General features: G+C 42.3%; 2 protein-coding genes across 7 annotated transcripts in view; one reads left to right on the top strand and one right to left on the bottom strand.

The window, feature by feature from the left end:
- The first annotated feature begins 14533 nt into the window (after positions 1 to 14533).
- LHX8 (LIM homeobox 8) lies at positions 14534 to 80467 on the top strand. Of its 4 annotated transcripts, none has more exons than XM_073593725.1 (10): positions 14535 to 14797; positions 40460 to 40537; positions 47644 to 47811; positions 65605 to 65726; positions 67227 to 67447; positions 71396 to 71499; positions 74068 to 74163; positions 74507 to 74690; positions 76717 to 76791; positions 79829 to 80467. In XM_073593725.1, exons 1-10 carry the CDS (start codon positions 14723 to 14725, stop codon positions 79903 to 79905), a joined length of 1200 nt encoding a protein of 399 aa, XP_073449826.1. In that variant the 5' UTR covers positions 14535 to 14722; the 3' UTR covers positions 79906 to 80467. The 4 variants fall into 4 exon arrangements, with proteins under 4 accessions (XP_073449828.1, XP_073449826.1, XP_073449825.1 ...); XM_073593724.1 differs by having other exon boundaries at positions 76714 to 76791; XM_073593727.1 differs by lacking the exon at positions 40460 to 40537 and having other exon boundaries at positions 14534 to 14797; positions 76714 to 76791.
- Positions 80468 to 99827: 19360 nt separating this feature from the next.
- The window catches only part of SLC44A5 (solute carrier family 44 member 5), a 297524-nt gene continuing 267190 nt past the window's right edge, over positions 99828 to 130161 (bottom strand). Inside the window, exons 21-22 of one of the 3 annotated variants that reach the window (XM_073593723.1) lie at positions 128810 to 128894; positions 99828 to 100831 (exon numbers count right to left, since the gene is read on the bottom strand). In XM_073593723.1, coding sequence (XP_073449824.1) covers positions 100725 to 100831; positions 128810 to 128894 — 192 coding nt within the window. In that variant the 3' untranslated portion in view covers positions 99828 to 100724. Of the gene's footprint in view, positions 100832 to 122047; positions 122886 to 128809; positions 128895 to 130161 lie in introns of those variants that run through there. The other 2 variants (XM_073593720.1, XM_073593722.1) reach the window with 2 other exon arrangements.

The following is a 130161-nucleotide window of genomic DNA, read 5'->3' as shown; positions in this document are numbered from 1 at the left end:
TATTTTTATTTTTTTAAACAGAGCTTACGCAGCTGTGTGCATTGGCCCATAGAGAACAATGTGCACCTTGTTCAAAAAATAAAAACATGCTAAACACCTAAAAGAGCAATGTTTTGTTCACCTGTGTGCAAGAGCCCTTAAAATACTTAGGTGTGAATGGCCCTTCAAAGTGGAAGTTGTGTGTTTATTTTGCAGTTTTTGTCCATTATTTGCAAATACTCCTTTTTTTTTATTAAAGTAACCATTAATACATTTATACAAAAGAACACTTGTTAATTCAGCAATTCACAGGTGAGGCAAAGCCTGTGAGGGGGTGAGTGTCTTCACCCTAGGACAGGGAGATTTACTAAAACTGGTGCACACAGAATCTGGTGCAGCTGTGCAAAGCAACCAATCAGCTTCTGACTTCAAACTTGTCCAAATAAGCCTTGACAATAAAACCCGGAAGCTGATTGGTTACTATGCACAGCTGCACCAGATTCTGTATGCACCAGTTTTTGTAACTCCCCCCCCCCCCCTGTGTTACAATCACCTGGTGAAAATAAAAGTAAAAAAAGCCTGAAAAAAAAAAGAAAGAAAATGAATGCAGCCACCAGATCCAAGGACGGGTCAGCTGCAATATTTTACATGTTTGTTATTGCATTTGAATATAGTTTATTACAGTATCCGGCTGCAGTCACACTAATGTTGTTTTACAGGCTTTTAATTTTTTCTTTAGCGTTTGTACACACATTTTATAGGCATGTGAGGCTTGAGTATTTTCTTAAATTATTTTTAGCCAATAAAAATTTTGATACTAGGGAAAAAAAAATGCAATGTGTGCCCCCATTGAAGTCTACTGTGTCCAAAAATGCTTTCATCTCAAATAAAGCCCATGTACTTTTTCAAACAAACTGGTTCACACCAGTGCGGCTTTGAAATTGTACTACTTCAGTGCGATTTCAAAGCCGCAGATCAGTGCAATTTGGATGTGCAATTTCATTGTGGCTTGTGAGCTCATTTAAAAACAGAAGTCAATGCATGTTGCAATCAAATCTCAAAAAAGTAGTGCAGGAACCTTTTTCAAAGTTGCTGCGACGATTTGCCACAAATAGGGCGCGACTTGTCATGTGGTTTTGAACTGTCAAATCGCATGACAAATCGTATTGGAGTGAACGAGGGCTTAAAGCTTCAAGTGGTGCCAGGCTCAGGTGTTACCAATAACGCTGGGATTTTTGAAATTTTAGCATTTTTCGGAAATACGAGCTACAAAAACGCCCAGATTTTGAATGGGGCCTTAGCACTTTTTTTTGTATATGCAGAGCTAGCAATGCAGCACTGCACAGTCTATAGTAATAAAGTCCATGAGAGTGTAGCCATGCTGAGTATAGATCTGCAGTATTCAAGCACAGAGAAGCAGGGTGCTCCATACAAAAGGATCCGAACCACCCACAATGTTGATTTTCCACTTCTGACTACTCATTATAAAATTTAAAAAAAAAGTGCCCAAGCCTTCCTTTATATTGCTGTACCGGTGCCACATTCATGGCAAATTTTCTGTAAAGATCCCTGATGTTTAAAAAGTAGCTATTTCAGTTATGGAAAATGCACTGCAGAAGTTTTGGTGATACCCTATTGGCTATAAAGATTCAAGCTTTTAGGATTCTATAGAGCACAGTGGTGAAGTGGTTAGAACTTCTGCCTGGCAAGACCAGGAATGTTGGTTTGAATCCCAACTACGGCACTACCTGCCTGGAGTTTGCATGTTCTCGGTGTGCCTGCGTGGGTTTCCTCCGGGTACTCTGGTTTCCTCCCACACTCCAAATACATGCTGGTAGGTTCATTGACTCCTGTCTAAATTGGCCCTAGTATATGAATACCAAGTAGGGACCTTACATTGTAAGCTCCTTGAGGGCAGGGACTGATGTGAATGTATAATAAATATGTAAAGTTGTTGGTGCTATATAATTAACTGAAATAAATAAATCCCTTAGGCCAGCCAAGGAGGAGGAATCGAAAACTGAAGGTTCTGTCGATTGAAAATGGTGCATACTATCATTTCTAAAAAGAAAAAAAATCCAGCATGTTGGATCAGGCACTTTCAATTGCGTCACGAAAATCATATGTCGCAGTTGGCACACTAATGATGCAAAAAAAAAAAAAAAAAACCAACGACCGAGAATTTACGTTCGATTTTCAACTCGTCTATGGCCTGCTTTAGACAGGTTTTATACATTTCTGGAAATGGTTCATATCAATACACAGCATTACAAGGAGGGACAATACTACAGCCTACCAATAAAGAATGAAATCATTCTGCCTTAACAGCTAACAGTGTTCAATACTCTATTGAACTATTCAATACTCAATAACTATTGCTATGATGGAAAAAAAAAATGAGGGAAATTTTATGGTGCTTTTTGACAATGCTTAAAACCAAAAACATTCCAGGGACAGAACTACAAATCCTGAACAGACAGGAAAAGTCTGCAGCTGGACATACACACAATTATGGAAGATTTCTATTTTTCCTGCTCTGTGAATTTGCTGTTAGTGATCTCTATGGACAAGTACTGGAGATTTAATACACAGCACACATCTAGAGGGGTCACAGCCTGGGCAGTCAGAGTTCTGGAATAGTAATGATTGGAAAGTGATAGTCCTCTTTTTAAACCCTTCTCAGAACATTCTAATAGAACCTTCTTCCCATTACTCCCTACAGTCAGCTCTTCTGTGAATGGCTTTTACAGAACTCAACTTCATTTATGTGTTACTCTATACAAAGACACTGAATAATATCAGGATAATGTATTCTATTATCAGGTAATTGTTTTATAAAGATCTGTAGGTGTATTAATTAAGATGTAGATAGACATTTTTAAAGATGGATCATGTACATCTTTCTATAACATAATCATACACATTTCTATAGAAGAAGAATGTACATATTTCTATAGAGGGATCAAATGCCTATTTAGTTGGATAATGTACACATATCTAAGGAGGGATCATGTGCAGATTTTTATAGAGAGATATATATTTCTATAGAAGGATCCTGCACATCTTAAGGCTAGATTCACACCTAGGCATTTTTAGTGCTTTTTGCATTTTGCACTACAGAATGTGTTCCATGGGAAACCATGTTAAATGGTCTGTAGTGCAAATCTGCAAAATACAGAAAGCACTAAAAATGCATAGGTGTGAATCCTAAGAGAGGAATTATGTACATCTTTTTATAGAGGTGTACACATTTCTTATAGAAGAAGAATGTACACATATCTAAAGAGGGATCATGTACATCTTTCTATAACATAATTATACACATTTCTATAGGCGGATAATGTAAATATTTCTATAGTGGGATCAAACACCCATTAAGTTGGTTCATACACATTTCTATAGGCGGATAATGTACACAAATCTAAAGAGGAGTCATGTACAGATCTCTATAGAAGGATCATACACATTTCAGAGGGATACAATTCCATATATTTCTATAGAAAGATCATGTACACATTTCTAAAGAAGGATCATGTACATATATTTCTATAGAGGGATCATGTACATATATTTCTATAGAGGGATCATGTACACATTTCTATAGAGGGATCATGTACACATTTCTATAGAGGGATCAAACACCTATTTAGTTGGTTCATACACATTTCTATAGGAGGATAATGTGCACAAATCTAAAGAGGAATCATGTACAGATTTCTATAAAGTGATCATATACATTTCTATATAGGGAGCATTCATATTTCTATAGAGGGATAAGACACTTATCTAAAGAAGGATCATGAGCACATTTCTATAGAAAGATCATCTACATGTTTCTATATAGGGATCATATACATTTCTATAGAGGGATCATATCAGGGTTGCCAACCGCCAGTAAATTTACAGTTTGTAAAAATCTGTGATTTTTTACAACTGTCAGTAAATATCAGGGGCTGATAATTTCATGCTGTGTTGACTTTTTAAGTGTAAATCAAGCAAAATACTTTGTTATAGGTATTGTCAGTGTTTCCATATCATGTGTATACTGTTCAAATATCCACTGTGTTAGTTTTCAATAGGAGTTCTATCATTTCTCAGACTGCCAGTAAAAAAAAAGTGCTCTGTCAGTAAACTTTCCATGTTTTGTCAGTAAAAAAATGCTGCAAGAGGTTGGCAACCCTGGATCATATACATTTCTATAGAGGGATCATATATATTTCTATAGAGGGATCATATACATTTCTATAGAGGGATCTATACATTTCTATAGAGGGATCATATATATTTCTATATAGGGAGGGATTATACACATTGCTATAGAGGGATGTACCAGCTGCTTGTCCTCGGGAAGCCCCGGGACTGACATGACACAGAATGTAGCTATAATCCTTCCGGCATCCCGCTCTCAGTGCCCGGCTCTCCGCACATTCCCCCGGGGTGCGGGCTGTGGAGGGCCCGGAACACCGACAGGGGAACGTTTTCCTAATTCACAATGATCTCTCCCGGTGTGCTCGGGGTTGTGTGCGGGACTGAGGAGGGATCAGTCTGGGAGGACGGTGCAGTTTATTAGGAGATGATTGTAGGGAGTAATTTGTTTGACATTTCCATAGAGCAGAATAGAAGAGTACCGGAGAGATATTCCAGGAGCACACAGTTCCCAATGTCATACTAAACACCGCTGTTTATATTATATATATATATATATATATTTTCACACACACACACACACACACACATACATATACATATATACTAAATGACAGGATTGGTATCCGGTAATAACCTATAGTGTGCACATTTTTTTTTAAATTTTATTTTATTTCCTCCACTCATATATAAATGCATGATAGGAAGCTTTTTAATCCACTTCTACCCTTCTTTCTGTAATATATAAAGCTGTATATGTAAAACATCCCATATCTTGCACTAAACTCAGCTACATTAATATTCCTAAATGCAGACAAAAATGGAAAATATATTATATAGTGTCAGTTATTTCGTTATACGGTATGGATCTATTCTCCCAGACACATACCTCTACCATAAGGGAACATTAGCATTGTAGGGGTGCCATGTAGAGATGTCCATACAAATGTATAGATTATAATAAATATAAAAATAAAAAAATAAGTCAGACAGTGATAGGAGCCGATATACAAATCTCTCACACATATTAGATTTGTATTTAAATACTGCGGTAAACCAACTCATAAAAATATACTATATTTTGTACAATGATGACGTACTTGCACGCATTCCCTTATACTGTAGCAAATAGCTCTGCACGTGAATGTACAATGTTGGGCTAGAGCGGAGATTATAACATTTTGTACATAAATGTGTAATTATTATTGTCTTCAATGTATATCAGCCTCAGCCCAGATTATACGGAACATTCTGAACATTTTATAGAAAATAAATTGCTGGGGACAAATACATTTCTCGCTATAATAAGAGCAGAATCTATAAGATAATAAGATTATGGCAGCATTACATGACCATCGCGATAAATTATTATGATTGCAATGCCACCATCATACCATCCGATATAAAGGTATATTTATTTAATAACAGTAACATACCCATGACAAACTGTATAATTATTCATGTCTAAAAAGAAAAAAAAAAAAAAAAAAGAATTTCTGCAAATTCATAAATAAAATGTTGTTACCCCATAACGACCATTCTGTAATCAGATTATTGAGAAATCAATTGGCAAACTGGTGGCGCTATATAAATCCTGAATACTAATAATAATAATAATAATAATAATAATCCTACTATTCACTGGATTGTGGTAGAGGCTGCTACCCCTAAATATAATACTCATCAGTCATGGTTACCGCTATCCACTGCGCGTCAATTGATATCTCAAGACCATAGTGATCAGTTTTTACCCTGAGAACCATTCAGTATCCACTGTTTCTAGAGCTCATTCAACATAAGTTGTAACCCATAAAAAATAAAAGTCAAAAACTATTTACCATCAGTTTTTGTCCCTTACAACCATTTAGCATTAGTTATTGCCCCCAATAACTCAGCATAGCCCCTAGTGATCATTCAGCATCAGTCATTACCCCTGGTAACCATACAGCATCAGGTATTGCCCCTAGTCATCATTCAGCATCAGTTATTGCCCCTAGTCATCATTCAGCATCAGTTATTGCCCCTAGTAATCATTCAGCATCAGTTATTGCCCCTAGTAATCATTCAGCATCAGTTATTGCCCCTAGTAATCATTCAGCATCAGTTATTGCCCCTGGTAATCATTCAGCATCAGTTATTGCCCCTGGTAATCATTCAGCATCAGTTATTGCCCCTGGTAATCATTCAGCATCAGCTATTGCCCCTGGTAATCATTCAGCATCAGTTATTGCCCCTGGTAATCATTCAGCATCAGTTATTGCCCCTGGTAATCATTCAGTATCAGGTATTGCCCCTGGTAACTATACAGCATCAGTTATTACCCATAGTAATTATGCAGCATCAGTTATTACCCCTAGTAATCACTCAGCATCAGTTATTACCCCTATAGTCACAACATCAGCATCAGTCATTACCCCTAGTAACCATTCAGCATTAATTATTACCCCTAAAAAAATATTCAGCATAAATTATTACCCCTAAACACCATTCAGCATCAGCTGTTAACCCTAGAGACTATTCAGTTGTTACCCCTAGTGATCACTCTCATCAGTCTAAAAACAATTCAGTACCAGTTGCTACTTCAGCATCGGTTGTTGCCATTAGAGACCACTCAGCATAAGATGTTACCCTAGTGATCATTCAACTTCATTTTTTTCCTCTTGTGACCATTCAGCATCAGTTGTCATCCCTAGTGAACATTAGGCATCAGTTGTAACCTATAAAACCCTTCAGCATCAGTTGTTACCCCTAGAGACCATTCAGTAGTCAGTCCTTGATCCCACTGGCCATTCAGTAGTCAGTCCCCCTTCTCTTGGACCATGGGGCGGGTAAGTTAGTTGTAGGGTTGAAGTAGTCCTTCTTCCAGTCCCCTCTGGTCCTTATAGTTCACAGTATCACAGTACATAGCCCTCGATCTATAGAGATCACAAAGCTCCTGGAAAGGACCTCACCCCTCCCTGTCCTCCCCATGCCATGGCTGGGCTCTCTGGGCGCTGTGTGTATGGAGAAGGCTGCAGCAGACCCATACAGAACGATAATTATCCTTTGTCGGTGAAGAAGAGCAGATCCTCTGCCTGCAGCCATCAGACCCCTCTGCACACCAGTTCCAATTATTTGCCTTTTACTTCATGGCAGCCTGAGCGCTTAATGCTAATTAGCAACCTACAGCTTGATTTCCAGCTAGTCTTCCCCCTCACACATGGATGGAGGACTCACATGTTGCTTTTTGTCCTAATGAGAAAATCTGTTTTTTTTTAAGTCAGGGTCTGTGCAGTTGGTAAAGTGATATCAGTCCATGAAGAGGACTATGGAGGGTGTAATGGGGGGAGATACCAAGATGGATAGGAAGACTATGGATGCTGAACCCTGGATAGAGAGGTAGGGTGGCAGGAACTCTTTAGCTGCCCTGTGGCTAATTTCCATTCTCTATAGTTAGCAGCAACCAGTCCTCTAGGTGTTGGGTAACTACAAGTCCCAGCAGGCAATCTAAAAATGATACTTGCCTTCCTCTCCATTCAATGCCTTAGCTTAGTACATCACTGACCAGATCAGACTTTCTGACTTGTTGCTGCATGCTTGTTCCAGGGCGGTGGCCCAAAATATTGAAGCCAGAGATGTCCAGGCAGTTCTGGGACAAGGTTATCTAGAGCCCAGGGTGAACATGCCAAACTGCCCGCCCCCCAATGTGTATGAGCATTACCTGTCAGCTAAAATCCCCACCCCAAAATTGAACACTAATCTGCATATGTTCACCCCTAAGCATAAATTCCCCCTTCTCCCAGTACATCTGCCCCCTGCTGAAATCCCCACTCCCAGCACAAATCTCCCCCCCCCCCCCCCAAATCCCTCCAAAAGAAATGCCCCCCCCCCCCCAGCACAAGTCCTCTACCTAGCAAATCCCCCCTCTCCCCCCCCCCCCAAATTTACCCTCTTAGCACAAATACCCTGCAATAATTCCTACTAGCACAACCCCCCCCCCCCCCAAAAAAAAAAGAAAACTCTATGCTTACACAATTCCCCTCCAGCCTCTACCATATTACCTCATCCAGCACAAATCCCCCCCTTCCAACACAAATCCCCCCCCCCTAAATCACCACTCCCAGCACACCTGCCCAAATTTCCTCTCCTAGAACAATTCTACCCCCCTGCTGCCCACCAAATTTCCCCTACCAACACAAATTCCCTCCACCAATCGCCTTGCAGCATCCCCCACCTCACATGATGCCATAGTTCCCAGGGCAGCTTGCCCTCCTGCCCACCCCTTGTCCCACCAGCCAATCAGCAGTTTCATAATGGGGTTAGCAGTGACAGTCTCTTTAATTCTTCCAGTAATTTAATGAGAGGGGCACCAAGCTGCTAGAGACAGCCAAGGGTATGCCAAGTAATAGTACAGCCCCATTTCCATTTGGGGCCCATTCACACATATTGAGACGGTAACACACTTGTTTCTTTTGCATTGTGGCATCCCATTTATTGAGAATGCCCTATAGCAGGGATAAGCAATTAGTGGACCTACAAAGCTACAAGTCCCATCATGCCCCTGCCTCTGGGTGTCATGCTTGTGGCTGTCAGAGTCTTGCTATGCCTTATGGGACTTGTAGTTCTGCAACAGCTGGAGGTCCACTAATTGCATATCCCTGCCCTATAGGAAGAAAAAAAGGGAGCAATCAGCAAGGCTGGCTTTACACCTTTGCACTGCGGTAGTGCGCAATGCGTTGCAGTGCCTTTAATTGTAAATGGTGCCTGAACGCATCCGCATCATAGCGTATAAAGGTTCGCTGTGTGTTGTGGTGTGCTGCATTGCCAAAAAAAAGGGGCAGGTTCAGTTGTCGCATGAAGCTCATAAAATTATGTGAGCGTCTTTGGGGCAGAACTGTGCAATGGTATTGGGAGCAGCAGAAAAACGCTTGAAAAATATGCGTTTATGCGTATTTTTCAGGCGCTCCAATCTGAAGATCTATGGGGGCCAAAAAACGTACAATTCTGCCCCTGTACTACATGGTGCGCATACGACCCTGCAAAAAAAAAAAAAAGCCTCTGGGTACAAACATACTAAGCATAAAGGGAGGCTAAGATGGTAGGATGTGCAGACTGTATAAACATTCACACTTGTAATGCCCAGGTGCCCATGTTCATGTGGTGAAGGAATGCAGTCCCCAGTGCTGGCATTATTCAGGGTAAAATGGCAACTGACCAAAAAATACAACCTGCCTATCAGTTTGTTGCATTGTATGTGGAATATTTTACTGCCTCAGTGCTTGTTCTCATTTGCCACAGCCCCGGCTACCCCTCTGAAAAGTGATCCTTGGCTGACCGCTTTTCAGAGCATAGTTGACAGGCCCCTGGGAGGCAATATGTCACATCTCACCGCCTGTTTTATGCTTGGCTCACACTTATGCGATGCGAGAAATGCACTGGAATTGCTGCATTTCCTGCATCGCACTGCATAGCAATCACACTGTGTTCATGCGATCTGCTGCTGGCGTCAATTAAAATTTAACGTCGCCCCAAAAGCAGGTCACAGAATGCAGTGCGTTTGCAAGAATTGGATCGCATGGGTATGGACATCCGTGCGATCTGATTCCAGTGCAGCAAAAAAAAAAAAAAAAAAAAAAAATTGCCTGCACCTCTTTGATGTGGTGCGATTGGAGCCATGCAAAATGATGGACTCAAATCACGCCACACAGAATCGCATGTGATTTGCACAGGAATGTGGTGCGATTCCTGTGCGAATCACATGCGATGTGACGCAACGCATCAGTGTGAACCCAGCCTGAAATCTAAAAAGACTGAACTGCTGCACCACAATCGGGTGCCTTGCATGCAATTACAGGGTGGCACCATTAACTGTAAAGAGTCGCATTCAATACTGCCCACCACATGCAATAGGGGTTTCATTGTTTGAGTTTGGCATGGCATCCCCCCCTCCCCCAAAAGGGCACAGCAACACGCAGGAAAGCATCTTGTGGGCTGTGTTTTCTTGACTTACTACATTGCAGTGCAGATTTCTATGCAAGGCAATTGATCTTCATGGCCCTGTGCTTGATGCACTTCTCCTGGGACAGCTGATAGCCCTGTGCTACCTGAAACCACACGGGCTAAAGCTGAGTGCATGATTTTAGCCTCTTGGTAAGAGGTTTAAAGAGTATCTCTAGACAAAACAAGACCGTTCATGCCCCATTGAGGACATTTCCCTTCACTTCCTATCCTGGGGACACAACAGGAAGTCAGAGGAAATTCTCTCTTAGGGCCCATTCACACTATTGCAGTGCATTACAGTGATCCTGTCATAACAAGGTCAAAATGTATACAAGGCCAACTTATAAAACAAGAGGCTATATACTTACCTTTCATATGGCCCATATGTTGGTATGCCGTCATATTGCTGATTCCCAGCCACTGCAGGTATTCCACACTTCCTCCCGCCACGTGCTGCAGTGCACTTCCTCCCGCCACGTGCTGCAGTGCACTTCCTCCCGCCACGTGCTGCAGTGCACTTCCTCCCGCCACGTGCTGCAGTGCACTTCCTCCCGCCACGCGCTGCAGTGCACTTCCTCCCGCCACGCGCTGCAGTGCACTTTCTATAGGTCTGAATAATGTGTCCGGGTTACTGTTGGTGTGAAACGCGGACAAATGATTCAAGACCCGGATTGTCCGGGTGAACCCTGGTCAGGTGGCAGCCCTATCCTGGTGACAACTGCAGGATTTAGATCCCAAATCCTTGTGTTCTCTGGTGACAGTTGTCACCAAAAGCAGCAATAAAAATCGACTCCATCTGTACGTTATTTAAAACTAAAAACTATTAATAGCCACAAACATTTTAGCTAGAAATCTACTTTGCCACTTGTTGGGACTCTGTATTAGAATAGAACTACACAGAATTGTATTAGCAGCAAAGTCTTGCTACTGGTATTGCTAGGAGTAGCAATTGTTCACTACTGGATTTCTATAGAGCAGTGATGGCGAACCTTGGCACCCCAGATGTTTTGAAACTACATTTCCCATGATGCTCCACTACACCTAAATGTGTTTTTTTTTTTAAAAAGCAAACAATGTAAGTACCTGAATGCGACCTGCTATCAGCCCCAGTCCTTGGACAGCAGGGCTGGGTGTGAGTGGAAGAAGCAGTACAAGGAGCCAATCAAGTCATGTGCTGACAAAAAAAGCATGCTGGTAGGAGGAGACAGCAGAGAGATGAGCTTATCACGATGCTGCGGCTTCTTTTACTGACCAGTCATAGGCAGGGGGTGGGTCCAGGATGTCCTGGGCTCAGAGAAAGTGCCTATCTGGCTGAGGACATCTAGTGGCAGAAAACAATATTTTTTTTTTTTTTTTTTTATTGAAGGCAAATATTTCAGCAAAAGCTGTTTTTATAATTTTTTGATGGGCTATCCATTTTTATCTTAATATTTTTCTGCTTTAATTGTTAGCATAATCAATCTACTAAAAATCTCTTGTGTGGTAGCCCAGGCTAATGAGATGACTGCATTTGTTAAAATAGCAGAAAAAAAAACCCCATTAAGGTTCATTTACGTTGCTGAGGTGTGGTAAATCGTTACTGCGTTGCATTCATTTTGAAAGACACACCAATGCACTAAGGCTAAAGGGGTTGTAAAGGCAGAAGTGTTTTATCTTAATGCATTCTCGGCATTAAGATAAAAATCCTTCTGTGTGCAGCAGCCTCCCCTCAGCCCCCCTAATACTTACTTGAGATCCCTCTCTGTCAATCGATGTCCACGAATCCCTCAGCCGTCCGAGATTCTCCTTCCTGATTGGCTGAGACACAGCAGCAGCACCTTTGGCTCCTGCTGCTGTCAATTAAAGTCAGCTAGCCAATCAGGGGTGGGGGGGGGCAGGCCGGGTCGGGGTTCTGTGTCAAAATGGACACAGGAATCTGTGGCTCAGCTCGGGTGCCCCCATAGCAAGCTACTTGCTGTGGGGGCACTGAACAGGAGGGAGGGGCCAGGAGAGCCAAAAAAGGACCCGAAAAGAGGAGGATCTGGGCTGCTCTGTGCAAAACTGCACAGAGGAGGCAAGTATAAGATGTTTGTTATTTTTATATGAAGAAAAACGAGACTTTGCAACCACTTAAAGTATTACTAAACCTAGGACCCTGCATTCACTATATCTGGTCTCCGACAGTACACAGTACATGGAAATGCAATTGTTTTAGTAAATATAAACTGTTAAATACCTTTTCTCATCAGCAGTTAGAGCAGTCTTGTGACTTCTATCAGTGTCTGCTTAAAGTGGGTAGGAGGAGTTTTCATTTTCCCCTCACCCTCTGTCTGGACAGTGCTGATTGGCCCTGTGCTGATCACATGCACTCTGCCAAAGAAAAAATAAAAGAAGAAGGAGATGGTCTGGAGTCAGTGGAAGAAGGGGAGGATCAGAGAAGACGGGATCACATAGCCTTTTTACACAATGTGGAGGATTAACCCCTTAGGTTCCACAGTGAGTATAACAAGCATGCTTTACTACATATACACACTAATTTTACTGTTGTGGGTTTAGTAATACTTTAAGTTCTCACTGACATTAAAATCAGTCGTTTGAGGGGTGTTAAAAACGCCCCTCAAACGCTTATGCAAAACAATGGACAGCACACAGTGCTGTTCACATTATCAAAACATGAAGTGTTATGCTATGTACGCACAATAGGATTTTCCGACAACAAAACCGTGAATTTATTTCCGTCGGATGTTGGCTAAAACTTGTCTTGAATACACACGGTCGCACAAATTCTGAAATTCCGAACGTCAAGAACGCGGTCACGTACAACAAGCCGAGAAAAATTAAGTTTAATAGCCAGTGCGGCTCTTCTGCTTGATTCCGAGCATGCGTGGAATTTTGTGCGTCGGAATTGTGTACACACGATCGGAATTTCCGATGACGGATTTTGTTGTCGGAAAATTTGAGAACCAGCTCTCAAATTTTAGTTGTCGGAAATTCCAACAACAAATGTCCGATGGAGCCTACACACGGTCGGAATTTCCGACAACAAGCTCCTATAGAACATTTGTTGTCGGAAAATCCGACTGTGTGTATGCGACATTAGCATTGCGTTGCTTTGCTTCAAAATTGAAGCCTCATGTCAAGTCAGGAGGCATTTGAAGCATTTCAACGCTATCCATTCAAGTCTATAACGCTTCACAAACGCTCTGGCAGGTATTTGAGATGCGGTTGCGGGGCTTTAAGATTCATTTATTTCCTTGAATGGAATAGGCGTTTGTGGAGCGGTTTTAACGCGTCTTAACACTCATCAAACGCTTCAAAACTGCCCATTGGGGTGTTTGTAAACATTAATGCTTGTAAACTGGCAGTCTAACGCCCATACTAAGGCTCATTAACGCGCGACTAACGCAATAGGAGCATTTGTTAAGCGTTGGAAATTTAGGAAAATGTGAACAAGCCCTAATGGCCCGTACACAAGGTCTGAAAATCGCACAACAGATCGTCCGTTTTTTTTTTTTTTTTTTGCATGCTAGTTGCATAGTGAAAATGGAGAGGTTACTAAAATGACACATATTTTCATACGACAGAATAAAAAAATCGGGAGTGATGTCACGTGTTGTAGTGTATTTTTATTGTGTTTTTGGACGACAACTGTACTGATTAAATTAAAATCCTACAATCTGGTATCCTACGAGAAAAATTTTCGCATTTGTCCGATCGAATAATATCGGATGAACTGTCGCGATCGGCTCTCGAAAGCTCTGTACTAAAGAACTGATTATCGTACGATCGATTCGAAAACAGTATTTTTAGTCCGTTTTTCGCATCGTGTGTATGGGCCATAAGGCAGCGCGCCTGCGTCACTTGGACACAGGTATGTTGCAGTGCATTGCTTTACAAAAAAAGGTCATGTCTGATTTTTGGCACATTAGGGTAGGATGGACTGTTTTCATGCAATGCCCGTTAACGCACTGCAAAGTAGTAAATGGGCCCTTGGATTGGATGTGAAGAAAAGTAGCAAACGCGTACCCTTTTTTTCTTTTTTGCCATAATTTTTCTATGATGCAATGCAGGTCAATGCACTAAGATGCAGCAGGGAAGATTTTTTTTTTTTTTTTCCCAGCGTGCCTCTGCGCAACACCTCTGCTTGAATATGACCATCTGAACAAAATGCTGAAGTCTATGCATTACATATATATGCCTTTTACCTGCACTGGAGAAGAATGTATCTAAAGCCTCCAAGTGTGCACAATCCCCCTAGAATTGAGGCAATTGAAGCCAGCCATAAAACATTAAAGATAATTCCTTAGCACTGCAGCTGGAGACTCACCTTGCACTGTGTTGTCACTCTGCCTGTCCTGTCCTGACTTCCCCAGTGCCAGGGGGCGGGGTTGACTCCGGGGGGCGGGGCCAGGCTGTCAGCTCTCCCTTGTGTTTGTGCTCTTGGGATCCTCCCCCTGCAAAACAAAACTTTGATTGCAGCAGAGCAGGCAGCAGTGGAGCTTGCAGCTGCCAGTCAGGGTGAGTGAGGAGCTTGGTGTGGGGGGCAGCCCAGGGGCCCCTGGAATTCCTTGCCTTTTTTTCCTTCTCTGCTCTTCTGTGGCCCCTCTGGATTTGGGATGTAACCAGGTCTGGCTGTGTCATGTATTGGAAGGGCGATCAGATGTTTCTATGTAAACTTGAAGACAAGGATATCCCTGCAGTGCATTCTGACAAGGTAAGGCTGCTCAGACAATGAGGCTCCAGGCTGCATCCTGCCTGTGCTAAGCTGAAATTTCTAGAGGGGGGGGGGGGAGAATAATGATGATGCAAATAAAATGATAAATGATAATGCATCACAAAAATATGTTACAATGATATTCATACAGAAATCTTCTCATTGCAAATGGTGCTTTCTTTGCTACATTATAACTTTCTTCCTATAACACAGGAACATTCTCCAGGCAATGCAGCTGCATTACATTATTTAAAATAATTACCAATTAAATTGAGATTTCATTGCTACATTATAACCATTTAGCTTATAATACCAGGACTTTTCCAGGCACTGTGTAGAATAGAATGGCACGATCTGCTACTATTATGTATGCCATTCACTTTAGAAGGACCAGCAAATGCAAATAAGTCGGAGCTTTCATTTGAGCTGGATTTAGGGACCAGTGTGGGGCCATTTGATGAAACCGGGGACACCCCCCTCCCTGTGCTAGGCACTGCCATCTACAGCAGACTGGCAGGACCCCAAAGGTGGCAGCACCTCATGAGAGCCCCCCTCCCACCACCAACAACAAAAAGCATTCCCTTGTGAAATCATACATTAGTGTACACCATTAGTTCTAAAACATTTGTACAGATTTAAACCGAATTTGTGGGGCATTGATATAAATTACTAAAATAAAGTTTTGATGCAGGCTATAACACGATAAAAATGCAACGCAAAATGTTCCATAAATGCATGCAAAAGAAATATCTAGTAAAATAAAAAATCGTTACGGTTTGTGTGCATGTGACATGATCGTTTGATATTTTTATTGTCTGTGTGCATGTGATATAGATATAATTTAATAATGTTTTACTGTTACTATATTTATATCACATACACAGTATGTGTGTGTGTATATGTGTGTATATATATATATATATATATATATATATATATATATATATATATATATATATATATATATATATATATATATATAAATATTTATTGTGTGTGTGTGTGTGTATATATGTATGTATATATATATATATATATATATATATATATATATATATATATATATATATATATATATATATATATATATATATATATATATATATAGTGTGTGTATCACTATAATCTGATTTTTTTTTCTGTGTGTATGTTATTTATTACTGGCTGTGTGTATGTGATAAAAATACTATATATATATATATATATATATATATATATATATATATATATATATATATATATATATATATAATTTTTTTTTTATACAGTCTGTGTATGTGGTATAAATAAAATTTAATGATTTGTTCTGTGTGTGATAAGTTAACGTTACCAATTAATAAATATCAAGTAAGAGTGGCTAAAAAAAAAGTGATAAAATTGAATGTGTGTGTATAATCTATATATATATATATATATATATATAATTTTTTTTAAGTATCACTGTAATATTAAGGAGATACTTTTCTTAATTTTTTTTTTTTTTTTTATATAGAAGATTGGTTAATTTTCAGTGTCGGTTCCGATAGATTATTAGAAAACCCCCTTTAGCACACGTCGGAAATTGATCCATTGATGAGTTGAGGGATATCACCTATGTACAGGATCATTCCGCGGGCTATGTACCCGGGTATAAAGGCGATCCCGACCTGCTGGATTGTATTGGCAATCGATAATCCAAAATATATGAAGATTAGAAACGACTTATATATTCCTATAGAAGAGTCTAGCACTGACGCATGTTGTTCAGCATCTAAACTATAGTGTAAAGCGATAATATGATTACAATTTGTATAATATAATTACAATACATTAACGTTTTAAATATCTTTATTTATTGGGACGCATTAATGATCAATTAACATTGGACGCTTTATTATATATTCTAAAATATTGTACATTAGGTACAAGGTCTATACGCCATAGTCTTCACAAAGCTTTAGCATAAGAATAACGATCTTTTTTTTGGACATAACTGTAATTACTCTCATTGGGCTCGCTAACAATAACTGTCACTTTTTTAGTTCTATATATTCATACTGGTGTATTCGCTAAATGAGCCTTATATGTAAATAGTTGTGCTGTTGTGGTGCATTATTGGCCGTGTATTGTGTGTTGTACAGAATATTGTATTATTTATCACATATATATTTGTGTCTAGTTTGTGGTAATTTCATCCCTTATGTAGAATTATTTTAGCAGTTACTTCTTGCATATTATTATTTAGCTAAACATGCATCTGTGAATGGATCCCTTTTTGACTTGGTGATGTGTGTTGTGTGGTATAATGTATGTTGTATAGTTGTGTGGTATATGTTAACCTGTAGCGTTCATTAAGGTTTGTGTTCATGAACGATATCTTTGTATAGAATGGAAGTGTGGAGGAATAGAGGTTGTTCACCTACCAAACATGAATGTTAACTTTTCAAAGTAAATATTAGTAAATAAGGTGAAGCTGTGAACCATGTGCTGTATTTCTCATTTCCGTTGCACAGGATTGGCTGTTCATACTGCATACGTTTACCTTATGTACTAACTTTGGAAAATGAAAATATACTTTGCTGGAAGAACAGACTTTCTTTTAAAAAGTCAACCCCATGCATACCAATAAAACAAACACATATAATACAAACATATTCAGTACTGCAGGCTACATATGGACCACTTAATAGATGTGTGAACAATTAAATTGAACTCGCTGTGTGCTGTTGTCTGTGTGTGTCATGCAGAGAATATTGTGCTTTGTGTCTGTATAGATTTGTGTGTGTTGTAATGCAGAGTGCAGTGTGGTATGATTGAGTAGCGTTAGCTGTCCTTCTTTTTTTTTTTTTTTTTTTTTTTTCTTTTTTTTTTATGTGTATTCGTTTTACATGTGGTGCAAGTAAGATGATGATCGATTTTGTGCAATATGTGTGGTCAGTATTCAGGTTCACACTAATATTTGTGTGCATCATATTACATTTGTGTGTCAGTCAATGAGCAGTTTGTGTACCTGTGTGAGTCCCAAATTATAGATCGAGTACCACACACAATCCATGTGTGCCTGATATTAGTGCACGGCCCATTTTGGATGAATTGATTTCTGTACATTTATTATAGTGACAGTTAATTCTTTTACAGTCTGTTTTGCATAAATGTGTGCTCCTAATAAATGTATAACTTGTGTGTATTATGTGTGGCCGTTAATATTTGTATTTGGTATGTTATCTAGATTTGTGTGTCAGTTCATATTTGTGCTCATCATATGTTATAAAGTTTTGCATTCGTTTATTGTGTGTGTGTATGTATGTAAAAATACACAAATGTGTACAGAATACATTTGTATTCAATACAAGCTGTACATTTTCATTTATAATGATGTACAGAATGTATTTTGTACCCTTGTATATCTGTTTTATACCCTTCTGTGCCCCCGTACCATTTCATGTATATCATGGTATCATGTATTTCATATCCTTGTGTGAACCAATTTGACTGTGTTTTATACCCTTGTGTGTTTTATAGGAGTGTGTTTGTTTTTTTTTTTTTTTTTTTTTCCCTTGTGTGCATGTACCAGTTTGAATATATTTTTATACCCTTCAGTTTGTATGTGATTTTTGCTCTTGTGTCTTCAAAAGTTTGACTATATATGTGTTATACCCTTGTGTGCCTGTACCTGTTTGAATTCATTGTATACCCTTGTCTGTATGCACCAGTTGAATGTATTTTATTCCCTTGTGTGTCTCAGTTTGTATGTAATTTTTGCTTTTGTGTCTGTACCAGTTTGATTGTTTTATACCCTTGTTTGTTTGTACCAGTTGTATTTTATACTCTTGTGTGTCTATCAGTTTGTATGCAATTTTGCTCTTGTGTGTTTGTACAAGTTCTATTTTATACCCTTGCATTTCTGTACCAGTTGGTTGTATTTTATACTGTTGTGTGTCTATATTAGTTTGTATGTATTGTATGCCCTTGTGTGTCTGTACCAATATGTGTGTGTGTGTGTGTGTGTGTGTGTATATATATATATATATATATATATATATATATATATATATATATATATATATATATATATACACACACCCTTGTGTGTACTAGTATGAATGTTTTATATGTTTTGTTTTTATACCATTTTGTGTGTCTGTACATGCATACCCCACTTTTAAGTACACAATGGGGTTTATTTACTAAAGCTAGAAAGTGCAAAATCAGGCTCACTTTTGCATAGAAACCAATGAGCTTCTAACCCCAGCTTGTTCAAGCTTTGATAATAAAACCTGGAAGCTCATTGATTTCTATGCAGAAGTGAGCCTGATTTTGCACTTTCTAGATTTAGTAAATAAACCCCATTGTGTACTTAAAATACAGGCATACCTCACTTTTGTTTCCGGTGAGAATGATTTACTAAAAATGTAAAGAATGTTCACTCAAAAAATAGTGAAGATTTGCTTCAATTACCCAATCATGTGTAAATAAAATACATTTTTAGAAACTCATCAATCATAAACAAAATTTCATTTTTACATGATTGGATAATTGAAGTGAATCTTTACGATTTGTGTTAACATTCTCAACTTTTTCAGTAAATCAGTCATTGTGTGTCTGCTCATGTTTCCCTGTATTATGTATCCTTGTGCTATATTTAATTTGAGTGTTGTGTTTATTCTTGTGTGTCTGTACCATTGGGACTGCATTTTTTACTCTTGTGTGTCTGTTCTTGTTTGTATGATTGTATACCCTTTTGTGTGTATGTCCCCTTGTTTGTATATATTCTATACCATTGTGTGTCTGCACTATTTGGGCTGTATTTTGTACTCAAGTGTGTCTGCACCAGTTTGTATGCAGTGTATACCCTTGTGTGTCCGTACCTGTTTGGCTACTCATAGATAGAGGTTGATTTACTAAATGGGTAGAGGTAAAGGGAATGTCCACTTTGAAAAGCTTATGATCACTTTGCAAAATCAAGGCAAGTATTTGAATACTCAAATTCAAGGAAAATGTAAAAAAAAAAAAAATAATAATAATAATTAAAAAGATTGATTCTTGTTAGGGCATCACCGCTTATTTACTAAGCTTAATGAACAGTCCCTATTCCTTTAGTAAATCAACCCCATTGTTTGCTTGATGTTCGGCCTATTCCTTGGTCATTCTGTATTTCATACAAACAAGAGTTTACTGTTTCAAAGACTCCAATAGACAAAATGAAGTAAACCCCAATAAATACATTTATTGGGGTTTTAGAGATTATTCTTTAAAGTGTATATCATGGGAAGGTGGTTCCCCAATGAAATTTTCATTTGCAATAGTATGATGTTAAGAATGTAGTGTACTTCTTCTTTTTGTCTGTGGAATTCTTCATAATATAAATCCTAGCAATTTCAGCGACTGAGAAACCAAGCATTTGCAAAATGGACATGGACATGTCCCAACTACACTTGCATGTATTGGGGTTGATTTACTAAAACAAATAGGTTGTTTAGCTTAGTGAAATTGCAAGGAAAATTAAAAATGCAGTATTTTTGCTTGCATATGATTGGATGATGGAACTCAGCTGAGCTTCATCTCATTCACAAGCTAAGGCGAAATTTATTTGCAAAGTGAGCAGCCCAATTGCCTTTAGTAAATCAGACCCATCGTGTTCAATTATTATCTTTTGTTAAAAAAAATAAAATCTAAATTAAAGTGTACTCCAATATACAATGGGAACTGGCCCAAAAATTCTAGTTGCACAGATCAATTTTTTTGGCATCGTCGGCTTATTGCAAGGATTACTTTGCCAAAGAAACTATATTTCTGAAATGCGTAAATGTTGAATTTGAACAAAGCATGTGTCTGAGGACCTCTGACTTATGTCTGTGTAGCCGACCACATGGCGCAATTCTAGTGCGTCATTCGGTTTTTGTATGCCTTTGCATTCTGCTATTTTTGTTAAATGCGCAATGTATGCAAAACTTGTGTGTATATTTTATTTAATAGCCAATGTAATCTGTACTCATTTTTCCCCTTGTAGTTCTGTTCAGTGCTGGTAATTTAAAAAGAAAAAAATGATATAGATATCTAATATAAATATATAAATATAATAAAATTTTTTTTTTTTTTTTTTTTTTTTTTATAATGTTCTGAAGAATACCCACACTTTTGCTGTGTGAGTATGGGAATTTCACAAAATAGTAGTTTTTTTGGGATTTCCGGCAAAAGAAAGAGCAACATAAAGCTGGCCATGGAGATTGTTGTTGTTGTTATTAATATTATTATTATTATTATTATTATACATGATTTATTTAGTGCCAACAGTTTGTGCAGCACTTTACAACATAAGGGCAGATTTGTAGATCCATCCCAGCAACATGCAGAGTTTGTCCCTGAGGTTTGCTAATAATTATTCTGGGTACATAGACGACATGACCATTTGAAAACCCAATTTAAAATAATTTTTTGTTTACAGATTAGCATGCAGGTGTATTGTTTTCAATGGGAGCATGCACAAAGGCACGCAAACATGCTTTACATTTAGATCCATAACCAAAAAAGTGAAAACAAAATGCATCTGAGGACATGCATTTTACACATGAATGTGTATGAATGAATGTATGCGCATATATTGTGCATTCTGGGATTGAAAATAGAGCAGGAGGATGTGAACTAGAATATTATGAATTTAAACGCATATGCATCTTTACGGATCCAAACAGAAGCAGTTCAGTGATCATTTACGTAGGAACTTTATCCCATAAAAATGATGCCTATGTGATCAGTAAAATGTATACGGCCGTGTGCATGTAGCCTAAAACCTAATCTCAGAGGAAACTGCAATCTTTTAAATTGGTGTCCAGTGTTGGTATCTCTATAATGAGCACAAAGTTGGTCTTCAACTTTGGCACTAATTGGGTATTTGAAGTGAACACCAGTTCACCTTATTTACTGTAATTTACATTGCTAAGTAATCAGTCACTTCTTTAGGCCTCCACAGTACGGGGTGATAAGGTTAGGGTTGCCACTTTTTTCTTCAAGCCAAACCTGAACACTTTAGTGGCGCACAGCAATTTTTTTTTTTTTTTTTTTTAAGCATTGTAACAGACCTGGGACACCTTTTGGGCCCTCCAAAGAGAATAGTAATGTGGCGCACATAGTGCCCCTTCACCCTCCTATCAGGCCCTGTTCTGAGCCACATTCTTCTCTGAATATTGTGTCTGGATTTCTAGGAGGACTGAAACCTGGATACATGATTCAAAACCCGAACTGTCCGGGCAAATCCCGGACAGATGGCAACCCTAGATAAGGTGCTCTACGTGAAGGCAGGCCATTCACTGCAATATACAACATTGCAGTACTCTGCAGTCCATGTGTGTTGTCTGCAAGTCTAACAGCTCACTGGGCTGCCATTTAAAATGTGCACATAGTACCGTAACGTAACAAATACGCTGGCAATCTTTGTAAATTACCTCCACTTTACTTTCTCATTAAAGCTAAACTCTGGAAAATGAAAAAGCCCTCCCTTGTAGTGGGACTGTGCCTGCACTTCAAGGGTTAGCATCTCCTTTATTTCTAGGGGACCATGAAAAGCCCTATTACTTACCTGAAATGCACTATTGCTTACCTGATCTTCCCAGGGCCGTCTTAAAAGCATCATTGGCCCCTGGGCAAAGTAATGCACTGGGGCCCCTACTAGCCTTTCCCAATTTATGCACCTATTCTCAAGAATTAAAGTATAAATAGATGATAGAATTAAACATATATTTATTGGTACTTTCTATGAAATCCATTTCAAACAGTAAGAAAACGTGCCATAAATCAAAGACTAATCAACATGAGGGGCACAGTACAGTGGGGGGAGGCAGAAGGGCACAGTACAGTGGGGGGAGGCAGAAGGGCACAGTACAGTGGGGGGAGGCAGAAGGGCACAGTACAGTGGGGGGAGGCAGAAGGGCACAGTACAGTGGGGGGAGGCAGCAGGGCACAGTACAGTGGGGAGGAGACAGAAGGGCACAGTACAGTGGGGGGGGGGGCAGAAGGGCACAGTACAGTGGGGGGGAGGCAGAAGGGCACAGTACAGTGGGGGGGAGACAGCCGGGGCACAGAACAGTGGGGGGGAGACAGCCGGGGCACAGAACAGTGGGGGGGAGACAGCCGGGGCACAGAACAGTGGGGGGGGAAGACAGCCGGGGCACAGAACAGTGGGGGGGGAAGACAGCCGGGGCACAGAACAGTGGGGGGGAGACAGCCGGGGCACAGAACAGTGGGGGGGGAAGACAGCCAGGGCACAGAACAGTGGGGGGGAGACAGCCGGGGCACAGAACAGTGGGGGGGAGACAGCCGGGGCACAGAACAGTGGGGGGGAGACAGCCGGGGCACAGAACAGTGGGGGGGGGCAGCCGGGGCACAGAACAGTGGGGGGGGACAGCCGGGGCACAGAACAGTGGGGGGGGGACAGCCGGGGCACAGAACAGTGGGGGGGGAGACAGCCGGGGCACAGAGCAGTGGGGGGGGAGACAGCCGGGGCACAGAACAGTGGGGGGGGAGACAGCCGGGGCACAGAACAGTGGGGGGGGCAGCCGGGGCACAGAACAGTGGGGGGGGGCAGCCGGGGCACAGAACAGTGGGGGGGGGGCAGCCGGGGCACAGAACAGTGGGGGGGGGCAGCCGGGGCACAGAACAGTGGGGGGGGCAGCCGGGGCACAGAACAGTGGGGGGGGAGACAGACGGGGCACAGAACAGTGGGGGGGGGAGACAGACGGGGCACAGAACAGTGGGGGGGGGAGACAGACGGGGCACAGAACAGTGGGGGGGGGAGACAGACGGGGCACAGAACAGTGGGGGGGGGAGACAGACGGGGCACAGAACAGTGGGGGGGGGGACAGATGGGGCACAGTACATGGGGGGGGTCAGAAGGGCACAGTACTGGGATCAGGAGGCACAGTACAGGTTCGTGACTATTGGAAAGTATGATGTAATGCAAGATTATCATAGGGGCCACATCAACCTGGGGCTCATGTATTAGGACAGCCCTGGATCCTCCAGTCCCACAGGCTCCTCTGCACTGCACTCTGTCACCCTGCAAGCCTCCTATGATCCAGTGGTCTATGGTCCTCAGATGCCATTAAGACCCTGTATTGGATGAGAGGACACCGGGGGACAGTCCACTGCTAGAGCAGAGAGGGGGGTGCTATTTTCCAGGGAAGTGGAGGATCAGATAAGTAAAACTGCTTTTCTTTTCCCCTAGACTTAAGCCTGGTACACATGGGCCGAATGCCAGGTGACATCAGCTGGTTCAATAAAAAACAGCCAATATTTGGCCCATGTGTATGGCAGCCAGTCCACTGTAAGCCAGCTGTGCATACTGGAAAACCAGCAGCCAACCGGCTCCAATCAGATCTGACCAGGGTGTTCTGATTGGGGGTGGGGTGGGCAGGGGCTGTCAGAACACAATAGCTCAGTGGGGAAGATCACTGTACTACCATCAGATAGTTAGTACAGCAGCTCCGATTAGAGCTGCCAGTTTTTTTATTCAACCTAGGTTGAAAAAAAAAAAAAAAAAAAACTTATGGTGCTTACTAGGCTTTAGGGGTTGATTTACTAAAGGCAAATAGACTATGCACTTTTGCAAAGTTGCTCCAAAGCTTAGTAAATGAGGTAAAGAGTCACTTTGCAAATAATACCCAATCACGTTTAAGGGAAATAAAAAAAAAAAAAAAAAAAAACATTTTTGCTGGCACATGATTGGATGATGGAAGTCCAACTCGTTTACTAAGCTCCGGAGCAACTACTCTTGCCGAGTGCAACTGCATATTTGCCTTTAGTAAATCAACCGCTAAGTGAACAATAATGCCTGAAGTGCGAGCATAACCCCACTGCAAGGGAAAGCTTTTTAGTCTTTTGAAGTCCAGCTTTAGGCCTCGTTCACATCTAGCAATGTTGGGGATTCCTGTTTTTCACACAGTTTCTTATGCATGTTTTGTGCTGCATTTTTTGAGTGACACCATTCAATGGAATGTGCTGCCCTCTCTCCAAAAACATACCAATGTAGCTCCTGTGCCCTTCTTGAGCCGACTTTGTCACTTTTCTTTTCAGTCTTCAGTCGGTGGGGACGCGTTGTCTTTCTCTCCACAGGCTCCCGGCTCTTGATTGGATAGATTGATAGCAGCGCAGCCATTGGCTCCCGCTCCTGTCAATCAAATCCAATGATGCGGGTGCCGGGGGGGCGGGGCCGAGTCCAGCATTCTGTGTCTATGGATGCAAATGCTGGACTCGAGAGCGCATCCGCAAGGTAACCCCCTCGGGGTTATTTAAAAAAAAAAAAAAGAAAAAAGGCCTTTACAGTCACTTTAAATGAATTTATTTTCCTCCTTATGGCAAAGATTCAGCTAATTTGCAATATAATTTGCTTTTTCCATAAGCAAGAAAAATGGCAAAACTGCTGATAAACTGCTAAAGCATCCAGCAGACCGATTTTTCCAATTGGACAGAAAACCATCCTTAGTAGACGGTCATTAACCAGCCAGTTTATCATGAACAGCTCACATTTGATTTACTAAAACTGGAGAGTTCAAAATCAGGTGCAGCTCTGCATAGAAACCAATCAGCTTCCAGGTTTGTTTGTTTTTTTTTGTCAAAGCTTAATTGAACAAGCTGACGTTAGAAGTTGATTGGTTACCATGCACAGCTGCACCAGATTTTACACTCTCCAGTTTTAGCCCTGGTTCACATTGATGCGATTTGACATGTCAAATCGCATGCCAAATCGGCAGCTATTGCCCGCAATTGAACCGTCCGAATCAGTGCAACGCCAACTTTTCACCAATTTCCGAAAGTAGTTTCTGTACTACTTTTGGTGACTTCATGTGCGGTTTCAATAGACATCTGTGCAGGAAACCGCACAGATGTCTCTGAAATCATCAGACTGACACGCGGGAATGAAATCGTGCGAGATCAGCTGAATTCACACGACTTCAATCCTGCAGCAGTGTGAACCTGAGCTCAGTAAATGAACAGTTAGTGGAGTCACTGTGACATCCTTATGAAATCTGTTGCATCGCTAAGCCCAGGTTCACACTGACAGCGGGAAAAAAATTGTGCAAGTTCAGCTGAAGTCGCACGATTTCATTCCCGCATGTCAAGTGCCGACTTCGGGGGCGATTTCAGGGAAATCTGTGCAGGTTGCTGCACAGATGTCTATGGAAATTGCATCCTGAATTCGCCAAAAGTAGTACAGAAACTACTTTTGGGAATCGGTGTGACGCCTCAAATTCGGCGTCGCACCGATTTGGGTGGTGCCATTGATTATAAATCGCATGCCCAATTGCTCCAATGTGAACCTAGACTAAGACATGCAATCGGAATGACTAACAACTCCCAGGAAAATTGTTATATTGTTGGAACAGCAGCCATTTGCGTTCGTGAACATGATTATTAGGCCCCTGGGGTGGTGGGAGAACTTGTTGAATCAGAAGCCACAAAACTTGCGATCCCTTTATTGCAGGGAAATAAAGTGCATGCAGTCTTTTCCTCTGGTTGCACATTTTACAATCAATCCAATTTAGCCACCTTTCCAATTTATTTATTTTTATGGCTCATGCATGGTGCCATTATTATAATTATTATTAAAGCGGTAGTAAAGTCTGCTTGGTGATTTTTACCTGCAGGTAAGCCTATATAAAATATATAATAAAGCTTACCTGTAGGTAAAATGAATATCCCCTAAACCTGCACCGTTTAGGAGATATGTGCTCTTTTGGCAACCGGTGACGTCACCAGGGCATACGCTCTGAAGAAACGACACACCCGTGCCGTACCTTCAGAGCAATATGCCGCGGCCGTGACTCCACCATGCATGCTCGGGAGTGACCTCATTGCGGCTCGGCTTTTCAAGCTGCCGGAGCTCGCAAACCCGGAAAGGAAGGCCTGTCAGTGGCAACAGCACACCGCTGAAGGGCTTTCTTCTAAGGTAAGTATTTCATAATGGGCCAGTATGCGATGCATACTAGCCCATTATGCCATTATGTTGTAGGAGATTTTTATTTTTTAATGCTGCGGTTTACTACCTCTTTAAAGTGGTAGTAAACCGCCATTGATTGGGGGGGGGGATCCCCTGCAAGGCAATGTCATAATGTGCTAGTATGCATCACCTACTAGAACATTATGAGAGACTTGCCTTTAGAACGAAGCCCTCCATCGCTGCATTGTCACCGCTGAGGGCTGACCTCTTCCCCCGGGGTTCGCACCATCCGAGCTACATGAGTGGCCAGGGGCCCGATGACGTCACTCCCTTGCGCATGCCAGACCTTCAGAGCGCATGCACCTGTAACGTCACCCGCTGCATGCACTCTGAATGTCTCCTAAACCGTGCCCGTTTAGGAGATCTTCACGGTACCAACAGGTAAGCCTTACTATAGGTACAAGTGGTAGAACAGAGTTTACTACCACTTTAAAGCGGAGTTTCACTAAAAAAAAAAATTTTAGATGTCAGCAGCTGCAAATACTGCAGCTGCTGACTTTTAAAATAAGGACACTTACCTGTCCTGGGGTCCAGCGATGTCGGCACCCGAGACCGAGCCGTCCCTCGATCCTCGGGTGCTGCCGCCGCCATTCTCACTGAGGGAATCAGGAAGTGAAGCGTTGCGGCTTCACTGCCCGGTTCCCTACTGCGCATGCGCGAGTCGCGCTGCGCGTCTACACTGGTCCCCGTTGTGTTGTGGGAACTGTGTAGTTCCCACAACACAACGGGGGTGGGCGGGGAGTCTGCGGCTAGCTGCGGCTAGCTATACCCGGAAGTGGGTGCAGATACCTGTATTATACAGGTATCTGCACCCCCCTCCCCCCTGAAAGGTGCCAATTGTGACACCGGAGGGGGGGAGGAATCCGATGAGTGGAAGTTCCACTTTAGGGTGGAACTCCGCTTTAACCACTTCCCACCCGGCCTATAGCAGAATGACGGACGAGCGGTGGTTCATTTATCCTGACTGAGAGTCATATGACGTCCTTCAGGATAACAGCCGCTGCGTGCCCATGGGGGCGTGCATTGCGGCGATCAGTGGTGCGGTGTGTCAGTCTGACACATCACTAGACCGATCTCGGTAAAGAGCCTCCGGCGGAGGCTCTTTACCACGTGATCAGCCGTGTCCAATCACGGCTGATCACAATGTAAATAGGAAGAGCCGGTGATCGGCTTTTCCTCACTCACATCTGACAGACGAGAGTAGAGGAGAACTGATTGGCGGTTCTCCTGACAGGGGAGGTCTGCGCTGATTGTTTATCAGCACAGCCCCCCCTTGGATGCCCACACTGGACCACCAGGGAAGCTGCCAGGACCACCAGGGAAGCCCCCAGCATGTGGATGGCCAGGTATGTACCCCATGGCCATCCCCATATTAAAAAAAATGCCCAATACATGCCAATTAGTGCCCACAAATGGGCACTGACTGGCAACATTACAGAAATAAAAAAAAATAGCGATACCCAGCAATGCCACCCACCAGTGTAATCAGTGCCACTTATCAATGCCCATCAGTACCCACCTATCAGTGACCATCAGTGCCACCCATAAATACCCATCAGTGCCGCCTATGAGTGTCCATCTGTGCCGCATACCAGTGCTGCCTATCAGAGCTCATCATCAGTGCCACCTCATTGGTGCCACCAATCACTGCCTTTTCAGTGCCCATCATTGAAGAAGAAAACGCACTTATTTACAAAAAAATTTAAGCAAAACAAAGAAAAACGTATTTTTTTTCAAAATCTTTGGTCTTTTTTTATTTGTTGCGCAAAAAATAAAAATCGCAGAGGCAATCAAATACCACCAAAAGAAAGCTCTATTTGTGGGAACAAAATGATAAAAAATTTAGTTTGGGTACAGTGAGGGATGACCGCGCAATTGTCATTCAAAGTGCGACGGCGATGTAAGCTGAAAATTGGCCTGGGCAGGAAGGTGTATAAGTGCCCGGTATTGAAGTGGTTAATATTGTATGATAATGTACAGTAAAACCTTGGACTGTGAGCATAATTCATTCCAGAAACATGCTTGTAATGCAAAGCACTTGTATATCAAAGCGAATTTCCCCATAAGAAATAATAGAAACTCACATGATTCGTTCCACAACGTTCATAAGTTCTTCAGTTTATAGTCCATATAAAATGATTATAGCAATGTGACAGGTTGTGTAACCATAAAATGTCCATCCACAAATGGAAGCCTCCACAAGGGCATTAGAAGCAAAATCCAGCAGGAGCTCCAGAGTATAAAAGAGAAGAGAGGCGCCTCTAAAACTTTTTCGCAGAAGGGAGTTTAACAAGACTCGTGGCCACTCATTAAAATTAGAAGAAAAGAGATTTAACCTTAAACTACGTAGAGGGTTCTTTACTGTAAGAGTGGTATGGATGTGGAATTCCCTTCCACAGGCGGTGGTCTCAGCGGGGAGCATCGATGGTTTCAAGAAACTATTAGATAATCACCTGAATGACTGCAATATACAGGGATATGTAATGTAATACTGACACATAATCACACACATAGGTTGGACTTGATGGACTTGTGTCTTTTTTTTTTCAACCTCACCTACTATGTAACTAAGTGTAGCAATATGTTGCTAAATGTTGTACCTTCATTAAATGTAACCATATTGCTCCACTTAGAGGCTCCTCTCTTCTCTTTTATACTCAGTTGTGACATGACGCTACTTGTATATCAAGACATCGCTTGTATATCAAGTCAAAATTTATTTTTAAAAATTGCTAAAAAATTTTGCTTGTCTTGCAAAACGCTCTCAAACCAAGGTTTTACTGTATCTGCAGGTTCAATTCATCCAAAATGTGATTTTTGTTAACATGGCCATTTAATCATTTTATATTTTTATTTTCTGCATGTTCTAAAAATATCTGTGACTGTAACACAATGGTAACAGCAGCTTCAAAAATATTAAGGCCAATCCAATCCTAGTCAAGCTTCCCGGGGGATCTACTCAGAATAGTCTGATCTGCTTATTATCGCAACAAACCAGATTTAAGTCTTGGTTCGCACTGATATGGTGCCAGATTGGCAGCGATTCCTGTGCGTTTCCCACACTACATTACATAACAGTTGCACTCTGTTCATGCGAACCGCTGTGGGTGTCAATGTTAACGACACCCCAAAAACCGGTCTCCAAACACAGTGCGATTGGTAGAATCTGATCACATGAGTGTGATCACCCATGCGGTCCGATTTCAGTGCGACAAAAAAAGTGCATGCACCTTTTTCGTGTGGGTGCAGTGCCATTTGAGCCATACAAAATGAATGGGCTCAAATCGCACTGCAAAGAATCGCATGTGGTGCGATTCAGGTCTGAATCACGTGGTTTCCCGCACCGCATCACTGTGAACCAGCACTAAAGGGCTTCTTTACACAAGTGTTGCCCTCTGAAGAGTGATTTGTGATTGAATGCTTTTCAGAGGGCGTTTAACAGGTGATATGTCACCTCCTCACTGCCTGTTTTAACCCATTCACATTCACTTGAATGAGTCAGATGCAGCAGATGGTATTGCCCGCTGAACACAACTGGAGAGGAAATCTTTTGCCATGCTGTGATGCACAGCATTGTGGCCATGGCATGTGTATGCCCCTGTATGGTTGCCTTTGCAGCTTATGGGGGTGTAAAAACACAGCTCAACAATCTGTTAAACCCAAGAACAAAAATGGGGAGTATTGCAGCTTACGAGTCACAATACTTTTTTTTTTTTTTTTTTTTTTTCCTCTTTATTTTACCTGTTAATCCTGCCATTAATTCACTTCCTGTCCAAGGATGGCAACGGTAGATAGGGGGTGTGTTAGGACTACATAACCATAGCCCCCAACTGTCCCTGATTTGGAGCAATGTCCCTCTGTCCCTCATTCCTCCTCATTTGTCCCTCATTTTGGTCTGATCTATATAGTTGTATATAAAATGCACTTTTTTATCCATCAAAAAGTGTTTCCCAGTGCTAAACCCTTCATCCAATTTCTAAATTGCTGCATTTGTAAATTTTAAAAGCCAATAAAAGGAATAGTAGTGGTAAAAATAAAGCCCTTTTGGGTTTAACTAATCTTTTATTTTTGGTTATTTCTCCTTTTAAGGGGGCGTGACAGGGGGCGTGTCCTATGCCAATATACTTTTGCTAGTGGGTGTCCCTCATTCCCATCTCAAAAAGTTGGGAGGTATGTATAACACTTTAAGCAGCCCATAGATGAGTAAGTTTTTTTTTTTTCATTCACCAGCCAGTTGAACTAAGAAAAGTGACCCAATGCCCCCATCTACACATTCCATGTGGCTGAAGAATCCTCCCCACTGAGCTATTGCATACCTCCCAACTGAAACTGATTTGGAGCAATGTCCCTCTGTCCCTCTTTCCTCCTCATTTGTCCCTCATTTCAGTCTGATCTCTATAGTTGTATATAAAATGCACTTTTTATCTTTCAAAAACTGTTTCCCAGAGCTAAACCTTTCATCCAAATTCTAAATGGCTGCATTTGTAAACTTCAAAGCCCAGTATAAAGGAAGGGTTCTGGTAGAAAAAAAAACATTTGTGTATATGTATATGTGTGTGTGTGTGTGTATATGTATATGTGTGTGTGTGTGTATATATATATATATATATATATATATATATATATATATATATATATATATATATATATATATATATATATATATATATATATATATATATATATATATATAAATATTTTCTCCTTTAAAGGGGTGTGGCAGGGGGGGTGTCCTATGCCTAATATACTTTTGCTAATAAATGTCCCTCATTCTCATCTCAAAAAGTTGGGAAGTTTGGCTATTGTATTCCTACAGTAGGGAGACTTCCCCGCTATCAGAATATACTGATCAGCATTGCAGACTATAGCCCACAGCGCTGATCCAGCTGGATGAATGGATATTTTTTGTACTTGTCAAACAGTCATAATAAAATGTTTTTAATTGGATATTTAATGGAAAGTGAACAAATAAGAGCATAGGCGTGCACAGGGGGTGTGCCAGGTGTGCCTGAGCACACCCTAATCACTCTGTGCAGTGCTGATTCCAACTACTGCCCGGGCTTCCCCCCCTATGTTGCTCCCCGCCCCGCTCACAGTGCTTCTGGCTTCCCTCCTCTCAACCGGCGTCTGCGAGGGATGTTTTAGGATGGAGAGTGGGGGGGAGAGGCTAAGCAGTATGTCTTTACCAGCCACTTCCTTTAATAAATGAACACAGTCCCTGTGTTCCATCATAACTGAAGCATAGTCAACTTTGTTCACTATGCATTAGTATGTGAATGAACAGAAAGCCGCAGAGCACTTCCCATTGATTCAGCTGAGGCTGCAGAGAAAGGTATGTGTGTGTGTTTTTGAGCTTTGGGCTGCACACCCTAATGCAATAGACTGCACACACCTATAGATGAGCTACATATTGGGGTTGATTTACCAAAGGCAAATAGGCTGTGCACATTGCAAGTTCAGCTGCACCCATTTCCCCCAGAGCTTGGTTAATGGGGTGCTTCACTTTGTAAAGAATACGCAATCAGGTGCAAGGATAATTAAAAAAAATGATTGAATGATGGAAATCCGCAGAGCTTCACCACATTAACTAAGCTCTGAGGGAAATGGGTGCACAGTTCATTTGTCTTTAGTAACTCCACCCCATATTGTTAGGGTTTATATATACTTCAGGCTGGGTTCACAGCAGTGCGAATTGGATGTGGAATTGAATAAATCTTATATATATATATATATATATGTAATAAAAAAAATTTTTCCTAACACCCTAGAGAATAAAATGGCTGTCGTTGCAATACTTTGTCACACAGTATTTGCACAGCGGTCTTACAAGCGCACTTTTTTTGGAAAAAGTACACTTTTTTGAAGACCGCAGTACAGTTAGCCCAATTTTTTTTTTATATTGTGAAAGATAATGTTATGCTGAGTAATTGATACCCAACATGTCACGCTTCAAAATTGCGCCCGCTCGTGGAATGGCGACAAACTTTTACCCTTAAAAATCTCCATAGGCGACGTTTAAAAAATTCTACAGGTTGCATGTTTTGCGTTACAGAGGAGGTCTAGGGCTAGAATTATTGCTCTAATTTTAACAATCGCGGAGATGCCCCACATGTCTGGTTTGAACACCGTTTTCCTATGCGTTCGCTTCTGCACGTGAGCTCGGCGGGACGGGCACGTTTTTAATTTATTTTTTTTTTTCTTATTTTACCTTTTTATTTTTACACTGTTCTTTAAAAAAAAAAAATTGTGTCACTTTTATTCCTATTACAAGGAATGTAAACAGCATGACAGGACCTCCTTATATATGAGATTTGGGATTCAAAAAGATCTCAGATCTCATCTCATATTTACACTAAAATGCAATATTATAAAAAAAAATAAAGAAATTTCCCTTTCAAGAGCTATGGGCGGAAGTGACGTTTTGACGTCGCTTCTGCCCTGCAATGATATAGAGATGGGTGGCCATCTTCCCCTCACTCGTCTCCATGTCTAACGGGGAGAAGAACCCCATCGCCTCCGCCGCTCAGTAAGCGGCGGAGGGCACCAGAGCGCGGTGGGAGGGGTGATCTTGCGGTGAATCCGCCGCAGAGACCACTTTTATCTAAAAGTGGACCGCCCGCTGAGGAAGAGGATACCGGGGTTGTGGTAGCTAGCTGCTGCCATAACAACCTCTTCAAATTAGTGACGTATAACAACGGCGAGTGGTCTGTAAGTGTTTAAAGCTATACCCAGTGAAGTGAGCAGCCTCAGATAATACCCAGAGATGAAACTAATTACCCTACATACGTTTTGTATGTATATTTGCTGTCTTCCCCTTTCTATATTCTTTAGAATGCTATCTATTCTACATCGTGTTCGAATTTTTACTTCCTCATTCAGCAGTGCGAGTGGATTCTTGGCATACATTGTGTGACAGCTGATAAGAGGAAAGGCACACACCTCCCATTCCACATAGGCAAAGGAAGGAAGAAAGGAATGTGCAGAGCTGTGCTGTGATGAGACCAGATCTCTGCTAATCTATTTATAGCACCCACCCTGACACAAATTTCAGGCTGGATTTATCTCGGCTGTCTGAGAACTTGTCAGAGGTTAACAGGGGAACCAAATGGCAGAAAGACACGGGACTTAGGGCTTTGGAGAGAGATAAGTAAACACTACAGATATACAGTTGTGCTCAAAAGTTTGCATACCCTGGCAGAAATTGTGATATTTTGGCATTAATATTGAAAGTATGACTGATCATGCAAAAAAACTGTCTTTTATTTAAGGATGGCAATCACATGAAGCCGTTTATTATCACATAGTTTTTTGGATCCTTTTTAAATTTCTGAAAACAGAAATCGCCCAAATGGCCCTAATAAAGTTTACATACCCTGGAATGTTTGGCCTTGGCACAGACACAGAAGGTGGCACACACAGGTTAAAATGGCAATTAAAGGTTAATTTCCCACATTTGCGCCTTTTTAAATCACAATTAGTGTCTGTGTATAAATAGTCAATGAGTTTGTCAGCTCTCACATGGATGCACTAAGCAGGCTAGACACTGAGCCATAAGGAGGTAGAAAAGAACAGTCAAAAGACCTGTATAACAAGGTAATGAAACTTTACAAAGATGGAAAAGGATATAAAAAGATATCCAAAGCCTTGAATATGCCGGTTAGTACTGTTTTTAATCAGTAGTGAAAAATTTGCAGATCTCTTGATACCAAGCCAAGGTCGGGTAGATCAAGAAAGATTTCAGCCACAACTGCCACAGGAACTGTTCGGGATACAAAGAAAAACCCCACAGGTAACCTCAGGAGAAATATACAGGCTGCTCTGGAAAAAGATGGTGTGGTTGTTTTTAAGGAGCTCAATACGATGATACTTGAACAAAAAAGAGCTGCATGGTCAAGTTGCCAGAAAGAAGCCTTTACTGTACAAGTTCCACTAAAAAGCCTGGTTACAATATGCCCAACAACACCCTGAAATGCCTCATTGGCTTTTTTGTGACATTGGCGCAGTAAAGGCTTCCTTCTGGGAGTTTAACCATGCAGCTCTTTGCTGTTTAAGTATCGTTGAATTGTGCTCCTTAACCACTTGCTTACCGGGCACTTAAACTCCCTTCCTGCCCAGCTTTCAGGGCTGTCACTCTTTGAATGACAATTGCGCGGTCATGCTACAGTTTACCCAAATTAAAATGTAATCATCACACAAATAGAGCTTTCTTTTGGTGGTATTTAATTGCTGCTGGGCTTTTTATTTTTTGCTAAATAAAACAAAAAGGGACCGAAATTTTGAAAAAAAAAAAAAACTTTCATAGTTTGTTATAAAATTTTGAAAACAGGTAATTTTTTCTCCTTCACTGATATGTGCTGATGAGGCTGCACTGATGGGCACTGATATGCCTGTACACACGGTCAGACATTAATCGGACATTCCGACAACAAAATCCTAGGATTTTTTCCGACGGATGTTGGCTCAAACTTGTCTTGCATACACACGGTCACACAAAGTTGTCGGAAAATCCGATCGTTCTGAACGCGGTGACGTAAAACGCGTACGTCGGGACTATAAACGGGGCAGTGGCCAATAGCTTTCATCTCTTTATTTATTCTGAGCATGCGTGGCACTTTGTCCGTCAGATTTGTGTACACACGATCGGAATTTCCGACAATGGATTTTGTTGTCGGGAAAATTTTATAGCCTGCTCTCAAACTTTGTGTGTTGGAAATTCCGATGGAAAATGTGTGATGGAGCCTACACATGGTCAGAATTTCCGACAACAAGGTCCTATCACACATTTTCCGTCGGAAAATCCGACCGTGTGTACAGGGCATTAGGCTGCATTGATGGGCACTGATAGGCTGCACTGATGGGCACTGGTAGGTGACACTGAAAGCCAGCTCCGATCTGTGGCACTGATTATTAGACACTGATGGGCATTGATTGGCAGCATTGGTGGGCATTGATGGGTGACACTGGTGGGCACAGCCACGGCTTTGAGTGAGGGACCGATGTCCCTCTGACAGGAGCCGGCGATTACGGAGCTTCTGTTTACATCACATGATCAGCCGTCATTGGCTGACAGCTGATCACATGGTAGGGGGCCGGGATCGACCCCTTACTCGAGTCTCATAGACTCGGTGATCGCAGGTCGCGCAGACTGCGCTTGCTCGGGAGGACGTTCATGGACGCCCTCCCGGCAATTAAGGCCTGCGCTGCAGCCGTCTTTCAGCTATAGCGCGGGCGGCAAGAAGTTAAAAACAACCACACCGTCTTTTTTAGAGCAGCCTGTATTTCTCCTGTGGGTTTTTCTTTGTATGCTTAGTGCATCCATGTGAGAGCTAACAAACTCATTGACTATTTATACACAGACACTAATTGTGATTTAAAAAAAACACAAATGTGGGAAATTGACCTTTAATTGCCATTTTAACCCGTGTATAGCACTGATTTGCTGTTTAAATGACAATGGTCCCAAAAATGTGTCAAAAATGTCCGATGTGTCCGCCATAATGTCGCAGTCATGATAAAAATCGCTGATCGCCGCCATTACTAGTAAAAAATAAAAAAAAATATTAATAAACATGCCATAAAACTATCCCCTATTTTGTAAACGCTATAACTTTTGCGCAAACCAATCAATAATCGCTTATTGAGATTTTTTTTTTTTCATTTATTTTTTTTTTTTTTTACCAAAAATATGTACAGAATACGTATCGGCCTAATATGAGGGAAAAAAATGTTTTTTTATATACATTTTTTGGGGGATATTTATTATAGCAAAATGTAAAAAATAATGCGTTTTTTTTTTTTTTTCAAAATTGTCGCTATATTTTTTGTTTATAGAGCAAAAAATAAAAACCGCAGAGGTGATCAAATACCACCAAAAGAAAGCTCGATTTGTGGGAAAAAATGGTCGTCTGTTTTTTGTTTTGGAGCCACGTCGCACGACTGCGCAATTGTCAGTTAAAAACCACGCAGTGCCGAATCGCAAAAAGTGCTCTGGTCTTTGGCCAGCAAAATGGTCCGGGGCTTAAGTGGTTAAATGGACTGTAGTGTGTTTCTACAAAACCTGAATACGCACTTATAAAATGCATAGGTGTGAACCAGGCCCTTATGCCTGGTACACACGATGAGATTATCAGACAAATGATCGTGTGTGTGTTTTTTTTTTTTTTTGCATGCTAATCTCAGATTGACTCTGATGAGTTTACTAAAGTCAGGAAAATTTGCATATGACAGAATGAAAATTTAGAAGTGATGTCATGTGTTATAATGCATTTTCGAACGACAGCTGTACTGATTAAACGAAAACCGTATGATCTGGCATCGTACATGTCCGATCAAATAATATCAGATGAACTGTCCTGATTGGCTCTCGAAAATCCGATTATCGTACGATCGCTTAGAAAGTGGTATTTTTCATACAATTTTCTGATTGTGTGTACCGGGCACAAGGCTTGGTTCACACATATGTGGCCACCGTTCCAGTTCACCGGTTTAGGTGCAAATTTTTACCTAAGATTGCACCTGGACTGTATACAGTCATGTCTCATGTGTTGTACTGACTTTAAACACTTGCCGACCGGGCCATAGCCGAAAGACTGTCACAGCGCGGTCGGCTTATTCTGGGTGGACGTCCGCGGGACGTCATTCCAGAATGTTACTCCCACGCGCCCCCAGGAACATCCCCGGCGCATCGCGGTAAATAGCCGCTGGTCGCAGCCGTTTACCACGTGATTGTTCCGTCAAATGACGGAGCGATCACTTGTAAACAAACCGGCGTCACGTCATGACGCCGGTTCCTCTCTCTCTGTGTACCGATTGGTGCAGTGCGAGGGGAGAGGGGGAGAGATTGCAGCAGCGCTGTGGGCTGGATGTTTAGTGCCCACAATGCTGCTCAGTGTCAATAATCTGCAATACTCTGCCACACTGTGCAATAATCTGCCAATACTCGCCAATACTCTACAATATCCGCCAATACTTTGCAATAAAAATTAAATTTTAATTTTTTTGATTTATAGCGCAAAAAATAAAAAACCCAGCGGTGATTAAATACCACCAAAAGAAAGCTCTATTTGTGTGAAAAAAAAGGACAAAAATTTCATATGGGTACAGTGTTGCATGACTGAGTAATTGTCATTCAAAGTGTGAGAGCACCGAAAGCTGAAAATTGGTCTGGTTAGAAAGTGGGTTTAAGGCTCCATGCACACTGGACTTAAAAAACGTTGATTCTAAAGGCGTTTGACGTTTTTTCTCCTGCCTCTAGAAGCACTTCTATTGTATTCTATGTGTCTTTGCACATTATGACTACTACAGGCGTTTTCTGTCAGGGACGTTCAGAGGCAGGGAAAAAAAGCTTCTCTATCGCATTTTCTGGAGAAGTTTAGGAGCTGTAAAAATGTCAGTCTCTCCTAAACTCCTCTTATCTCTTATGAACGTCAAGTTTCAACGTTTTTTAGTAAAAAATGCAATGCAGTGTGAAATGCATTCTGGTTATTTTGGGAGTTAAACTTTTGCAGAGGGGTGTGTAGTGCAAAAAACGCCTATAAACTAAAATTCTTAAACTCTCATAGACTCGCCTAAACTTTGTACAATATGCTTTCTACTTGTGTCTTTTTTGCCACGTTTTTTAGCTAAAAACCTTGTCGTTTTTTCTGCTCCTAATGTGCATGGAGCCTAAGTGCCCAGTGGTCAAGTTTAATGCACCTTTTCATAAAACGTTTTTCCGAGAGGCCGCATATTTGCGTACTGTCAGCGCCTAGGGGGTTAAAGAAACCCATTGAAAATAGTGAGCGGCAAGGCACCAAAATGCTGACCGGTGTTCTGCCGAGAAAGTTCCTCTCGGCGGATAAGGACCCCCATCTACTGCGCAGGCGCAGCGCCTGCGCAGTAGGAACCGGCGGAAATAGCCGAAGCGAAATACAGAAGAAATCAGCTGTACACGGCGCCTGTAAGGGGGCCCCTCGCGGGCTCGCTTCGCTCACCATGCTTCGGGCACGGCCTCGCTGCGCTCGGCACTTTTTTATTCCCCCTCTAGGTCCACTTGGATGGAGGGGCTTCAGCCTGGACCTAGGGCGCAGGCACCGTGTACAGCTGATTGAAGATTTTCATCTTCGGCTGTTTTCGGCGGCTCCTGGTCATTTGTACTGCGCAAGCGCGGTGCTTGCGCAGTACAGGGGGGAACTTATCCGCCGAGGGAACTTTCTCGGCAAGACACTGGCCACCAAATTTTTGCACGCTGCCTTCGTGCGTTTTGGTGCGTATTCAGAATGGATGGATGTTCCTGCAATGCAGGTATATTGGCGCTTAAATAGAAGTGTAATTCCTATACAAGCCATACACCTAACAATAAATGCTCGGTTGTAGAGACGTTTTTTAAATGATCATTTACTTTAAGCAAAACCATTATTTAGCGGCACCGCATAGAATAAGATCCATTGGGGGAAATTCAGTGCAATCTTCCACCAGCATTCACCCTTCTTTGTCAGAAAACAATCGTCTGTTGGTCAAACTGCACATTTAGATCAATCGGTACAATCATATTTGGCGTGTATGGCCAGCAGAAAATGATAATAAAATAGAAATGATCTTCAGATGTAATCGGGGCTCTGATTAATTGTCGGGCCCGAGGCGGCTGGTTTTTAGCACTTCTTCTCTTGATCCGTTAATGAGCAGATCGTGCTGGTAGAAGTCAGCTGTGCTCCGTATAATCAGCGGCCCCCTTCCCTCCTCCCGGCCCCGGTGCGCTGATCAGGAGGGCGGCACACCTGTGCGGAAGGGGGCGGGGCTGCGGGAGGGTAGAGGCACGTGTGCGGCTTGTGTCTCTTAGAAGGCTGGTCAGAGGGAGGGATAGAAAGGTGACTGGAAAGGGGTGAGCGATAGTAGGGGTTATCAAGGTAGGTGCTGGTTGTATAAAGGTAGGTAGGTTTGGGGGTGCTGGTATAAAGGTAGGTCGGTGTGGAGGTGCTGGTTGTATAAAGGTAGGTCGGTGTGGAGGTGCTGGTTGTATAAAGGTAGGTCGGTGTGGAGGTGCTGGTTGTATAAAGGTAGGTAGGTGTTGGGGTGCTGGTTTTATAAAGGTAGGTAGGTGTGGGGGTGCTGGTTGTATAAAGGTAGGTAGGTGTGGGGGTGCTGGTTGTATAAAGGTAGGTAGGTGTGTGTGGGGTGCTGGTTGTATAAAGGTAGGTAGGTGTTGGGGGTGCTGGTTGTATAAAGGTAGGTGTGTGTGGGGTGCTGGTTGTATAAAGGTAGGTGTGTGTGGGGTGCTGGTTGTATAAAGGTAGGTGTGTGTGGGGTGCTGGTTGTATAAAGGTAGGTAGGTGTGTGGGGTGCTGGTTGTATAAAGGTAGGTAGGTGTGTGGGGTGCTGGTTGTATAAAGGTAGGTAGGTGTGTGGGGTGCTGGTTGTATAAAGGTAGGTAGGTGTGTGGGGGTGCTGGTTGTATAAAGGTAGGTAGGTGTGTGGGGGTGCTGGTTGTATAAAGGTAGGTAGGTGTGTGGGGGTGCTGGTTGTATAAAGGTAGGTAGGTGTGTGGGGTGCTGGTTGTATAAAGGTAGGTAGGTGTGTGGGGTGCTGGTTGTATAAAGGTAGGTAGGTGTGGGGTGCTGGTTGTATAAAGGTAGGTAGGTGTGGGGTGCTGGTTGTATAAAGGTAGGTAGGTGTGGGGTGCTGGTGTGGCTCACTGTCTTGCTCTTATCTCGCAGTTTCCATCCCTTATGTCGGAGGAGTGTGGGGGAGCAGCGCTGACCATGGGGAGGAGCCGCAAGAGCGAGGGCAGCCTGGTAAGTGGGGTGTCCTGAGTGGGGGATGGATGACTGCTGTGGTGGGCCCATGTGTGTCACTAATGATTTTGTCCCCGAGTCCACCTCTAATGGCACTGTTCACTTGCTTGGGAGGTGTGGGCTGCTGTACTGAGGGGCAGACTGTGTATGGGGTGAGTGGGCTGCTCTGTATGGGGTGAGTGGGCTGCTCTATTTGGGGGCAGACTGTGTATTGGGGGTGCAGTTTGTGTTTGGGGAGGCTGCTGTATTGAGGGCGCATACTGTGTATGGGGTGAGTGGGCTGCTGTATTGGGAGGCTGATGTGTATGGGGGTGCATGCTGTATGGGGTGAGTGGGCTGCTAATTATGCAGTGCTGGCTGCTGTATTGGGCCGCAGACTGTAGGGCTGCTGAATTGGGGGTGCAGACTGTGTATGGAGTGAGTGGGCTGCTGAGTATGGGGTGCAGGCTGCTGTATTGGGGCTTCAGTCTGTGTATGGGGTCAGTGGGCTGCTGTATTGGGGGGGGGGCGAACTGCTGTATTGCGGATGCATACTGTGTATGGGGTGAGTGGACTGCTGTATTGGGGGTGCAGGCTTTGTATGGGCTGCTGTTTGGGGTGAATGGGTCATTGTATTTTGGGGGGGGGGTGTTGGGGTTGGCTTTTATATTGGGGGTGTGGGCTACTATATTTAAAGGTACAGGCTGTGTATGGGGGTGAATGAGTTGGGATGTGTAGGTTGTAATTTGATTTATAAAGGTTTGTTCTAGTTCAGGGTTAGTGAGTTGCAAAGTATTAGGACCCTTTCACACAGGACGCAGTGGGATGCATTTGGCTGCATTTTGAACGGCACTCAAACTGCATAAACAGTCCATAATCCAGGCTATCCTATGGGCATAGTTCACACTAGTGTAGAAAAGTACAGCATGCTGCAATTTTCCCGCACTGTAAATGTGCAAAAAAAAAAAAATGCATGCAAACGCACTGCAACGCATTATAGTGCACATAGAACCCGAGGAAAGAAGGAAGGGACCCCACAGGACAAATGTAGATATAAAAGCACGCATGGAATGCATCTATAGGTACAAAGGGAAAAACGCACAGTTGCAGCTTCTGGTGTGAAAGGGGCCTTTAAAAGTAAACTAAAGAGAAAACTTGGGTGTCCAAAACTCCTGGACACGTGAAGACCCTCAGATGGCATAGCTGTGCAGCAAAGTAAAAATTCCATGGACCAGAAAAGTGTATTTTTTTTTTTGTTTGTTTGTTTTTGTTTTGTTTTTTTTGTTTTTTTTTTAAGAAGTGATCAAAATCTAACCAAAGTGGAATTCCCCTCCTAGTTGTCAGCAGAACAATTGTTTTTGTTGAACGTGTTCCCCTTACTATTCTGGGGCCAATTCTAAAACTTGGTTTTCCCATCGTTCTTTCTTGGTATCGATGGTCACCAGGACATATAGTGAGGGACATTTTACTTGATAAGAACACATCAGTAGTGACGGGGTGTAACCCTTCCATACTCTATTATCCCAAATTACAGGTTCTGTAAAACATACACCTTGGGGTCAAAATGCCCTTTATCGTTTGTTGCAGTAGCGCTCTCCTTAAAGCAACTACTTGCATTAACTTGGGGTGCAACGCCCTTTAAAATGTGCCACAAACTATACTCTCCTCTCCAGTGTCCCCAGACATCGGGCATTCATTCATCTTTGCATTGCCCAAATTATGGGAGGGGCAGGTAAGAAAAATCCTGCCTTTTCACAATCCCCTTTTTAGATAAAAAAAAAACAAAAAACTTCATGTGCATTAATGTGAATGTGAGTTTAAAAACCCTTGTGCCCAGCTGGAAGGCATGTTAGGGGGCACTATTGGGGTGCAGCGATGGGGGACTTGTGATGCACATATAACTACACAATAAGGGTAATTGTATTCTTCTATCAAAGTTAGAACTCAAATATTCTCACCACAGTAATGGACACAATGCGTAAGGAGGGTTATACACAAACATTATATTGTCAAAAGTATTGGGACGCCTGCCGTTAGACACACGAGAACTTTGGCATCCCAGTCTTAGTCCGTAGGGTTCAATATTGAGTTGGCCCACCCTTTGCAGCTATAACAGCTTCAACTCTTCTGGGAAGGCTGTCCACAATGTTTAGGAGTGTGTCTATGGGAATGTTTGACCATTCTTCCAGAAGCACATTTGTGAGGTCAGGCACTGATGTTGGATGAGAAGGCCTGGCTCGCAGTCTTCGCTCTAATTCATCCCAAAGGTGTTCTATCAGGTTGAGGTCAGGATTCTGTGCAGGCCAGTCAAGATTCTTCACCTCAAACTCGCTCATCCATGTCTTTTTGGACCTTGCTTTGTCCTCCAAATCATTTGGTGGAGGGGGGATTATGGTGGGGGGTTGTTTTTCAGGGGTTAGGCTTGGCTCCTTCGTTCCAGTGAAGGAAACTCTTAAAAGGGTTGTAAACCTTTTTGAGGTTTTTCACCTCAATTCATTGAGGTGAAAAACCTCCTGTAAATCTGCAGCCCCCCCAATTCCCCATTTTTACTTGCCTGTACCCCCTCTATCTCGTCCCGGGGATGAGCACACCAGCAAAAGCCGGTGTCTCGGGTCCTGATTGGATGGATTGATAGCAGCGCAGCCATTGGCTCCCACTGCTGTCAATCAAATCCAATGACCTAGGGGAGGCGGGGCCAAGTCATACATTTGGCTTCTATGGATGTAGCTGCCGAGGGACCCCAGATGACGATGTTCAGGGCCACTCTGTGCAAAACGAGCTGCACAGTGGAGGGAAGTGTAACATGTTGTTTAAAAAAAATAAACAAAGCTTTAGAGTCACTTTAAGGTGTCAGCATACCTAAAACGTTTTGGACAATTTCATGCTCCCAACTTTGTGGGAACGTTTTGGGGACAGCCTCGTCCTGTTCCAACATGACTGCACACCAGTGCACAGAGCAAGGTCCATAAAGACATGGATGAGCGAGTTTGGGGTGGAGGAATGTGCCAGCCTGACCTCAACCTGACCTGAACACATTTGCTACGAATTGGAGCAGAGACTGCGAGCCAGGCCTTCTCATCCAACATCAGTGCCTGAACTCGCATATGCGCTTCTGGAAGAATGGTCAAACTTTCCCATATACACACTCCTAAACCTTGTGAACAGCGTTCCCAGAAGAGTTGAAGCTGTTATTACTGCAAAGGGAGGGCCAACTCAATATTGAACCCTACGGACTAAGACTGGGATGCCATTAAAGTACGTGTAAGGGCAGCCGTCCCAATACTTTTGACAATACAGTGTATTACAACATACTGTCTAGTTTGTCATACTATACTAAATTGGCCATTTAGAGTCCTTTAAATGTTGTGTTTTTCTACAAGAAAATTAATAGATCAGGCTTATTCACATCACTCAGTGTGGGAAGCATGCATTTTCCTGCATCTAATGGGAATGCGCTGCCCTATTTAGATGCCTGTGGATGGCACCCCAAATGCATCTACCAAATGCTTGTGCATTTGTATCCACAAAAATGCATGGTACCGGAGTACCCAAAGTAAGGGGATCATGCTCTGCTTCAGTATGTCATAGTCAATGGCGACCCCCCCCCCCCCCCAACATTATGCTGTGCCCCCCCCAAAAAAAAAATTTTTTTTTTTTTTTTTTTTTTTTTTTTTACAAATAATCAATGTCTAAGAGGGAGAGAGTCCCCAGTCAGCTCCTGCGGGTGATTCCTCCCCCCTCCCCTGCTCGCTGACACTGCATAATGCGAGCGTTCACACAACCACTGCCGCCTGATCTGCTCCTTCACCTGCATCCTCATTGGCAGGGAGAAGAGCGAGTTGCTGGAAGGACTCCACCAGGACTTTCAGTTACTGAAAAAACAGACTGATTTCTCCCGTCCTTAGGACAGGAGGACCAGCCTGTAAATTCCAAGAGATGCCAGACCAGAGCTGTCAATAGCAGGGGCAGGACAGCAAGAGGAGGCTGGGGAACCCCACAGTGGCAGAACACCAGGGCCCGGAGGCAAGACAACCTTTGCAACCCTGATAGTTCTCCCACTGCTTTGGACCCTTATATTTTCTTGATATGCTGGTGACATATATCTCTTGTTTTCTGCCACCCTGGGGGACCCCAATACAGTAGGAAGGGAGCTCACCGCAGAACATGTAAAAAGGCCCCCAGGATATATATATATATATATATATATATATATATATATATATATATATATATATATATATATATATATATATATATTGCATTTTATAGTTGCCCCCCTACTTTTGCCCCTGTGCCCCCCCTAAATTTGAAAGCTGGAGACGCCACTGGTCATAGTACATGTTGGCATTCATGGTTCCCTCAATGAACTGTAGCTCCCCAGTGCCGGCAGCACTCATACAGCCCCAGACCATGACACTCCCACCACCATGCTTGACTGTAGGCAATACACATTTGTCTTTGTACTCCTCACCTGGTTGCCGCCACACACGCCTGACACCATCTGAACCAAATATGTTTATCTTGGTCTCATCAGACCACAGGACATGGTTCCAGTAATCCATGTCCTTAGTCTGCTTGTCCTCAGAAAACTGTTTGCGGGCTTTCTTGTGCATCATCTTTAGAAGAGGCTTCCTTCTGGGGCATGCAGGCCAATTTGATGCGGTGTATGGTCTGAGTACTGACAGGCTGACCCCCCACCCCTTCAACCTCTGCAATAATGCTGGCAGCACTCATACGTCTATTTTCCAAAGACAACCTCTGGATATGACTCTGAGCACGTGCACTCAACTTCTTTGGTCAACCATGGCGAGGCCTGTTCTGAGTGGAACCTGTCCTGTTAAACCTGCGTATGGTCTTGGCTACTGTGCTGCAGCTAAGTTTCAGGGTCTTGGCAATCTTCTTATAGCCTAGGCCATCTTTATGTAGAGCAACAATTAATTTTTTCAGATCCTCAGAGTTCTTTGCCATGAGGTGCCATGTTGAACTTCCAGTGACCAGTATGAGAGAGTGAGAGCGATAACACCAAATTTAACACACCTGCTCCCCATTCACACCTGAGACCTTGTACCACTAATGAGTCACATGACACCGGGGAGGGAAAATGGCTAATTGGGCCCAATTTGGACATTTTCACTTAGGGGTGTACTCACTTTTGTTGCCAGCGGTTTAGACATTAATGGCTGTGTGTTGAGTTATTTTGAGGGGACAGCAAATTTACACTGTTATACAAGCTGTACACTCACTACTTTACATTGTAGCAAAGTGTCATTTCTTCAGTGTTGTCACATGAAAAGATAGAATAAAATATTTACAAAAATGTGAGGGGTGTACTCAATTTTTAATTTGTTTTTTATTTTTTTACACACAGCAGAACGTGGGTGCTACTTTAAAGCACAACTAAAAAAGGCAAAACTTTTTTTTCTTTCTACATTCGGATAGAGCAGCAGGGGGGGTTAGAACTACTCTTGGGTTTTTAGTGCCCCCCAGACTGTGCCACACCTGTATCCAATACATCTCCTATGGTGAAGCATGACCTACAGCGATTAGTCATGCTTTTATTGCAGAACATGCACGGTCTCTGGCAATAAAATGTCCCTACATGCCTGCTCACTGTCTTGTCTGGCACTGAACTGAACTGAGCTGCGCATGTGCAGCTTACAGCGCGGTGCCTGGAGGACTGGCTCCTGTGCATGCACAGGAGAGACGTCATCCCATGCTGCTCAATGAAGAGGTCTGAAGACCAGCACTCAGAAGGTGCTGGTGAGGAACTGTTGGACAGAAGAATATTTATGCAAAAGTGGTGCCACAGGAACTAATCCTAAAACAAACAGCACTAGCAATGGAACCAATAATAATCCACAGTAATAAAACGGTCAGTGACCATATAATTGGTAAATAAAATCTATAAAGTACAAATAAAGTCCAACAATATTAGATGAATTCTTCATTCAGATATAAACATGCTCTTTGTGGAAATGTCACACAATGGTGAACAAATGTTGATAGTGCTCTCAAACGATTCATATAAAAAGTAAAGGTCCCTACTCACTGAATGAAGTTGACCCTCATTACCTTATAAGAGGTCAAATGCGCCATGCGGCCTCAATGATTAGAGGTTTGCAGGAACCGGCTCCCCTCACTACCTGATGATCCGTGATCCCGGTGAACAGCCCAGAGGAATCAGCCCTCGGTCTCACACTAGGCGAGATCCAGACTACGGTGCGGTTTCAACGATCAATGGCTCCACTCACGAGCCATTGATCGTTGAGACCGCATCTCACACAAAATTAATAATGCTCATACAACGTACCTCAACCTAAGATCTGCCGATGTGAGTAGGGCTTTAATTTTCACTGGGTTACTAAACCATTTCTGTAAAAATAATTAAAATTGATTTTGTGCCATGGAGATGTTTCACGTTCGGAGATTATGCTGATATTCTGGTTGGTTTTTGCATATTTTTCATAAATGTAGCTAAAACCTGATTTTATTTTGAAGTTCTATTCTAGGGGCCAAGACCTGCATAGGATTGGATTCATTTTTTTGAGTTGGTTTCATGTGTCCTTTTCATCAGCATAAAACCGTGTAGAAATCCTGCAGGGTTTTCTTTTAATGGTTAAAATTTCTGGATACTGGGCATTGGGAAATGTAGCAGCACACTCCCACTGAATATTTTGAATCAAGACATTGATGATAAGCCTTGTCCAAGCAATTAACTGCTTTGTCAAGCTTCACTCTGTGTGGCACAACTCTTGACATCCACAAGATCTCTAAAAAGTCTAATATCTCTACTTTCTAGGAGTTTGATACTTTCTTCTGAATTAGTTATAATTTGGGAAATGAGCATGCTTCCTCTGATTAGGCTTGTTGTGTAGTCTGACAAAGTAAAACCAAAAGAGCAGATTTGGGGGGGGGGGGGGGGGGGGGAGTAAACAAGGATTCCCTAAGCTGCACCAAAACACAGTAGTGTGACGATGGCCAATGATAGGGATTTGGAATGCCATGCAGTCAACATGCTGTAGATGTACATTCCTTACCAATACTGTAAAGCCAGCCTATAAAGATGATGGTACTAGAATAAGCAATGTGGGGTTTTGCTCCTAGTAATGTTGGTGTATTTTCTCTAGCTCCAAGGAAGTCCGGGTGCTACTCTGGATGAAGATTCGTGTTCATCAGCTCCTCTGTCCCCGGGGTCCTCATTGTCTCCTCACTCCATGCCATCCTCTGGTCTTACTCAAGGAAAAAGTATCTGCAGCAGCTGTGGCATGGAGATTGTAGATAAATACCTGCTCAAGGTAAGTCCTGAGATTTAAGGAGAACTCTTCCACAAGTGATCACCTATGAAGTCTTTCAGTGTTGATTATCCTGATGCAGTAGGTTTGGTGGCCCCATGGGGCAATGCTCCAGAGTATTTTCAGTGGTAGGTGTATTGTAGTAGTCTGTACCTTATGAAGTGGATCATGTTGGAAGGCCTGTGCCCACCTACAACCCGAATGTCAGGTTTTTTTTGTTTTTTTTGTTTTTTTTGTGTTTTTGTTTTTTTTTTAAGGGGAGTTGGCCATTCAGGTCTTTGTCTCCACTGACACTTAACTGGGCAGAAAATTTAACTTGTCTTGAAGTCTATACTGTATATTCCAAAATTGCTTTTACATGTGCAAATGGATTTCTAAATTGCCGTGTGGCCTTTTCTTGAACAATATATAGGGCCTTGTCTTTGTATTTGTATATTTGCTGTAGCTTGACTTAACCCCTTGACGCCGTTGTAGCGCAGATATGCAGCCTTTGGCTTCAAGGGGTTGTACCAGGGTGATGTCTGCAGCTGCACACTTCACCCCGGTACTGAGTGTGTGTGTGTGTGTTGTTGTTTTTTTGCGGACAGTTGACTTTCTTGTAATAACTGATGTGGCTAACCGGCTTTTATTATAAGCAGCAGAAGGGGGCGCCCCCCCCACCGTGCCACCTTCCACAGAGGCCCTAGCGACTAGCTGGCACGTCTGCCAGCTGGAGACCCAAACAATGCTGGAATGGGCTTTGAGTCTAGTAATATGACATCACTTCCAGTTTACGGAAGACTTAAAGGCGCCAGATTTTTAAAAAAGTGGTATTATTCTAACCAGCCAAACTTGGCGCTTTCAATGCTTTTAAGTGCAGAGGAGGCGTTTGGTGTCTTTTAGACCCAGATCCTCCATAAAGAGTACCTGTCACTGCCTGTTACAAGGGATGTTAACTTTTATTGTCACAAGGAACGTAATCAAAATAAAAATTGAAAGGTACAGTGTAAAAAAAAAAAAAAAAAAAAAAAAAAAATTAAATTTGAAAGCACTCCATGCTCGTGCGCAGAAGTGAACACATACGTAAGCCACGCCCAAAAATATAAACGGTGATAAAACCACACATGTGAGGTATTACCACAATTATTTATTCATGTTAATGTGTATCTTCCAAAAAAATTGCATTTGAAAGACCGCTGCACAAATACTGTGTGGCATAAAAAATGTCCATGATTGCGATTTATTTTCTAGGGTCTCTGCAAAAAAAAAAAGTACATAGGCGCACCACACACTTGCAAAAGTATTCACTATTACACCCCCAGCATTTTTGTTTTGTTGCTCACAACCTGGAATTAACATGGATTGTTTGGGGATTTGCATAATTTAATTTACAGAACATGCCCACAACTTTGAAGATGGGGTTTTTTTTTTTTTTTTTTTTGTGAAGCAAACAACAAATAGGACAAAATAACAGAAAGTCAATGTGCTAACCACCCCCTAAAGTCAATGCTTTGTAGAGCCCTTTTGCGGCCATCACAGCTCCAAGTCGCTTGGATAAGTCTCTGAGCCACATCTTACCACTGGGATTTTTGCCCATTTCTCCTTGCAAAACTGCACCAGTTCCTTCAAGTTGGATGGTTTGCACTTGTGAACAGCATCTTAAGTCTGACCACGATTTTCTATTGGATGAGGTCTGGGCTTTGACTAGGCATTCCAACACATTTACATGTTTCCCCTTAAACCACTCAAGTGTTGCTTTAGCAGTGTGTTTGGGGTCATTGTCCTGCTGGACGGTGACCTCTATCCTAGCCTCAAATCACACACAGAATGGTACAGGTTTTGCTCAAGAATATCCCTGTATTTAGCACCATTCATCTTTCCCTCAACTCTGACCAGTTTCCCAGTCCCGACTGCTGAAAAACATCCCACAGCATGATGCTGCCACCACCATGTTTCACTGTGGCGATGGTGTTCTTTGGGTGATGTGATGGGTTTGCGCCAGACAAACGTCTTTCTTTGATGGCCAAAAGTTCAATTTTAGTCTCATCAGACCAGAGCACCTTCCTCATACATTTTGGGAGTCTCCCACATGCCTTTTCGCAAACTCAAACGTGCCATTTGTTTTTGCTGAAAGTAATGGCTTTCTTCTGGCCACTCTGCCATAAAGCCCAACTCTATGGAGTGTACAGCTTATTGTGGTCCTATGTACAGATACTCCAGTCTCTGCTGTGGAACTCTGCAGCTCCTCCAGGGTTACCTTAGGTCTCTGTGCTCCTCTCTGATTAATGCCCTCCTTGCCAGGTCCGTGAGTTTGGTGTGCTGCCTTCTCTGCTATGGTGCCTGTGGTGTGCTGCCTTCTCTTGGCAGGTTTGATGTTGTGCCATGTTCTTTCCATTTGATGGTGCTCCTAGAGATCATCAAAGATTTGGATATAAATTTTTTTTTTTTTTTTATAACCTAACCCTGACTTGTACTTCTCAACAACATTTTCCCTTACTTGTTTGGAGAGTTCCTTGGTCTTCATGGCAGTGTTTGGTTAGTGGTGCCTCTTGCTTAGGTGTTGCAGCCTCTGGGGCCTTTCAGAAAGGTGTGTATATGTAATGACAGATCATGTGACACTTAGATTGCACACAGGTGGACATCATTTCACTAATTATGTGACTTCTGAAGGTAATTGGTTGCACCGGAGCTTTTTATGGGCTTTATAACAAAGGGTGGTGTGTGTGTATATGTGTGTGTGTGTGTGTATGTGTGTGTATATATATATATATATATATATATATATATATATATATATATATATATATATATATATACCAATTATTATTTCTGAAGAATAGTTTTATGTGTATATTTTATTTCACCAACTTTAGACTATTGTGTTCTGATCCATCGCATATAATATTCAGATTAAAAAAAAAATTGAACCAAAGGATGTAATGTAACAAAATGGTAAAAAGGCCAAGGGGGTGAATACTTTTGCAAGGCACTTTATAATGCTTGGGGGTTCTAAGTAATTTTCCAGCAAAAATATGGATTTTAACTTGTAAGCAACAAGTGCCAGAAAGGCTTAGGCATGAAGGGGTTTAAGTCCCAGCTGCATACCAAATGGTATCTGACTTCAGCAGTAATGCCACTGTAGTGATCAGATGGATGGTATTGTTGGCTTTTGAATAATAAAGTCAGTTAAGTCCAACATTCGGTGACTCGGAAATTGAAATGTTGAATGTTTCCTCCAATGGTGCTTTTACAATACAGCGCGATTAAGGGAAGTTTGGGTGTGTTGGTGAAGCATGGTAAATACGGAGGAGGTTTAAACAAAAATCCTATAACCTATTGTGTCTTGAAGGTCCTTGTTATCTTCTGTAGTTGGTTTCAGAGTCTGTAATGGCAGTGGTTTGCAATAGTTGGGGGCAGTTGGTCTTTGACATAACCTCCTGAGACTGGAACCTGTGAAAGGGACTATGAGTTTACCTAGTTTAGCTTTTTTTGAGGTGCTTTCATGGGGCTGTGGCTTTGGAGGAAACACTGGTGATGCCAGAGGCTTCTGAGACTGCTAGAGGGTGTAAAAGGGTACTTGTTTGTGCCAAAACTCCTCCAAAGGGTTGAGGAATCAAGCTTTTGTTGCTCTTGTGTTCAGTTTGGATCACTGAAAATTGGGTTGGTCAAGTCTCCTACAATGAATCCTCTGAGAATGCATGTACATTATAAGCAACAAGGCCACTACATTGATTAGGTGAAAGATGGCAACGAGTGCAGTGTAGCCAGAATTCTGCTTTGCTGTCACTTACATTTTTTAATGAAACCTGGTTTAAAGATACGCTGAGGGCAGTGTGACAAAAGCTGTGTATATAATAAATGTACATTTTAGACTAACTCTTGTCTTGTCTTTTAGTAGGCCCAAACGCCAATCTCCGTTTCTTCAAATTTCTGATTCGTACAACTATTTGTTAACTTTTCTGTGAGCTCTGTAAGGTATTGACACTACTGAGCATCTACTGCTTCTCAACAAGGTATTTGCTGGATTAGCTGTTAAATACGCCATAGTTCCATTAAAGCCTTATCCTTTTTGTCCTGAATTGCATGATTTCTACTACCGCTTGGGTTTTAGACCCTGCAGAGGTTACTGATTGGTGTATTTATTTGCCTGTCTACTAAATGCCATTCCGAACAGACTTCGGATTGCTGAATTTGTTGTATTTGGTTTACCTTGGACTCATTTTGACCTACAAAAATGAACCATCTGTGTAAATGAGCCTTTGATGGTAAAGTGGTCTGTTCATGCTGCTTGCTCTGAAGTTGAGCAGCTACAAATTGACATTTTGTGATTTAGATGTAATTGCGTATTAGACTTGTTACTATACCGGTTACCTTCTGGGCTGGCAACTTTCTCCAAGTTTTGGTGTCATGTATTTCAACAAGTGCATGATCCCATTCTTCCCAAAATTCAAGCATAACCCCCCCCCCCCCCCAATCCTTACTGGGACAGGTGTGCAACTTCATTTATCATTCGCAGGGGATCTAATTTTGTGGGGAGGAAAATGGAGGTGTGTGTGTATCTCGCACACCCGCTATGTTGTAATGTTCTTAAAAGTTATCTTTCCGTTTTTATCGTACCAGTTCACACCAGTGACGGTTCCTGCATCGCATAGAACTTGCAGGCAGTTCACACTGCCCTATACGAACCACTGCAGGAGTCGATAGAAAGTTGATGACACCCCCAGATCGGTTCCCGTATCGCAGTGCGAATTGTGAATTCGGACGGGAATCGGATCGCATGGGTGTGCACAACTATGCAATCTGATTGTGGTACGGACAAAAAAAGGGTCCTGCATGACTTTGGTCTGAATGCGATGCAAAATTCAGCCATACAATCTGTATGGCTGAATCCGCATCGCACAGGCATTTCGTGTGATCTGCACATAGGATTGCCGCTCCCCCCCCCCCCCCCCCCCCCCCCCAAGTCAAACCCCCCAAGTCAAACCCCCAAAGTGTCCCCTCACCCTCCTATCAGGCCCTGCTACAAGCCACATTCCTTTCTGAATATTGTGTCTGGGCTTCAGGCGGACTGAACCCAAACACATGATTCAAAACCCAAATGGTCTGGGTGAATGCCCAGACAGGTGGCAACCCTATCTGAACAGCAGTCTGACCCGGCACCCCCCCCCCCCATATGATTTTGTTCTTGTGTGATTGGCTCACTGGTTTTCCCAGAAGTCTGCACTAAGATGCAAGCCACATTTCAGGCATCTCCTGCAAAAAAAATTTCATTTTTGGTGAGATACTCTCAATAGGAAATCACATCTAAAGAGATGCAGGCCCAGCAGATTTCCTCATTAGAACCCTCCAGGTGCAGCAGCTGATTGATAATTATAAAACCACTCCCATACAGATTCATTTTGCACATGTACACAGGCCAGCAAACAGCTATATTCCCAGGATAACAAAAGGTAGGTATCTGCAACAAAGTTTGTAAAAATCCTTGTAATATACATTGAACACCCAGAGGGGAATGTGGTGGGTGTGTTTTTTGTTTCCCCCCCCCCCCCCTCAACAAAGGAGTTGCTCTTTAACAATTTTTAGCCATTACACCACTAACCCTACACTTGCTAACCTTCCCTTACTGATTGTATAGGATAGTCTGCATTATTTTAATTTTTTTGAGTGGATTTCATCTGTCATGTCCCTGTACACTAAAATAGAAAATGTCAGTTCTCATAGTAAAATTGATAGAACTGTAAATTTGTGGTCTTAGATCTGTAAAAAGCTTAATTCTGGTTGGTTACTGCTGTGCTTTTCTTTTTACACGTTTAGATCACCTAAATCTTATTTATTTTCCAAACTATTACAGTTATGTGAAACTGTATAGAGGACCTCTATCACACTAATCTCTGTATAGTCCATTGCAATACCGTGCAGCACAGTGTTACGGTTGCAATTACAAGCTGGCACTCTGGGCTGATCCTTGTGCTGTAAACACTCGCTCATTGTGCTAATCGCACACTCCCTTCACCGCACATGTAAGTAAAAAAGTTACAACTGATCATAAGCAAGTTTCCACACTCCAATGGAGAAATGTAAAAATAATTCCAACCCTCTTCCCTTTTTGGCATCCACATACATTCCAGCATACAGAAATAAACAGGGATTTTGCTGGAGGCTCTGGTAGGGTGGAACATGCCGTAGGATAAAGTCTTGCTGGTCTCTTGGATGTAACATGCAAATAATGTATAGACAAATTGCTAAGTTTGAAGTCTGTTGTCTGTTTGCACAATTCTTCATAGTTTGGGCTTCTTTTTTGATAGACACTGAAGTGCTCCAGTGTCTAATTGTTATACAGGGCCAACAGTATTTAAAAAATTGAAGGAAACTAGAATTTCATTACAGAGCAAATGTTTGTGCTTTGTATGGATTGGATATGTTGCTGTAATCTGTGTATACAGTTTTGTAATTCCTAATTTTATTATGGGGTCACCAGGTAATTTATTTAGATCTATCATTTCTTTTTAAAAAGTGACTCTACTTTTGTTGAGGGGAAAAAAAAAACTCTCTGGGTGATCTATGTACATTGCAAAGATTATAACAACCTTTGCTACAGATTCCTCCCCTTTTTTTTTTTTTTTTTTTTTTTTTTTTATTTTATCTGTTCTGAAGAAATCCCGGTTTGCTCCTCTGTGCTGAGTGGGTCTAATGGGAGTGGTTTCATAATTATCAGTCAGCTGTGGCACCTGCAGGGCACTATTGAGGAAATATGCTGGGCCTGCATCCCTTACATGTTCCTGTTGGGAGTATCTCACCAAAAATGACTTGTTGCACGGGATGCCAGAAATCTGACTTGTATTTTAGGCAGACTTCTTGGCAAATTGAGCCAATCACACAAGCAGGAAATGATGTTTATGGGGCGTGGTCAGTACACAGTGTACAGTACTCCAGGTAGCCATATTGCATTTACAGAAAATTACAGCACTGCAAATTGAAAATGAAAGGTATTTTTTAATAACATTCAATTACAATATGACTTGTGTGGCAATTGTATGTGTAATTAAAAAAAAAAATATATATATATATATATATATATATATAATATATATATATATATATATCTATCCCCCCCCCTCCCCGAAAGAGTGGACTAACCCATTATCAATATTATTCCAATGGATATGTACTTTGAAACCTGTAGGCAGTGGAACAGTTTGGGAGGGTGGTGGAAGCAAAATATGACAGATGGAGGGAAAGTGTTTAGTCAGCATCAATATGACAAATTCTTGTATTTTCACTAGAATTTTAATTGTTCTGTAAATGCCTGCAAAACAGCTCTGCATTATGTAGCTGGTACAATGCTATAAAAGCAATGTGTGTAAAGAAGTCTATGGATGCTTTTGGCAGAGACTTCTGCTTTTGATGTACTGTTAAACTTTGTGTTTTTTTTGTTTTTTTGTTTTTTGTGTTTTTTTTTTTTTTTTTTTTTTTTTTTTTTTGGGGGGGGGGTTGTTAAGGGTTAATAAAGAGGTGGGATTGAGGCTTGCTGCCCATTTGCAGATGGCAATATAATATGTATTGCACTAAATGTTGAGGCAATTTGTTTGCTGCTAATAGAAATAAGTTTGACCATTGGCACATTCTAAATATTTTGGCCAATTTGTAGTCCTAAAAACTTGATAAATGTCACCACCTTTTTAAATGGTAATCCCCCTGATAAATTTTTGTGTTCATTAGGGTTGCACCGATGCTAGTATCGGTGCCGATACCGAGTATTTGCCCGAGTACTTGTACTTGGCCAATGCCTGAGCTGATACTTTTGCATGAACAGGCGGCTACCGGAATTCAGTGGGCGGAGCACAAGTCCTGGCAGGCTGGCAGCAGCGGAAGGTAAGCTGGCCGGGGGGTGGGTCGCTGCATTTGTTATCCGGGCCGTCACATTAGTTAACAGAATTGACGGCCCCCGGTCTCCGTCGGAGATTGAACAGCACAACGCCCATCTTGGTACACCCTGCACTCGGCCTCAGTAAGTAGCAGTGACAAGGCGGCAGCAGACATCTTGTTACACCCAGTCCATATAGTTCACTAACTATATGGGCTGGGTGTAACAAGATGTCTGCTTCTGACTGCTGCTTACTGAGGCTGAGTGCAGGGTGTCCCAAGATGGGCGTCGCAGCACTTGTATACTGGAGAAAGTTTAAACTGTTATTGATTGTCCCTCATCGTTTATTTATCATGCCAGGCTGCCAGCAATTGCCAATCTAATCTGTGCTGCATTTTATTGCCACTGCCTGCCCATCAGTTCCACCTACCATTTCACATAAGTGTCACCTATCAGAGCAAGCATATCAGTTTTTTTCAGTTCCCATCAGTCGGTGCCACCTATCAGTGCTGCAAAGATATCATTAGTCTGTATTGTGCTTTGAAAACTGTCATATGACATTAAAAAAAAAGTATCAGTAATCGGTAACGCCGAGTACTTGTACTGTCTTAAAGTGGTATCTGCAATCCTAGTTCTCATAGCAGGAATGTATTGGTATAATGCATTTCAAATTAAAAATATTATGTTCATGTAAAATGCAGCCAAACCTATTCCCTGTTGGCCATATTTGGGGATCAGTGAACTCCAGCATGGTGTCACTTCGTAGCGTTGCCACTGAGATGGGGAAAGAATATATCCAAAGGCCTTTAATGTTTTCTGGAATTGCTTATTAAAGGAATTGGGTTAAATATTAATGACTTATCCATGTATTATTGCAGTCTTAAAGTGATTGTAAAATCTCAAGGTTTTTTTTACCTTTTAAGGCATTCTATGCCTTAAGGTGAAAAACCTTCTTTGCTGCAGCTCCAAGCACCCCTAGCTTCCTTTTCGAGGAACCCTAGTTGAGAATGGCTGTCTTAATGAATCTACAGCCTTCTGTCTATTTACAGTTTTGTAAGTGTACATATGGGGGGGGGGGGGCTCAAATTTATCACCTCATTGCATGTTTACTAGAATTTTATCTGATTTTTAAAATCAGAATATTTATGTACCCTAATGCCACGTACACATGACCGGACTTTACGGCATACTTGGTCCAGCGAACCGGAGTCCGTCGGACAATTCGATCGTGTGTGGGCTCCAGCGGACTTTTTTCCCCAAAAGTTTGACGGACCTAGAAATGAAACTAGGTTTCAAATCTTTTTGACGGACTTGAGTCCGGTCGAAAAGTCAGCTCGTCTGTATGCTAGTGCGACGGACAAAAACCGAGGCTAGGGCAGCTATTGGCTATGAACTTCCTTGTTTTAGTCCGGTCGTATGTCCTCACGTACGAATCCGTCGGACTTAGGTTGATCGCGTGTAGGCAAGTCCGTTCATTCGGAAAGTCCGTCGTAAAATCCGTCAAAGTCTGCAGGAAAAAGTATGCCGTAAAGTCCGGTCGTGTGTAAGTGGCATAATGGTGTGGCATGCCTACAGTGCTCTCTGTAGCACAAAGATCAACTTGTGCTCTAGGCTGCCTATTGAGCCAGGTAGAAAAAAATTGTATGAATAGTGACTGTATCCAATCAGGCGCAGTCACCGTTTGGCTTTTCTGACAGCCGTGGGTGCTGCAACTGTATGAATACGATGGCTAGCATTTTCATTTCCATCAACCGATGCGGCATCCTTTCATTCCAGCACATTACCCAGTCCATATCAGTATAGATATCCAGCATGATATTTTTCCCCATTGAGATCTGATGTGTTTTTCAAACTGTATTAGGAGGGAACGTTTTTAAGAATAGGTATAGTTGGCTTTTCTTCCACTTTTTAATGGACATGAGGCTCAATACACAAAGCTATCATGAGGGTAAGGTTCCATAATTTTGCCACATGACTAACTTTTGAACCTCATTGGACTCGCTGAAAAAAATATGTCACCTGTTCAATAGTATACTTTTTTCCTAGTGTTAGTACACCAATTCAAAAAAGCTATCTTGGGTTTAGACCTGCATGTAAAATATAAATTTATCTGTTTAACGTTCTAAAAATGGACATGAAGGCATGCTCTTCAGTCATCTATTTTCCAGTGTGGATGTGACCTTCATGGTAACAAATATTTGCTGCATATCAGGAGTTGGCCTTCTGTACAGATTTTCTTTTTTCTTTTTCCCTGGAACTTCTTTCTGTATTCCTTGGACAGAACGGGATCTATGTGATTTTCTTGTTGCTTTTCAATGTTTATTTTTAATACAGCAGGTTTTGGATGAGATTTACTGACTGACAAAATGGTATTCTGTGGGGGTGTGTGTATCGGTTTTCCACTTCTGCCTAATTTAAAGGGATGCAAAGCATTACTTTGCCTGTGGAGACTAAGCTTAGGATCCCCACAATAGAGGAGCATTTCTATTCTAAGCCTCTTCAAGCATAAGTTTAGCACCAGGTGCCACTCCTAAGAACAGGAAACTGAGGCTACAATTTGCACAGGCTCACCAAAATTGGATTATAGAAGATTGGAAAAACGTTGCCTGGTCGGAGTCTTGATTTTCAGCTGCGACATTCAGATGGTCGGGTCAGAATTTTGTGTAAACAACATGAAAGCATGGATCCATCCTGCCTTCTATCAGTGGTTCAGGCTGGTGGTGGTGTAATGGTGTGGGGGATATTTTCTTGACACCATTTGAGTCACTTCATACCAATTGAGCATTGTTTAAACTCCACGGCCTATCTGAGTATTGTTGCTGACCATGTCCATCCCTTTATGACTACAGTGTCCCCATCTTCTGATGACTCCTTCTAGCCGCGTAATCCACCATGTCACGAAGCTCAAATCATCTCCCCACTGGTTTCTTGAACATGACAATGGATGTCACTGAACTCCAATGGCCTCCACAGTCACCAGATCTCAATCCAATAGAGCACCTTTTGGGATGTGGTGGAACGGGGGTTCTCATCATGAATTTGCAGCCGACAAATCTGCAGCAGCTGTGTGATACTATCATGTCAATATGGACCAAAATCTGAGGGAGGTTTCCAACACCTTGTTGAATCTATGCCACAAAGAATTAAGGCAGTTGTGAAGGCAAAAGGGGGTCCAACCCAGTTTTAGAATGGTGTACCTAATAGTGTGGCAGGTAAGTGCGTCATACTAGGTCTACTTAACCTACCAGCCTGTTTTTGGAGTGTGGTAAGAAACTAGGGTACCTGGAGGAAAAGCGCATAGGGAGAACATGGCAGCTCCCAGGTAGGTGGTGCCGTGGTTATGCAGAAGTGCTAACCTCTTAGCCACTACTAGTCAATTTCTATTGTGGCCTTTTAATGCTTCTTGAACTTTTTGTAGAAGAGAACTAACAATGTCTGTCTGTCAACTTTTGTGACCAGTGGTCATTGAAGCTTGACTGTCCAGCCCACATTTAGCAGCACTGATAGGCATCAGTTCATTTGACTAGAAGTCTATAACTGAGGGTGGCTGCACTATTCCTTGTTTGGATCAATATGATAAATATGCTAGATGGTGGTACAGAGGCTTGGGATAAGAGAGAGGATGGGACCAAGATAGGTGTGTGGGTTTGTTTTTTTTGGGTTTTTTTTTTTTTCAGGAATGGTTGACCTTTGTCTCCAGGTGCCAGGATCTATGTCCCATCATGGTGTATGGGCTTTATAACTTTCCTCCATGTGTGTAGTTTTTGATCTTGAGTTGACTTGACACAAATGTCCACAAAAGTTCAGTCTTGTAGAAGAATGCATACTGCAGTAATACTGCAGAGAATTCAAAAATCCGAACCACAACATACAAAACCATCCAACTCTGCTCCCAGCTATAGTCCCAACCTCCTCTCATAACATCACCCAAAGTATCCTCTTTCCTCCCAAGACCACCCACTCTCTTGCTCCATTGTCTTCTCCCACACCTTTGGGACGTCATATTATGAAAGTCTTCTTGTCATCCCTTTTCTCCCAGGATAATTTACTAAGGCACAATGCAAAGTATAGAGAGAGGAAGTACAGCAACTCTGACAAACAAGGCTTTCCTTTTTGGTTTAGAGTATTTACATTTTTAATGGAGGATTGGTTGTAGATGGTGAATATCGTGTGTGTTCAGTCTGCAGTTATTTTATTTTTGATTGCCTGTGCTCCTGAATTGTCTGATTTTTGGCAGATCTGACAGATGGGTGTGGGTGTTTGGCAATGCATTTTTCAAGTCCTTGCTGCTTGGCAATATTGGCTGAAGGTAAAATGGCGTGTTGGACCCTTTGCACCAATTTGAGAAGATCAAGACAGATTCTTCAGTTAGGAAAACATGTTTGCCTGATGTATTTGATTTATGTAATGTATGTGCATTAACAATTATACCTATTAGAACAACTCCTGTGGCTACTTAAATCAGTACTGTGAAAAATGGTCCATTAGTAGATAAACGGTTTTTGCTGCACTATTCACCTTCTATTAAGAGTGTACTGGTTTGGGAAATCTTTCTCTTCTTCTTTTTTTTTTTTTTTTTTTTCTCCAGCCACTAAATGTCCTCAGCCTAATAAGGTTGTATGATACTGGCCATCTCCTCTGAGCCATCATATGGAAGACACATGGCTCCCAACTGTGTCTGATTTCAAGGGACTGTCCCTGATTTGGAACAAAGTCCCTCTGTTCCTCTTTCCTCCTCATTTGTCCCTCATTTTGGTCTGATCCATATAGTTGTATGTAAAATGCACTCTTTCAAAAAGTGTTTCCCAGTGCTAAACCTTTCATCCAATTTCTAAATTGCTGCTTCTGTACAATTCAAAAGCCAATATGAAGGAATAGTAGTGATGTATACCCCCCCAAAAAAACTTGGGGGTTTAACTAATCCTATAATTTTTTTTAAATTCTCTAAGGAGGCATGGCAGGGTGTCCAATGCCTACATACTTTTGTTAACAGGTGTCCCTTGTTTCCATCTCAAAATATTGGGCGTTATGAAGACGTCTAGTGCCAGGAAAGTGCTGCGGAGCATATTCCTGAATTGAAATTAAAAGTAGAACTATATAGGTTGGTCGTCTGTTATTTTGAGATCGGTGTCCCATTGGGAAAATTTACCTTCACTTCCTATTCCATAGCCAAAATAGGAAGTAAGAGGAAATCCTTGCAAATTAAGGGAACCCCTTGGGGGGGGGGGGGGGGCAGATCACCAGAAATGTAAGTGTCCCTATTGGAAGATTTCCCTCTATTTCTTTGGGGGACAACCCAGAATTTTGGGATTTTCTTTTACTTTCAATGATAAAGGTAAACTGATGAAAGTAGAGGGTGAATCTCCCTAACTCCTAACAGAGGCACAGACAGGCTAACAGGTGTTCTATTTACGGTCTACTCTATCCAAAATAATTTTTTTTGGCCTTTTAGTTATACTTTAGGTTGGGTTCACACTATTGTGACTTGGATGTGGGTTTAACTTTCCCTGCATCCAATTCGCATAGCAGGAGATTGTGACCGGTTCTCTATGGAGACGATTCGCACATCTCCGGTGCGAATTGCACAGGAGCCCTGTGTGCTTCTTTTTGGTCAGTTTTAGGTCTGAGTTAAGCCAAAAATTCAGACTGAAATCAGACCTGAAATGGTGAAAGACGAATCAGACCTCTGCTGTGGGTTGCTGTGGTTTCCAATGTGAACCTAGCCTTACAGTACATCCAGAATATATTCACAGCACTTCACTTTTTCCACATTTTATGTTACAGCCTTATTCCAAAATGGATTAAATTCATTATTTTCCTCCAAAATTCTACAAACAATACCCCATAATGACAGTGTGAAAGAAGTTTGAAATATTTGCAAATTTATTAAAAATAAAAGCGAAAAAATCCCATGTACATAAGTATTCACAGCCTTTGCCATGACACTCAAAATTGAGCTCAGGTGCTCCTGTTTCCACTGATCATCCTTGAGATGTTTCTACAACGTGATTGGAGTCCACCTGTGATAAATTCATTTGATTGGACATGATTTGGAAAGGCACACACCTGTCTATATAAGGTCCCACAGTTAACAGTGCATGTCAGAGCACAAACCAAGCCATGAAGTCCAAGGAATTGTCTATAGACCTCAAAGACAGGATTGTATCTAGACACAGATCTGGGGAAGGGTACGGAAAAATTTCTGCAGCATTGATGGTCCCAATGAGCACAGTGGCCTCCATTATCTGTAAATGAAAAGTTTGGAACCACCAGGATTCTTCCTAGAGTGGGCCTCCTGGCCAAACTGAGCAATCAGGGGAGAAGGGCCTTAGTCAGGGAGGTGACTAAACTTGATGGTCACTCTGACAGAGCCCCAGCGTTCCTCTACAGAGAGGCTGTAGGGATGTTTTTCAGTGGCAGGAATTGGGAGACTAGTCAGGACTAAGGGAAAAGATGAATGCAGCAATTTAGAGAAATCCTTGATAAAAACCTGCTCCAGAGCACTCTGGACCTCAGACTGGGGCAAAGGTACATCTTCCAATAGGACAATGACCCTAAGCACACAGCCAAGATGACAAAGGAGTGGCTATGGAAAAACACTGTGAATGTCCTTGAGTGGCCCAGACTTGAACCCGATGGCTGTGCACCAACTCTCCCCATCCAACCTGATGGAGCTTGAGAGGTCCAGCAAAGAATGGGAGAAACTGCCCAAAAATAGGTGTGCCAAACTTGTAGCATCATACTCAAAAAGACTTGAGGCTGTAATTGGTGCCAAATGTGCTTCAACAAGGTATTGAGCAAAGGCTGTGAATACTTCTATACATGGGATTTTATTCACTTCTTTCTTCTTTCTTCCTTCTTTCTTCTTTCTTCTTTCTTCTTTCTTCTTTCTTCTTTCTTCTTTCTTCTTTCTTCTTTCTTCTTTCTTCTTTCTTCTTCCTTCTTCTTTCTTCTTCTTTCTTCTTCTAAATTTGCAAATATTTTAAACAAACTTCTTTCACGTTGTCATTATGGGGTATTGTTTGTAGAATGTTGAGGAAAATCATCCATTTTAGAATAAGGCTGTAACATAAAATGTGGAAAAAGTGAAGCGCTGTGAATACTTTCTGGATGCACTGCATATTGCAGCAAAAGTTGGCTTTATTTTGCCCTCTAAGGGGCTGTTCATTTTTATCTTTATTTTTTTTTTTTTTTTTTTTGAGCCCCGCCTTGAATGCTCCAAATGTCTGAAATGCCCCTACTGCTTCCTAAATTTGAGCTTTTTGTCCATCCATGAATAAAGGTTTTCTTTTGATTTTTAATGACACTTGTAATCTATACAAGTAGGGATGGGCAGAACAACCCCCCCAATTCGGTTTGCACCAGAACACGCGAACCCTATTAAAGTCTATGGGACATGAAAAATCAAAAGTGCTCATTTTAAAGGCTTATATGCAAGTTTGCCATAAAGTGTATGGGGACACGGGTACTGCCCCAGGGGACATGTATTCATTAGGAATGGGCCGAACACCCCCCTGGTTAGGTTTGCACCAGAACATACCGAACAGGCAAAACATTTCGCAGAACCCGCAAACACCATTAAAGTCTATGGTACACTAACGTGAAAAATCAAGTGCTCATTTTAAAGGCTTATATGCATGGTATTGTCATAAAAGTGTTTGGGGACCCGGGTCCTGCCCCAGGGGACATGGACCAATGCAAAAAAAAGTTTTAAAAACTGACGTTTTTTTGGGAGCAGCGATTTTAATAATGCTTAAAGTGAAGCAATAAAAGTGAAATATTCCTTTTAAATTTTGTACCTGGGGGGTGTCTATAGTATGCCTGTAAAGTGGCACATTTTTCCCATGTTAAGAACGGTCCCTGCACAAAATGAGTAGTTCCCCAAAGCACCTTGTCCCCATGTTGATAGGGACAAGGGCCTCATCGCCACAACCCTTGCCCGGTGGTTGTGGGCCTCTTCGAGGGGGCTTATTGGAATCTGGAAGCCCCCTTTAACAAGGCCCCCCCCCCCCCCCGTGTGAAATGGTAACTGGGTACAAATGTACCCCTACCATTTCACAAATAGTGTCAAAATGGTACAAAAGCCAAGACACAGCTTGGGACAAGTCCTTTATTAAATAATAAAAAATTAAAATGTCCCACGAAGTTCATTCATCTTCTCTCGCTCCCCCGATGGACCGAAAAAGGAAAAAAAAAAGCCGTGACTGACCCGCCTCCATGGGAGGCACCCAGCGTATGACGTGTCCTCACAGGTGACAGTTCACAAGATGTATCTTGTGTCTTTGTACCATTTTGTCACTTTTTTTGTGAAATAGTAGGGGTACATTTAAAACAGGGGGGGCCGGGATCTGGGGGTCCCCTTGTTAAAGGGGGCTTCCAGATTCCGATGAGCCCCCCCCCCCCCACCCGCAGACCCCCACAACCACCGGGCAAGGGTTGTGGGGATGAGACACTTGGGGACAAGGTGCTTTGGTGGGCTACTCCAAAGCACCCCCCGCATGTTGAGGGCATGGGGCCTGGTATGGTTCAGAAGGGGGGGTGCTCTCTTCTCCCTCCCCCCCCCTCTTTTCATATGGCCTGCCAGGTTGCGTGCTCAGATAAGGTCTGGTATGGATTTTTGGATTTTTTTTTTGGCGTGGGGTACCCCTTAAAATCCATACCAGGCCTGAAGGATCTGGTATGGATTTTGAGGGGGACCCCCACGCAATTTTTTTGTTTGGGGTTCCCTTTTAATATTCATACCAGACCTAAAGGGCCTGGTAATGTACTGGGGGAATTCCATGCCGTGTTTTTTTTTTTTTTTTCAATTACTTTTATCTGTATTGCCTGGACCGACAATTCATTAGAGCCGCGAGTGCTTTTAAATTACTTTTTTTTTTTTTTTTTTTTCCTTCAGAAATATTTTGTGCAGGGACTGTTCTAAACATGGGAAAAATGCGCCACTTTACAGGCATACTATAGACGCCCCCCAGGTACGAAATTTAAAGGAATATTTCATTTTTATTGTTTCACTTTAAGCATTATTAAAATCGCTGCTCCTGAAAAAACATCCTTTTTTTAAAACTTTTTTTGCATTGATACATGTCTCCTGGGGCAGGACCCGGGTCCCCAAACACTTTTTATGACAATAATTTGCATATAAGCCTTTAAAATTTAACACTTTTGATTTTTCGTGTTAATGTTCCATAGACCTTAACTGTGTTGCGGCTTTCGAATTTGCCCTGAACACCGCATATTGTTCGGGTGTTCTGCAGAACACCCGAACAACCAAAGTTCGGCCCGAACTTATGCTCGGGCCAAACCGTTCGCCCATCCCCCTTTAGCCTGCCTGTAAAGTGGCGCATCTGTGCGATGCGTAGAACAGTACCGCAGCAATAATTACTGACATTTCTAAGGAAAAAATATAATTTAAACTTGCTCGCAGCTGTAATGTATTGCTGGCTCCTTCGCGTCTGGTATGGATATTAAGGGGAACTCTTCAATCCTGGCCATTGGTTTTTGGGGTCTGCGGGGGGCTTATCGGAATCTGGAAGCCCCCTTTAACAAGGGGCCCCCAGATCCCAACCCCCCCCCCCCTCCTCCTCTCCTATGTGAATAGGCATTGGGTACATTGTACCCCTACCCATTCACCAAAAAGGGTCAAAAAGTAAAAACCACAACAGACAGGTTTTTGACAATTCCTTTATTAAAGAAAAGTGTCCCATGATGTCATCCATCTTCAATCACGCTGTCTGACGGACCCGAAATAATATAGAAAAAAGTAAAAAAAAAGCTCCGCCTCGAACATCGGGACCATCCTTTTATATACAAGTAGTAATTTTGTAATGAGCATAAAACCCGGTCACTCGGGTTTCTCTAACCTTTTTTTTCTTCTACAGAGTTTCTCACATGATTGTTTTTTTTGTACCTCTGAGCTCCAGAGTTTGTATAACCACCTCCTCTGTCTTTACCAGGTAAACGACTTGTGTTGGCACGTGCGCTGTCTGTCCTGTAGTGTATGCCGGACTTCACTGGGAAGACACACAAGCTGTTATATCAAAGACAAAGATATTTTTTGCAAGCTCGATTATTTCAGGTACAAATGATCTGCCAGTTTCGGCTCTGACTGCTATTTGTATGGAATGTATCATTGTTCTTGTTAGAAACTCATGTGTGTATGGATAGATTTATAAAGTCAACCCAGTCTATGTACAATTGCATTGTAAGCAAGCATCAATTTTAGGCTGAGGGGTGTGTGTGTGTGTGTGTCTCAGCTGAAAAATGGAGCTTGCTTGAAGGTAATGGGCTTAGACACTGGCGACTTTTTTTCCTTCAGACAGTAAAAGACAAGTTGGTGGTTAATGATTGTGTACTGTCGACACTATCTGCCGATTGTTCCTTTTTGTTTTGACCCACGTTTGCCATCCACTGCTCCCATGGTGTGTGGCTGCCATATTGGTGGAGGTATGGGCTGTCGGCCAGCTCTTCCTGTTCAGGTCATGCTCCCTGCCTCCAGAGGTCAACTAACCCGATAGGCTTCTTAAATGTTGCCTATCCACAGTCATGTCTGGAAGGGATCTGCTGTCTAAATTTTATATTTGAATTTATTTTTATTTTTTGTAATGCCATTTCCTGTTTTAGCTCAAACTGTGCTTTTGACTCACACCCAGACTTTAGATTTAAGAGGCATCTATGGGAAAGTATGGCATTTTGATGCAGTCCTAATCAATAGCCGTTTTTTGTTTTTGGTTTGTTTTTTTTTTGGTTTTTTTTTGTCTACCCTGTAACCTAGTTTAACCTGCCCCTAGATCTTTTTCCATTTCCATACGTGACCATTACAATGCTTTGGAGAAATCCTAGTAACAAAAGAAGTCCTAGTATCAACCCTGCCAAAGGTGCTTGCAACAGCTCACTTTTATCCATTTGGCTTAAACCCTGTTACCAAAAAAATAAGGAAAACTTTTTTTCTGTAACTACTTAGGCCTGGTTTGCACTTGTGCATTTTTAGTTTTGCAGAAACACACTACAGTCCATTTTAACTTGGTTTTCTATGGTTCATGTTCACATCTGTGCATTTTATGGAAAGGGCCATGGACTTTTCTGTTTTTTTGGTTCCCTAGACTTCAATGGATCAAAAATGTGTGTTGCCGCCTGCCTAGGTGTGAACCAGGCCTTAGAGAAGCTTCAGTCAAGTTTAAGAAAAAAGCCAGCAGCTACACAATTGTATTAGCTGACTTTTGTTAGAGATTTGCCTGTCCCAGGATTCAGCGCTGTCTTCACCTGGGCTGGTTCTTTGCCAGTCTTCAAGTACCCAGTGCTGCCATGTTGACTTCTGCGCCTTCGGAGCTGGCTTCCTGCTGTGCATGCATGAGCTCATGGTCTCACGGCCTCCTGTGATGTGTCCCAGGAGGTTGTTGGTGTGGCCGCCTGCTCTGATTGCTAGAAGATAAGTACCCAGTCCCCAAAAAAGGCTTGTGTGGTTTTTTTTTTTTTTTTTTTTCTGGGTGAGGTTCCACTTTTAGCTTTAGACTGTCTAAGATGACCTTGTCCATCCTTTATTTTTTTACCTACCCTACTTTTTCTTTCCCTCATGTAGGCGATATGGAACGCGGTGTTCGCGTTGTGGCAGGCACATCCACTCCACAGACTGGGTGAGGCGGGCGAAGGGTAACGTCTACCACTTGGCATGCTTTGCCTGCTATTCCTGTAAAAGGCAGCTGTCCACAGGGGAGGAGTTTGCTCTGGTGGAGGAGAAGGTTTTGTGTCGGGTGCACTATGACTGCATGTTGGACAACCTGAAACGAGCCGTGGAGAATGGTATGTGCCCAGTCTGCACGACTGAAAGTTTATAATTCAGTAAGATATATTATTGGTTAACTCTGTTTAAAGCAATAAACCAGGTTGGGTGTTGTATGCAAAACAATTTAATTCTGTACAGCCAGTTTTTTGTTTTTTTTTTTTTTTTAAACCTCAACAGAGTCTGGCTTTTTTTGTTGCTAGAAAAGCACTTTTGTTTAGTGGTAGATGTGATATTTTAAGTGCCAGGGGAAGAGGACATGTTTATCAAGGCAATATCCATGCTCCCTTTTGAGTATAGAAACCCGTATAGGGTGTACATCTTCCCTTTTTAGAGCAGTGTGTATAGAAGAAAATGTAACGTAGCATGTCTATCCTGGTGGTGATGCAGAATGCCACAAGTAATGTGGCAGGCTAACCTTTCCAACACAGAGTTGGGCCCTTGGTGTATGGTTTGGGCATCAGATACACGTAGCCTTTTTACCATTTATTGCTAAACTCTATTCCAAGAGAGGGGTGCAGAATAGCCAAAAAGAGTAGCAAGTCTTTTTATTTGTAGTGGATCTCTGTAATCATGTTGGTCCTTGACCCTTTGGCAAAGACCTTGTTTGATCCTTCTTACAATGTCAAGCAAAAAATTCTACCCAGCTACTCTGCAACACCATTCAACAAGAAGTTCTTTCCAAAAAAACATCCTTAAGCCCAGATCTTTCCAGATCTATGCTCCAGCAGGGCCTGGGGCATCCAGCACATGCCTCCAGCTGAGGCAAGGCTCAAGGGAGAAAACTCAGAGCAGAGATCTCCTCTCTAGACATAAGCCAAAGAGAACCCTCGGAAGAGGTGCTCCAAGCATCTCCCCAAATCGTACCACTGAACAAAATCCTTTTAATGATTGGTTAAAACGGATAGATAAATATTCATAACTTACTCAGTGATTGTTCTTCCACACTGATTACCTGAACTTTCAACAGTACCAGGCAGAAGCAATCCATACACTGAACTTGGGAGAGCTTGCAGAGTCCAGAAGAACCTAAACAGAGCTCAGATTGGTTACAGCCTAGCTGCAAAACACAATCTTCTTTTTTTTTTTTTTTTTTTTTTTTTTTTATTAAGGGACTCTCCAGCCTGGAGTCTATACACTAATAAAACAATCCAATGTGCACACATACATGAATGATATACATGAACAGTCCATAATCATGCAATACAAGCTCCATACATTCTAACCACCTGCAACCAATTTCAGCTTTTGATTTCAGAGGCACCACTTTTTTATTTTTATACTAAATGATTAAAATAGCGACTTTGGTGTACATCCATTTAGTTTCCAACAACTTCAGTCTTAATGCACAAGTTTTTATTTCTGGATGCATGTTATTTATGCAGTGTAGTTTGACATTTTATGGGATTATGTAGTTTTCCAGTAAGTTTGCAGTAAACCTTGGTGATCCAAGCCTGCTCATTACATTGTCAGTGAAAGGGTGAAGGCCTACTCCAGTGTCTTTGCTCCACTATTTCATTTACCTATTAGCCTGAAAGAGCCATATAATTCTGGGAATGAGTGGAGCTGGCCATACACTGGTAGAATGTTGAAAGCAAACTTAGTTCGTTGAACAACATTTTGTCAAGTCGTTGAATGAGAATTTTAATACAAAAGTTTGTACGAACCCCCTACTAGTGTATGGCCTACTAGGTATGTAAAAATTTACATGGGAATCATTTCACCTCAACACGTGTTTATGTTCTGGGAATACCAGAAAGATGGTGGACCTTTTTTAAATGATCTCTAAACCCCAGAACAAAATTGTAATATGTGTTCAAGCTTACCAATCCTTTAAACATGGTAGCGGAATTCGTTTTTTTTTTTTTTTTTTTTCCAGCTCAAGTACATTTTCTGCTTATCCTGCCAGGAATCCTGTGCTCTTTTAATTTCCTGTGCAGAGAAGTCTAGGTCTTTAAGGATAAGTGTTAATGGCAGGATCCCCAGGTGAATGTTAGGGAAAGGGGAGTGCTGGGGGGGGGGGGGATCCTATTGCAGCCACCACATCTAAGGGTTGGTAAGCTGCACTGTATCAGTTCTTTGTTTTGTTTTGGGTTTAGATGCTTTAATGGCAAAAAGTCACAAATGTTTCTTTTGGAAACCGTTGATAAACTTCCTTAAGGGTTCACCTACTACACTGTCTATATTGTAAATGCCTTCTCTCCATGTGATACGGGAGACCACCATTGCTGTAGCCCACTTCAGCCTCTCGGCATGTATATGCCCACTTACAGGTTTGACAGGCAAAGGTGTTCAAGCAAGAATGCCAAAAACTTTCATGGATGGTATTTGATGTTTATGGTAGAATGAGATCACCATCCCCCTTCTAAATGTATCTTTTATAACTCATAAAAGGCGGTGTGTGTCTTGTAGTCTACAGGTGCTCTTTCAATTTACACCTGACTACAGTTTATAAGGGTTGAACCTTTGGGAAGTGTTTTTTTTTTTCCCAATATCTGTGGTTACTAAATTTTCCTGGCCATACACTAGAAGAAATTTGTTCAAAAACTGTAATTTCAGGAACATTTGACTTTCTAATAAGTGGGGTCAAATCAAAGTTCATATTTTTGACAAGAAAATTTTAGGAGTAGGATTTATTTATTTATTCCCAGAAAACACATTTCTAACCGCGAATGTGTTTTTCATTCTGGAAATTACATTAATTCCAAAATTGAGTGTTTAAAAGTAGCAGTTAACTTTCAAATGATTTTGTCAAATCCTCAAATGTACTGATGTGAATTTTTGTATGGAAAATCTAGTGTGCTTAAAGCGGCCCTTCAGGGTTTTTGTTTGTTTGTTTTTTTTTTTGTTTTTTTTTTGTTTTGTTTTTTTTTGCTTTTTTTTTTTTTTTGCTTTGTTTTGTTTTTTGCTTTGTTTTTGTTTTTTGTTTTTTTTTTTTTACAGTAAATGCCTTATACAGCACACTTCCTGTTTTTTTTTTCTTGTCTGGTAAAAAGCATAGGCTTATGACATCATGCACAGCCAATGTCATTTAGGTGGGGTTCACATGTACTTAAAACAGAGGCCATTGAACGGGAGGCAAAGTTTGCGGAGCCTCCTCTTATTGGCGGTGACTTTACCACAAATACTTTTGTTGCTCCCAAACCAGTTCATTAACTAGGAAATGGCTTTTTACCAAATTCCTTTTTATGTGAACATTTTCATGCTTTTATGTTCTTTTGGGAAGCCTTGCTGGCCGGTGGCATTTCAGTGGGATTTGCAGGCCCTTGCACCAATCTTTTGTAGGATGTCCTAGAGAAAGTAGCAATGTATCTATATAGTATGAACCCAGTCTTAAAAATCCTTCGACAGCTCCTCTGAGTTCCTTTTCAAAACCCCTTGGGCTACAATGCACGTCAACAGCATTAATTGTAGGTAGAGGTCAGGGTAACCTTTCTGCCATGATTAAGGCCCAACGGGCGAAACACGGCTGTTTTTACAGCTGTATTCATGTGAATTAAAAAAAGACTGCATTTTGTTGACCTACCCAGGTGCTGACTTTCTCCAAGGTAACTTTTTTTTTTTTTTTTTTTTCCACATGTGTGGCATGGCTGGTTATCTCCCCTCGGTGGGTAGCCCACCACCTTTTTTTAATGCCTTTCAAGATGTTAATTCCCATACTACTTCAGCAAATGTCTTATGTGACACATTTGCTCCATAGAGACCGGTCAATGTAGCATGTGTTTGGCATTTGTTAGGTAAAATGTAAGTTAAGTAAAAATCGCATGACATTTAAGAGCCTTTTTAATAAAGACATTTTTGAAGATTAACAAAGTGTTCAAACGTGGTTACATGTAGCTGTATTTTTAAAATTGTTTTGTTCTATAGGCTAAACTGGGGAGCCTTATCTATGTGATCCTCTGGTGCCCAGGACCTCTGATTTTATTATGCAATGCAGAAAAATGTTAGATTATTTTCCCTCCTTGCAGGGAACCGTGTCAGTGTGGAAGGGGCCTTGTTGACAGAGCAAGATATTAATCAGCCAAAACCAGCTAAAAGGGCTCGTACCAGCTTCACAGCGGATCAGCTCCAAGTAAGTTCTTGTTTTTGAGGCAGGCGGAACGTGTCCGTGGCTCAATGAATAGGCCTTCAGTTCCAGCTTGTCACATAATGTAAAAATATGTAAATCCTGTAATTGTGCCGCACAATGTTCCAAGTGATTAAGTCAGTAACATTGGTGGAACTTAACTTGACCAACTACTGAGATACTTTTGATATTGCGGTTTTACAAATGCAGTTTTAAATATGTAAATCCAAGTTTACGGTAAATGTATGGCTTCAGAATTTTTTCATGATCAGTAAGACAGGAAATATCGTGTTTTTTATCAAAATGGCGGTAAACGCAAAACAAAAAACTTACTATATGTGAAACCTACTTGTAGCAATTCCCACTATGTATATAACCGTAAGGTGCAGAAAATATTGGACCTCGCTGGGCTTGCTTTTTTAAGTTTATTGGAATGGCTTAGCTGAAATTTTAGGCTAAAGGAGGCTTAAGGGACGTGATTATGCAACTAAAATGTAAAGTCTATTTCTAGATCTGTACGGATCCTTTAAATACAAATCTTCTTCTTTCTTCTTCTGTCTTCTTCTTTCTTCTTCTGTCTTCTTCTTTCTTCTTCTTTCTTCTTCTGTCTTCTTCTTTCTTCTTCTGTCTTCTTCTTTCTTCTTCTTTCTTCTTCTGTCTTCTTCTTTCTTCTTCTGTCTTTTTCTTTCTTCTTCTGTCTTTTTCTTTCTTTCTTCTTTCTTCTTTCTTCTTTCTTCTTTCTTCTTTCTTCTTTCTTCTTTCTTCTTTCTTCTTTCTTCTTTCTTCTTCTGTCTTTTTCTGTCTTCTGTCTTCTGTCTTTTTCTTTCTTCTTTCTTCTTTCTTCTTTCTTCTTTCGTAAAACATCCTGAATATCCAGATTATCACAACGTCTTCTAGCTCAAGTGTCAATAAGAACCAACAAATGACCCGCAGTACGCCTGTGTAGCGCATAAGCGTATTCCCAGAGATTTTTTATTTCACACCCCCCCCACATTTGTTTCCAAGGCTGGACAAAGAACATTTAGAGGGTTTTTTTTCTGGTGCAAAAAATGCATGCTAATAATTTTTTTGCGTGTTTACAGGTGCACCCATTAAAGCCTATGGGGGGTCAAAAATGACTGCATATGCTCTCCAAAAGAAGCTCATGTACTTTTTTGGTTGTAGGGTGACTGAGCATGCAAGAGTAAACGGGGAGGGACAATTACAATGAGATTTTGTATTTTGAGCATAAATAGGGCAAAGGAGACATGCTGTGAAAGGGTGCTAACCGAAAGGCATCTGCAATCTCAGTGCATGTATGCCCTAAATGGGTGAGGACCAAGGAAGTGCACCTGTGCCCAATACTAGTTATTGGATGTTACTGTTGCAGATCAAGGTCTTTTCCAGTGATCGGGTCTAGCTCTTGCTGTCAGTGCCTTGCGCTGTGCCGTCCTACTTGGGCTGCTAATGGTAAATTTTCATTTTTGGCTTTTGCAGTAATTGCAGTAGCAGTGATTGGCTGGTTTGGTCTGCTCAGCTTCACAGGCTGGGAGTTTCCTTACTTTCCCCTGCCTCCTAGAAGAAGTTTCTAGCATTTAGGGTGGGTAAATTCAAATATTCAATAGGGCCTGGCCAATTCCTATGGAGGTGTGCCCAGATACAGTTAAATTGTTGTAAATGGGGGGCACAAACATGCAGGGAGAGTCTGAGGACACAATGTATGGGGAGATTCTGCTGGGGATACAAATGGGCAGGGAGGCTCTGATGGGGACACAAATGTAAGGCCTCATGAACATTAAGTGTTTAGCCATGGTCCCTGAGGCTCTGGCATTTAGGTGCGGGCAGAGGATACAGGTGAATCATCGAGCCCCGCTGATGGCAGCCTTTCAAATTCATTTATATTCCATGGCTAAGGATTGGTTTCTAAATTTAAAAAAAAAAAAAAAAAAAAAAAATTTGGCCTACAAATATCTGTAAAATTATGATGTGGTCCCTGACCAAACAGGTTTTGGAGACCCCTGGTTTGAACCAATGTGCCGAATAAAAGCAAATCTAAAACTCTTTGGCTACTTTCACACTGGGGCCGCGCCTCAATAGTGGTAAAGCGCTGCTCGGTTTAGCTGCGCTTCTCGGGAGTTTTTAACCCCTCACTGGCGACCGAAGAAAGAGTTAAAACTGCCCACGTTGCGGCGTTTCCAAAGCGCTTTTCAGGTGCTTCAGAAGCGCTGCCCATGCCTTCCAGTGGGTAGGAGCGGTTTGGGAACGCTGTATACAGTGCTCCCAAACCGCCCCAAAGATCTTGCTTGCAGGGTGGTATGGGAGGCGCTTTACAGGTGCTATTTTTAGTGCTAAAACGCCTTTAGTGTGAAAGTAGCCTTTAATAGAAAATGGGTAGTCTTTCCCAGTTTGTCTAGTAAGGGGCAGTGTTTGTGGAAGTCAATCGGCTCTGTAATTGAAGCAAATTTCTCTTGGCTTGCTGCAGTTGGTATAGGATTTACTTTTTTGCCATGTGTTTGGGTAACTGTTGTATAAAATTCCACTAAAGGTATGAGTTTGCTGTGGTTACTGACTTGTGTATATATTGTGCATTTTTAGGTTATGCAAGCACAGTTTGCCCAGGACAACAATCCGGATGCACAGACGCTACAGAAATTGTCAGAAAGGACGGGTTTAAGCAGGCGCGTAATACAGGTGAGGTTTTGTGTTGGCTTTTAAACTAACTGCTGGTGGAATGGAGGTTCACATTTTAAGGTAATGCACAGGACTGATTGCATATCTCTGCAGTGGAATTCCAGCCAAAGCTGATTTTTGTTTATAGAGTGGAAGTGTTAGAACCTGTCACATTATTGCTTGCGCTGTGAGATTTTCCTTCACTTCCTGTCTCTAGACGCACAATGGGAAGCAAGTGGCAATCTCCCTATTATAAGGGAATTCCTTACTGGAAGATATCCCCTCTTCCTCCTGTGCTGGTAATGACCATAACATTTTTCAATGCCTGGGATAATCACATTTTGTACCATGTTGTCTCTTCCAGGTCTGGTTTCAGAACTGTAGAGCGCGCCACAAGAAACATGTTAGTCCTACTCATTCCTCAACCGCGCCGATTACAGCCATTCAATCCTCAAGGCTTTCCCCACCTATGATGGAGGAAATGGCCTACTCTGCATACGTACCTCAAGATGGGCCCATGCTGACCGCTCTGCACAGTTACATGGATGGTAAGCTGGTGCCAGGGACTAATTGTCCAAGTGTATGGGAATGTGTACTTGGCGATACATTGGCCAACAACTGTGTTCAGTAGTGATTTTGTCAGGTTGATGCAAAACACGAAGACCCCTTTCACACTGAAGCCATTTTCAGGCATTTTAGCGCTAGAAACAGTGCCTGAAAAATGCCTCCCATGCCGCCCGAATGTGAAAGCCTGAGTGCTTTCACACTGGGGCGCTGCGTTTGCGGGACGTTAGAAAAAGTCCTGTAAGCAGCATCTTTGGAGCGGTTTGGGAGTGAGGTAAACAGTGCTCTCAAAATGCCCTGCCCATTGCAATGAATGGGCAGCACTTCCGAAGCACCTGAAAAGTGATTCGAAAGTGTCGCAACGCAGACTTTTTTAACTACTTTTGCTAGCAATGTGAAAAGCGCTGCTTAAACAGCGGTAAAGCACAGCTAAAACGAGCGGGAGCCCTTCATTTTAGGAGAGCCAGAGCTTTCAGATGCAATGCCAGAAGAAAGGCTGCGTCCTGTAATTTCCAGCATCTGTAATCCACACCTAGGAATAATAATCGTTGGAGGGTAACTTATGTGTTTAAAGTGACAAGAAATGGCACCAGGGAATTGGTAAATAGTGTTGCGTGAACTGCCCCTTTTTAGAAGTGAATGAACTACTCAAATTATTTTTATAATGAAAAAAGGTGTGGCGCTAAGTAGAACTGCTGTGGGGGGCTGGGGGTAGTCTGCAGGTGCTTTCACTTTGCGCAGAATGGGCAAAGTGACAAGGTCTCAAATTCCACTTAAGATGCCCATAGTCATGATTTTGACTACTTAAGCCAGGCGTGTCCAAAGTCCAGCCCCGGTTCCGATTTTGAACGGCCCATCTGGTTATTAGGACATGTATATCTTTTGTGGCCCCCAACAATCTCCCATCGCCAGGGCCACAAAAGATATATATGCTGGCTGCCTTGGAGGGGATGGGGAGGAGGCGGGATGAGTGCCGTATATACAGGAGGATTTCCTGCTTACACGACAGCCACTGTAATAAAAAGTCCCGTCTCCTGCACTGCCATTGGATGACTGTTCTGTCCATCATAGGAGGCGGGGCTTTCTATTAAAGAGGCCGCCGAGATAACAGGAGTGTTTTTTTTGTTTTTGTTTTTTCCTGTATGTAATCTTTTGGCGCTCGTCCTGTCCCCTCCCAGGCTACAGATGGATGGGTATTCATCGGGCTGCATTCCTGGCACTTGTGAGGCTGCAGATGAGCACTGACCCTTATTTTGCTTCGGTTCTTTTATTTAAATTAGTTTTTTTTTTCCTGAAACTTCCCTCAAAGTGAAGGTGCGTGTTATACACCGATATATCCAAATAACACGCCTGAGCTCATCTCTTTACTCACACATACAGTAGCCACAAAGGCAAGAGAATTCTTGTTGGGCAGTGTATTGGAGCTTGAAAGGAACACGCTTAGACCAAATTTTAATGGTTCAAAGAATGTCAGGCAAAATGGACGGCCCTCAGACATGTTCACTTCATCAAATCTGGCCCTCTTAGGAAAAAAGTTAGGACACCCCTGACTTGGCTGAATTGACTGCCAATAGAGGATTTAGAGACGTGTGGTTTGGGTGTCTCCTGGATGGACTTGACCATAACACCTATGAGCTTGTTAAGATCAAGGACATCACACCAAACTCATTACATAATGTCTTTTAAGGAGCTGGCTTTGAGTACAGGGGCACAGTCATGTTGGAACAAAGACTTTCCCAAACAGTACCCTTCACTGTAAACACCTGAACTAACTGTGGAGGGGTATTTGTTTGTTTTTTTTGGTTTTTTTTTTTTTTTGGTTTTTTAGCTAAATTGAGTGTCCTTTCACACGTGCATTCCATTTTTTTTTTTTTTTTTTTTTTTTTTTTTTTTTTTCTTTCCTGCTTTCTTTAAATTGAATGAAAAAAAACGATCTGGACTTCAATTTTTGCATCTGTATTCACGCTCGTGTACATCCCATTTTTCATTTTTTTTTTTTTCTGTCAGCAGAGAATTCCTGGCTGACAGGAGAATGTCGAGAGGGATCAGTGTGTAGACGGAGGATTTGTCACTTGCCGGCAGGGGGTGAGTGTGCACACAGTATTTGTCACTTCCCCACTGCAAATTACATTGTTCTCACCGCTGCTAAAGTAAATGTAGCAACGTCTCCGGCCTCCTTCAGTCTAATGAGGACCTCCAGGGCCAGAGATGGCTGACATCCTTCTGTATATGGTGGGTTGTGAGGCATATTGGGTGCCAGACACTACTTGAATGCAAAAGATTTCTCTTACAAACTTTTATGGGGGAAAGCAGGTTAGGACCAGGACACCCTTGAGTAGTTGTAAGTTCAATTAGCAGACTCCGAGACTTCAGTAGGAAGACAGCTATGCAGGGAAAGGCCTTCAGCGAGAAGCCACATCTGCATGTCCTGTGCTGAATGCTGTGTCCTATGGCAACAGTCTTTAACAGTTCCTAACACAAAGCGTAACAGGCCTTTCACCTTCACTACAACTTCTCATTGTAGTTCTTCAGCACACTGAGCTCCCGGTCTCTCTCACTAGACCCACTGATTCACTGTCACTGAATCCCTTGAGCTCCTCCAATCTTCATGGTGGTATCTTCCTCAAGCGTTGACCTTGCATTACCCTTCTCATATCTAGCACCACAAAGTACCCGGCCACCTAGTGATAGTAGAGTCAAGTGCAACCAGGCCAAACTTAGATCTATTGATTCCTCCCTATCTATCAGGATATCTACTCCTGGCAAGTAAATTTGCGAGGAGCATCCCTGCCTAAACTCCAGGGTGCTACATAAAGGGGCGGGGTCACCCTGTGACCTCCACCTGGTGACCCTGCCCCTTTACCTTAGCATCGGGAGAAGCAGAGCGGTCATTCTGCCCTGCTGCTAATGTAAACAAAGGGGTGACTGGTGATGTGACCGGGAGACCCTGCTCCCCTTGTCTACTTTAGCAGTGGGGCCAAATAATAACTTTGCTTCTCCCACACTGAGCTAGCAAATTACAACTCTGTGATGTCATTGGATGACCACGCCCCTATAGGCGGAGAGAACTGACCATGAAATTTGCAGCCAGCAAGTGACCGATCCTCTGTGTACAAGCTCCCCCTGCGGGCAAGTGACTGATCCTCTGTGTACACACTGCCCCCTCCGCTGTTTACATTCTGCTGTCAGCGAGGTATTCCTCACTGACAGCAAAGATGAGTAACCGGTTGTTAGGACAGCGGCGGGTGCCGGCTCCTAATAACCAATGCAAAAATAGATGGAAAATGGACAGATGCAACACCTGTGTGAAAGGGGCCTTAGGTGTGATGCTCAAGTTTTCACAAACTTTTGGCTGTTTATCTAACTTCTCTCAATGCTAGTTATTCTCTGGGTCCTTGAACATCTTGGTTTCACCAGAACTGTAATTAAAAATTGGATTTCACCTGCAGTGCTGCTTGCTGGTGAAAATGTATCGCCATGGTACTGTATTTGATCCCCTGCTGATTTTGTATGTTTGCCAACTGACAAAGATCATGATCAGTCTATAAATTTAATGGTAAGTTTATTTTAACAGTGAGACAGAATAACAATGAAAATATCCAGAAATGCATTTCAAAAATGTTATAAGTTTGCAATTTAATGAGTGAAATATTTGATCACCTATCAATCGGCAAGATTTCTGGCTCCCAGGTGTCTTCTAAACAGGTAACGAGCTGAGATTAGGAGCACTCTCAAAGGGAGTGCTCCTAATTTCAGTTTTTTACCTTTTATAAAAGACACCTGTCCACAGAAGCAATCAGTCAGATTCCAATATCTCCACCATAGCCAAGACTAAAGAGCTGTCCAAAGATGTCAGGGACAAGATTGTGTAGACCTACACAAGGCTGGAATGGGCTACAAGACCATCGCTAAGAAGCTTGGTGAGAGGGTGACAACAGTTGGTGCGACTATTTGCAAATGGAAGAAACCCACAATAACTGTCTCCCTTGGTGTGGGACTCCATGCAAGATCTCACCTTGTGGAGTTTCAATGATCATGAGAACGGTGAGGAATCAGCCCAGAACTACACGGGAGAATCTTGTCAATGATCTCAAGGCAGCTGGGACTATAGTCGCCAAGAAAATAATTGGTAACGCACTACAGTGTGAATGCCTGCAATCTTGCAGCGCCCGCAAGGTCCACCTGCTCAAGAAAGCACATGTATAGGCCCGTCTGAAGCTTGCTAATGAACATCTGAATGATTCAGAGGACTTGATGAAAGTGTTGTGGTCAGATGATGCCAAAAAGCCTAATTTTTGTCTCAACTCAACTCGCTGTGTTTGGAGGAGGAATGCTGCCTATGACCCCAAGAGCACCTTCCCCCACCGTCAAACATGGAGGTGGAAACATTATGCTTTGGGGGTGTTTTTCTGCTAAGCGGACAGGACAACTTCACAGCATCAAAAGGATGATGGACGGGGGCATTGCACCGTCAAATTTTGAGTGAGAACCTCTTTTCCTCAGTCAGGGCATTGAAAATGGGTTGTGGATGGGTATTCCAGCATGACAATGACCCAAAACACACGACCAATACAACAAAGGAGTAGCTCAAGAAGCACATTAATGTCCTGGAGTGGCCTAACCAGTTTCCAGACCTTCATTCAATAGAAAATAAGTGGGGGGAGCTGAAGGGTTTGAGTTACCAAACGTCTGCCTCAAAACCTTAATGACTTGTAGAGGATCTGCAAAGAGGAGTGGGACAAAATCCCTCATGAAATGTAGTTGGCCACCAACTTTGCACAAAAGAAATGTCTGACCTCAGTACTTGGTGGCAAAATCCTTGTTGGCAATCAGTCATGTTTTTTGCCTAGGGGTCAAATACTCATTCCACTCATTAAAATGCAAATCCGTTTATAATTTTTTTTGAAATGCATTTTTCTGGATATTTTTGTTCTGTCTCTCACTGCTAAAATGAACCATTACAATTATAGACTGATCATTTCTTTGTCAGTGGTGTTTTTTTTTTTTTGTCTCCCCCCCCCCCCCCCCCCCCATGTCATTCACAACATTTTAAATATTTTCTGCTTCTGTACCATTAATTTCTTCTTCTTTTTTTTTTTTTTTTTTTTTTTTCCCTCTCCAGCTCATTCACCGACGGCTCTTGGGCTCCCATCAATGCTGCCTCACTCAATGGCGCAACTACCTATAAGTCACGCATAAACTTTTCCTCCAAGAATGTAAATGCTTTGGGTAAAACTGAATCATTTTATTGTGTATAAAATATAATTAAGATCATTAGTTATTTTTATATCAACTTTCCATACTGAAGTACACATGACGCTTGTACTATTCAGTAAAAAGGTCACTATACACACATGCACATCCGGTTTTGTTGACCACCTCGCTGCCCCTCATTATGTAAGTATTATTGGGTTCAGCCTACAGCGCCACTAAGTTCTCACGTGTCTATTTTTTCTTTGTACTGTCTGGAATTAGTCCAAACTTAGTTGTTTGTTAATTTATTTGTCATCAGAAGAGCACTTTGCCAAAAAGTAGAAAAATGGACTGACAAGTGTGCAAAAAATGTTTACAATTTTTTTTTTTGTGAAATTGTATTTTTCATTAGTTTGTACCTGTAAATTATTACAAAAGTGCATATGTATTTTGTTTTGCTTGGAACAGTTTTCCTTTTTTTGTTTTGTATCTGAACTGGCCACATTCTGTTGGAAATTTTGTTTTCCTTTTCAAGCAAACTTAATAAAGCTTTGATTACATCCTGTCAGTTTGGTTTTTGGGTATGGATGGTTTGTTGGGTCACAAAACTGTCTGAAATTTGTGTAGTATAAATGGTTGCTGGCTCATTAATCTGTGACATCACCCTTTATATTGAGCAGTACATCTGAGGTCATATTGCTGAAATTCTCTAAAAGGGAAAAGGTTTTTAACCCAAATTATTTCTTCATTGGGATAACAAATGGAACTATGGGCAAAACTTTATTTATTTTGTCATTTTGGATAGAGTGAGGGAAGGTTATAACACCTGTCAGATTTTTTTTTTTTTTTTGTTCAATCATGGCTGATCACGATGTAAACAGATTTACAAAAAATTTTATAAAAGACTTTTTTGTTTAGTTTTTTCCCGAAATTGTAGGGTTTTTTTTTTTTTTTTTTTTTTGTTTAGCAAAAAATAACCCCAGAGGTGATCAAATACCACCAAAAGAAAGCTCTATTTGTGGGAAAAATTCTGTTTGGGTACAGTGTAGCATGACCGCGCAATTGTCATTTAAACAGCGACAGCGCTGAAAGCTGAAAATTGGCTTGGGCAGGAAGGGGATGTAAGTGCCCTGTATTGAGGTGGTTAAAGGAGTTTCTTGGGAACCCCCAGCTCACCAGAACTAGTGTCCCCATTTGAAGATTTCCCATCTGTTACTTTTCTGGGGCCAACCCAAAATTTGTCATTGTCATTGAAAGTAAAAAGAAATCCCCAAACAAAACTAATAGAGGGGGGATCTCCTTAACGGGGCACGGACAGCAATACAAATTGACAGGTGTTCTAATCCCTCTCCACTCAACCCAAAACAAAAAAATTTGCCTGTCGGTTTTTGAGTATAATACTTACCACCGTTTTACTAATGAAAGATCTGTTTTGAGGATAATGCACTAAACCGGGGCGCCTTTTTTTTTTTTTTTTTTTATGGCTTCAGTGTCTTCAGTCTTCCCAGTCCTAAGAGGGCAGCAAGGCGAAGCATATCCATTATAGCCAGAATGGGAATATAGGCAACTGTTACCTCTGGGACCCACTCCCAAGCACAGGAGTTTGTGTTTGCCATTGGTACAAAATATTAGTCGTAGGGAGATGTTCCTTTTAGGCTTTGCACATGGATACAGAATGGTATGCCCTGACCTAAAACCACCTAGGGACCAACTAAATCTATTATATGGACCCTGTCTGTGGCACTCAGGACCTGTTTGGAATTGCTACGGTTGGAAAGCACTGGTGTCCTGAATGCTTAACTCTTACCCAGTCATTAGAATCGGCTGGTCCATATAACCTATGGCCACTTCAATAGATGTGAACTTTCTTCCCACCAGGTGACAGGTGAAGTACCACCCCCTAAGGTGATTGGCCAAGGGAAAAGTCTGTTCCATGTATGGAATATGGACCCTATAAATCAATTTCATGCAAATGGTAATTGTCTTGTTTCAGAAGAAGCTCCAGATTACTACACAGTTACTGTGCTCCCACAAACTGGATACAGGGATACTGCCCAAATGGTGTATTTCAGCTTTTATCCAATTTTTTATTTATAGCAAATGGACAATGCTCAATTTCTTGCGGTGTGGTTTGTGTGAAGACTGCAAGACCAGCAAAATCTTTAATTTTGATTTATAAGCGATGTCTTGATATACAAGTGTCATGTCACAACTGAGTATAAAAGGGAGGCACCTCTGAGTGTAGCAATATGTTTACAATTAATGAAGGTACAACATTTAGCAACTCACATGGTTGATTAAGAGGTACATCTAAGTATGCAGGCATCTGGGGTAAAGCTGTCCACATAGACCATCCTCCGCACTGCCATCGACGTTGTTCCTTCTACGCTGTGCTCCACGAGCGCTTCAAGCCCCACTTTCAAATGGCTCTACTGCAGGGTAGTCTTCCCGGTCACAATTGCAGACTGACAGCGGTGAGAGCCGGCAGTGCGGGGGATGGTCTGTGGACAGCTTTACCCCCGGATGCCTACATACTTAGATGTTCCTGTTTTAATCCTCAACCATGTGAGTTGCTAAATGTTGTACCTTCATTAAATGTAACCATATTGCTACACTTGGAGGCGTCTCTCTTATAGTCTGGATTTTGCTTCTAATCCCCTTGTGGAGGCTTCCATGTGTGGATGGACATTTAATAGGTTGTGTAACTATCACATTGCTATGATCTTTTTAGAAGGACTATATACTGAAGGACTTAGAAACTCAAATGATTCGTTCCACAATCATTTATTCATATTTCTTATGGGAAAATTCGCTTTGATGTACAAGTGCTTTGGATTACAAGCATGTTTCTGGAATGAATTATGCTCGAACATTGCAGTCCAAGGTTTTACTGTATTTGACATCCCTAGGTGGGTAGTGGCTTAAAAATTTATCCAGAAGTAAAAAAAAAAAAAAAAAAAAAAAAAAAAGCGAAAAAAAGTTGGCTGTCGTCGCCTGTTTACTAACCACATAATTTATGTGGTCTAAAGAGACTGTTGTGTATTAAGTGCTTGGTGTTAAGTTTTGCTGCTAATATGACTTTACATTGGGTGGCTGCACTCTGTAATTGCAGTGGCTGGCTGACAAAGAACGAGATGGGTCTCAGTCTGAAAGTTATCGTATCTACCACGAGCAGGGGCAGGTCTCATTGCCATCAAGAGGGGGATATGTGTGGGTATGATTGATTACTTAGCAATGTTTCTCAACTCCTCAAGGTGCCCCAACAGGTCATGTTTTCAGGCCTTCCATTATTTTGCACAGGTGATTTGATCAGTTTTACTGCCTTAGTAATTACCACAGCCGTTTCATCTGAGGGAAATCCTGAAAACATGACCTGTTGGGGCGCCTTGAGGACTGGAGTTGAGAAACTCTGACCTAGCAGACCAGTCATCTTCTGAACTGCAGGCGGTGGCAGTGCGTTGAATTGTGTGGACAGCGGGAATGTGCTACACAAGTGCACCAGACTGTATGAAAAATTTGCATCAGCTTGTGTGACTAGCCAGCTATCGTTTGGGTGAGTTTCTATCTAGTGGGTGTCAGCAGTATTGTAGGCTATAATAAAGCTGGGCATATACTGTAAATGTGCATTTTTATTTTCTTCCCCCCCCCCCCCCCCCCCCATGCAGTGCCCCTCCATTTGCCCTCACCTAAGCTGCAATGATGGCAGGTGGGGGTGTGCTCACTTGCAGCAATCGCAATACTTTCCTCGGCTCCTGCAGCAAAAAAATATTCCCCCTATTGCATTTTGGTAAGTACCGCTGCTGAACGTGACCCATTCAAGCAAATGGGCATGTAGCGTTTTGGAGAAGAGCCCCCAATTTTTAAGAGAATCCCATAAGGGAAAAGATTGGAGAGCCAAGGAATGTCGATTGCTACTGCCATTATGTAAAAGGTCATCTAGACCTGGGGTTTGTCCCTGAAGATTCCAGCACTGGCAAATGCCACTAATGGATCGCCAATTCATCATACATGGACTATACCTTTGCATGTGTGCCAGGGCAGCACATAGCCTGAGTTAGGAGTAGGGATGGAAAAAAAAAATATATATCTTGTTCTTGCGTGTTGGACTTTGCACTTTTCTAAGTAAAGGTTTGAAACTTTTGTTCCACCTGGTCTGAAGTTATTTAAGGGGTGTAATGCAAGAAGTCGGCACCCTATTCCACAGTACAGGTCACTGAGGTACTTTTGGGGTATGAAGACAGCAGTACCCAGGTACTGCTGAGTTAAGGAAGTGAAGTGCATACATGGAGTCCACGGAAGGACCCCATACTGTTACTGGGAGTGAGGTAGTGGTAAAATATGCTGGACAGGTGGATGTGGACAAGGCTCTGCGTGTCCCTCCTAAATGCAAACTCCAAAGGTGTACATTGTCACAGAGACCCAAGAGTTAACTGGAGAAAAGGTATAGTGCAAATGTACATGGTGTACATTCATCTCTAAAAGCAGAGGCCTGCCTTAAGGTTGAGTATTTCCCCATGGAAGCCTTAACCTTGTCCCAGGGCATTGATGAACAGCACAGAAATAGATACCCCATGTGTGGCAGCACAGGGCACCTGTTACAGGTGCCTAGCGTAGCCTGGAATAGGCCTCTAGCTTGACACCCAACGAGGAGGGGAACATGGCGCAGGAACCACCTGCCTACAGCCCCCCCCAAATCCCTTACAGGCTGACTGTTATCGAGGTTCCAGCTATGGGGCCTATTCCTAATTTAGTCTGGAGCTGAGGATTCGCTCTGGATAACTTGCTGAGGAATGCCTGGTGGAAAATGAGAGGTGTGCAGCTGCCCTGGGATATCATGAGTACTGACCCAAGCCCAAGGTTTAGTGATTGTGTCCTCCTTGGTTGCCAACTGTAGCTGTTTCTGCTGCATCTTCGTTCTGATCGTGCCCTTTCCTTCTGGCTTAAAGACTGGTCGAAGAAGTTGTATCTAGCTGTGTGTTGTCCTGTTACAGGTCTGGAGTATCCCATACCACCCCAACCCCTCTCGTGTTTTATAAGCTCAGAATGGGGGTTGATGGTGGGAATGGCTCATCAATAGGAATAAATCACACAAATAGGAAACAAAGGGAATACAAAGACACTGAATTTCAAAAGAGCCAACTTCCCTAAACTACAAACCTTGCTAAAAGGCATAAATTGGGATAAAATATTAGGAACAAAGAATACGGAGGAGAGATGGGTTTGCTTTAAGAGCATATTAAATAAGGGCATTAGCCAATGTATCCCATTGGGTAATAAATTTTAAAAGAGCGAACAAAAATCCTGGATGGCTTATCTCCAATGTAAAAATGAATATAGAAGCAAAGGAGAAGGCCTTCAAAAAATACAAGGTTGAGGGATCATCCTCAGCATTCAAACTTTATAAAGAATGCAATAAGAAATGTAAGGGTGCAATTAGGACGGCTAAGATAGAACATGAAAGACACATAGCGGAGGAGAGCAAAAAAAATCCCAAGAAATTCTTTAAGTATGTAAACAGTAAAAAAGGGAGGACAGACCATATTGGCCCCATAAAGAACGAGGAAGGACATCTGGTTACAAAGGATGGGGAGATGGCAAAGGTATTGAATTTATTCTTCTCCTCAGTCTTCACGAGTGAATCGGGGGGCTTCAGTAACCAAAACTGCAGTGTTTATCCTCATGACACAACACAGGAAGCACCTCCATGGTTAACAGAGGACGGAATTAAAATTAGACTTGAGAAACTTAACATTAATAAATCACCGGGACCAGATGGCTTGTATCCGAGGGTACTTAGGGAACTCAGTCAGGTGATTGCCAGACCGTTGTTCCTAATTTTTACAGACAGTCTATTGACTGGAATGGTACCAGCTGATTGGAGAAAAGCCAATGTAGCACCAATATTTAAAAAGGGCCCAAAAAACATCCCTGGGAATTACAGACCAGTTAGCCTAACATCAATAGTATGTAAAATCTTGGAGGGGATGATAAGGGACTATATACAAGATTTTAGTAATAAGAACGATATCATTAGCAGTAATCAGCATGGATTCATGAAGAATCGTTCTTGCCAAACCAATCTATTAACCTTCTATGAGGAGGTGAGTTGCCATCTAGATAAAGGAAGGCCCGTAGACGTGGTGTATCTGGATTTTGCAAAAGCATTTGACACAGTTCCCCATAAACGTTTACTGTACAAAATAGGGTCCGTTGGCATGGACCATAGGGTGAGTACCTGGATTGAAAACTGGCTACAAGGGCGTGTTCAGAGGGTGGTGATAAATGGGGAGTACTCAGAATGGTCAGGGGTGGGTAGTGGGGTTCCCCAGGGTTCTGTGCTGGGACCAATCCTATTTAATTTGTTTATAAACGATCTGGAGGATGGGATAAACAGTTCAATCTCTGTATTTGCAGACGATACTAAGCTAAGTAGGGCAATAACTTCTCCGCAGGATGTGGAAACCTTGCAAAAAGACCTGTACAAATTAATGGGGTGGGCGACTACATGGCAGATGAGGTTCAATGTAGAAAAATCTGTAAAAATGCATTTGGGTGGCAAAAATATGAATGCAATCTATACACTGGGGGGAGAACCTCTGGGGGAATCTAGGATGGAAAAGGACCTGGGGGTCCTAGTAGATGATAGGCTCAGCAATGGCATGCAATGCCAAGCTGCTGCTAATAAGGCAAACAGAATATTGGCATGTATTAAAAGGGGGATCAACTCCAGAGATAAAACGATAATTCTCCCGCTCTACAAGACTCTGGTCCGGCCGCACCTGGAGTATGCTGTCCAGTTCTGGGCACCAGTCCTCAGGAAGGATGTACTGGAAATGGAGCGAGTACAAAGAAGGGCAACAAAGCTAATAAAGGGTCTGGAGGATCTTAGTTATGAGGAAAGGTTGCGAGCACTGAACTTATTCTCTCTGGAGAAGAGACGCTTGAGAGGGGATATGATTTCAATTTACAAATACTGTACTGGTGACCCCACAATAGGGATAAAACTTTTTTGCAGAAGAGAGTTTAATAAGACTCGGGGCCACTCATTACAATTAGAAGAAAAGAGGTTTAACCTTAAACTACGTAGAGGGTTCTTTACTGTAAGAGCGGCAAGGATGTGGAATTCCCTTGCACAGGCGGTGGTCTCAGCGGGGAGCATTGATAGCTTCAAGAAACTATTAGATAATCACCTGAATGACCGCAACATACAGGGATATGTAAGGTAATACTGACACATAATCACACACATAGGTTGGACTTGATGGACGTGTGTCTTTTTTCAACCTCACCTACTATGTAACTATGTAATGATTGTAGCGTACTATTTCTAATATTACATTGTCCTATATAATTAAAGAGTTTAACTCAAGATAATGTAGAATCAGTAGGAGCCCTGGGGACCAGTGTCCCTGAGGATCTGCTCTGTCCCGCCCATGAAATCCTGTATCCCCCTGTGTGGCCCCCGGGATCGGCACTATTGTTGCCTGGCATTTATGGAGTTAAAGGGGGTTTTTTTTTTTTTTTTTTTTTTTTTTTTTTGTGTTTTTTCACCTTAATGCATCTGCTGTCCACTGTGCAAAACAAACTGCGCAGTGGAGGTAAGTATATGTTTTTTTATTTATTTTTTTATATAAATAACAAAGGGTTCACAACCCCTTTAAGTGCTTGCAGGAAAATCTTCAGCTCTGCTTGCTTTACTGACCCGACAAATGTGCAGTAGCTGAAGGGATACAGGAGACTGTGCAGCCCGGTGACTGACAGGCCATGGACCAATACCGGTCTGCAGCCCAGGGGTTGGGGATTCCTGCCCTATACTGTTTGTTGGAGCCACAACAAATGGACTGTTACCTGTGTGATTGGTAGCCTCTGCCCTGTTTGGGAAGGAACCTGTTAGAAATCAGCGGCTCCTTTGGGGTTAGTGCTACATATTGGAATGTAAGCAAAAACAATTCTACCTGGAAGGTGAATATCTGCCTAAAACAAATGATAAATGTTATCTGTTAATCACTCGTATTTGGTAATTTTTTTCTTTCAATGGTGCCAGGCATGTCTACTAATTTACTTGCCTTGATCCAAATTACAATTGATATCATTCAATTAGTCACGCATTTATTTCGTTTTTTTTTTACTTTTGCTTGGTCTAAAAAGAATGGAAAAAAGTCATTTGATTATAACACATAAGTGCAGCCAGATCTAAAAATGAAACCATTTTTAACCTGACTGATTTATTTCTTTTTTTTAAATTTGACCAAAAACATGCCCCAGAAATGATTGCAAATGCTTTAAAACAACTCCAGCCAAAAATAACAAGGTAAATTTCTTATTAAAAGATGACATTTAAAAAAAAAAAAAAAAAAATTTTGTAGCAATTAAACATCTGTAACTTTGCCCTGCAGTACTTCTTTTCTTTGCCACAAGGTGCCCTCTTTTTGATAGCCATGCATTCAACCCACTTCCCCTGAGCCTAGACCAGGGGTATGTAACCTCAGCATTCCAGCTGTGGGAAAACTACAAATCTCATCATGCTCCTGCATCTGATAGTCATGCCTGGAGCTGTCAAAGTCGAACAATGCCTCATGGGACTTTCAGTTCCACAACTGTTGGAGTTCCAAGCAGGGGTGTTGCTAGGGGGGGGGGGCTCACTTGCTGGTTGCTGCCTGGCTCACCAGTGCCCATCATTGCTGACCTACCTGACCATTACACTGATTTATCTGACCCACACTGACTTACCTGACCATTACACTCACCTACCTGATTTTCCACATCGGACTTCAGCTTACCTCCTCCTGCAGCTCAGCCTTACCTGTATTGTGCAGCATGCCCATCCTATTCATGGCCAGTCAGGCAGCCAGAGCCAGGACAGGAGAGCTGCCCGCCCATTTATACAAAGTGAGCGCCGAGCAGGGATCTCATAGTGCTCGGTGTGGCAGCATTGTAGTTTCCTGCCTCCAGGAGCCCGCAGCACCTTTGATTGAGGTCACACGTCCCGCGGTCCCGCCGTTGGACCAATGTGATGTCCATCATAGGCGCTGTAGGCTCCAGGAGGCGGGACTTATGTCACTCGGCTGCGCTCCGAGTCGGATGCTCGGGGCTAATAATAGAATTTTGAATGTCCGAGACCTGGAGCCCCAGTGTTGGTTCTCTCAGGGGAGAAGAATGTTCCAGTGATGGCAATCAGTAAGAAGAATTATGCCCCAGAATTGGTGGTCACAGGGAAGAATGTCCCAGTGTCGGTGATTAGTTGGAAGAAGAATTCCCCTGCATTGGTGGTCAGTGGGAAGAAGAATTATAATTGCATACATGATTGGTTCGTTTTTCAAAACCCCTAATGATCACCGTCGCAGTACTTCCTTTTTTTTTTTTTTTTTAAAGCAGACATGGCAGTAAAAAACAAATTCTCCCTTTTAAGTTCCAGGCCTCCTCCCCCTGAAAAATGGCTCAATGATCGTACTTTACAAATGTAACTGTAAGGAAAAGTTAGATTACATACTTACCTTACTCCCGTCCTAACTCTTTGAATCCAGCAAGATCCTGGGAAATACAGAGCAGACCAAATCTGGACTTGAGTGTCTTTGGGGCTGCTCTGCGTTCCCCAGAAATCTCACCAGAAGGATAGTGATGTCTCACCCTGCAATGTGACAGACAGGAGTAAGGTAAATATACTGTATAACCCTATTTTTTTTTGCTTACGTGTACATTTTTTTGCAAGTACCATAAGGCAGCATTTTTTATAAGTGGAGGGACTCTGCTCTATGAAGCAGATCTTTGCTATTTACTGCATGGCCTTCTTTAAGACAAAGTGAGCTCTGCTTATTACATCAGGACTCCCCATCTCAAAGCACTACTTTAAAGTGGAGAGAGAGAGAAGAGAGGAGAGGACAGGAGAGAGAACACCTGTGGGGCAAAAAAATTGAGGACATACAGTACTGTTCTTACCCTCCAGCTTGTGCATTGGGGAGAATGATAGTACTTTCCAGTGAGATCCCTGAAACCTAAATATTGCAAGAAGATGGCTCTAGTGTAATGCCAGAGTATCTTACAATGGGATGCTTATCCCCAAGATCTCATCAAAAGGTTTGTGATGTTACCCTCTAGCCACCACAGAGGTAAGCCCAGGGTTAGGTAAGTATATTTCCTAACTTTTATTAATTGTATTGCAGCAATTTGAGGTGGAGCTGATGTAATAAGTTAACCTTGTTTTTTAGTGCAGGGTCTGCATTAAAGTGTTAATAAACCCAGGACCCTGCATTCACCATATCTGGTCTCCACAGAACATGGAAATGCAATTATTTTAGCTTGTAGGAGGAGTTTTCATTCTACTCTAACTGTCCTATGAGGCTGCAGGATTCCTGACCCTCTGTTTGGACAGTGCTGATTGGCCTTGTGCTAATCACATGACCCCTCCCCCCCAAGAAAAGAAAAACCTCTCTAGCAATACGCACCAAACTAAGCATGTGCAGAGTGCCCCCAAGGTTCTGTACAATCAGGAGATGGCTTGGGGACTGTGGAAGAAGGGAAGGATCAGAGAATTGTGATATAAATGAGAAGCTGCGCTGACCAAAATGAAACTATGTGAACACTGTAATATGTAGCAGCTAGCACACAAACAAACCAAGTTATATAGTATATATAAAAATAAACATGCAGCGCTAACCAAAAAAAGTCAAAAAATAAAAATAGAACAACGATGAAAGTGACTAAAGTAAGATTGCTCAACACAATATACGCCTGTGAGGTATACCACAAATGTCCAAAGTGAATACACTAAGTTCAGGAATGTCCAGAGGCAAAAGTTGACCTCAACGTATTAAAGCCAAAAAAAGAACACTGTTGGTAGGTGTACATGGAAGGAGTCTCCTTCCATGTACACCTACCAACAGTGTTCTTTTTTTGGCTTTAATACGTTGAGGTCAACTTTTGCCTCTGGACATTCCTGAACTTAGTGTATTCACTTTGGGCATTTGTGGTATACCTCACAGGCGTATATTGTGTTGAGCAATCTTACTTTAGTCACTTTCATCGTTGTTCTATTTTTATTTTTCACTTTTTTTGGTTAGCGCTGCACGTTTATTTTTATATAAGGATCAGAAAAGACCGGATCAAACAGACTTTTTAGATTCCACAGTGAGTATAAAAGCATGCTTTACTGCATATACAGATGGATTTTACTGTTGTGGGTTTAGGAACACTAAGTATTTCACATAAGGAGCAAAACACAAATTATTTTAGAAAGTCTTTATTTAAAAAAAAAAAAAAATGAAAAACATTTCATAAAATGCATTCAACATCTCTCTTCTTTTTTTTTTTTTTTTTTTTACATCTTTAATATCTTTATTTTTTTAAGCAAAAATTACACATTTGGAAAGCAGCCAGCTTCACAAATGTTATACTTTGTGTTTGATTTGTTAAAGCTGAACTCCAGGTACAAACAAAATACACAAATGAAATACTGTACATATAGGGATTTTGATTTACCTGCCCAAAAGGATTTGCATTAGGGCAGATTCACACCAGAACGCGTGGCGGGAAAGATGCCTTTCCTGCACCGCATTCAAACACAGATTGCAAACGCAGTGCATTTGGTGGCACCATATTGCATGGTACTGTAATACCATGCGATTTGGTGCTGCACATTTTTCAAAAGTAGTGCATGTACTACGTTTTGTGTGATCAAGTGGGATTTCAGCCCATTCAAAGGAATGGGCTGAAAATCGCACCACAGGAAAATACGCAGAAATCGCACAGGAACACGAACCGCATTCCTGTGCAGTTCTGGTGTGAACCAGCCCTTCCCGACCATCCAGTTTTGAGATTTACACAACTCTGGCAGACAGCACAGTCCTGTCTGGTAAGGTAGGAGATGCAGTTATGTTATCCAACCCCTAACCTGTGATTGGACAGTAAAAAGGAAAGCAGAAGAATGATGAGCTCATTTCTTGGGCATTCTGCTCTTTTCTCTTATCAGCATGTTCCTTGCACTGCAGCACACCCGACTGTCTCCTTGTGCTGCTCCATCTCCCGGGACTGCAAGAGGCTGATAGCAAATCAAACTCAGATACTTTCACTGCTTGGAAACTCAGTAATGTAATAATGAATACAGAGCACCATTATGGGGTGTCTTTAAAACCTGCCTAAAGTCCAGCCCCAATTTATTGCTGAAAAACATGAATTCATTCTGCACAGCAGAAGCATAGAATGCACAACCGGTACAGCAGGAATGCAAAGCACACTGTGCTGGTGACCTACTGGACTGAGTTGCTAACATTTAAGGTATGGAATTTACAATACTAAAAAAATGCCATTTGAATGCTAAAGATTAAATTAAACATCATCACACAAAATGCAAAACTGCATAAAAATATTACTATAAAATGGTCAGGTCAGCCCACCATTAATGCATATTTCGGTGAGTAAGTGGAGCCTGAATCCACATATCTCTGGCAAAGCATGCCAAATACCCTGGCTCTATACCCACCTGCCCCTCTATTGTATGCTACATAATGTAAAAGTATAAGGGCCCATTCACACTCGAGCAATCCATTGACTTGTGCTATGTGTTGGGCACTACTTTACAATGAATGGCACTGCAAAGCAACGCTTCTAAAGCAGAAGTAATGCCATGTGTTGTGGCACCATGTTTTAACACAAAAACCAGAAGATTTTCCAGGTGCCAATAACATGAACTACAACATAGAATAAAAATGTATAATTTAATTCATATAAAACATCAAAAATTAATATAATTTGCTAAAATAATTTTTCATTTTGAATTGGGTATTCACAATGTAGTTGTTTACAGATGATTGTCATGGTGCAGCAATCTCAACATATTTTGCCAACTTATAGGCTTCCTCAGGAGATATGCAATACCACGCCTGAGCAGATACATCAATCAGTACACCTATAGTTATATCTGAGATATAGCTGAAAACCAAGCCAATTTCAGCTAGTTGTCTTCAATTGGTAAGATGCCCTCCACCAACCTTTTTGATGTTATTTGTAATGACAGCTGTATTATGTAATGCGTTTGAATATATTCGTTTTTCTGATTATCTCAGATATAACTATGTGTACTGATTCAAATGTTTGATCTATCTGCTTAGGTGTGGTATTGCATAACTTCTGAGGAAGCCTATAAGTTGGCCAAACATGTTGAGATTGCTACACTATGACAATCATCTGTAAACAACTACATTGTGTATACCCAATTAAAATTTTTTAATTATTTTAGCAAATTTTATTAATTTTTGATGTTTTATATGAATTAAATAATAAAGGATGTAAATTGTATTCTATGTTAAAGCTCATGTTATTGGAACCTGAAAAATCCCAGCTCCTTTAAGCATTCTTCTTGTTTTTGAGTATTTATATGGCATGTGGTACCGGTGAGCTCTCCTCTGATTATTTCTTCTGGTGCCATATTTTAACACAACGCACAAGTGGGAATGGGCCCTCAGTGTGGGGCCCTTTCATAAAGGTAGCAGGTGTGTGGACCTAGGAATTCAAGTGGGGAGGTTTCATCAGTAAAGTTCCCAAAAGTAGACTGATCCTTTAACAGTTGCTCACATAAACCTATAAGCAGCGATGGCCTGTCCATAAGGGGGCGCAAGGGCTGCCCCCTAATCCATGCGCCCGGCCCCAATCTACATGCAGAGTGCCAGACACATAGATCTCAGTGTTTTTTTTTTTTTTTAAGCACATGATTGGAGCCTGAGGCTCTAATTGGCTTCAAAAAAGGGTGGGCTCGAGGCGCAGAGCACTGTGCCCTGAGCCCACCCAGTTGTGTGACAATAGCAAATGAATAATCGCCATTGTCTTCCTGATTCTTCTTCTGGACAATCAGGAAGTGGGTCCTGAGACCCGATTGAGCAAGGAGTCTTAGGACTCCTGGCCAATCCAATCTCAGGACCCACTTCCTGTTCAGCCGGGAGTAGAAGTAACGGCCTCGGCAAGCTGGAGCGAGGAGCAGCAACCCTGAATAAGACTTTCCTCATCAAAAGCCATCACTAGGTTTACGGTACACAGGGACTCTCTGATCCAAAGAAGATAACATCCTATTTAAGTAGATTTAAACTTTGACAGGTTCTGGAATATTACTCATTGGGAAACAAGGCTATGTTGATTGTTTGCAATTTAAATAATTATGCAATTAAAATAATTATGCATCAGATAATTACAGTACACAGATGCTAATTATACCACCACCATTAAATACAAATTATTTGCTAACAGATGATCCAAATTTGTGCATTATTCATCGATCTTATTCTAAAGTATGTAACACAATAACTACATGCTTAGGCACTTTATAGAAAAGAGTAGTAAAAAACACCACTTAAAAAAAAAAAAACCTTTTAAAAAGGAAAAGTGACTTTGTATGTAAAATGGAAATGTAATGGAATATAAAGACAGCAATGAACAAGCACAGAAATATACATTATGGAGTTTAATGCCTGTCACCTAATTGACCTGTATGACTGGACTGAATAGTTTGCACGACTGCTTGACAATGCTTTATACAGCGGACCATAAAAATGAGAGGATGGTGAGATATTATGTTGTCACTGTTTGATAGAATGTCTTTACACATAGTTAGATATATTGACGACATACAAGTGTGGCCTTTAGAGGCCATCAGGATTTCCATGATATTTTGTTCCAGTGCCACTGGTTGAAAAATTGTGGACATTTCTATCTTTCTTACATGCAAGTCACTGTAGAGGATGTGTATCTTTTCATATTAAATTCCAAATGAACTCTACACTGATGTCAGACCCTTATAAAGAATTATCACTGTGCCCTCATAAATATCCACAAACTGATATTTGAAAAGATATATAAACACATGTATAGCACTGTCTCTTTTTAAATAAAATGTCCTAATGGTACAAACCTTACAAAAATCCCACATTCATGGATATCAGAGTGGCCAAAATTGGACTGGCCGCACAAAGGGTACTCCTCTCAGATCATCCAAAACGTTCAATAAGCCATATATCCAGAGAAGAAACAAATAGCACATAGTGTAGTATTGTAAAATAGCTTAAATGTATTCACTCTTAAATATACCTACAAAAGTGGCAGCTTGAAACATGCATATTGGAACTTGCTGTACAGTGCACATGCTTCCTGGCTCTTCAAAGGACGTTATTTTTAATGAAACGTGTAGAGCGGGGTGCATTGTCTGACTTCATCCTGCTTAATGCATGCACGCTGTACAGTGGTGATGGATTTATATTCTGCAGATCTTGTTCACAGTGGACTTTGGGACTTTTTTATTTATAAGATTTTTCTTTAAATGTATATGTTAAAACACAATTTGATGTCGCACTTAATAGTGATAACACTGTATATATATATATATATATATTAGTTGATGTTTTACTTGTTTGATTTTTGTAAGGTTTGTACCATTAGGACAGTTTAAGGCAGGGGTAGGCAACCCCGGGCACACAAAGCCTCTTTTGCCGGCACTCGACTCCCTCCCCATCAGCAGAGCAAAGCAGGGAAGTGTCAATGAGATGCAATGCATTCCAATTTCAGAATTCCCCATGACGCACCTGCATTGAGGGAAGGCACTGTGCCCCCAGATTGTAAAAGATGGGAAACATTGTTTGGTTCTCTAACTTTGCTGTAGCTGCGATCGTCAGCTTTTGTGATGGGGAAGAGATTGGGTGCAGTTCTGCTGGGGGGGCGGTCCCTGTTTCCAGGAGGAGGAGGACTGTCATTGGCCACTGCTAAAACCAATCACAGTCCTTCTAGCCCCGCCCACCATCTGGAGGAAGATGACTTGCTTGGTTGCCGCTACCAATCTCAGAAAGAAGGGATTTCACTGTGATTGAGAAAACCATTGTGATTGAGAAAAATCAGGTGACATTTGGTGAAATTACTGTTGAGCTTCTGGGAACTTCATTGAAATTATTCCTGAACCTTTGCATCACTTACTACTGAACCCTTGCACTCTGTGTCCCTTTAAGCCAGGGCCAGTATTCAGCACAATGAAAATCATACCCAAGTTTGCTGTGGTGCAGAGCACCACACTTTTACCCAGCTGTGGGGGCCCAACTTATAATCCTGCACACAGGCCCACTGCTTTCAGAAAATGCCCCTGACCTGAGCTCATCATTGCGCATCCATTCCAGATGCCTGTATGTGACATCACATCCATCCCATACATCACATGCAAGCACATGGGTTGGATGCGAGAGTTGGATCAGCAGGATGAGTGTGCCAGGACAGGTAGATGTGTCTCATCTCGGCTTCCTTTCACCACTCTGCATATCACGCATATCATAGATGAGAAGAAGGTACAGCGGTGGAGCAGATGTGCAGGGAGGTACAGTGGTGGAAGATGAGAAGGGGGTTCAGCAGTGCGACAGAAGAGCGTGGGGGTTCAGTGTTGGGCCAGATGAACAGGGGGGTTTAGTGCTGGGGCAGATGAGAAGGGGGTTCAGTGGTGGGACAGAAAAGAAGGGGGGTAGAGCAGTGGAGCAGATGTGAAAGGAGGTGTATTGGTGGGGTAGATGAGCAAGGGGTTACAGTGGTGGGGCAGGGGGAACAGAGGTGGGGCAGAAGAGCAGTGGAGTGCAGATGTGAGACAGATGTGCAGGAGGTACATTGGTGGGGCAGTTGGGGAAAGCGGGTTACAGTGGTGGGGCAGATGGGTTCAGTGTTAGGACAGATGAGAAGGTGATTCAATAGTGAGACAGAAGAGCATGGGGATATGGCGGTGGAGCGGATGTGCAGGGAGATACAGTGGTGGGGCAGATGAGAAAAGGGGGTACATTGAATGGGCAGATGAGCAGGGGGGTTACAGTGGTGGGACAGAAGAGCAAGGGGTACAGTGATGGGGCAGATGTGCAGGAGGTACAGTGGTGGGAAGGATGAGCAGGGGGGGTTCAGTGTTGGGCCAGATGAGAAGGGGGTTACAGTGGTGGGAAAGATGAGCGGGGGGGTTCAGTGTTGGGGCAGAGGAGAAAGGAGGTACACTGGTGGGACAGATGAGCAGGGGGTTACAGCGGTGGGGCAGAAGAGCAGGGGGTACAGTGGTGGGACAGATGTGCAGGAGGTACAGTGGTAGGGCAGATGAGAAAGGGGATTACAGTGGTGGGGCAGATGAGCAAATAAGTTCAGTGTTAGGACAGATGAGCAGTGGGACAGAAGAGCATGGGGATACGGCAGTGAAGCAGATGTGCAGGGAGGTACAGTGATGGGGCAGATGAGAAAGGGGGAACATTGGTAGGGCAGATGAGCAGGGGGTTACAATGGTGGGACAGAAGAGCAGGGTGCTACAGTGGTGGGACAGATGAGCAGGGGGTTACAGTAGTGGGACAGATTTGCAGGGGGTTAGTGGTGGGGCAGATGAGAAAGGGGGTACAGTGGTGGGACAGATTTGCAGGGGGGACAGTGATCTGAGGTGGGAAGGTGCATGAATTGGGGCTGATCTGAGCTGTGGAGTTGCATGAATTGGGGCTGATCTGAGTCGTGAGAGTGCAGGATGTTAATTTCTCACCACTAAAGTAGTTTACAGCATTTACTTTATAAAAAATAATTTTCGTGATTAAAAGTGTGAAGTTGAAATTTTTTTGTTAAAAAATCGGCATGCTCAATTTCTTTGACAACATTTCTCGGCACACTGTGCTCAAAAGGTTGCCTACCCCTGGTTTAATGTGCTGTACACATGTCTTTATGTATTTTTGTATTTGTAGTTTAATATTTTTGTATATGCCTATCCTTTGTTACGTAGGGTCCCTATGTATTGTACACTACACTGCATGTGCAATAAGAGAAAGGCTTGACCTCACACACTGGCCTGTATTGGCTGTAAAAACCCTCTGGAAACTGAGCAGAAGGGCCTTCGGATAGTGGTGGGGTTTCTGTCGGAATATAGTTCTCTGATTCCAGATCAGTTCCACCCTTTCTACTTTTGTGAATGTGACCACCCCAGTAATGATCTGATTTTTCCTGCATTTAGGTGAAAATGCAGTCACATTTATAGCAGCGCGAGAGGATATGGTCATTGTGCTGATACTGGTCAGGCCTGTTATTTGTAAATTACCAATTTGTATTATCTCATGCACTGGTGACAACGTACAGCCTGTCAAAATCAAGGGCAGGCTGAAATACACAGCATCTGTATGTGGCTGGGTGCTGTTCCAAACAGTACTCATATACAGGGCCCTATGTGTACAGGGACATATGACTCAAATGCGGGCATACTTCCCTGTGCCCAAGTGCCGCTCGGAACAGCACCCAGCCGTGTACAGCCACCACGTATATTTCAGCCTGTAACTCACTTTGACAGGCTGCACCTGTATCTCCTGGGTGCCTAAAAATTGTACGAGTCAAACCGCTCCTATGCATGAGCCTTAAAAAATATACGCTTTATAAACTCTATACATTTTAAAATAATGGAAAATAAAATCTTTGACAAAACCATCATACTTTGACTTAAAATGTTTTCCTCTGACAAAATCCTAAAAATTTTATTTATGTACACCTGTCATTAAAAGCATTTATACAAACAGTTTTGGTTGTTGAGTGACCCATCAATGAAACCTTCTAAGTTTCCAATTGAAATTTGGAAATGTGCAATGTAGGATTGGAGATAGATAAAACTGAAAAAGATATTCTCTTATAATGAGATAGTATATGGAGGTCTGTCTTTCTCTAGCAAAATAAATAAATAAAAAAATGTCCACCTAATCACAGAGATGGGCTGCTCAGGACCACACAGCTCTTAGCTGAGGGCTGTGTGACAACTGGGCTGAGCTCTGAGACCAGCCGCACTGAGACAGGCTGCTAATTGGGGAAAATACAGCTATAGATCATAGAAATTAATACATACAGTGAGGGAAAAAGTATTTGATCCCCTGTTGATTTTGTACGTCTGCCCACTGACAAATGATCAGTCTATCATTTTAATGGTAGGTTTATTTTGACAGTGAGAGACAGAACAACAAAAATATCCAGGAAAACGCATTTCAAAAAAGTTATAAATTGATTGGCATTTTAATGAGAGAAATAAATATTTGACCCCTTCGCAAAACATGACTTGGTGGCAAAAACCTTGTTGGCAATCACAGAGGTCAGACGTTTCTTGTAGTTGGTCACCAGGTTTGCACACATCTCAGGAGGGATTTTGTCCCACTCCTCTTTACAGATCCTCTCCAAGTCATTAAGGTTTTGAGGCTGACGTTTGGTAGATCGAACCTTCAGCTCCCTGCACTTATTTTCTATGGGATTAAGGTCTGGAGACTGGCTAGGCCACTCCAGGACCTTAATGTGCTTTTTCTTGCGCCACTCCTTTGTTGCCTTGGTTGTGTGTTTTGGGTCATTGTCATGCTGGAATACCCATCCATGACCCATTTTCAAGCCCTGGCTGAGGGAAGGAGGTTCTCACCCAAGATTTTAGGGTACATGGCCCCGTCCATCGTCCCTTTGATGTGGTGAAGTTGTCCTGTCCCCTTAGCAGAAACCCCCCCCCCCCCCCAAAGCATAATGTTTCCACCAATAATAATAAAATATTCACACCAACTGCTGTCACCCTCTCACCAAGCTACTTGGCGATGGTCTTGTAGCCCATTCCAGCCTTGTGTAGGTCTACAATCTTGTCTCCGACATCCTTGGACAGTTCTTTGGTCTTGGCCATGGTGGAGAGATTGGTATCAGATTGATTGATTGCTTCTGTGGACAGTTTTCTTTTATACAGGTAACAAGCTGAGATTAGGAGCACTCCTTTTAAGAGAGTACTTCTAATTTCAGCTTGTTACCTGTATGGAAGACACCTGGGAGCCAGAAATCTTGCTGATTGATAGCGGATCAAATACTTATTTCACTCATTAAAATGCAAAGCAATTTATAACTTTTTTTAAATGCATTTTTCTGGATATTTTTGTTGTTATTCTGTCTCTCTCTGTTAAAATAAACCTACCATTAAAATTATAGACTGATCATTTCTTTGTCAGTGGGCAAACGTACAAATTCAGCAGGGGATCAAATACTTTTTTCCCCTCACTGCTCCATCTCTGAAAACAAAGCAGTCTGTAAGGGTTTAGGCCCGAACAGCTCTGGGCTGTATTCTGGACATTATAGAGTATCGTAAAGTTTTGGATTGAGTGGGAATGGTTATAAATACCTAGGTGGCTTTCTCCACCTAGGCTAGGGTGATGTTATCCTCCTTCTGGCTAAATCTTGGAGAATGCAGAGTATCCCAAGTCTCACAATAAGATTTGTCCTGTACTATGCTGCAGCTGAGATAGGCTACTCAGCATTCCCAGGGATCTTTTCTGCAGGAGAATGACACCAACACCGCACTATGGAAGTTTAGGAAAAGTGAGTCAATTATATTATCTACTGTACCTATTGTTCCACCCACAGGTTCATTTTTGCATTTTTATGCAGCATTTAAGGAAGGGGCCTGATTGACTAAGTGGACCCAACCTGAAGCCTTATCCATTTTAAAGGGCTTCCATATGATTAAAGTAAACACAGCGTCACCTTTTTTAATAAGCTAAGAGTACATTCCCTATGTAAAGAAAAAGAAAATATATAATAAAAAAATATATATTTGGCAACAATAGATTCTAAGCTGTCTCTAATGATGTGAAACAGTGGCAATGCACCTGGTGGTGAGAGATCATGTGATCTAGGTTGCCTAGGCTTTGGTCACACAAAGGACCTTTTTCTTCATGGCACCATTCTCTTCACCAGCACCATTCATTATGATGTGTGTCTTCAAGCCTTATGTATAACATATACTGTACATAAATCTAATACTCTTAAAACGACAGACCGCACAATCCTTTTTGTGGGTTATGGTGGCATCACTGAGGCTTGGCTGGTGTGTTTTGTTTGTTCAAAATCTTCATTAGAGTCTTATTCATGTAAAAAGGTTTGTCGGCAGAGCCATCGTTTCTCTCTAAATCTTCCACTAGGGGTAAAATGAAGATGGCGTAAGTGACTCATTGAAGAGGAAGTTGTAGAAACATCACAAAAAGAAAAGTTTTGAAGAAAAACTTTTATATCTATAAAGTCTGTTTATATATTTTAACATAAAACTTAATCAGTGTCATTGCAGGGCATTCATTTCCCCCATCCTAAGCAGCTTACACTCACCTTTCCTCTTTCCCCCACCACTACATTTAGTCAGCAATACTGAAGTGCCCCACCCTGCATTTTGAGTATAGTGACTTGCTCCCACTCTCTTATGTGACAGCACTGGTGCCTGTGAGTGGTTGAGTGCTATCACTTGAGGGTGAGAAAGGAGCGCATTGTAAGCTCCAACAAGCCAATCCGTATGAAGAAATCACCTGCTAATATCAACTTTATTGTTCCAACACATCGGAGAACACTCCACACCAGCACCTGTTTCTGATGTGTTTCGCCTTCTACTGGGGCCTAATCTTGGAGCCCAAGATCTGCTCAAAGTAAGGGAACTAAGCTTTGGGACGTGTACATAGCAAAGCACTGAGGACAGAACATTTAATACTGCAAAACTGAGGTGAACATACAAAATGAAGAGCACAGCATAAAGTGTTGGCTCCATTTAAATACCTGTAATAAATGAATAAAACAAGGATTTTTTTTTTTTTTTACTTGCCATAAAATCATTTTCTTGGGGTACATTAAAACACGGGATGAAGTATTGGGTTATGCTGCTGCTTTCAAGAGATTGGACACTGGCAAACAAAGCTGAAAGGACAGCCCAGTAAAATCCCTCCCACTCCCAGCATGCCTCAGTTTTGTAGCAATAGTAGGCGTGGATCATAGGAATAGAGAGGAAGGAGCGGTGCCCCTAATGTACTCCAAGAAAGGAATTTATAGCAAGTCAAAAATCATATGTTCTTAATTATACGTTAAGGGAGACAGGATGAGGTATTCAGATACATTGGGAGGTTCAAAACCAGTCCAACTGAGGGGTGAGTAACACAACAAGCAGAAGGCTAGCAGACCACAAAACCAACAAGGGTAGTTTCACGAGCCTACTGAGCAGCCCGATGAACCTTACAACCAAAAGTGGCATCAGCTGAGGCCTGGCCCTTCACCTGATAAATGTTAATGAACAGATGACCAGAATTGCAAATATAATAAAACAGATGCTAATGCTGAAAAACCCAAGAAACAATACCTGATCTGGTGGTGTGCACTCTGACAGGGACAGGCGGAACCTTGCCCTTTAGGTCATAGTCTTAAATGATGAGTTGTCAAACCCATCTAGTTATAGTGGAAAGTGAAGAAGGTTGTCCGCTATGCTACCTTCATGAATGACAAAGATTTACACTGTCAAAAGAGAGCCGTAGCTGAGAGACAGGCTCAAGCAGTGCATACCAAATCCAGACAGCGGAGGTAAATCTCCTTAGAATGTTTTGGAGTGGGACAGACAGATGGTAGGACAATTTTCTGGCTAGGAGAAAGGAAGAAACCACCTTGGGAAGAAAAGAGAACTTGGGCGTTGAAACAACCTTGTCCATGTGTGACCCTTGATGGTACTCAAGGCTACACTTTGATCCAGACCAGACTGGAGAAAAGACAGGATTCTTCTCAAGGATAATTTCTTGAGATGGAATTTCCTTGTCTCACACAAAAGAGAAATATACTTTCCGGGTAGACTTTGTGACAAGTCGATTTCCTAGCTTTTGAGAGCATAGGGATAACCAAATCTAACAGGCCCCTGGCCCCAGGACCTAGGCTTCAACAGCCAGGCCATTAAAGTCACTGACCAAGAAGCAGAATGGTAAACTAGATCTTAGGACAGAAGATCTAGACTATATGGGAGGGCCCGTGGATAGTCTGCTAGGAACCTGCCTGGACCAGTTCAGTTCAATGAGAATCACCAGAATTCCCTCCATCTTAATCAACGGTCAGACTTTGCCCTCACAGTTGGCATACTGCCTAAGTAGTCATCAGGGACATAGTTCCACAAGACGTATGCAGCATGACCAATAGACCTGTAAAGCGGTCTGCGGCTAACTCACATGTTGCACAAAGGTTATCTAAATCACCTAATGCAGAGTCCAGTGTTAGAAGGGCACATTACAGCAGGATCTGGGTACGGCCTCTAAGGATTAGCTAATCCAGATAGCTGCAAAATGAGCCCCAGTGGCTCTGCCGATACTGAAGAACCTTGCTAGAAGAAAATATACGCTATACAGTATATGTCTAAAGTGCTGTGTAAATTGACAGCACTAGATATGTACCTGTAATAAATCAATAAATAAAATAATAATAAATAATAACATAAAAAAAGTCTTGAGAAAAAGTAGAAAAGGTTTGCTTCTCTCAGAACATAGAAAAGACATCCATTCTCCTAGGACACGAGCAAAAACCAGAGGCATGTGGGAGAGGGAGGGGATATCCTTATAACTTTGTTTGCTAATGTCCAATCTTCCAAAGGCTGCAGCATAACCCTTATGCCCTGTACACACGATAGGATTTTCCGACAACAAAGTCCATGTTTTTTTTCCGACGGATGTTGGCTCAAACTTGTCTTGCATACACACGGTCACACAAATATTGTCGGAAATTCCGAACGTCAAGAACGCGGTGACGTACAACATGTACGACGGGCCGAGAAAAATGAAGTTCAATAGCCAGTGCGCCTCTTCTGCTTGATTCCGAGCATGCATGGAACTTTGTGCGTCAGAATTGTGTACACACGATCGGAATTTACCACAATGGATTTTGTTGTCGGAAAATTTGAGGACCAGCTCTCAAATTTTGTGTGACGGAAATTCCGATGGAAAATGTCCAATGGAGCCTACACGGTCGGAATTTCCAACAACAAGCTCCTATAGAACATTTTCCGTCAGAAAATCCTATCATGTGTATGGGGCATTATACTTCATCCTGTGTCCAATAAAGAAATTATTTCTTCTTAGATTACACTTTAATTATTTGGGTGGGTTAGTGGACGAGAGAAATTGAGCAGGCTTAAAATAACAGCACAAGACATCTACATATTAGGCTGCAACATTTTTATTAAAAAGAAAAATATTTAAAATATTATAAACGTTTTAGAAACTATCAAAGTATTGTCGACATTTCCTTTTAATCATAAAGGAGAAACATGTATTATTTGACACACACCTACGTTTGCAAATTCCATATAAAAAAAAAAAAAGAAGCTGCATAGGTGCTAAATGTATATCCCTACCAGGTACCGTATGTATTGAGTGATCTCTTAAATTGTCACCATATCCTAAAAAATGTCAGATTTCCCTGCCACACTGCATCTAATGGATAATCAAAACAAAGATGAATTGATCATTTAGGGACAAGCTGAACCTGTTTCAAGAAAGGACACAGCTTAAAGCAACTAAAACACACAATTCCAATAAAAATACTGTACTTTGAATATGTTGCTATTCCATATATTTCATACAGTGAAACATAATTGTCATCAATATTCAAACGCCATTACATCCATTCAGTATTTTATTCCAGTGAAATAAATATGTATATACACTATACTGTATAAAATACTCATATGTTGCATTTCATTTTTAAGCAGCTGTAAAAAAACAAAATCCACTATTTATGAAACCTCCAGCTTGCATAAAAATTGTTTTTGAACTGCATACGTAAAAATGTATTATTTTTTAATTTTCACTTTTTTATTATCCAACATATATTACATCTTACATATAATACATTGATTACTGTATTACTGCAGTCTCTCCTTGATCCTAAGTGCACTTAACATTACGGGGTGAAGTCATTGGTAAAATCTTGGTTACACAGAACAGTATAGGCTTGAGAAATAATAGCCCAAAAAAAAAACAAAAAAAAACTTCACCAAAACTGTAGCTAGTCCAAATAGCATCATATTCAAGAATTTTTTTTACAAAGCGTGTAAAAAAATGTCAAGCAGGTTTTTTTTTTAGCCCTCAAAAGCACTTTTTGGCCCCAGTCCAGGGGAGCTAAATGCAATTCTCAAAGGAAGTGCTGGTTGTAGCATTAAAATAACAATAATATAATACATAGTGACATACCAGTTATAGATGTGGTGCCTGCATTTGTTTTCTTTATTCAGGCTAAGAACATTTTCAACAAGTACAGAAAATACCTCTTGATCCTGCCAAAAATGCAGGGTCACTTCCTGTAAGTTAAAGCGGAGTTCCAGTCTAGGGGGAAAAACAAATAAAAGCCAGCAGCTACAAATACTGTAGCTGCTAACTATTAATGTAAGGATACTTACCTGTCCAGGGATCCCACAATGTGGGCACCCCAAGCCGATTCGTCCATCGGCTTCGGGTGCAGGCGCCAGCATTGCAAGTAAGGCAAACCGGCAGTGAAGCCTAAAGGCTTCACTGCTGGTTTCTTACTGCGCATGCACAAGTCAAGCTGCACTTTCTGAATGGTCCTGCCGTCTCCTGGGGGACACACAGGTCCCAGAAGGCAGCAGGGGAAGGAGGAGGGGCCAAGCATAACGTAGATCGCCGCGCGGTGATCTTACCAGGAAGTGGAAGAGGGTACCTGTTAAAACCAGGTACCCGCACCCCCCCCCCCAAAAAGTGCCAAATGTGGCAGTAGAGAGGGGGAGGGTGTAAACAAGTGGAGCTTCCCCTTTTAGGTGGAGCTCCGCTTTAAACAGATATTGCAAAGAACCTTATCTTTCTTCTGTAAACATATAATACCATCAGCCTCAGTCTACTTGAAGTGAACAAAGGCAGACATGTTTAGACTTCAGCCTGGGAGGCAACCATGGCTTCTTTTATGGATACAGTTGAGGAGTGAATGAAGCCCCCCTAGGAACAGGAAGTGTGCTATTCCAGGATTACCAGGTAACAAAAATTTAAAAAACCTGAAAAAAAAAACAAATGCAGCCACCAAATCTAAGTGCTGGGAAGCTGTATTATATTACATTTTTGTTATTGGTATTTGATAAGTTTCAAAGCCCAGTTCCGAGCTTAATGCTGCTCTTCAGTCTTGTCCAATCTATTAGGATTTACATGAACATGCAGTTTTCAATATCCTGATTGGCCTGCACAAGGCATCTGAACTGTCTAGCCTCCTCTTTATTTGCAAATTTTGGCTTAGAGTTCTGAAAACGTCTACTCTTGTAGAAAACATAAGTATACATCCAGCACCAGGGTGTTTAAATTTTCTTACTAGAAGTCAGCCTTCCAAAAGCATCAATGAAGGTTTATGAGCCTACAGCATCAGATGTTCTCCTGGTGTACCAGGCAACGTTGAGAGGAAAATACCTGATACTTTATTTTTAAAGCAAAAATGTAATTATATACAATGCCAAAACTTTTTCATTTCACTTTTTTTAGCAGGGAGGCCCTGTTTTTTTTGATGCATCCCATTAAGGAGATTTATCTGAACTTCCTGTTCTGTAGAAATCACAGGAGGTGAAAGAAAATCTCTCCAGTATGAGGGAACAGTTGCCACCAGAACACGTGTCCCTATTGGAACATTTGCCCTCTATTTCTATGCTATGACAATTAAAAAATTCAGATTTTTCCTCACTTTCAGTCCCAATTGTAGTAGTCACCTTAAAGCGGAGTTCCACACAAAAATGGAACTTCCGCTTTTCGGAATCCTCCCCCTCTCCGGTGTCACATTTGGCACCTTTCAGGAGGGAGGGGGGAGCAAATACCTGTCTAATACAGGTATTTTGCTCCCACTTCCGGGCATAGATACCCACGCCAACCACTGGTATCTACGCCACTTCTTGTCCCTGTCCTCCGCTGTCTTCTGGGAGACACACGGGTCCCAGGAGACAGCAGGGTCCAGTGGGAACGCGCAGCATGAGTCGCGCATGTGCAGTAGGGAACCAGGAAGTGAAGTCGCAAGGCTTCACTTCCTGATTCCCTTACCAAAGATGGCGGCGGCAGCACCCGAGAGCCGAGGGACAGATCGGCTTCGGGTGCCAACATCGCGGGTGCCCTGGACAGGTAAGTGTCCATATTTTAAAAGTCAGCAACTGCAGTATTTGTAGCTGCTGACTTAAAAAAAATAATAAATGGGCAGAACTCGGCGGAACAGAAAGAAAAACACTCCCTAGTAGGGACATAGGTGATAAAGTAACAAATCTCCCTAGCAAGGACACAGCAAAAAAACAAAACAAAAGGGGTTCTAAACTCTCGCCACCCTAGAAAAAAAAAATGTTGGCTTTAGAAATAAAAAATTGAGTATATAATACAGTCTTTCACTAACACATTTCGAGAAATTACATATAGGAATTAGGTTTCCCTTCCCTGGTGTAAAGTGATAGGAAAACCTTATAAAAAATATTTAATACAGGCCAGAGAGAAGTACAGTACTGTGCAAAAGTTTTAAGCAGGTGTGAAAAAATGAATTAAGAATTAAGAATACTTTCAGAAATAGAAGTGTTAATAGTTTTTGTTTTTTTAAATCAGTTAACAAAATGCAAGTAAATGAACAGAAAAGAAATCCAAATCAGATCAATATTTGGTTTGACCACCCTTTGCCTTCAAAACATCATTAATTCTTCTAGGTACACTTACACACAGTTTTTGAAGGAAAACGGCAGTTAGGTGTTCCAAACAACTTGGAGAACTAACCACAGATCTTCTGTGGATTTCGGCTGCCTCAAATCCTTCTGTTTCTTCATGTGATCCCAGACAGACCTGATCCTGAGATCAGGGCTCTGTGGGGGCCAAACCATGACTTCCAGGACTCCTTGTTCTTCTTTATGCTGAAGATAGTTCTTAATCACATTGGCTGGATGTTTGGGGTCGTTGTCCTGTTGCAGAATAAAATTGGGGCCAGTCATACACCTCCCTGATGGTATGGCATGATGAATAGGTATCTGCCTCTATTTCTGAGCATTGAGGACACCATTGATTCTGACCAAATCTCCAACTCCATTTACAGAAATGTAGCCCCAAACTTGCAAGGAACAGCCACCATGCTTCACTGTTGCCTGCAGACACTCATTATTGTACTGCTCTCCAGCTCTTCGGCAAAAAAACTGCCTCCTGCTATGGCCAAATATTTCACATTTTGACTCATCAGTCCAGAGCACCTGCTGTCATTTTTCTGCACCCCAGTTCCTATGTGCTTGTGCATAGTTGAGTCATTTAGCCAATTTTCCACGTCGGAGTTATGGCTTTTTGGCCTCAATTCTTCCATGAAGACCACTTTTGGCCAGGCTTCTTTGGACAGTAGATGGGTGTACCTGGGTTCCACCTGTTCTGCACTGATGGCACTGCTGGACATCTTCAGATGTCGAAGGGAAGTAAGCATGATGTGTCTTTCATCTGCTGCATTAAATTTACTTGACCAACCACTGCGTCTACGGTCCTTAACGTTGCCTGATCATGGCGTCCTCAATGCTAAGAAATACAGGGAGATACTTGTCCATCATGCCATACCATCAGGAAGGCGTATGATTGGCCCCAATTTTTTTCTGCAGCAGGGCAACGACCCCAAACATACAGCCAATGTCATTAAGAACTATATTCAGCATAAAGAAGAACAAGGAGTCCTGGAAGTGATGGTTTGGTCCACACAGAGCCCTGATCTCAACATCATGGCGTCTGCCTGGGATTACATTAAGAGATAGAGGGATTTGGGACAGCCTACATCCCCAGAAGATCTGTAGTTAGTTCTCCAAGATGTTTAGAACAACCTACCTGCTGAGTTCCTACAAAAATTGTGGGCAAGTGTACCTAGAAGAATTTATGCTGTTTTGAAGCCAAAGGGTGGTCACACTGAATATTGATTTGATTTAGATTTTTTTTTCTGTTTGCCCGCTTTGCATTTTGTAATTTGAAAAAAATAAACAATTATAACATATCCTTTTAAAGAGGGAATCCCGCAAAATTTTTTTTTTAAAGTCAGCAGCTACAAATACTGCAGCTACTGACTTTCAAAATAAGGACACTCACCTGTACCCAAATCCAGCGGTGTCGGCACCCAGTGGGAGTCTATGCCGGAAGTGAGTGCAAATACCTGTCTTAGACAGGTATCTGCACACCCCTCCCCCCCTGAAAGGTGCCAAATGTGACGCCGGAGGGGGGGGAGGGTTCAGAAAAGTGGAGGTTCAATTTTTGTGCGATCCTCCGCTTTAAAAGCATTCTTACTTTACAGCATTTCTTCACACTTGCCTAAAACTTTTGCACAATACTGTAGCTCAACTATCTATGACTATAAACTAAGAATCAACACATAACATAAGCTATACCACTCCACATGATGTAATATAAAATCCTAAAAAAAACTCTGAGTGTCAGGGCTGGTCTCAGCCCTTCCTTCTGAAAGCTAGCCGCTCAGCTGTCGGCTAATTGCCAGCTCCTTTATCTCCACAGTGACTCACCTATTGATGATATCCTGCTCGTCAGTCCTGCCTACTTAAGCCGTCCAGTCCAGATGATCTCTGCCTTTGCCTTGGTCACATCTCTAGAGACACTCTCCTGTGTTCCTGTTAAAGACTTGCTTGGCTGACATTCCTTCTGGCTCCAGATCCTGCTTGCTGTTCTACTACGCTCATCTCTGGCTCCTTGACGTTTTGGCTTGTCTGACTATCCATTCTGGTTCCTGAACTCTGGCTATGTTTTGACTACGTTTACCTTTTTATTATTATTAAACAAATGTGATTTAACTGTTCTTCTGTCTTAGTCTGATTCATGGTTTCTGACAGTAGGCGAAGGCCATGAATTCAGAAGATACAGTCAATCCACTTGTTTGTAATATTTTTTCTAGATTGGATGAGCAGGATCATCGCATGGATCAGTTTGCCATGGCGTTACAAATGCTCCTGAGTCGCAAGGCTCACCTGGAATCTCCCACTGTGGCTGCTCCGGTACAACCTGTGTTGCAGGCCGTCCCTGCTGCTGCTCCAGTTTCTGTGCAGGCACCCGCCTCGAGTATTACCTCTATAAGAGGTATGTCTGGTTCTGCTCCGCTTCCTCAGCGATTTGGGGGAGATGCAGTCCAATGCAGAGGGTTTCTCAACCAGGTTGAGATATACTTTGAGATGCTGCCACCGGCATTTCCCACGGACAGAAGCAAAGTAGGTTTTGTGATATCTTTGCTTTCTGAGAGAGACTTGGCCTGGGCAAACCCTCTATGGGAGATGCAAAAACTTGTTGTCTTGAGTTACCCAGAGTTTGTGGCTTCCTTTAAAAGGGTATTTTACGTTCCCGCATGCTCCGCTTCTGCTGCCAAGTGCCTCATGTACATTAAACAGAGTACGAGAACTGTTGCCGATTACGCCATTGAATTCCGTACTATGGCAGCAGAGGTTGCTTGGAACAATGAGGCCCTCATGGCTGCTTTTTCTCATTGTCTCTCAGATACCATCAAGGATGAGATAGCAGACCGAGATATACCCACTGAGCTGGAGAAGTTGATCACGTTCGCCATCCTCAATGACTCCAGAGTCAGAGAAAGACTTTTAAGGAGCGCTTGCGGAAGCCTCCTGTACATTTGTCTTCAAACTTTGCAGTCCCACCCTTGCCTCCCTCACCTCCCATGCCTTCTGGTACCAAGTCAGTCTGTGAATATGAACCCATGCACTCGGGCTTCTCTCTGCGGATGAGAGAACCCTTAGGAGGAGGGAGAGATTGTGCCTTTATTGTGGCCAGGCAGGTCACTTTTTGAAGTCTTGTCCTACCCGTCCAGGGAACGCCCGAACTATGAGGTCCTGTCACGGACAGACCTTAGGTGGCGTTGTTTCGTCCCCAGTTATCCAAAAGGATAAGCCCCTGGTTTCGGTTACCCTTTCTTGGGCTGAGTCGTCTGTCGAGATACAGAATCTTATTGACTCTGGGGCTGCAGGCCTGTTCATTGATGCTGCCTTTGTATCGAAGCACTCGATTCCGCTGCAGCTGCGTGACACTCCACTTGCCATTGAGGCTCTTGACGGGAGACCTCTACAGCCTGCCCATGTGACTCATGAGACTGTTCCATTGTCCATAGCCGTAGGGGTGCTTCCCCATGAGATAATCCAATTCCAAGTTATTTCCTCACCTAAATTTATGCTGGTTATTGGTTATCCTTGGTTACAGAGGTACAATCCCTCTTTTGATTGGCTCCGTGCTGAGATTCTCTCCTGGTCGCCACAATGCAGTAAGTCATGCTTCCAGAAGGTAGCCAAGGTCCTGTGCACCTCTTCACTCGCCTCCCTGTCGGAGGACCAACGCGATTTTAGCGATGTCTTTGACAAAGGTCAAGCCGGCAGTTTGCCTCCACACCAGTCGTATGATTGCACAATTGACCTTCAACCTGGTGCCATACCCCCTCGTGGCCGGGTTTACCCTTTGTCAGTCTTGGAGGATAGGGCCATGGAGGAGTATGTTGCAGATGCACTTTCTCGAGGTTTCATCCGCAAATCCTCGTCTTCTGCTGGTGTTGGTTTCTTCTTTGTGAAGAAGAAGAGTGAACTGAGACCTTGTATTGATTATAGGGGTCTCAATCGTTTCACGATTAAGAATGCCTATCCGCTTCCGTTGATTACAGAGTTATTTGACCGACTCAAGGGCGCAATGGTTTTCACAGCTTGATTTGAGAGGGGCATACAATCTCGTGGGGATTAAGGAGGGCGATGAGTGGAAAACTGCTTTTAATACCAGAACAGGCCATTATGAGTACCTCGTAATGCCTTTTGGCCTTTGTAATGCACCAGCAGTTTTCCAGGAATTTATTAACGATGTCCTCAGATTTGTTGCAGTTATGTGCGGTGGTTTATCTCGACGATATCCTCATATTTTCCATGTCCCTGGAGAGCCACCACACAGATGTCTGTCGTGTGCTTCAGAAACTAAGAGAGAACAATCTCTATTGTAATTTGGAAAAGTGCGAATTCCATCGTGAACAGGTTAAATTCCTGGGCTATGTAATTTCCACCGCTGGTTTTTCGATTAACCCAGAGAAATTTTCAGCAGTCCTACAGTGGCCCCGACCCTCTGCAGCGTTTTCTTGGATTTGCTAGCTATTATCGGAAATTTATTCGTAACTTCTTGTCTCTGGTCAAGCCCCTGACTGATATGACCAGAAAGGACGGTAACCCACAGAGTTGGTCTCCGGAGTCCATTAAGGCCTTTGAGAGTCTCAAGGCTGCCTTTGTTTCTGCTCCTGTGTTGGCACATCCTGATCCTACATTACCTTTTATCCTTGAGGTTGATGCTTCTGAGACTGGAGTTGGCACCCTTCTGTCTCAACGTCCTACCTCTGAGAGCGCTATGCATCTTTGTGGCTAATTTTCCAAGAAATTGTCACCTGCAGAATGCCATTACGAGATTGGTGACAGAGAGCTGTTAGCAATCATTTTAGCCCTGAAAGGAGACATCTCCTCGAAGGTACCACTGTGCCAGTTCTCATGTTTACTGACCATAAGAATTTCACATTCTTATCTGAGGCTAAACACTTCTCCCCCAGAAGGGCGCGATAGGCTCTTTTCTTGTCTAGTTTCAATTACATTGTCTCATTCTTACCCGGCACTAAGAATGTAAGGGCTGATGCTTTGTCACGATAACTTTCCTCCACTTCGGCTCCGGTTCCTCTGATTCCTCCTGATTGTATTCTCGTCTCCTTTGGGTGACAAAATTCTTGTCGCTCAGGTCCATGCTCCTCCTGAGAAACCTGGTGACCACTGCTTTGTCCCAGAGAGTCTCCGTACTGCCATGCTCCAGACTTACCATTCTCCCAAGGCTGCTGGCCACCCTGGGAAGAATCAACTCTTTTGGGCCATTTCCCAACAATTCTGGTGGCCTAATCTACGTGCTGATGTAACCGCCTTCGTAGCTGCCTGTTCCGTGTGTGCTCAGAGTAAGACTCCACAACACCTTCCAGTGGGCCTCCTACAAACCATACCCAATGGAGAGAAGCCCTGGACCCACCTTTCTATGGATTTCATTGTGGAGTTACCCAATTCCAAGGGCAACACAGTTATCCTTATGGTAGTTGACAGGTTCTCGAAAATGTCCCATTGTATTCCACTTAAGAAGTTGCCTACTTCTAAGGAACTGGCTTCCATTTTTGCTCGGGAGATCTTTCACTTACATGGGCTACCCAAGGTGATTGTCTCAGACAGGGGTAGTCAGTTTGTGTCCCGTTGTGGCGAGCCTTTTGTGCACAGTTGGGAATTCAGCTTGCTTTCTCCTCTGCATATCACCCGCAGTCTAATGGGGCCGCAGAATGAGCCAATCAGTCCTTGGAGCAATTCCTACGTTGCTATATTTCTGACCAGCATAACAATGGGTCAGACCTCTTACCATGGGCAGGGTTTGCTCACAATAGTGCCTTGAATTCTGCTTCTCGATTGTCCCGGTTTATGGCGAACTATGGTTTCCAACCTTCCATGTTGCCTGACTAATTTGTTCCGCAGAGTATTCCTGCATTAGAGGAGCATCGCCGTGGTCTTCGTTCCACTTGGGCACAATTCAGGAGGCTTTGTGACATGCTAATGATAGGTACAGACTCCATGCTGACCGCAGACGCCTGCCTGCACCTTTCTACCAGGTTGGTTACAGAGTCTGGCTGTCATCTCGCAACCTCCGACTTCGTGTTTCCTTTCTGAAGTTCGCACCTTGGTTTTTTGGGCCCTTCCGTATTCTTCGCAGGATTAACCCAGTGGCTTACGCATTAGAAATTCCTTCTAATATTCGTATCTCAAATGTATTTCATGTCTCCTTATTAAAACCTTTGGTCTGCAACCGCTTTACCACCTCAGTGCCTCGTCCTCACCCTGTACAGGTTAAGAACCATGAGGAGTATGAAGTACAGTCCATTGTTGACGCCCGTATGTTCCGTGGGCACATACAGTACCTAGTGCATTGGAAAGGGTCTGGTTCGGAGGAACGCTGATGTTTTACCCTCAAGCCTGGTGGTCCTCTGGGGGGGGGGTCATTGAGGAGGGGGTACTATCAGGGCTGGGCTCAGCCCTTCCTTCTCAAAGCTGGCTGCTCAGCTGTCGGCTACTTGCCAGCTCCTTTCTCTCCACAGTGACTCACCTTTTGATGATATCCTGCTTGTCAGTCCTGCCTACTTAAGCCGTCCAGCCCAGATGATCTCTGCCTTCATCTTGGTCACATCTCTAGAGATGCTCTCCTGTGTTCCTGTTAAAGACTTGCTTGGCTGACATTCCTTCTGGCTCCAGATCCTGCTTGCTGTTCTTTCTACGCTCATCTCTGGCTCCCTGATGTTTTGGCTTGGCTGACTATCCGTTCAACTCTGGCTATGTTTTGACTATGTTTACCTTTTTTATTATTATTAAACAATTTGATTTAAGTGTACTTCTGTCTCAGTCTGATTCATGGTTTCTGACAGTGGAAGGATGACAGCTGCTGTGACTGGATGGGGTTGGGTGGTGCACTGAGTTGTAGGGCAGTGTGCACCCAGGGACGAATTGTTAGTACACAGTCTGTTTGGGTTTCAGGCATTTATCCCTGGGCACATACGACCCAAACGTTAGTGCTACTTGGTGCTCTGTCCATCCCCATTCAGCCACAGCAACTGTCAATCTCTCACAGAGTTTTACAGGCTGCCACTGGTGTCGAAAGAGACACACAACATGGCCAAAAGTTTGTTGACACGTGACCATAACAAATACATATGGACAAAAAATATGTGGACACCCCTCCACATTAAGCTCTCTTAGGCCTACCTCTCCATAGACATATCTCCTCTTCAGTCTATCATGAATGCTGCTGCCAGACTCATCTACCTTATCAACTACTCAGTGTCTTCTACCCCTCTCTGCCAATCCCTACATTGGCTTCCGATTGCCCAGTGAAGTATATTCCAAATACTAACTACAACATACAAAGGCATTCACAACTCTGCCCCGAGCTACATCACAAATCTTGTCTCCAAATATCACCAAAACCATCCTCTCCACTCCTCTGAAGACCCCCTGTTCTCAAGCCCCCTTGTCTCCTCCTCCCATGCTTGTCTCCAGGACTTCTTCAGAACCTCTCCCATCTACTGGAACTCTCTACCTCAATCTGTCCAGCTATCTCCCACTCTGGCTGCCTTTAGGCGAGCCCTGAAAACTCATCACTTCAGGGAAGCCTATCATGCCTCCAACTAACTGAAATTTTATCACTTCCATCAGCTCGTCCCCCCCCAGTTATAACCTTCTGTACTACTTCCCCCACCCTATTAGATTGTAAGCTCTTATGAGCAGGGCCCTCTTAACCATCTGTATTTTATAGTATTTTAACTATACTGTCTCCCTTTATATTGTATAGACCTGCGCAAACTGTTGCCGCTATATAAATTCTGTATACAAAAAAGTAACAATAATTTCCAGTAAAAAGTTACAGTAATGCTAGGGCATGCAAAGAAATTTTAGACAATTATGCTCTTCCAACCTTATGGGGACAGTTTGGGGAAAGTCCTTAATGTGTTTCAACATGACTGTGCCTCTACGCAGAAAGCCAGCTCCGTAAAGACATGACTTGATGACTTTGGTGTGGAGAAACTCAGTTGGCCTGTACATAGCCCTGACTTCAACCCTACTGAGCACATCTGAAATGAACTGGAATGCCATTTATGGGACTGGTCCTCTCATTCAACATCACTTCCTGACCTTGCAAATGTTCTTTTGGCTAAATGGGCACAAATTCCCACAGACACACTCCAAAATCTCAAGGAAACCCTTTTTCAGAAATGTGAAGGCTGTTATATCCACAATTTGGAGAATGGGGACAACTTCATATTATTCCTCATGATTTTGGCATGGGATGTCCAACAAGCTCTGTAGGTTTGATGATCAGGTGTCCACAAACTTTTGGCCATATAGTGTAGGTGATGTCAAAGGTGGTTAATACACATATCTTCTCCACTTCACTTTCAATATATTCTTTACACCTATACACCTTTGAACATGGTATAGTGCAACAAGTTGATACATACACATTTATAAGTAGATGAATAAGCCCTCCATAAACCATATATGTTTAGATCCCAACATTTATGTCTCAAAATAATGTAATGCAGTTAGTTTATATATTGCAATCTGTTCCTGCAAATTTCCATTGAGTTGGCTTTTTCACAGTTCTTCAACCAGTATGTCTTTTGCTCCCATATATGAAATAGTTTCATCCTATTGGGAAAGGTAGTGCTTTTGTAGGGTATATTATATATGGATTTACTTTAATATCTGGAAGAAATATCCTCCAGTGTTGCTATAAAACATTAAAATATAAGTTATAGACTTGGTCTGCCAAATATGGAGTGGAAGAAGACCCTGCTCATCATGTAACCAGAATGAATATTTCTGTATTAATAAAATAAAGCAAAAAATACACACTGAGAGCCTCCAGGAGAGCGGGGATTGGGGAGGGCACTGAGGGGTGTAAAGCCCATAATTGGGCTCTAAATGGATGTATACATATTATAGTTCATCATTTTGTTTTAAATACATCCCATGCTCTAAACTTGGTGAAATTGATGGTATATGTGTAAGCTTATTCGATGGTGAAACTACCACTTTCTAGCCTGGTTTAAATATTTTTTCGTATAGTGCATATTTTAATCCAGGAGGGTTTACACCAAGGTCCTAGTGTCTCCTTACTTTATAGATTACAATGTAAAAGCCAACACTTTTTTTAGTTTTAATTGAGTGGGCTGGGAACCCCTGTCAGGTTTTCATTGTTATAATGAAATTAAAATTCACAACTCAACGTTTGGAGACTTTTATTACGGCATTCCTTATTCAGCAAATAAGCTGAAAAAGACCAGCTGGTGGCACTTCATTAAAATCCAACGTGAAGTAGATTATTTATCAGGACTAACAAACATGAGGACATGAAACACATTTACACCAAAAACGGTGCTGGGTAGAACAGCAAGAGACGAAAAGCATTTATACAGTGCCTTAAAAAAGTATTCATACCCCTTGAAATGTTCCACATTTTGTCATGTTACAACCAAAAACGTAAATGTATTTTATTGGAATTTTATGTGATAGAATAATATAAAGTGGCACATAATTGTGAAGTGGAAGGAAAATAATAAATGGTTTTTACATTTTTTACAAATAAATATTTGAAAAGTGTGGCATGCATTTGTATTCAGCCCCCTTTACTCTGATACCCCTAACTAAAATCTAGTGGAACCAATTGCTTTCAGACGTCACCTAATTAGTAAATAGAGCCCACCTGTGTGTAATTTAATCTCAGTATAAATACTGCTGTTCTGTGAAGCCCTCTGAGGTTTGTTAGAAAACCTTAGTGAACAAACAGCATCATGAAGGCCAAGGAACATACCAGACAGGTCAGGGATAACGTTGTGGGGAAGTTTAAAGCAGGGTTAGGTTATAAAAAAATATCCCAAGCTTTGAACATCTCACGGAGCTCTGTTCAATCCATCATCGGAAAATGGAAAGAGTATGGAACAACTGCAAACCTACCAAGACATGCATCCAAGATACAAATGCACACCACACTTTTCAGATATTTGTTTGTAAAAAATGTTGAAAACCATTTATCGTTTGTCTTCCACTTCACAATTATGTCCCACTTTCGGTTGGTCTATCACATAAAATCCCAATAAAATATATTTACAGTTTTTGGTTGTAACATAACAGAATGTGGAAAATTTCAAGTCGTATGAATACTTTTTCAAGGCACTGTACATCCATTATACTGATAAATTCTAATGTTTAAAGAGATACATGTCTATAATAATAATGATAAATCTTATATTATATCTGAAGCACTATGATAAAAGAGATACAGCCTGGTTCACACCTATGCAGGTTGCAGTTTGCATATACCAGGTGCATTTTGCGTTTTTCAATACACGTTTTTGATTCATTGAAGTCTATAAACCAAAAGCACAACCTGCTGGTCTCTGGCCCTTTCCATAAAATGCACAGATGTGAACGTGACCCATAGGTGACTATGTTAAACTGACTGTAGTGTGTTTCTGCAAAACTGAAAATGCACTAAAAAATGCATAGGTGTAAACCAGCCCTAATGTCTATATCTTATATCATACCTTAAACAATATAAGGAAAGACTTCTTAAATATTTTTTATTGTCATTGTATGTTTTTGTGTATTGCTATATTTAAGTTGGAATTTTCTTAGGTCGTTGATTTTATATTGCAGTTTATAAACAATATTTTTTTTCCATGTAGAGGCGGTAATCTGCTCACCCTCGTCTTTAAGATTAAGCCCATTTTTTTGTTATGATTAAGCCCAGTCTTTGGGTGGATAGCATCAGCGGAAGCAGTCTCTTTGTCCAGATCAATAAACTACTTCATGTTGGATATTAACCAAGTCCTGCTGTTGGATTTTTTTATTTAATTGTGGTTTGAGGCTGGAGCAAGCCCTTGCTTGGCTTTGGATAGGAATACCATTAAGATGTCACATACAATACCAAGATGTGTTCCTTCACTGATAAATATAGATGCTGTTATAGAACACTATAAGATCATCATTAGTTATCAGGTATAAATGGCAGGTCTACCCCACAAATTAGCAATGGTATTGGGCTTCCTGGTGCTAAGGAGAATGGTCTATTTCTCTCATAGCAAGCAATCAGATACTCTCAAGTAATTTTCGTTTCATTGTGCACAGTGAAAAAAAAAAGAAAGAATGTGACTGATCACTGTAAAAAAAAAAAACAAAACATTGGCGCCCTTTCATGTACATTTTTACATATTAGTTTATTTTCTTCAACAGAAACTTAAAGTGGAAATCCAGGCTTTTTCTAACGAAGCTTAAATCTTCTCCCACTTAAATCTTCTCCCACCACCTATCTAAATCCTATTCTAACTACCATGTGAAAGGAAGGTGCTTATCCTGAGGGCGCTTAACCTATCCTGAGAGCGTTCTGGTTCAGTCACATGATCTCCCTAATGGCTGGCTTCTTGGGAGAGGGGAGGTCACCGACAACAGCTGCTATAAGGCATCCATTGTCAACTGCCCCCCCCCCCGAAGCTTCCACTGATCACATGACCGGACCACAGCACCCTCAGAATAGGTAAGTACAGTAAAATCTTGGATTGCAAACATAATTTGTTCCAGAAACATGCTTGTAATCCAAGGCACTTGTATATCAAAGCGAATTTCCCCATAAGAAATAATGGAAACTTAAATGATTTGTTCCGCAATCATTTATTCATAAGTCCTTCAGTTTATAGTCCATCTAAAAAGATTATAGCAATGTGACCAGGTTGTGTAACCATAAAATGTCCATCCACAAATGGAAGCCTCCACAAGGGGATTAGAAGTCAAATGCAGCAGGAGCTCCAGAGTTTAAAAGAGAGGAGAGGCGCCTCTAAGTGTAGCAATATGGTTACATTTAATGAAGGTACAACATTTAGCAACTCACATGGTTGATGATTAAAAGAGGCACATCTAAGTATGCAGGCATCCAGGGTAAAGCTGTCCACATAGACCATCCTCCGCACCGCCGGCTCTCGCCGCTGTCAGTCTGCAATTGCGACCTGGAAGACTACCCTGCAGTAGAGCGATCTGAAAGCGATGTTTGAAGCGCTCATGGAGCACAGCGTGGAAAGGACGACGTCGATGTCGGTGTGGAGGACGGTCTATGTGGACAGCTTTACCTCGGATGCCTGCATACTTAGATGTGCCTGTTTTAATCATCAACCATGTGAGTTGCTAAATGTTGTACCTTCATTAAATGTAACCATCTTGCTATACACTTGGAGGCGCCTCTCTTCTCTTTTATACTCAGCTGTGACATGACACTACTATTAAATCAAGACATTGCTTATATATCAAGTCAAAATTTATTTAAAAATGTTGCTGGTCTTGCAAAACACTCTCAAACCAAGTTACTCTCAAACCAAGGTTTTACTGTATAAGGATCTTTCTCGCACAGTTGGGGGTGGGGGGGGGGGGGGTGGAGCAGGTTTAAGCTTAGTTAGGGAAAAACCTGGATTTCCACTTTAAAGCCCTATTGAATTGTCAGTTTAACTATGCTAAATGTATTCTAGGGAATTTAATGTGTGCAAAGTCTTACAGTTTGTTTTCTATAGAAAGTAGCCCCAGCCTGAGTAAAAAAGCCTGTCCCTCCATATTGTTTAGAAAGGACTTTTGGTCACTGCAAGAAAATAGTTCTTTCTGTGCAGAGGTCCATTAGAGCTAGAGCCAGAGCTGTCTAATCAGCAAAGATCATGCTCCCTTTTTGATTGTTGAACAGGTCTGACTAAGTAGGGGGTAGGTTACACTTCTTCCACACAAAAAGCCAGGGTTAGTCTCTGTGTCTTTTCTGTATATTATGTTATTGTTGGATTTTTTTTTATTATATTCTTTTGGAATATGTGATTATTTTGTCTTTATGATTTGACATTTGTTTTTATGCATCTGACATGTATTTCGCCGATTTAAACTCTTCCAGCTCAGCCCCAGCAACCCTTTAAGTTGGTCTTTGGGTCTGGGGTTCGGAAAGAACTGCCCAATCATGTGACCACTGACTGGCTGACAGAGTGCTCGCATGATCAGAAGCTGGTCCTACCCAATCATTACCAGCGATCGCTCGGTTCTCAGAGCTCCCTGAGAGCTGGTGACGGTCAGTGTCACCTGCTCTTACTGGAGGCAGCCGGCTCAGGCTCTCAGCGGCTCCCTGAGAGGCTGAGCCAGGAGTCGGTCCAGGCATGTGGGCGGATCATGACCATATGGTTGCGATAGTGCAAGGCAGAGGAAAGAGACAATCCCTGATGCCGCACATCTGTGTAGTCCTATAGTGATAATGAGAGTGACAACCTCAGCCTGGACTCCCACCAGGTCACGCCCCCAACGCATTTCGCTCCGCCCCCCATCCCCCCCCGCAGAGCTTAATTATGGGGAAAAATATGGTCGTGATCTTTCCCAAGCCTGGACAGACTCTGTGACATCAGCCAACAGAGGGCTTCAGCCCGCTGTCTGCTGAAAATGGGTCACAGAAGTACAGAACTGACTGCACTCCTGTTATCCACAGGAGAAGTACAGCCAAACAAGCTTTGGCTGTATTTCACCTTCAAAACCACTTGCTGACCGCCTTCTACATATATACTGCGGCAAGGCGGCTCGGCTGCGCAGACATACCTGTATGCCGGTCTGTGCATGTGGTACTGCGGGCGCGCGCCTCGGGTCCCCCGGAATCTATGTCCACCGGCCACCCACGATCGCGGTAAAGAGAGGCAGAACAGGGATCTGCCTATGTAAACTAGGCGGATCCCCGTTCTGACAGGGGAGGAGAGAGATAAGCTGATCCTAGTGATGATCAGGAACAGCGATCTCTCTCTACTCCCAGTCAGTCCATCCCCCTGACAGTTAGAAACACCATCCTGGGGAACACTTAACCCCTTGATTAACCCCTTGTGTTACCCCCTTCCCTGCCAGTGTCATTTATACAGTGATCAGTGCATTTTTATAGCACTGATCACTGTATTAGTGTCACTGGTCACCAAAAAGTGTCACTTAGGGTCAGATTTGTCTGCCGCAATGTGGCAGTCCTGCTAGAAATCGCTGATCCCCGCCATTACTAGTAAAAACAATAAAAAAAAATAAAAAGTCCCTAAATATTTCCCCTATTTTGTAGACGCTATAACTTTTGCGCAAACCTATCAATATACGCTTAATGCAATTTTTTACCAAAAATATGTAGCAGAATACATATTTGCCTAAACTGATGAATAAATTAGTTTTTTTATATATATTGTTTTGGATATGTATTATAGGAGAAAGTAAAAAATATATTTTTTTTTTCAAAATTGTCGGCCTTTTTTTATAGCACAAAAAATAAAAACCGCAGAAATGATCAAGTACCACCAAAAGAAAGCTCTATTTGTGGGAAAAAAAGGACATTAATTATATGACTGGCTACTGTAAAAAAAAAATAAACACTTTCATTGGTATGTATTTTTGGACCCATCAATACGTTGGACTTTGCAGTGCCACTTTTGCCATACAATGGACAGATTGTACACTAATATGTCATACAAAATGGCTGTGGGCCCTGTATGTAGACAACAGAAGTGCCATGAAGGGAACCTTCAAGCAACAACTTGCAAATAATGCAGTGAAATATGTTTCAACAAAAACCATGCACTTATCCAGAAGAAACTTTTTTTCTTTGCATTCTTCTTGAGAATATTAAATCACAGTTTATATGGTAGAGCTGTGAAGTGCAAATGTTTCCTAGCACCAAATGTTCAGAGATAGTAAAGATTGCTAGCCAAACCTCTCACGCCGAGCAAAACACAAAGAAGAAGAAAAAACAGAAACCAAATCAGGATATGGCTACTTTTATCAATGTACCATTTATGTCAAGTATTTTTTTTTTCTCTATGAAAAGTGAAAGGTTAGATATAAAAAAAGTTCAATTCCTTTTATACAGAAACCAGCTTTATAAAAATATTAAAATCCTAAAAGCAATTTTAGGAAAAGCTATATATAATATTAACATTTCTCCTGTTCATAGGCACTAAAATGTAACATTTTTTTTTTGTCATGAGATTTACACATCCAAGTTTGAGGACCTCCTTGTTATATCTTGAGGACCTCTTCGGTATTAGAGCTTGGTGACCTGCTTCATCGGAAAAGCCCTTGCTAAAAAAATTTCATATGTGGTCCCAAGTCACTCAACATTCCTTAAGAGGTCCTTAGTAATAAAAACATCCTTGCCAAATGATTCCTCAATCAAAATTTCTCACCTAACGTCTTCCTCACTAAAAAGGTCCTTCTCATCCGATCCCACCTAAGCTCGTGATTCTACCTTACTGGTGGTTACAAGCTCAACAGCTCGACCACCAGGTCGTTTCTCGGTTCCCTCACCAGTAAAGCCTCACCATCTTATGTAAACACATCATCACCACCACAACCTTTTGGACCACTAAAGACACATGGTCAACAAAATCTTCTCGAACCTTCGTGTGCCTCTTCAAAGCTCAGTTATTGGGTTAAAGGTGCGTTCTGTTAGAGAAAGCCAGTGCAATAAATTAGCGCTTTGCCTTCTTTGAGCTAAGTTCCTTTTTTCCCAGAATCCTATGCAACTCTGGCGACATGTAGTACGGTTTAGATGCAGATCCGTTATTCCTCTCCAGGTCTTCGCCTGAAAGTGAAAGGGCGGGAGCGAGTGGCAGGAAAGAAAGAGAAAAGAAGTAGGAAAATGAGTGGCAGTTTTGTAGAGACAGAAGCTTTGGGGTTGATTTACTAAAGGCAAATAGACTGCGCACTTTGTAAAGTGCAGTCGCACTCTGCAAGTACAGTTCCTCCAGAGCTTAGTAAATGAGCAGAAGGTCTGCCAACTTCCATCATCCAATCATGTGCAAGCAAAAATTCGTTTTTTTTTTTTCTTTTTTCCTTGCACGTGATTGGGTATTCTTTGCAAAGTAAAAATTTACCTCATTTACTAAGCTTTGGAGCAATTGAACTTGCAAAGTGCACAGGCTATTTCTCTTTAGTAAATCAGCCCCAAAGTGTGTCATGTGACACCTGATAGTTATTTAAAGGCAATTCCAGGTTTAGATATACTGTATATATTTTTAAATGATTCTTCCATGCCTCCTTTTGAAAAGTAATTTTTTTCAAAGCACTCCACAATTGCCTTCCACATGCCTCCCCAGCTTCAAAGACACTCCGCATCATTCAACCCACTTCCTGGGAGTCCAGGCTGTCATGGACACACCCCCCGGGATTGAGTCATTAGACAACCTGGGCATACAAGGGAATATAGAGTGCAGAGAATGGGACACACACATCATCACACACGACCACCGATGCCAAGAAAGAAGAGAAAGGACCACACTCGTTACAGGACCAACCAAAAGACACTTGAAATTAGGTATGTATTCTGGGACTCTTTTAAAAGTAGGTGCATGGAAGGGGATTGACTTGAGGTTCAAAAACGACCTGGAGTTGACTTTAAATACCTACTAGATTTCAGATACAGATGGCTAAATCTCAACAAATAAACCAACTGTTGTAACTCTTAGCCAAGCCAGTGGAGATCATTCTATAAAACATATTGAATTACTTAATTTTCCATAATACGTGTGTAAATCTTTTGTTGCTAACAATTAAAGCCAACATATAGCCAACACTTTCTTTTTTAGTCTTTAATAGAGAAGTGAAGTATTAGAGACCACATTAGTGTCCCCACTGGAGGACTCACCCACTCCATTTGTCCTGATGTCCATTAGTGATGGGAAATCAAATATTCTAGGGCAGCCTTTCTCAACCTTTTCAACACAGAGGAACCCTTGAAATAGTTCTCCAGACTTGAGGGAACCCCAGCTAAAAATTAGAAATCTACAATTCATGATACATTAGTGTGATGGTCGGTGGGAAGAATGGTCCTTACACTTGTGGTCATTGGGAAGAATTACCTCCTTACAGATAGCTAAAAAGATCAATGGGATCTTGGGAACAGTGGGAACTTATCTGAGAGGCAGAAATTGCCCAATGCTGAAGGAACCCCTAGCAACCTCTTGAGGAAACCTAGGGTTCCACGGAACCCTGGTTGAGAATCACTGTTCTAGGGGTTTCACCGGATCAAGAATTGGTTAGAAATCTTCCCACGAGGAGAGATTTTTCTCACTTCCTGTTGTGTCGACACAGACAGCACAAAATAAACTGACTGTCTGGGTTTTATCCCCTCTGTACTCTATCCAAACCTATAAAAGAAGAGTGTTGACTATAGACACAATTTAGTGATTCAAGAATGTTATCCCTATTTTTGCCTTCTTCTGTTTCAACCATGGGTTGATTTTTACGCTATTTTGGAGCAACCAAATGTATTGGGACGCCTGCCTTTACACATGAACTTTAATGCATCTCAGTCTGGTTTAGGAGTGTGTCTATGGGAATGTTTGACTATTCTTCCTGAAGCGCATTTGTGAGGTCAGGCGCTGATGTTGGATGAGAAGGTCTGGCTCGCAGTCTCCTCTCTAATTCATCCCAAAGGTGTTCTATCGGGTTGAGGTCAGGACTCTGTGCAGTTTGGGGATGGCCCCTTCCTGTTCCAACATGACTGCGCACCAGTGCACAAAGCAAGGTCCATAAAGACATGGATGAGCGAGTTGTGATGATTTAGAGTGGAGACTGTGAGCCAGGCCTTCTCATCCAAAATCAATGCCTGACCTCACAAATGCTCTTCTGGAAGAATGGACAAACATTCCCATAGAGACACTCCTAAACCTTGTGGACAGCCTTCCCAGAAGAGTTGAAGCTGTTATAGCTACAAAGGGGGGCCCAATTCAATGTTGAACCCTACAGACAAAGACTGGGATGCCATTAAAGTTCATGTGCGTGTGTAAAGGCAGGTATCCCAATACTTTTGGTAATATAGTGTATGTTATGCCCCGTACACACGGTCGGACTTTGTTCGAACATTCCGACAACAAAATCCTAGGATTTTTTCCGACGGATGTTGGCTCAAATTTGTCTTGCATACACACGGTCACACAAAGTTGTCGGAAAATCCGATCATTCTGAACGCGGTGACGTAAAACATATACGTCGGGACTATAAACGGGGCAGTGGCCAATAGCTTTCATCTCTTTATTTATTCTGAGCATGCGTGGCACTTTGTCCATCAGATTTGTGTACACATGATCGGAATTTCCGACAACGGATTTTGTTGTCGGAAAATTTTATATCCTGCTCTCAAACTTTGTGTGTCGGAAAATCCAATGGAAAATGTCCGATGGAGCCCACACACGGTCGGAATTTCCGACAACATGCTCCGATCACACATTTTCCATCGGAAAATCCGACCGCATGTACGGGGCATTAGATGCAGGCTGTAAATGTTATCCCCTAATAGGAATATTGTTTGTGTTGTACATGATCCTACTTATTGTTACAGCAATTTTTTTTAAATGTTAATTTGATCTATGAACATTTCAATAATCAGCTTAAAGTGGGAAAGCTCTTTCACTCTAAAGATAAAAGTGTTGCTTTAAACCCAAAAACAAACATATATTGCCGTTTATCAGTCCTTTGATGTGGTGGCTCTATTGATTTTCTTTTTTCAGGCTTTTTGTTTCCTTTATTTTTACCTGTGCCAGTAAAACACTTCCTGTCCTAGGATGGCAATGCTCACTCAACCTTCTGTATCTGGACATCAGAAATAAAACACTCCTTTTCTATTCTACATAACATAGAAGGGTGTGGTTCTGTACCCCCAAGAGGTAAAGTTATAGAAAAGCTTTATTTAAAAAAAAATGAAAATAATAAACAAGGTCTACCTACCTGCTCTGTGCCATGTATGGCGCAGAGCAGCCCTGATACTCCTCTTCTCGGGTCCCCCGCCAGCACTCCTGGCTCCTCTTCAGCAAGTGCCTCCATAGGAAGTTGCCTGCTATGGGAGCACTCATGCGGGCTTGCGCCCAAGCTGTCCTGTCTGCGTCTATAGACACAGACAGGGCAGCTCGGCCCCGCCCCCCTCGCCTCCTCACAGAATTTGATTGACAGCAGTGGGAGCCAATTATTCCCGCTGCTATCAATCTACCCAGTGAGAAGGGAGAGAGTGGAGGGACCCGCTACTCTCATGCACAGAGCTGGAACAAGATCAGGCTCAGGTAAGTATGGGGGGATGTTGGGGATCCTCTGGCACAGAAGGTTTTTTACCTTAATGCATAGAATGCATTAAGGTAAAAACCTACAGCCTTTACAACCACTTTACCTAAAAACACCGTAGCTGTTAAAAGTCAGCACAGGCAGTTTTCACACAAGGTTTCTGGCAGGATCAACAGATGCTTTTTGAACTTATCAAACAGATAATAAAAAACACTTTCAAGGGTATATTTAACATGAACCAAATAAAAGAAGAAGTTCGTTGTTTAGTCTTTAAATACATTTTAGGCAGATATTACAAGGTATCTATTACCTTCTTTCTCCAGAAGATCCCCATTGTTGTCCCAACAGGGAAAACTTTCAATTTGCTCTTGTAGCCTTGAATATGTGCCTTAAGCCTTGCCCATACATGGTGCTAAGCCCCCACCAATCCAATAGTCCCCATTCCAAAGAAATGACCTTATTGGCCAATAACACATTCTAAATGGACAGGGGGCTGATAGCTGGATGGGGCTGATCGCTATTGTTGGGCAGGCTTAAGTCTCAAAGTCAAGAAGTTGAAGCCTCCCATATGAGTTAAAAGTAACATCAGAGAAGGTCCACCGATAGAGTGGAGACAAGTTGACATTAAATCTTATATTTTCACTTGTTTTAGAGAATACAGTTATTACATTTTGGTCAAAGTAAATTTATAGAATAACCCCCACTGGCTGGAGATTCATTTGTTGCATATGAAGAAACAGTAAGAAAGTACAACAAAGAAAATACAAATACGGACAAAAGAACAGAAACAGGGAGCGCAAATAAGCTAGCGAGAACCGGTGGGTTGACTCCGCATTATGCTCCCTCCATGAGGTTTTACTGGAACACCTATGTGATCGCAATTTGTGAATCCACCAAAGTCTATATAATTAATGTACTTTATACGTAATGAAAATAAGTTTCTAACTGTTCCATCCTTGCTAGAGTATAAGGAAGAGAAATTACTATGTTTTATGTGAAAGCAACTATATGGATTTATCATGCAGACTCTAATGTCATACAACAAAAACTACATCACAGTGAAGCCCGATGTGAAATTCTGATGGCCTAGTCCATTACTGGTCTTTTAGATACTGATAACCCAAAAGTCACATTGACATTTGTAGCAGAAAGTGAGCTTTAAAACAAGCCCTCACTGACCTCTGTAGCAACAGGCACTATGGAACAGTTTACATCAAAAGCACTGAATGGGTCAAAGGTCTTTCTCTCATCAGCTCAGCTTCCCCAGTTTCCCCCTCCCAGCAATGACTCAGCTGTTCAGCTACCCCTGTTCTCCAATCACATTGGTGATTTAACGGCTCAGCTCACCCTGCTCCCCTCCAAGCACTTAGCAGCTCTGCTCACTTTGCTCCCCTCCCAGCAGGGCCCCAGCAGCTCAGCTCACCCCGCTTCCCTCCCAGCAGCTCAGCTCACCCTGCTTCCCTCCAGCAGGGCCCCAGCAGCTCAGCTCACCCAGCTTCCCTCCCAGCACTTACTCAGCAGCTTAGCTCACCCTGCTCTCCACCCAGCAGGGCCCCAACATCTCAGCTCATCCCCACTTCCCTCCCAGCAGGGCCCCAGCAGCTCAGCTCACCCCTCTTCCCTCCAAGCACTTACTCAGCAGCGTAGCTCACTCTGCTCCCCGCCCAGTAGGGCCCCAGCATCTCAGCTCATCCCCGCTTCCCTCCCAGCAGGGCCCCAGCATCTCAGCTCATCCCCGCTTCCCTCCCAGCAGGGCCCCAGCATCTCAGCTCATCCCCGCTTCCCTCCCAGCAGGGCCCCAGCATCTCAGCTCATCTCCGCTTCCCTCCCAGCAGGGCCCCAGCATCTCAGCTCATCCCCGCTTCCCTCCCAGCAGGGCCCCAGCATCTCAGCTCATCCCCGCTTCCCTCCCAGCAGGGCCCCAGCATCTCAGCTCATCCCCGCTTCCCTCCCAGCAGGGCCCCAGCATCTCAGCTCATCCCCGCTTCCCTCCCAGCAGGGCCCCAGCATCTCAGCTCATCCCCGCTTCCCTCCCAGCAGGGCCCCAGCATCTCAGCTCACCCCTCTTCACTCCAAGCACTTACTCAGCAGCTCAGCTCACCCCACTTCCCTCCCAGCAGGGCCCCAGCAGCTCAGCTCACCTCGCTTCCCTCCCAGCAGGGCCCCAGCTGCTCAGCTCACCTCGCTTCCCTCCCAGCAGGGACCCAGCAGCACAGCATACCCTGTTACCCTCCCAGCAGTGACTTATCAGCTCAGCTTTTCTCACCCCTCTTCCTCCCAACTTTGACTTAGGATCATTCCAGTTTCTTTGGGGGGCGGGAGGGTAAGCTGGTTCCAGACCTAGCAAAATGTATTTTGTCAGAAAGCCAGGAATGATATGAATTGGCAGACAAAACTTTGTTGTGTGGGGTGGGGTGGGGTGGGAGGGTTCCCCCTATAAAATGCAATACTTACAAAAACACAGGAAAAGTGTGTCGACACACATGGCATAGACGCTGAAAAATCCATGTGCTACAAGGTAAGATCCAATGATCACTGTCTGCAGGGAAGAGAAATAAATGATTTTACAATGACATTTCACTATAACAAAATGATCTCTATCACTTTACAGCAATGTAATTAAGTTATTGAACTACTCAGACCTGTCTAATAAAATCTAATGTGTGTTTGTGCATTAGGAATATATTTTAAAACTAAAGGATAAAAAGGTGTCTGTGTTACCCTTAATAACCAATTACAGCAGGTCTTCTTCTAACATTAAAGGGGTTGTAAACCCTCGTGTCTTTTCACCCTAAGGCATCCTATGCATTAAGGTAAAAAAACACCTGGCAGTGAGTGGCCCCCCAGCCCCCTGTTTTACTTACCTGAGCCCCGTATTTCTGTCAGCGGAGACGCGCTCTCCCTCTCTTCACGGGGTCCCATTCCTTGATTGGATAGATTGATAGCAGCGAGCGCCGGGGGGCGGGGCTGAGTCTGGCATTGGTGTCTATGAATGCAAATGCTGGATTCGGAAGCGCGCCCGCAAGGTAACCCCCCCCCCCCGGGAGAGCACACTCTCCTAGGGGGTTATCTGATGCGGGGAGAAGCCGCGAGAGCTGCAGGGGGACCCCAGACGACGAGGTTCGGGGCCACTCTGTGCACAACGAGCTGCACAGTGGAGGTAAGTATGATATGTTTGTTATTTAAAAGAAAAAAAAAAACCCTCACAATCACTTTAAAGTGGTTGTAAACCCTTACAGACCACTTTTCACTACAGGTAAGCCCATAATAAGACTTACCTGTAGCTACCGTGGATTTCACCTAAACCTGCACGGTTTAGGAAATATCCCCTGTATCAGCATGTGCCGACGTCATCAGCACATGCCCATGGAAGCAACGGCTTGTTCGTGCTATTGCTTCAGCTGATGTTCCGGCTCCCGTGCGCATGCGCAGGAGTGATGTCATCACGGCTTCGGCCAATCACAGCGCCGGAGCCCCACGATACCCGGAAATAATTCCGGGAGACATGTTGCCAGGCAGAGCAGTGTGCCAGGACCGATGCGTGGGCTTCGATCTAAGGTGAGTATTTCATAATGAGCTAGTATGCTATGCATACTAGCTCATTATGCCTTTGTCTTGCAGTTTTTTTTGTTTTTTTTTTCTGGTGGTTTACAACCACTTTAAAAAGAGAGCTGGAATCTGATTGGTTGCTGTGGAGAACACGTTCAGTTACTTCCTCTACTGTTTATTATGAAGATTAAATTGAGTGATGGATACTCAGCATCACATATAGGCGTTACTTAGGGTAGCGTGCAGGCAAATACAGT

This window comes from Aquarana catesbeiana, linkage group LG07 (genome assembly GCF_042186555.1).
Source record: "Aquarana catesbeiana isolate 2022-GZ linkage group LG07, ASM4218655v1, whole genome shotgun sequence".
Taxonomy (NCBI): Eukaryota; Metazoa; Chordata; class Amphibia; order Anura; family Ranidae; genus Aquarana; species Aquarana catesbeiana.
Note: the sequence above shows the minus strand (reverse complement) of the source record. Positions and strands in the feature narration are given on the sequence as shown.

Bases quoted from the DNA above. Each gene is read 5' to 3' on its own strand.
- LHX8 (XM_073593724.1), top strand. From the start codon at position 14,723: ATGTATTGGAAGGGCGATCAGATGTTTCTATGTAAACTTGAAGACAAG. The intron at 71,500-74,067 runs GTAAGTTCTTGT...GTGCATTTTTAG, and splicing joins TCACAGCGGATCAGCTCCAA to GTTATGCAAGCACAGTTTGC. The intron at 74,164-74,506 runs GTGAGGTTTTGT...TGTCTCTTCCAG, and splicing joins TAAGCAGGCGCGTAATACAG to GTCTGGTTTCAGAACTGTAG.